This window comes from Epinephelus lanceolatus, chromosome 15 (assembly GCF_041903045.1).
Source record: "Epinephelus lanceolatus isolate andai-2023 chromosome 15, ASM4190304v1, whole genome shotgun sequence".
Taxonomy (NCBI): domain Eukaryota; kingdom Metazoa; phylum Chordata; class Actinopteri; order Perciformes; family Serranidae; genus Epinephelus; species Epinephelus lanceolatus.
The window spans coordinates 28,235,063-28,377,771 of record NC_135748.1 but is presented as its reverse complement, the minus strand read 5'-3'; the positions used below and the strand labels follow the sequence as shown (position 1 = coordinate 28,377,771).

The 142,709-nt window shown below is 41.1% G+C and overlaps 9 protein-coding genes and 1 long non-coding RNA gene across 12 annotated transcripts in view; 2 read left to right on the top strand and 8 right to left on the bottom strand.

The window, feature by feature from the left end:
- Nucleotides 1–33, bottom strand: part of LOC117267481 (transforming growth factor-beta receptor-associated protein 1) — a 10,685-nt gene extending 10,652 nt beyond the window's left edge. Inside the window, exon 1 of the mRNA XM_033643420.2 lies at nucleotides 1–33. This exon is cut by the window's left edge and continues 803 nt beyond it. The gene's annotated coding sequence lies outside the window, so the exon portion shown is untranslated.
- An 864-nt stretch (nucleotides 34–897) lies between these two features.
- Nucleotides 898–7,678, bottom strand: fhl5 (four and a half LIM domains 5). Its single transcript, XM_033642143.2, has 6 exons — nucleotides 7,579–7,678; nucleotides 7,214–7,394; nucleotides 6,809–6,983; nucleotides 3,749–3,918; nucleotides 3,395–3,581; nucleotides 898–3,237 (listed from the first exon to the last, which is right to left on the bottom strand). The coding sequence occupies exons 2-6, from the start codon at nucleotides 7,373–7,375 to the stop codon at nucleotides 3,086–3,088; spliced, it is 846 nt and encodes a 281-aa protein (XP_033498034.1). The 5' UTR covers nucleotides 7,376–7,394; nucleotides 7,579–7,678; the 3' UTR covers nucleotides 898–3,085.
- Nucleotides 7,679–17,646: 9,968 nt separating this feature from the next.
- On the bottom strand, nucleotides 17,647–24,560 carry fut9a (fucosyltransferase 9a). 2 transcript variants are annotated; one of them, XM_033643637.2, is made up of 4 exons: nucleotides 24,206–24,553; nucleotides 23,767–24,048; nucleotides 21,768–22,019; nucleotides 17,647–21,439 (listed from the first exon to the last, which is right to left on the bottom strand). In XM_033643637.2, exon 4 carries the CDS (start codon nucleotides 21,429–21,431, stop codon nucleotides 20,349–20,351), a length of 1,083 nt encoding a protein of 360 aa, XP_033499528.1. In that variant the 5' UTR covers nucleotides 21,432–21,439; nucleotides 21,768–22,019; nucleotides 23,767–24,048; nucleotides 24,206–24,553; the 3' UTR covers nucleotides 17,647–20,348. The 2 variants fall into 2 exon arrangements, with proteins under 2 accessions (XP_033499528.1, XP_033499527.1); XM_033643636.2 differs by having other exon boundaries at nucleotides 23,767–24,560.
- Nucleotides 24,561–26,585: 2,025 nt separating this feature from the next.
- manea (mannosidase, endo-alpha) lies at nucleotides 26,586–33,825 on the bottom strand. Its single transcript, XM_033642025.2, has 5 exons — nucleotides 33,579–33,825; nucleotides 31,093–31,695; nucleotides 28,815–28,924; nucleotides 27,818–27,894; nucleotides 26,586–27,630 (listed from the first exon to the last, which is right to left on the bottom strand). The coding sequence occupies exons 2-5, from the start codon at nucleotides 31,595–31,597 to the stop codon at nucleotides 26,997–26,999; spliced, it is 1,326 nt and encodes a 441-aa protein (XP_033497916.2). The 5' UTR covers nucleotides 31,598–31,695; nucleotides 33,579–33,825; the 3' UTR covers nucleotides 26,586–26,996.
- A 7,553-nt stretch (nucleotides 33,826–41,378) lies between these two features.
- Nucleotides 41,379–60,781, bottom strand: LOC117267401 (serine/threonine-protein phosphatase PP1-beta catalytic subunit-like). Its single transcript, XM_033643297.2, has 8 exons — nucleotides 60,643–60,781; nucleotides 53,561–53,692; nucleotides 45,863–46,093; nucleotides 45,548–45,652; nucleotides 45,362–45,433; nucleotides 44,045–44,196; nucleotides 43,296–43,430; nucleotides 41,379–43,203 (listed from the first exon to the last, which is right to left on the bottom strand). The coding sequence occupies exons 1-8, from the start codon at nucleotides 60,692–60,694 to the stop codon at nucleotides 43,099–43,101; spliced, it is 984 nt and encodes a 327-aa protein (XP_033499188.1). The 5' UTR covers nucleotides 60,695–60,781; the 3' UTR covers nucleotides 41,379–43,098.
- Nucleotides 60,782–63,642: 2,861 nt separating this feature from the next.
- Nucleotides 63,643–80,958, bottom strand: plb1 (phospholipase B1). The gene is made up of 43 exons (XM_033643593.2): nucleotides 80,761–80,958; nucleotides 80,301–80,347; nucleotides 80,138–80,201; nucleotides 79,944–80,007; nucleotides 79,783–79,817; nucleotides 78,890–78,956; nucleotides 78,742–78,790; nucleotides 77,484–77,549; nucleotides 77,327–77,392; nucleotides 77,182–77,237; nucleotides 76,930–76,999; nucleotides 75,828–75,935; nucleotides 75,657–75,710; nucleotides 75,165–75,233; nucleotides 74,927–75,013; nucleotides 74,772–74,832; nucleotides 74,631–74,689; nucleotides 73,620–73,693; nucleotides 73,451–73,494; nucleotides 72,869–72,977; nucleotides 72,689–72,740; nucleotides 72,492–72,572; nucleotides 70,966–71,031; nucleotides 70,754–70,854; nucleotides 70,596–70,677; nucleotides 70,341–70,445; nucleotides 70,156–70,251; nucleotides 69,992–70,063; nucleotides 69,821–69,898; nucleotides 69,651–69,711; nucleotides 68,569–68,627; nucleotides 68,010–68,077; nucleotides 67,885–67,928; nucleotides 67,663–67,762; nucleotides 67,522–67,573; nucleotides 67,346–67,426; nucleotides 66,428–66,493; nucleotides 66,110–66,204; nucleotides 65,776–65,857; nucleotides 64,717–64,821; nucleotides 64,491–64,586; nucleotides 64,278–64,352; nucleotides 63,643–64,122 (listed from the first exon to the last, which is right to left on the bottom strand). The coding sequence occupies exons 1-43, from the start codon at nucleotides 80,819–80,821 to the stop codon at nucleotides 63,781–63,783; spliced, it is 3,369 nt and encodes a 1,122-aa protein (XP_033499484.1). The 5' UTR covers nucleotides 80,822–80,958; the 3' UTR covers nucleotides 63,643–63,780.
- Nucleotides 80,959–86,759: 5,801 nt separating this feature from the next.
- Nucleotides 86,760–92,661, top strand: LOC117267512 (protein yippee-like 5). Its single transcript, XM_033643474.2, has 3 exons — nucleotides 86,760–86,922; nucleotides 90,109–90,280; nucleotides 90,401–92,661. Exons 2-3 carry the CDS (start codon nucleotides 90,140–90,142, stop codon nucleotides 90,623–90,625), a joined length of 366 nt encoding a protein of 121 aa, XP_033499365.1. The 5' UTR covers nucleotides 86,760–86,922; nucleotides 90,109–90,139; the 3' UTR covers nucleotides 90,626–92,661.
- Nucleotides 92,662–98,527: 5,866 nt separating this feature from the next.
- On the bottom strand, nucleotides 98,528–113,965 carry lclat1 (lysocardiolipin acyltransferase 1). 2 transcript variants are annotated; one of them, XM_078175102.1, is made up of 6 exons: nucleotides 113,624–113,965; nucleotides 106,620–106,787; nucleotides 105,977–106,321; nucleotides 104,119–104,265; nucleotides 101,915–102,031; nucleotides 98,528–100,899 (listed from the first exon to the last, which is right to left on the bottom strand). In XM_078175102.1, exons 3-6 carry the CDS (start codon nucleotides 106,092–106,094, stop codon nucleotides 100,373–100,375), a joined length of 909 nt encoding a protein of 302 aa, XP_078031228.1. In that variant the 5' UTR covers nucleotides 106,095–106,321; nucleotides 106,620–106,787; nucleotides 113,624–113,965; the 3' UTR covers nucleotides 98,528–100,372. The 2 variants fall into 2 exon arrangements, with proteins under 2 accessions (XP_078031228.1, XP_033497936.1); XM_033642045.2 differs by having other exon boundaries at nucleotides 105,977–106,175.
- On the top strand, nucleotides 113,239–133,816 carry LOC117266724 (uncharacterized). The gene is made up of 3 exons (XR_004502517.2): nucleotides 113,239–113,389; nucleotides 113,965–114,060; nucleotides 130,723–133,816. It is a non-coding gene; the product is annotated as an uncharacterized LOC117266724 (long non-coding RNA).
- lbh (LBH regulator of WNT signaling pathway) lies at nucleotides 124,160–138,327 on the bottom strand. Its single transcript, XM_033642047.2, has 3 exons — nucleotides 138,080–138,327; nucleotides 130,881–130,983; nucleotides 124,160–126,245 (listed from the first exon to the last, which is right to left on the bottom strand). Exons 1-3 carry the CDS (start codon nucleotides 138,106–138,108, stop codon nucleotides 126,018–126,020), a joined length of 360 nt encoding a protein of 119 aa, XP_033497938.1. The 5' UTR covers nucleotides 138,109–138,327; the 3' UTR covers nucleotides 124,160–126,017.
- Nucleotides 138,328–142,709: the final 4,382 nt, after the last annotated feature.

Here is a 142,709-nt window from a genome sequence, read left to right as displayed (position 1 = left end):
TCATTCCTCTAGAAGTTTATGAAGTGTAAAGTAGCTTCACCTCCCCATGTGACTGTGTCCTGACAGGAAGTCTGTGTCAGCAGTTTTGCCCCGCTCATCCTGCCATGTGAGGACACTTGCACAACTCATCCAACGGCCTCACCAAGAAAACCAACTTTTACCAGTGTCAAAACAATAGGTATGGTGAAGAGGACAGATATTTTGGGGTGCCCACAGTTACAGTGCCTTGTATTCTTGGCTTTTGCGTGGACCAAAGTGGAGCTTTGGTGAGTGGATAATGGACAAGTAGAGGAGCAAGTGATCTGCTGATCAAACCATATATAGTCGCTCTTGGTTTGTTTACAATGTGAATGAACCGGGTGCAATGAGGTCAAGAGGCGCACAAGAGGTTTGTTTTATAGCAATGATTGTCTAAATAGTGACTGAGACGGGAAAAAATGGTCATAAAAAAGATGTGGATTTCAAACCTACTATCACGGCTAAATTTGTCAAGGCTGAACTTTGTGTCTGTCGTAAACGGACGTGTGCAGACTCCTCCTCAGGATGGCATTGTTGGAGCAGAATAAGACATTAAGATGAGCAACAGCAGGCCTCTTCTTTACTGGAACAGCCTTTGGTGTGTGAAGTATTTCACATGAGAGAAGCATAAATCATGCATCATTAATTGTTCCCGCAGTGTGAATACATTTATATAGGCAATTATAATAATGTATACTAAGCATACAACAGAAATACAGTATGTGTAATGAAAGTCAGGCCAGTGGTAGAGGGAAATATGTTTGGAGGCTGCAACTATGGATTGTTTTCTTCAAAAAATAAAATAATTTTCTTGATTAATCAATTAATATTTTTGTCCATAGTGTCAGAAAATAGGAAAAAAGACCCCAAAGTCCAAAGTGACATTTTCAACATACATTTTTTTATCTGATAAACAGTCCAAAATCCAAACAAATTCAGTTTACTGTCATTTAAGACAAAAAAAGGATTAAATCCTAACTCACAAGAAGCTGAAACAAACAAATGTTTGACATTTTTGCTTGAAAAAAGATTAAAACAGTGAAAGGCCTGTGTCCACATTGCATTTTTTTCTGAGTGCCACTTTCCACAGCACTCTCTCAGTATTTTAATTTAATTTAATTTAATTACTAAAATTTATTTTATTTTATTTATTTAACAGGGACAGCTGTGCACAGCTAGCTGCACCAGAGTTAGCTATAAGCTAATTGTGATCTGTAGTCCCTGGGCAGGAAACAGAGAATAAATTCTCTGCTAAAGCTCTTTTTCGGAGTGCTACAGCTTTTTTGTACGGCCACTCCAAGTGCTTCTAGTTGAAAATCTCTGAAGGCCCGAGCCACATGCTATATCTTTTACTGCCTGGTAAATGCAAGGTCGGGTGCTGGAGGGTATACTCTTGTGTCTTCTCTGTGCCAACTTTTAAGGGCATGGCAGGAAGTTGCGCCTGACCTTGATAAGTAGCCATAACTAGCACCTTATCATAGCCTATTTATTAGAAATCCACAGAGCGCAGCTGATCTTCTTCCAGGTGTTGTTTTTTCAGTGTTTATCAGGCCTAAAATATTGTCAGTGGGAAAGATGTAAAGCTCTGGGTAGCCCTGCATTAAAATGATCATCTTCTCCTGTATATTCATAATTAACAGAAGAAAGGAGAGATATGTGTCAGCTGTAATTGGCTGTTCCTTGTCACATGACATGCAGTGCATGTTGCTGTGTTCCAAAAGTTGAACTTTGTTTATGCCTTATATGCCTTGAAAAATAGGTGCACAAGAACGCTTGCATGCAGTGACAGCATTGCTCTCGCTTTGGAATGCACCTTCTGCGCATCACAAATGCTCCGATATCGTCACTGCTGCTCCTTTAGCTACTGTCAATCCCAAGCTGTATGATCTACCCCATCTCACTCTGAAGTTGTCAAAGTCCGATGCTTGGTCAGTGACTTGCAGCGTCAGACACTGATGAAAAAGCCATCCTTTAACGTCAGCATGATACGTGGCCGGTCAATGTTAGTTTAACAGCGCTCAGTGGCTTCAGGGGGAAACGCAGTGGGGCAAGAACAAAAGCTAAGGCGGCAAAAGTCCGAGTAGGGTAGGCTGGAGGGGTGGCCGATAGGTCCACCAAACACCAACCTTCACCCGTGAGAGCGGTGCCAAACCCTGTTCTTTTTTCCTAAACCTAACCACGTGCATTAGTTGTAGGAGGAAAAAAAAGAGTAAATTTGTGTTGTTGTACTGATGTAGTGCGTTTATTTTGAAAGAGACTGTATGTAAACAGTAAATTTCCTGTGAAATCGGAAGTGTATTTTGAAAGAACACAATGCATGTAACAGGCTGAAGTTGACACAGTGTCCCAGAACATTAACATCCAACACACCCAGGGTACCTTTCACATCATATCTGGACATGGAAAGTCCATGACCAAACGTCAATACGTAACGAGGTCGGAGTGAGAATGTGTTGATGTGATGTGAGTGTTGCTGGTGAGTATTATGCTTTAATCACTGTGAGTGTTGTAAGCTTGTAGTTGACTGTGTTGTCAGCCCTCTGTTAATGCAGCGTTATGTTTGCTACCTAGCTATAATTAAGGGTAAGATATTGTTGTCATAGAAACAAAACTGATACGCAGTGCTGGGATCAAGTGCTCCCTAACACCCTAACACCCTGCCACAGCTTTTCTGCCAAAGAAAAACACTATGTGGACACAGGCCCTAATCACTTTTCTAAAACATAATACATTTTCTGTCACTCGATTAATCCAGAATGACCAGTCGCAGTCAGCTCTAGTAAAAGCATGTGGGAAAAAAACATGCATTTTTCATTTCAATAAAGAATATGTTCATCAACAGTGCATCAATGGCGCCCTGATTATAAAGATACATGTTTATCTTTATGGAAACATCACAGTTTTTGTGTGTGTGGGCAGCGTGAGAGAACTGATAGTCATATGTAACACCAAAATAAGCATCTGACATTCAGAGTTTGTTTATGTACCAGGCATGCGAAGAAGAAATATTCATAGAGATATCTGTATCAGGACAGGAGCTCTGATTGTTATTGGGATAATGGAAAGGTCACTTTTCCCTGCCGCAGTCGGTGCACAAGATGTTGTCGCGCTGGGTGAGGAAGCCGCGTCCCACCAGTGACACAGAGCACTGCATGCAGGTGAAACACTCGCTGTGCCACTGACGCTCCTCAAAAGAGATGTACTTGGCCCCTGCCAGACCTGCACACATCAAAAGAGCCATGTATTTATATAATGTACTTTACATAGGTTAATGCAACATCTTCACCTCGACAGTCTGACAGGTCCTACACATATGCAAATGATGGCCTTAAATATGAACCACATGTCAGAGTGAATGAAAACATGAGTAACTCACTGGTGATGGCTTTGGTGCAGCCCACACACTTCTTTGCATACAGGTTGCTGAAGCATTCGAGGCAGTAGGGGTAGTTTTCCCTGGAGGTGAAGCGCTGACCCGACAGCTGCTTCCTGCAGCTGATGCATAGGAAACACTCACGGTGCCAGGGCTTGTCTTGGTAGGTCACTCCACCTGTTGTGATGGCCTGGAGGTAACACAAATCCACAGCGAAGGAAAGAGACACACACAGACACTCCTCTTACTATGCATCCTTTTATTATGCAGTCACTGTGTGAGTAATATTAAAACCCCAGCGTCAGGGGGATTTAATGCAGCAGTCAATACATATAAAACACTCAGCTGTAACTCTACCTTCTTACAAGCGCAGCACTGGTAGGCAAACTGCTTCTCGAAGCAGGGCACACAGAAGTAGCCGCTGTCTTTTGGGATGAAGGACTTAGTTCCTATTGGCTGCTGGCAGCGGTGGCACAGGAAGCAGGTCTCATGCCAGCTGTTCCCCTTGTATTCCATTTTGCGGGATCCTGGCACAGGGGACAAGAGCAGCTTAGTCAGCATATGGTACCTCTGTGACGGAAACACACTGAGGCCCAAAATAGGCCTGCTTCATCTGCGGGGAGAGGAGCGTGCAATCTTAATTATCTTGGAAATAATTTGGGGAGAGGAAGACACTGCATCGCTGTCTAAATTTAAATGTTTATATTTTAATATGAATTCATTTTATGTGAGTTTTCTGCACATATGCATGTCACATTTTTCTGTAGTGAGATTGCTTTGTCAGCTACTGTTCTCAAGGTCAAGAATAAAAGTACAATCTCAACTTTAAGCATGGTTTTCTTTGCTGTAAAACTCATTACTGTTATCATCGTCCATCATTATCACCATCATCACCTTTAGGACTGGATAATAAAGCCAATCTACTGCATTACTGATACAGATCTCTTATCCATTTTCACTTGTAGTGCATCTCTTTTAAATAAATTGTCCAAATTAAGAGTAGCAACAATAAACAATAGGCCAGGAGCCAGGTCCAGCCCTCATGATGTCTCACGGGACTTAAAACCCCTTTTTTGGGACATGTTTCTGGTGAAATGATGTAAATGCAAATATTAGGGCACTACGATGGAATGAATTAGCGATACAAAACCATTTAACCAGAGGTTTAACCAACCAATCAGCTCACAGTCCAAAAGTCCTCAATCATTAACTGGTCACACTGTAATTAAAGGAATAGTCTGACATTTTGGGAAATATACCTATTTGCATTCTTGTCCCATAAAACCACAACGTGTTGCCTTTACACTTTGGTTTCTGTACGATTAAAAAATCAAGAAAATACGCTTAACAAATATTTAATCGCAACACTTTCGTTTTTGGTCCCATCTTTCACATGTTTAGGTTAGAGATCCAAGACTGTATGTACACAAAAAACTAATTTCTCTCACTTTTTGGTTGCAAATTTATTAAAACTTTGTTAGTGAGCACCTCTCCTTTTCCAAGATAATCCCTCCAATTGACAGGTGTGGCACATCAAGATGCTGATTAAACACTGTGTAGGTTTCCAATCAGTGAAGCCATAGCTTGACACTTTAATCATCCCCTTCATCTTAATTCACATGCAAAAAAATTCACCAGACCACTTGATGAAGTTTAACAGTTTGCTTCAAAACTCAAAGATGGTACAAAGACAATCATCCATTTTCAAATTCAAAATTATCCAGAAAAAAATAGGTAAATAAAAAGGTAAAAGATATAAGAGAGGCGGTCAAAAACTGTAGGCTATGACTCCTCTCTCCATTGAACTCCACTGATACAATAATCATAGTACCCTTATCTGAAAGGTTACAAATGTGAAGCTTCATTTAGGCTCCTACAGAGCTTAAAGTTTTAAGGGAGTTTTATGGGGTCATGCCAGTGGCATGTTGACTGCAGGCCCGTTGAATGTGCTGCCAATTTTATGGAAATGATATTGAAGAGGGCTTATGGTCGTGAAATGAACATTCAGTTCATGGGCAGCAGCTCTGGTGGATACTCCTGCAGTCATCATGCCAATGGCACGCTCCCTTAAAGCTTGTGACATCTGTGGCATTGTGTTGTGGGATCAAACTGCACATTTTAGAGAGTCCTTTTATAGTGACCATCCCAAGGCACACCTGTGTAGTCATGATGCAGCTTAATCAGCATCTTGATGTGTCAAGGTGTGGTACATCAAGATGCTGGAGGAGAAGCGCTGGAGGAGAAGTGCTTTCTTACACAAATTTTAACAAATTTGCAACCAAAGTTTGGAAAAAATAAGTATTTTCTATGCATAAAAAGCAAATAAGTGTAGGGTTCGATGTTAGCACCAATTTTCAGCAGCTTCACAACAACCACATTTCCTAGTTACACTTCCTTGTTATGGGTCACATGTCTCTTAATTAACCAATGAGAAGCTAGAAGGACTAAGACTGAGGTGGATGTGTGTGAAAGTTACTAAGGCAGGTCCAGCAAATTATATAAAACTGTTTTTGACAATGCTGCTGCGAATATTGTAACATGTAAATATGTAAATAATTGTGAACATAAATATATAAATAATGAACTGTTAAAACACTGCAAATGCATTTTTAGTAAATTATTAAAACACATGACTATTTGTAAACCCTATATAAGTATATTTCCCAAAATGTTTTCTATAACTAGGATGAGCACTAGAAATGAATCAATACATGTAAGATCATGACATTTATGGACTTCTGGTCAACAGGTCTTTCTCACAGCAGACATTCTGACTTGTCATAGCAGGAAAAACACAGGTGTTAGAAAGGACACTAACGATGGCTCGACTCAAATGCTCCAGTAAGAGTGAGAGTGAGCCAGGACCCCAAAATCAGAGTAGCTCAATGGAATTCAGCCATCATTAATTATATTACTTACACCTGTGCTTCTCCTAATGTGACAAGTCAAAATGTCCTCCATGAAAAAAGGCCTATCAAAAGGTCCAGAACAGCCACTTAACGGACCTTTTGAGGGAAAAAAAACACAATCAGTATATCAGGATAAAGATTTAAGATGATGTCGTTTAGCTCAGTGGTTCCCAACTGGTGGGTCGTGGTCCAAAAGTGGGTCGCAGGTCCATTCTGAATGGACCGCAAGTGAGAATATGTCATACATAATTTGTTTCTGGCACAAAACTTTTATTTTGAGGTGCCATTTCCTGCTGTAGAGTAAGTAAGCAATAGACAGCTACTTTACAGAGACGGCAAACTAGCTCAACAACATGGCCAAATGCAAGTATGACGCTAAATTTATTAAACTGTGTGAACCTTGAGGATCTTAATGACTAAGGAGAAATCTGGACCCCATGGCTGGACCAGTTGGGAACCAGTGGTCTAGCCCTTTTCATCACCACCCTCATCCCAACATACGACATACCTGGCATGATGGTTTTCTTGCAGGTGGCGCACTTGGAGGAATAATCGTGGGCGTAGCATTCAGTGCACAGCAACAAATCATCCTTTGCAGCAAAGGCCTTTTCCACCAGAGAGCGGCTGCATTTTGCACAGTTGAAACACTGATCGTGCCAGTGACGATCTTTGTAGGACAAGTCCTGTGCATGTTTGACACATAATTAATGCACTTGTGGATATTCTGTAAGGCGTGATATTTATTAGGAGTGTGCATGAGCGGGTGTTTTTTAACGTCAAAATGTGATGAAAATACATCAAAATGTTTCTCACCTTTAAGTTATAATACAAATAAACATAACATTTATTCTTATTTTTAGACATTACTGACGTCAAAGCCAATACGCTGAGGGTGAGACTGGTGCCTCCTTACCTTGCTGTTACAGCCAATTGCTAAAGAGCAGCCCTCACAGCAGTTAGCAAACAGGTTCTCATAGCACTTAGTGCAGTACTGCGTGTCCTCTTTCATTATGTACTTCTTCCCCAGCAGGGATTCTTTGCAGTAATGGCAGTCGAAACGCTCGCTGGTGGACATTGTTGTTCAGTTTTCTTAGCTGCAGGTCAAAGAGAGCAGGAGGAGGAAAAATTGGACAATAGAGAAGAATAGGAAAGATGGAAAATGGCCTGTAATAGTCCGTGCAATCTCTTCCCCTCTCATCAAGCAAAGAGGCCAAGCAATGTTTTCGCCCTGCTTTGAAAAGAATATGAAAAAAGCAGTGTTGTATTAAAGAAGTCTACCTCGGTGGATATGGGGCGAGGGTGAGGCTGCAGAGTGTGCGGTTCAGGCACAGGGATGGGGCAGGGATGAAAAGGGGTGAGGCAGGATTAGGGGGATCCACTGGGGGGGATCTTCTATAAATACTGGGCCTCTTATTAGCGATAATCTCCTGGGGCAATGCTCTCCTGCATCATTCTGCACCTTTTAAGGGAGCTGATGGTGCACAGATCGCACAGCCTTTGAACTGATTTAATCATTGTTGCTTTGTTGCAGGGATGCGTAAAAGCAAAGAAAAAAGCAGTTTTCAGATTGTCAAACAGATTATTGTTGCAAAGCACGACAGCCTACAATGGAGCTAATGTCAGGGCCCAAATGTTTGATCAGTTTCACATAAATACACATCAGTAAAAGATGAGATTTGAGCCTAAAGATGCAAAATATTTTTCTTTTCAGCATGGATATTTGTGCCACAGCAGAGATACTTGGCCATTTGGATGCTGTGACGTGTCTGGGCACGCTTGTGGCCTTCATCAGTGCCTGCTACACACACAAGCAGTTGCAGATGGCTTATGAGAGGTGGGCGCCAGCAGCTTTGTGGTTGCCAGGTACTGAACTATATTTTGCCAGGACCTCTCAGTAGCTATTGAGAGAGCCTTGGCAGCACTTCAGAAGGGGGAAGCTGCGGGCCTATGGATGTCCAATCCATCCACGGCAAAATGGAGGAGGTGGAGCAGAAATGACAGTTTGATGGTGACCATTTGCTGATAACGATACTCTTGTCACATCATTAACAACACATAGTTAGTATGGTTGCACAGGAACAAAATATAACAGGCGATACACTGTAAAAATCATTGCATTAACAACGGACACAGTCAATACAGCACTGATGGAAAACTGGGTCAACTTTCAATAGTACAAATCGATTGTTTTAACCCAGCGCTGCTCTCTATACTACTGCTTGGTTATATTCCAACACTGAAATATGGTTTGAAAAAGAAATATCAAAGAAAGTTTTACCTTAAAAAACCCTCACAAACATATTGTTAGTGGTACAAAACAATTTACATTTAGCATCCCAAACTGCAGATAGATATACTGGACATAGTATGAACACCGTAAACACTATGAATACCATATTTGATCTGGGTAAATAATGATGTGAAAGATAACACAAGGTCAAAACCATGGACTGTTTAAACCTAATGGACATAGCCACCATCATGTTGCCCGATTTAAAGCCATTGTTTTGGCATTTTGGACGTCGCCATCTTGGATTTTTAGAGCCGGAAGCGACCGGCGGTGACAATATTTGAATATGTTAGCTCTAGAGACCAAAAGTGTTTTTTGTACCAGGCTGAAACATGTTTATTTCTGCTGTAAAGTTGGGCATTTTAACATGGGAGTCTATAGGGATTGCCTTGCTTTTGGAGCCAGCCTCAAGTGGCCATTCAAGGAACTGCAGTTTCTGCACTCACTTCATTTTTCAGCCCTGGAGGTTCCTGCTTGGTATAAGCACAACGCAGTTGCCAGAAGAAAATGTTTGCATAAGTAATAAGTATGTTACATTTGCATGTTTCGTATGTATCACATCAGCACCTCTTAATCACTTAATGTAGCTGACTTTTGTCATCCGCGGACATTTGTACATGGGGCCCATGTGGGTAGTAAATGACCTGAAAAATGAGCCCTGTATGGGATTGTCCAAGGGTTCCATAATGGCCCCATGCCAGTTGCCCACATGGGTGGTTTTACCCAAGTGGGCCTAAGATAAGATGCCCATCTTGGGCCCATGCCCACTTGGTACCCTGGTAGCCGTAGCATAGCCCACGTGGGTAAACCACCCATGTGGGCAATTGGCATGGGGCCATTGTGGAACCCATGGACAATCCCATATAGGGCCCATTTTTCAGCTCATCTACCAACCACATGGGGCCCACATACAAATGTTGATTGGAGTGGATAGCGGATCACCTAAGCAAGATGCCTATCAAGCTGCAGACCTCTGTTCGAATCCAACAGCACCGGTTGTTTCTTTGGTGACCCTTTGCAGCATTTTCACCAATGTTTGTAGCATCAAACTTGGGTGTGTATAGCGACACATCACTGCATTTTCCAGCGGTGTTTGAACCACTGAACCTGGTTGTTTTTCTCAAACTGATCCCAGCATTTCCTAGTGCCGTTTGAGCCATGCAACCATGTTTTTTACCAACCGGTCCCTGATTCTCCTGCAGCTTTTGCGCCACCAAACATGGGTGTTTTTTAGCAAAATCCTGATCTTCACATATACATAACTAAGAAATGTTTGTGCCTAAACCTAAACACCCCTTCACCACAGAGTGGCTGAGAAAGGTAAGGTTTCAATGTATCCGTTTCAAAATGATGAACAAATGTAACATATTTGTGGTTTGCAAAAATGTACAGTATGAACATTTTTTTCTGGTGATAGACTTATCAAAACAACCACTTATCTCAGGTGGTAAAGTTATCACGTTGGGACCATATTGACCCAGACTGGATCAATATTGACCCAGTGAGTCGAGTGTTGTGCCCAGATCACTACAGTACAGTGTGTAACTGAAATGCCTCTGATTTGTCTGCATGCATGTTTGACTCAGTCACTCATACCAGGTGTCAAAAATTATTCCTGAAACATTATAAAACCTCCTTTTCCACCTTTAAAAAAAAAAACAGTTCTTCAGTGTCTTTGACTGACAGTCGGCTAATTACATTTGAATCTTGGAACATGTGCTCATATCAGTTTTCCAAAAGGATCAGGGGGTGGACATCTTCATAAAAATAGCCCTGAGAAGACCACCGGTCCAGCCCACAGGCTTAATCCCTCGTATACACACACAGGAAGGTCAGTGACAGGGATGAGGCTGGGAGGAATGCAACTCTGTCAAAATGAACTCTGTCTTGTCTCTACCACTCCTTGTAAAGAAATTCGGCTACAATTACCCTCTTGTGAATAAGTAAGATGTAATCCATTTTGGGATCAGCAGATGATGCTGGAACATGGGCCTGTGTGTATGTAGGTGGTATCTACAAACCACTGAGGAATAATGTAAGACGGTGTTATTTTTGACCTACAAGCTGCGTGTTATGTAAGGCTTTCAGCACAAAATAACCATATCATGTCAGGAATTCAGGTGTAGGAGATATTTCTGATGTGAAGTCATGCCATCCTTCAGGTTTTACTTATTTGTAAGTAGGTGGATCCGCCGGATTACACAAAGTCTTCTGCTGCTCTGGATCAAATTACCACTGTATTGTGCCCTCGCTCCCTGCTGGGGTCCAGATCAGCGGCTGCACATCACAAAGCCATGCAGTCCTTAAATAAACCCAGAACCAACTGTAGGGCAAATATAGTCAAAAAGCTTCTAATCTTTGTTGCAGTGGTGGCTGCAGTATGTCTGTCATCATGTGACACCAAGCCAGAGGTGGAGGTGACCTATATTCACCAGCAAACAAAAACTCTCATCTCTGCGAGTGTATTAATAGAATATGAAAGTCATGAGAAATAAATTGCATGTGACCAGATCGAGCGTTAGATATTAAAGCGGAGATTATTGTATATTGTGTTTCGTCTGTGTTAATCTGCGTTCGTGCATGGCTCTTTGTAATTTTATTATAACCGCTCTGATTTGAATCTGATGGATAACAGGTGCCGGTCTTTGTCTCTCGGATTATTAACTTCTACACCAGACAGTGCCGACTCCGCAGAGCAAAAAGCTTGCTGATCTTGCATATTCCTTTTTGCCTGCTTAATCCTCTGAAGTCAACTTGTGAGCAGCTGCCAACAGATTTCGTATGCAGCCTGTCGAGCCTCAATAAATAGGCCTTTATTTGACCTGGACTCCGGTGTCCTCTTATCTTAATGTATTCACTCTTTACAATAAGGTGTCAGTGGCAGTTTTCTCTCCCCTCTTAATCAAATGATCTCGGGGAAGAAGAGAAGCATTTATTTTGGTGGCTCCTTTGAGGTGGCGACTTGTTGTAGACTGAGACAGATCAACACGACACAGTCACATTTCTCTGGAGCACAAAAGCCTCGCCGCACCAGGGTTGACAGCTGGTTGGCATGGTGATGACAGCATAAGTGGGCTCCATTAGGGTCGAGATGAGGGGCGGCTCTAATAGCTAATGAGAGGACTCACACAAACCTGGCCCTTTGAGCAGGCCTCTGCACTCTTCTGCTCGCTTTCACCGCAGTGTTTTCAACTGAACAGGATAGCCACATTGGGGGGCCAGGAGATGCAATCTACTAATTCTACAATCTTGCAAAACCTTACACCCCTTCAGGGAGGCCCCGTGAGCGCCCGGGTAATGCCTGCACTATCTCTGCCCCTTGCTGCCTCCCCAGTTCTCACCAAAATGAGTCATGGTATGAGTGGGTGACAGGACCTGTCACATTGCCAGACATATGATCTCCACTGCTAAAGAGGAGAGAAAGTCCTCCACTCCTAGGAATGCACAACCCATTAAAATGTTCTCCTCTTCGATCCGTCGCCTCTTCCCAGCCCACAGATTTTGTGGTGTTTGGATTAAGTGTGTAGATAAAGCGGCTGATCACCTTTGGGCGCCAGCAGCAGCAAGCCAGAGCACACAACATACCTCAATGTGTCACCTATATAAGAAATTTACACCTAGAATTTTGATAAATTATTCACAGCCTGCAAAACAGAGATAGCAAACATCAAAAAAATGAATTTCCAACATACCTGCCTCAGTTAAAAAAGAAAATCTAAATCTTTAGTCAACAGACAGCGTCAGAGCCCAAGAAGACTTCTTAATTCTCCAGCTTTCAAGGACACTTTCCCAGTAAAAACTCCATCCTCAGAGCCTCGTGCTGAAACACTTCCTATTATTGCAGCACAAATAAACAAGCCTGCTGTAAATGTTCCAGATGATGAGATGGATCCAAAAAAGCCCAGCTCTCATTAGTATGGCAGGAATCTAACCTGGGCCTCATTATCTGATCTGCTACAGTTCAAACATAGAATTTAAATGACAGAGAAGGTGAATGGTGAAGTGTTTGTTGGCATTATTATTATTCAATCATTTATTTTTGGATCTGAAACCTACAGTAACTAATATTTTGGTCACTTGGGTGCAGCAGAAACTATTTGTGAACATAACAGACATACAATATTATTTTTCTTGATGGTAAGTGCATTAGCAAACACTTGTCTATTTACACACCGAGAAGATATGGAGCAAAAATAGATTTATGATCAACATTTATGATCTGCTACATTATGAACCATCCAGACCTCTCAGGTCGTCTGGGATGGGTCAGCTTTCTCTGCATAGTCAAAACTAAACAGCAGCGTTCAGTTTTTATGCACCAGAAACTCCCAGAAAGCTGCAGGTCCGCTGCAACTCTCAATACTTTAAAGGGGCTCTGTGCAAACTTCAGAGCATATAAGTTGTCTGGACACAGTTCTCAACATCGAGGTGGCTAGCAGCTTACAGTGCCCACTACATTAACAACACTATTAAGGTGCCCCAGGGATGAGTCCGAAAATGAGTTAGCATTTTAGCACTCCCAGTTCCTTTGTTTTGAAGTCAATTTGTTTTTTGAACGCTTGAAATAAAGTCTGTGGTTAAGAGACTGTCATGTTTTGCTCTACGACATAAAATGCGTCATTCCACAAAAATTAAAGGGCCAGAACCAGTTGTTGCTGGCAGCTGTTTCGCTCGGCAGCCATGTCCCAGCAGGGATAGGCCCGTTTTTAAAACACTTAATTGGGCCCAGATTTGGCAACCATCAACGGGCCAGGACCCGCTTTAGTGCTGGTCACCGACTCATCCACCTGCCGTTTGTCAGCTGGAATAGACCTGTATCTGTAATACCCACATCTGGGCCAGATTTGGTCACAATTAAATGGGCCAAAACTGGCTCACATTTGGTACCATGGAGCCAGAACACAGCCTCAACTGGGCCAAGTCCTATAGCTACCTGGGTAAATACTCCACTCATTAGTTTTGAAGCTCTCATGTCTTAAAAAAGGTGGCTAAATGAGACCACAGAACATCATGCCATGTCATCATGCCGAACATGGCTTTACAGCAGCAGTGTTGTGGGAGTGTCGTTAAGTCCTGCGACCATGCTTTGTAGTTCATTTATAGCCTAAGGTCATCTTTTTACCTCTGGTGATCTCATTTAAGCTTCAAAAATCATAAAAGTGGTGTTCATTTGTGAAGATTATCTTGATGAACAAAACATGGAATTATTAGATGTTTGTTTGCCACAGAGCTTATTTTCTGCAACAATCCAAAATCCAATGTAAACATCCCACTGGCTTTTTAACAAAGGAACCAGGGCGACGCTAACTTTCATGTTAGCCTACAGAAAAATGGCATCTCTGAAGTACTCTATAATGGCAACATGCCAACAGAGCTAACAGTGTTAACCAGGGGGGTACCAGAGGATGGATGCTACGCTTCGACAATGACAACATTGTCCTGATATTAGGGGTTCACTGCCATACGAGTGCAGTGCAAAGCCGCAACGATAAGCTAATTAGCTAGCAGAATACACAGATGCACTAACACAGCTGTGAGGCTACAACAACAAAACACAGAGAAGCTCAGACAGACACAGAGGAAGTGTGAGTTTCTCTGCTCAGGATGCCATTACTCCACTATATATATATATATATAAATAGTGGTAGGCTATATTATTGCTCTAAGTGTTGCTTTCAGAACGTCTAATTCAAAACAGAAGACTTCTGTTTGCTGCTGTCTGATTTTTATCCTTGAATTTTATACTGGCCTCAATCTGTTTTTATTTTCTATTTCATTGGCTCTTGAATGAGCAATTTTATTGTATTTAAATGTCCTTTTATAATGTGTTTCTTTTGAACTTTTAATGTTTTATGTAGCACTTTGAGTTGCCCTGTTGCTGAAATGTGCTATTTCAATAAACGTGCTTTGCTTTTCTTCTTTTTGGAGCTGTGTTTTGGCCACCTCATAAATGTTAAGTCCAATATTCACTGTCTTTTTGTTCTATTTTTTGATCTCCACTCAGTCTCGGGGGAATTCTTGGGCTCTTTGGGCTGTTTTAGCAAGTTGCTAACCTTGTCTGACTGCAGTATGATGCTGAGCAGTGACAACAGCTGTACGGAGCATGTTATGAAGGTGGTTAGACTGAGCCAAAAACAGTTAAGTTGCAGGCCTAAAAAAACAATGAGCTGAAAGACGCTATATATAGAGGCTTTGTCTGAGAGGAACAGCAGAGCCAGGTAATAACTTCGTGTGTGTTCTTCACTGCAAGACACACCTTTGACATTCTCCTCCGTGACACTGTCTTGAGTTCTGAAAAGTGGTGGGACAATCCCCCCCCCCGCCACCTGAACTTTCACATTAATCCCCAACTGACATCGATGGATTATGTGCACCACTGATCCCGCCAACACACACACAGTTTGACCCGCAGTGTTCAGCAGAGGCAGTTGACAAAGATGTGTCATCTCTGTCGTGCGGTGGAGGAGACGACTGTAAATACCAGAGAGCTAGCGAGGATATGGGGTAACCAACAACAGCCAAAGGATCGAGCCGTAACCAACACAACACACTCTCCTCGCTCTCATCAATCACTTATCAAGGCTTTTGCATTTCTATTTATACCCCCGCCTGCATTACATGGCACTGGAGAACAGTGTGGGCAACATTAATGGAAATTATATTTGGTATAGATGCGAGAATACTATATTAGGTGGTTTAGAATGTGTTAAGACCAGCTACCTTTGTCTGACCTGAAGAAGTCAAACAAGAGCCATTAAAATGATGGAAATACTCAAATTTAAAGGAACAGCTTGACATTTTGCGAAATGCCCTGACTCACTGCCTTAAATTATATGAGAAAATGGATACCATTCTCAAGTTTTTAAGGTAAATATGAGGCTACAGCCAGCAGCTGGTTAGCTTAGCATAGCATAAATACGGGCTAACAGGGCAAAAAGCTTGCATGGCTCTGTCCAAAACTAATGAAATCCACCCACCAGCAGCTTTAAAGCTCACCAATTAACACAGGGTATCTAATTTGGAGAGTGGTATCAATTTTCTCATCTAGTTCTTGGCTGGAAAGCAAATAACTGTAGGGTAGAATGGGGTTGGTCGTCACACTATTTACTGTAATTTGGACGCCTCAAAAACGGTATCGTTAATAGATTCCCTTTGAGTGTTTAACGGAAGCCTAAATTGTGTGCTTATTATGGTCTAAAGATATGAGCTGGTAACAGGCTGTTCTCATAATGAAAAGTAATAATGCACCCAAATTTGTACATATCCCATGTCATCATGAGCCAGTAATTCCTGCATTACCCACATTTTTTCGAGGGCTGCGATCATGTGATCAATGTGCTGTCAGAAGAAGAAGAGAAAGTAGTCCTGAGTGGTCATAAAGAGCAAGATTGAGGTGGTGGATGGGTCACCAAACCATGGACTTTCCCCCAGGACTTTTCCCTAGGAGACATGTGTCCTGAACCATGTGAACTTCGAGTGAACTTTAAGTCATTTTAAGGTGCGCCTTTACTATGTTTCTTTTCCTAACTCTAATCTCTGTAACATAAATAACGTAACTGTACATTAACAGGCGGCAATTTGCTCAAATGGGTGAATATAATATATATAATATAAAATATAATGTAATCATGTCATAACATTACTTGTGGTGTACCCCAGGGGTCAGTATTGGGACCAAAATTTTTCTATTGACTAAAGATTTTGATTTTCAAAAACATTAAAATTTGTGTTATTTGCAGATGATACCACTATTTTATGCTCCAGAGATAACAGCTGCTTTTGATGGAGATCACAACAGAAATGAATAAACTGAAAAGATGGTTTGAGAAAAACAAAATGTCGTTAAATTTGACAGAGCGTGTCAAAGAGTGTGATATCTAATAAATGTGACAACCAACCCCATTCTCCCCTATTTCCCAAAATGTCAGACTAATCCTTTTAAGGGAACCAGTACAACAGAATCAGGGAGATGGGAACTATGAGGCCTTATCTCATGCTTTGAGGAAAATTGACATACATGAGTCATAACCAAGAGAACAAATAGGTGTGAATGCGTAATTTTACAACACGCATGTTTAAATTACTTTGACACGCCCACAAAAATCTACCCACAGCATGTTTTTTAAAGCAAGCTGACACAATTATGGTGCATGGAAGGGGGTATGAGTCATAACTCCAAAAAAAAAAAAAAAGTCCACATGTCCATCAGTCTGACAATATTTGTAATAACCTGCTATTACAAAATTAAATTACATGACAGCATGACTGGGAGTCTGTTCATACACTGCATGAAAACAGTTTTGAGCTAATTACTGGGTTCATTGGTGCATTCAAAGCAACTCGACTTGAACACTTGAACACAGCTCCAGAACGAAAGCGTGTTTGCGGGTCACATTCATCATAGCGTACAAAAAACATGATTGGCTGGAAAGAGGTCACATGAAAAGATAAGCATAAACAAAGACGTAAGATCCATGAATTAATTTAGAAATGAATGAATCTTGTAAGATTAGTCCGTTTAGGGATGGTTTATATTTTTATATCGTTGTTCTATATGAACACCTCATCTTCACCTGTATGGTTTTTTGGTGAGTGGTTCGCTGTATTTTTTGTTGACTGTGCTTTTCTTTGTTCGCTGTGATCATCTTAATTCTAAGTTTGTGCACTTTAAGTTGCTTCCTTTGCAGTAATAAATTTATTTGACATATTTCAATCTTGTGTTGGCATGTCAGACAGGTTAACCAGGCCCAGCCTCAGCCTCTCAGCGACTTTTTGTTTGTGTCCTGCAGTCACTACAACAGACGTAGGATCCATATTTTGCTCTCCTGACCATGTTGGGAAACGAATTAAATGAGACAGTGCAGGCTAAAACCAATTGAAAGCATCACTAAATGCTCAAATTATTGCACATTGTGCTACTTTTTAGCATTGCTAAACGTTCATTGTCCAGAGGGCAAAAGTATCGTATGAACTGTCATGAATCTGGCAACGCTGGTTTCAGTGTAGGATCTCCAAAGTTTACCATCAAATAATAATTCTTGTGTGCTCCACTCATGTTTGCTCATTTGTCCATATCTTTATTTTCTTTGACACTATCAGACATCTACAGTTAAAACACAACATTTGGCAAAATACAATGATTTGGCAAAAAACTTGTACTGATTGACTCACTGATCATTTCAGTGAAACTGGCAGAAAATGAGCATTTCTGGAGAAATCGTAATGTTCAACCACACACAAAGATTTCATCCCACTTGGTATACAGTGTTTTTAAGTAACCCTGGCGAAATCAGTGCCAGGTCAGACAGTATCCAGAGACATCTTGATTCACTCTCTGGTGCTGTGACACGCTCACAGACTCAGACAGGGGGTGGGGGTGTTGGGCAGAGAAGCCACGGCTCCCCGTGTTTGTTTTTGTGCAAAAAAGAGAGAAAGGGAAAGAGACAGGGTGAAAGAGACGGACAACACGAAGAAAATAAAACAACTTTTGTTCCTTAAAGTCACCAACCACATTTGACAAGAAACCATTGTATTCATACATGGACTGTACATTATGAAACCATGAGTGGCAGTTTCATAGTTAATCAGTGGGACAGCCGAGGTCTTGGATGACAGTTTCTGTACTCACAATAGCTCCATCTAAAGACAGCCACCAGCACAGTGAGTCACACAACTCCACATGAATAAAAGTGCTATATCTCTGCTGCATTTTGGCACGACTTTTTCAATCAGGTCATGCCAACAAGATTACCAGCTAATAATAATAAAAAATAAAAGTGTAAAATCGCCTCCCTTGATGAAAACGTCCACCTCACAACACTAAAACCATTGTCTCTGAAGCTGGTTATCCTTTTCAAGTGTCGCTCTCTCTTCGCTTTTTGAAGCACCAACGTTACCTACAAAGGTGCAGCGCTTTTAACTCACTGCCCGACAACACTTGCATGTTATAAAGAGATTTGAACATTAAAAATATATACAAGTTTCTTTTCCCCATGAATGCAAACACTGCTGGAGCTCCCTCCGTCTGGTACAGGAATGATCTGTGTTAGTTGGTTGGGTCCAGGTGATGATTCAGTTCACTACGAGGTTTATATACAGGTTTCACTATATGGTGTTTGGAACCATATTCCATAAGAAAAATAATTGACTTCATCCTAATTTACATCAATGGTCCCCTTGACAGTGAAGAAATATCAAAATGATAATAACCTGAAACATGTTTTTGAGTACTCTGACCAAGAAGACGCCGGCTCATCTTGCATAAAATGTTGACTTGGTTTTGCACAGTTCGTTCTGTTAAAAACTTAACCGTCATGTCAATAGCTGCTGAGTGCTGCTGAGATGCATTGTTCAGTGGATTTGCTGTTCTGACAACATTTAAACGTGATATCTACAGATGCTGATGCTTTTCGTTGTGTGATCTTGAGTGGTGTAGGTTGTAAACAGGAGTGTAATAATAAAAGAAAATGTCTTTCACATGCAACCTCTTACTCCCAAAACAACACTGTGATGATTCAAAGACAGAAATATGAATAGTCTTGCAGTAATTGTGAACTTTTCTCATCTTTCGCAGGTCCCAAACATGTGGGCAGATCTCTTATTCACACCCACTTCACCTGCATGTTAATATCTGCTTGAAATGGTTGAAAATATCAGTGTAAATATTAAATGTCACATTGTGGGATGACAGTACAGTACGCACAGCAAAGTAACGTCAGTAAATTTGTGCATTTTGTGCTCTTTCCCTTCCCTGGATTCAATTAAAAACTACATATCAAATCAGAGTGCAACATAATGAGGTGTCTAGGAGTTTCATATTGCAGTACAGCGGCTCTGTACTGTACTATCATCGTCCACACGGGATCCCACTGCACTGTGACACATCACATGTGACAATGAACAATTCACAACATGATTAAAATAGTAACCTCCCTCTCACAGAGCAGAGTCACATCTGCTGTCGGAGACTACCGGGGTAATGATCACAATATGCCATCTACGACCGCATTAACACGATGTCCGTCCGTCCTGCTGTACATATGTAAAGATCGGTGACAGCTGCAGTGCAAATGCAAATTTACAACAAATAAAAAGTATGGAAAAAAATGACAGCTACATAATTCCAAAAATACACAATATGTACATGACACAATTGAACTACTTTCACTTTTTGAGTTCAGTAAACACTGCATAGGTGACTGCATCACTAGCACAGATGAGATTGTTGTTTTTTTTTAATCATATAATGCCTCACTTGAATAAATATTACATAAATATTTGCACTTTTTATGTCAGTCTCCATCTGCAGCCAACACTATTCTGATGTCCGCTTCATGAAAAGGTAAAATTTTGAGAGAGAAAAAATCAGCCTTGCATCATGAATGTTATCTGTTATACAGGAACATCCATACAATCAAGCATTCACACTAATAATAGCACAAAAACATAAAAAAAAAAATAGCAGCAAATGTCGTCATGTTAAGCAAAACATGGAAATAATAACAAATGTAGTGCATTTGCAATTCATTAAAAATAAATAGTAAATGAATAACACAAAAGGCAAAGTAAGGCTTGGCAGAATTGGCTTGCAGATTAAAATAAAACAAGATGGATGTCTCACTGGGCCACTGAACCAATAGAAAACATCATTCGGGAGCTCTGGACAGAACAGTAATGAACCTTCATGTTAACCAAAGGACAAAAATCTTAAAGCACAGCCTTTAACAACAAAACAAGCACTGCATAGCCCTTCAAAGCACTATCCGCCCCAGTACCACTTGTCAAGGTTATTGAATGCCTTGTACTCCTTGTGCCTACGCAGGTAATCACAAGCCAGGCATGTGTGCTCTGCCCAGAAATAGGCCTTCTTTACTTTAAAGTGCCGCCTCCACTCAAAGTACCTGAGGTACATTTCCTCGTTCTTGTCCAAGAGCAGCAGGTAATCGGCCAGCTCCTTGGGCGAGGTGAAGTCGTCCACGTGGATGAAGGCGTCTCCCTGGATAAAGTTCTCATAGTTCTGCCTGGGCGGGCCAAGAACCACTGGCACTGTCCCCACAGAGAGCGGGTTGTAGAGTTTCTCAGTAATGTAGTCTTTGTGGATGGAGTTCTCGAAAGCCAGGTAGAACTTGCAGCTGGCAATGGTGGGGAAGTAGTCTTGGTCAGAGATGTACTCCCCGAAGGCTTGTCCGTACGCGTGAACCTCAATGTGTTTGTACAGCTCATTGTAATATTTCACCCGCACGTGGTCCTGGTTCCAGTTGCTCACAATCCAGCAGATCAGCTTGTTCTTGCTGGGTGGGACGAAGTCCTCCTCGCCCTCCGCTGCTACAATGGACCCATAAGGCACTTCAATGTCAGCATCCTGACGGTAGTTGAGAGTCAGATTGAACAGGTTCTCGATCCCAGGCAGCTGGGAGGAGTGCGACGGCGACTCCAAGTTCATCCATATCCACTTCTGGAAGGATGGTCGCTGGAGCGGTGGCAGGTTGGACAGGTCAGTGCAGATGTCTCGGTGATGAATGACGACCCCATCTGACTTGTTGTAGAGGTTCCTGTCCGCTGTGATGAAACAGCCGTCGATGTTAAAGAGAGAGCTGCACACGCTCAGGTCGTAGGTTTGTCCGAAGGGCCAGAGCCAGATCAGCACGGTCGTCACGTTTTTATCGCTCTTGGTGGAGAAGAGGTTCTTGACCCGGTCTGTGGATACTGTCGACTCTACGGGACCCGATAACCAGCTGGTGGATGGTTTAAAATACATCAAAAACAGAGTCACAAAGCATCCCAGTATGAAAGTGCCGAGCAGAAGGGGTCGTAGGATTCTGTGAAAAGGTGCAGATGGCATACTCTGTCCTGGAAAGGGCACAGAGGAGAGAAAAAAGTCATGATCGACAGGACACAGCATCCAGACTGATCATCTAATCATGCACAGGTATTACCACCAGCACACATTACCATCAAGTGTCTATGGTGCCTATTATAACGGATCATTGACTCTGAGCATCATTTGTGCCTCAATTAAATACAGTTGGCTGGTGAGCATCTGCATGTGAACACAGTGTTCCTATTCTTGCTCTAATACATGAGTATGCACCCCGCTGTGCTTAAGGCAACCCACTAGTTTGGATCAATACTCATAAAGAAAAATGTGTCGCCTCCTCGGCCTCATTAAGGAACAAACCTGGTGGATTTGACTGAATGCTGAAATCCAAGCAAGAGTCGAGGTCGCGGGAGTCGGAGGGAGCAGTTCCTACATTGGGTCGATGTTGGGATCAATCTTCTTTGTGATTCAGGGCTCGTAGACAAACAAAAAAAATTGCAGGTCACGGCCAAGAGATGCTCCTTTCGCTCTCGACGCAGGTTAACAATGATCCTTAATGATCTAATGAGGTGTGCTTGATCTTGAACGTACAGGTCTTCTCAGTGACGCCTCCTTTATGTGAGCAGAGAAAGAGAGAATCAATTAGGGGCTAGAGAATCTGGAGACTGCAGAAGGAAGCATGCAATGAACTTGCAGAGCTTTATTTTCACAAACAAATCTTCTAAATTAGCTGGGAAGTAAAATGAAAACACAAAGATAATTGCAAAATTCATCAGGGATGTTATTTCAAATTTCCCAGTTAAGCATGGATGTAAGCTTCCAGTTATTAGTTTTTGGCATACACGATGTACTGTAAGAGAATGCTGCCATCTTAAGGCTGAGGAGAGTAGAAAGGCCCCCCGACTCTCTGGCTCTCTAGGGCTCAGTACACCTGCATGTTGCATAAAGAGGCCATACAGCAGAAATAGATCTCAAGAGGTGACTTTTTTTAAAAAAAATCCACACTATACTGAAGTGGATTTAATCAGTGAGACAAGCTCCAGCACTCATTTTCCTCGTGTCATCGTCCAGTGTGACATATGGGGAAAGATACTGGCCTTATGTACGACAGCACGCCCTCATCTCGCCCATCTGTGACCCAGGTACAAAGATCCGTACTCAAAGGCCACATGATCAGGCGCCAGATAAGTGTATTCCTTTTAAAGGCTTGTGGTATCAATACATTTTCATGCATGCAAATCCTCTTACACACTTGTAACATGTTTGCTGTGTGCAGCAGTGATAAGCTCTTTGCCTCAGAGGACGCAGCATACCTTCATACGTCGGCATCACAACACAGTATGGACTCAGAGAAGTGTGCAGAAGTGCAGAGATCAAAATCAGGCCTATTAAATATGCAGTGTGTGGTAAAGTTATAGTGTCTCCATGGTGATGGCGCTGAGGTCAGAGCATTTAATAAGAGGGCTCACACACTCATGATTCCCCCCCTCTCCTCTTTGCATCTCTGCGCCAACAAATGAGACCTGAGCGAGACGTGCAGCTCAAGCATCCACTCAGATTTTAAACAACATAACTGGGGTTTTGTCAAATGCATTGTGATGTATTTGGGACACGGGGAAGAGCACCGCATGGGTGAGTAGTCTGCAGCGAGGCTACGTTGGAAATGACTGGAGAGGAGGCAGGGGATGATTAAAAAAAAATGCAACCACAGATTTTGGTAGCATCACTCTAATGCATCAAATCCCTGATGTGGTTTTAGTAACAGGTAGGCTAAAGGGCAAACGGAGAGGCTGCAAAATGGCATTTCTCCACCTAATTTCACTCTGATTGATGTGTTTTGTGTAAAGCAGGCCACAGCACTGATTTTGAAAGGACTCTCCATCCCAGGTGAGAATTAATTCCCAGCCAGCGAGCACTGAAGGTCATTTTAAAAACGTGATGCTATATAGTCGAGCCACTGTGTTAAAATGGTTGTCTTTAGGCGTGACACTGCATCCAAGTTGATGAGAATATTGAGAGATTCACTGGGATATTTTCACGGCACCCTTTTGCGCAAAAAACGCGCAGAATATAAATAATAGCGTGGAGGATGCTGCTGGAAAATGTACAGTAGTGCCATGCAAAATCACTGGAGAAAAACCTTTATATCCACATAAAGTGCAATGCATTGACAATATACAAGAAAATATGCATGTAAGAATAAACACCTCGAGGAAAATGGGAAGGAACCAGTCAGTGTTTTTACAGTGAGAGATCGTTTCTAATTAGCCGGCGAGGATTTGCCGTCAAAAGCAGGTACCGCTGCTCAGCCATGGGGTGCAGGGAGAGGAAAAAACACACAGCCATGCATTTCACTCACCATCTCGACAGGCGTGAGTCAAAATAGCCCTTTCTTCTCATTTCCTCCAGAGGTCCGTGTACCCTTTTTTCAAAGACACCTTGCAACATACGGAAGATGCGGATGCGTTTGGAATAGAAAATCGCGCCCGTCCGCCGTATTTGCAGGAATAGATCCGGATGAGCCCGCATCCATCGTCTTGATCCACAAAAATGATACCTACTGTAGCAATGTGCGCTGAATTTTTCCCTCGCTGCTGCTGCTGCTGCTGCTGCTGCTGCACACCGACGCAAAGAATGATGGCTGCAAAATAAAAAATAAAAAATAAATTTAAAAAAAAATTGGCGGCTACCCGGTCAGCCTGCACACTAAATTCATGGCTCGGTGTGTGAGGACGCCATGTATGCTCAGTGATGTGATGCGATGTGGAATAATTCCCTGCTGGCTGCCCATGCGCTACCTTGCTCTGTTTACGGTCAATGCAGCTGCAGGCTGTGGCGGAGCTCCAGTGCGTGTGTGTGTGTGTGTGTGTGTTATGTGTGTGTGCGTGTGTGTGATGAGATTCAGCGTTAGTGCATATTAAACTTCAATCATCTGCTGAAGGCTCTCCTTTGAATAAGCAGGTGAATCATCGCTGCTGCGGATCAAAAGGTTTCCCCCCTCGTGGCCTGTATCGTCTCCTTTGCCTCCTAACAAAATAATGGGAGCTCTATGTGGTACATGGCTGCCTTTTAGTGATGTAGTGGTAAGCCAGAGCCTGAACTATGAACCGCCAGTCACTGATGATAATGCACCACAGCCACTAACTAGAAAACTAACATTTTCATGATGGTATTTACATCATTGCCACAGATCAATGCCTCAGCAGTGGGTTAATTATTCCACTATTAACAAAGAGGCATTTGAGCTTCCAAATGTGACCAGTGGCCCCATTAAACATTTAACATCACAAATTATGCCTATTAGCCCATTGCTTAATAATTTAAAGGGGCACTATGGTGATTTATTATCACACTTCCATAAAGTTGGGGAACAAGTCAGCGGTCAAAAATCGATGGAGCAGCAGCTGAAGGATCACCACTTTTTGCTCCTTGTAATGTTCCATCTCCAAAAACACTCGATCCTCCAATTCCTAGGTACCATGTCTGAAGGATTACTTTTGGTTCCAGTGTTCGGTGGAAACGGGGCTTTAGTGACTGGCTGCTGAACACAGAGGAGCATTTAGCAATTTAAAAGTGAGAGGCTTACTAACATGCTATTTAGTACAGTAAAACAGAATGCAAGACTTTTTGGTTTGTCCGAAACCTTAGTATGAACACCGTAGTACGTAAATTGCAAACTATTTCTGGTGAAAACAAAGAAATACTTTGCACATCTATTTTCAAAACAGTTGGACAGGAGAGGGACGAGCAGAATACAACTTGTAGGAAACTCCTGCGCACTTTCTAACTTGCAAAATAATGACCTTCATCAGGCAGAAGATTTAGTTAAGGAAACCAAAGGTCTAGTTACTAAAATGTTGCGGCATTAAAATCATCATTTTTGCAAGTTAGAAAGTGCGCAGGAGTTTTTCTACAAACTAATTCAAACACTGGGCATTATGGTGGCATGAAAATCCCACAATGCAATGCGGTGGTGACGACAACGTTCACAACAGTGGACAGGGACCGAGTCAGCTCTGTAACACTGACGAATACTAAATACTTCTCTAGAGGTGATTAACTTAGGTCACGAGTCTGTTGCCTGATGTGACATTTACATGTAGGAAACACTATATGATATATTTTGGTGTGGGCACGATTACATTGATAACATATTTATGATTATTGAGCTTTGTTTTTGGTTAAACATGGTTTGGGCTTTTTGTTAGCCATTCTAGTGGCGTGGCTCGACCCAGACTGAAATATCCCAGAGACTATTTGGATGGTGTGCCATGAAATTTGGTACAAACAAAGATTATACCTCGTGAACATCAGCTTGCTGATGTTAGCATTTAGTTCATTGAAGAATTATGTGACTCAACAGTTCGCCTGTGGTGTACGTTTTCTAACAGATGAAGTAACGTCTACAGATGTGATAAAAAAAGAGCTTAGGTTGGCACGGGTTACTATGGTGATGCATCTCCAACTGGTAAGGAGGCTCTCAGGAAGTGGTGTGGTAATTACCGCCAAGTGCTTCCCAAAATATACATATTCATGTACGCAAATTAGGTATAGGATAAGGATTTTAAACACACACAGAGATCCCCTCAGCACTAGACCAAAAACAGAACCAAGCAGAAAACAATGGAGGAGGAGTTCACCAGGTAGCCAGAAATAGGGACGCTCGACTCTGGATTTCTTGCCGATATCCGATATGCCAATATGTAACAACTCATTTGACCACTATCCGATATATCAACTTTTTTCCCCTATCTTATTTTAGTGACTTCTGTAGTGGAGTTAACATCACATAATGTATGCATACTCTTATTAAGATGGCCCACCAGTGGATGGAGACATGAAATACAAATTCCAAAATGCAACTTTTGCAGCATGAAAGAGGTGTCGAAGTGTCTTTAAGTGACACATGACAATAAGTTCCAGGCATGTACGATGGTGTCAGAACATCAGTGAGAAGGAAAACTATTCCACAGATAAAAATAACCTTCATTTCGTCTCAGTATCTGAACTGCTGTCCTGTCATCCCTCTCCTGTTTTCATCACTATGATTCATCTCAGATTTCAGGTCGACACGCCTTTCAAATATCAAGATCTACGTTGTGCTTTCTCTTGTACTGTTTTTGGACTGAGGCAGAGTTGGAAGCAGAGTGAGGTGACAGATTTATACCAGCAGACTGCTTTGTTTACTTTCCTTCCTTTTTCCAGGGCGCACTTTATTTATTTCTATTGAGCTTTAATATAGGCACAGATTACAGAGGGGCAAAACATGCCTATGCACAGTTTCAGCTGAACACGGTGGAGTCGGTGATAAAACATGCCGTTAAGACGTTATGAATCCCAAAATGCACAATGCTGTGTAAACAAGAAGTAATAAGTTCAGTCAGCTAAATTAACAATAACTTACTCAAGTGTAAAAAATCACATACATCACTGCAGCCAATATTATAATCATTTAGTCCGATTGCCTGTGGCTTTGAGAATAAGTTGGCTGTTCACATCATTTGCATTTCGTTGTGCAACTTCATTTCGTTTTCATGTAATTATTTTATACAACAATAAAAGAAACATTTGCCATGGCTCTGAGTCCAATCAATCCTGCCATTTTCGTCGCTCTCCTCCAAATATCGCAGCCCATTTGCGAGTAATCTCCAAGTAGATTGCAGGTTTATTGGGCAGGTAGTCCAGATACACAGTCTGGCCCGTTTTGGGGATCGCCATTTCAATCTGAGACCCTTCGTGCCATTCATTAAAAGACGTTATAGAGATGAAATCAGGCCTGGCTTGTAACGCAGCACTCAGAGAGGTCTCATAGTATTTGCCGTTGATGCGGTTTCGAGTGTTTTGGAAGTTCCAGGGTCGAATGCTCGTGTCGATGTACCCCGGGCCCACGCTCGGGATGAATATCAGGTTGTTATCTTCGCAGAAAGCTTTAATGGAGTCCCAGTTCCGCTGAGTGGACCCATAGGAGAACCCATTAGTGGCAAAGTAAGTGTAGACACCATCAAAACCAGCAGTCAGGATCTCCCTCTTGTGTTTCTCCTCCACCAGCAGAGCGATGAAGATGGCGTCATACGGGGTATCCCTGATGCTGTTACTCTCTGTGTGTTTAAGCAGTTTGGCCCACTGCTCCGAGTTCATCAAGTATGAGTCATACACATAGAAGAGTGGAAGAAGCTTGCCAGTGTTGGTCCGGTACTTAAAAAAAGCAGGGTGCTCCCCGTATCTGAGGAGAGGAGGCATACGACACAGGATAAACAGACGAAGAAAGGAAAATGTCACAGGAGTAAAAAGACTGATGCAAACATGGTAATTATCGATTGATGCTATGAATCATGTCAGAATGATTTCCAGAGGGAGTGTAAGATTATGGAGCTGGCATTTGACGGAGGATAATAATGGAATACACTCACTTGTCAATGATGTATTTGACATTGTTGAACATGCTGACTTCGTCTCTGTCTTTGTATGGCTCGATGTGAAACGCTACCTGTAAACACAGAAATGACAAAACATTCTTATAGACATGAACTTCTCTGATTTTGCCCCCGTAATGTGGGATTTATACTTCTGCGTTGAATCGATGCCATACCCTACGCTATAGCCTGACGTGCATTTTGCCAGAAATGTAACTACATCTCCTGGCGACGCAGACCTTCTGTAAGCTGAAACCATTTCCCTCAGTGGAAACAAAGCTTTTATTGACTTTAATCACACAGATTAGAAACAATAAATTGTGAAGACAATAAAGCCTCCACAAAAATAGCATTTTAAGTCTTGTGTGTGATTTATCCTGGCTTCATATGAACAGAGGAAAATCTCCCCTTGTTGTTAAGCTAATTTATACAATGTAAAATACCATAGGCTTGTGCTAATAACGTTAGCATGTTATAATTGTTTGGAAAAAATGTTCAGTGTAAGACAGTTGTTTTGTCGGTGAACCTTGTGAGCTGTAATGAAGATGTTTTTAATGAATTCTGTACATCAGACATTTCTGCTGCGTTCACATGGAATCAGGTAGATGGTAGACAGACAACACTGCCTGGACGGCACGGGAAAAACAATCAGTCTGACTGCATGGAAGGAAAATTTAACAAAACATGCACGACATTATGTAGCAATGGTAATGCCGCCTTGTTTACAAAGAATGGAATAAAATATATCACATAGAATTATTTTGCATTTATTAACTTACGTAATTTTTCTAGTACTGTCTAGTAATTGTTCAGATTGCCTGTGTTTTAGCCTGAATGACCCAAGAAACATCCAGTTGTAAATACTGTCACAGAGGACGGCAAAAAGTTAAAATATTGTAACTTTGAACGGCAATGATTCCATGTGAACGCAGCATTAGCCTGCTGCAAAATAAAAAACAAAGGCTACTAAACTCACTGCTGTCGTCATACAGACCTTAATGTGGTATTTATGAGCCACTTCCAGCAGCAAAGGCACAATGTCATCTACTGGCTCACCGTTATCATCACTCATGTTAGGAGGATACCAGGAAACAGCAAGGACACCTGGGAATAAAAGTTACAGTTCAAACATGACAGAAAAACATGTAGATAATGTTCATGAATATAATAAGTTATTCATGTAGTGCAAATGTACTGCAGTGATATTAAATGTGTGGTAGGAGTAATACAGAAGGGGCAGGGACAATCGTTTTCTTGGTCAAATCAGTCAAAATATGGATTATGTACGTTTAAAGACAAAAGGCCATTTAATTTAAATATAAGACTGCTGCAAAGTGTGATGACATAAAATGACACATGCATAACAAAAAACTGTGAAAAGCTGTAAAACCAGTTTGCTGATTATCATCACTGCAGTGCTGTAACACCGTCTCTGTCTCGAGACGGCCCTCAAGACCAATTTCTGAAGTTCTCAGTCTCGACTCGACTACATCTTTAATCTGTCTTGTCTGGGTCTCAGAAAAAGAAGACTTTGGATTTTATTCCAGGACCACAACTGCAGGGATATCACTAAACTGCCTGTGCAAACAGTGTTGAACAAAGAGAGTTAAGTTGAGCTGGCTCTTTAATGTTTGTTTGTGTTTGTTTGTTCATAGAAAACAAAGGAAATTTCATTTTATTGAGACATTTCTCATGGTACACTTAAACTCACACACATATATACAGTATGGCAATAAAAGAGGTGAATGAAGGGGACTCTTCATTTAATGTCTGGGTGTTTATAAAGGGATGTGGATCGTTCAGATCGATGTGAGGGGTGCCTATGGTTTGCATGTTTATCATAAATGTGTAACTCTGGTCTGGTCTTTATCGTGACTTGGTCTCAGTTTGGTGGTCTTAACTACGACACTGTATGGCTGCATTATTTATAATAACATAGGGCTAGTAACTCATTATTACCATTTAACGACATAGCATAACCATATGCAATGATAATAATGAAAATTAACAAAATTAGCTCATTAAGTTTTGGGGGTTTTTTTGCTTTTTTTTTGCTAGATTCAATACATAACAGTAGAACACAGTTAACTACACTGAGGATCAGTTTCATTATTCTACATGTGGTTTTTTTTGCATAAATCTGCTGCAAAAGCAGCATTTGGACTTTTTAACCTACTGCATTTATAATTTATAATAATTATCTATTGGATGCAATAATTCAACTGTGCCACATTTTTCACCTCATGAATGTATATTTTAATTTAACATACAACGCACATAACTGCACATATTTCTTATGCATACTCTAATTCTATTGTTGCTTCAGCACAGTGACTATATACTGTATATATTATTTTAATATTGTAATTTTTATATCTTAAGTACTAGTGTCAAACACGGTAGCATAATGCATATTTTATTTTCATGCACGTTTTATTTCTACTTTATTTTATTTATTGCTCTATATTACACACTTTTTTCCCTCTTACTCTTATTCTTATTTCTTATATTTCTCTATTCTTCACATTAGTGCAACTGTAATGAATCATAACTTGCTCACAAGGATCAATTAAGTATTTCTGATCTGAATATATCGTAGGGATGCACCTAACAATTAGTCGACTAATCATTTTATCGAAAAATGTGTTAAAATGTTGAAAAATGTCGGTCTGTCTCTCCCAAACCCCAAAATTATGTCATCTAATGTCTTGTTTCATACTCACGTCAAAGGGTTTTAGTTCACCGTCATGGGAGAGTGTGTAAAGCTGCCAGTATTTGAATGTAAGAAGCTGCAATAAGAGTATTTTGGGATACTTTTATAGTACTTTCCTATGAAAAATGACTCAAACCGATTAGTCGACTACTAAAATAGTCACCAATTTTTTTAATAGTCGATTAGTCATTGATTAGTCGACTGATCGTTGCAGCCCTAATTGTATTACAGGAAAATTACCTTATTATTTACCTACTGTTGCCTCATTATTGTCATTGTGATTTCAATAAGCACACTAATCCTACTTTTCCCCCACAATTTAGATTCTGATGTCTCCATTAAGGGTATCTGCCAATACTTCTTCCCCAGATCACTCTTACGTAAGGCAACATGAGGCAAGTGAGTGCCTTGGCAGTAGCTGAGTGAATGTAACTCAAAGTAAAAACACTTGAAGTGAATTAATGTGGTAAATATGCATCCGTAAATCTTGTGGATTCATTTTATGATGTTGAATTGATTGTACACCCCTGGATTACATTAAAGTTGATTTCCATCTTACCAATGGCGGCTGTGCGCAGCTGCTGCATGTGAGACTCTATAACGGAGGGGTCCCTGGAACTGTAAGCCCCTAACGAGGGGTAGAAGTTGGACCCAATGTCATCAGGCGGGATGTGTCTCCCTTGTGGATACCCCTGAGCCACCTTAAAGTCCCAGTGTGGCAGCTGCGGGTGGTCCCAGTGGATGAATTTACCATCAAACTTGGGGCTCCCGTACCAAATGTAGTAGAAGGCATGGACGTAGTAGTTTGGAGGAGGGAACTTCCTTAGTGAAGCTTCCAGCTTGTCTGACTGAGCAGAGTCATTCATTTTGGTCTTGTCAGGTTTATTGTTGCCGTCTTTCTGGACCCGATTGTCATTATTTCTGTCCGCGACCAGCTCCACGCCGACAGGGCTGTTGAACGGAGAGTCCTCTGGTGTCAGCGCCTTCAAGACCACTGTTACTATGAGTACGAGCAGCACTAAAGCTATTAATGTGATGCAAGATTTGCGCCTGAACCTTGCCATTCTTCACTCAGTGCTGGAGGCTTTCCACAGTTCATTGTTGAGACAGCAGTGAGGGAACGTTGTTGGACAGGGTGCCATTGAAGCTCTGTTTGTTCAGCCTGGAGGTTTGAGTAAAAAGGGATATAGGTGTGTTACAAAAGAGCATTATGGCTGCAACTAACACTTATTTACGTGATTAATCAACTAATTCTTAGGTCTATAAAAAGTCAGAATGTCCCATAACCCAAAGATGTTACGTTTAGGGCTGACACTACCAGTTATTTAGGTAATTAATTTCTTGATTAATAGATGTATCTATTAAAGTGAAAAATACCCATCAGAATATCTTAGAGCTCGAGGTAATGTCTTCAAAAGTCTTGTTTTGTCTGACCAGCAGTCCAAAACCCAAATGTAAACTATGATGTTGACACAAAAATGGCATCAAGTATTTACATTTCACAAGCAAATGTTTGGCATTTTTGCGTGAAAAAAATTACTAAAAAGGCCAGTTCAATGCAAAATCAAAAACACATATTCTTCCTCTTAGCTGAAGCGCTATGTATGAAGATCTAGATTGTTTTAGTGTGAGTTGCCGTGACCAGTAGGAACTATTTTCTTTTTACCGAACCACACCTGCCAACCAAATTACCACACAGAAGGAATAGTGCATCTTCTCATGGACAAGAGGATCGTGCTTGTGAAAGCACAAGATGGCGTGTTCCTCAACTGAGCTGTAATGTTAGCTAGCTCAGTTGTGCTCAGTGAGCTAGCAGTAGATGCACGCTGCCTTCTACGCGGTGATAGGGTTGGCGGGTGTAGTTCGGTAAAAAGAAAATGGTTCCTACATGAAACTGCTCACAACAAGGTCTTTGGATTATCTTGAGTAGCTGGGTCATGATTTCTGGAAAGAGACATTGCTGATACATTTTTCAAAAGTCATTTTTTTTTGGCACCACAAGCCGAGAGCCATCTAGTTCCATTATATTGGAGAGAAGGCAGACATCTCTACAGCTGATATCCAAGGCAACTCCCATAAAACAATCTAGACCAGTGGTTCTCAAATAGTGTGCCGTAATGCCAATACAGGCGTACGGTGAGATTTTGTGATATCCATACATTGGCATATTATTGCAATATTCAACTGGGCTTATACAAAAATTTATGAATGAATGTTTAATCAACTGTAACAGGATGTTGTGCGCACCCATTTCCTAATTAAGAGCTAAAAAAATAATTCAATTTAAACAACTTTTACAGGGAACCTATTTGTCGCCCATTTGGCGCATGGGAATTATAAGTGTGTGACCCATCAAAAGCCCTGATTGGCAACCAGTGTGAGGGATTATAACATTTAATAGGAGAAAGCTGTGAGTGGGACAATGGATCACTTTATCGTACAGAGCAAATCACAACAAAGCCCCAGCGAAGATGGTCAGTACACAGTATCACAAAAGCTACCTGTCTTATTCTCTCTTATTTTTATAGTCTTATGTCATGATAAGTTTGATAACACACGTTATAGAAGCTGTTGCGCACAGATATTAATACAGGTGTGAGATTTTGGGTTACCCTTTGGTGTGCCTTGAGCACACATGTTTGGAAACCACTGATCTAGACTGATAAATTAATCATTAGCAAAAAAAAGTTGCTGATTAATCTTCTGTAATCGATTAACTGACCAGTTGTTGAGGCTCCAGCTCAGTTTACTATGACATCAGGCAAAGAAAAGCAACAAACTGTTAAATGTTTGGTAGTTTTGTTGGAAAAATGTTTGTAAATTATCAATAAAATGAAATAAAATCCCTATAAACCAGAGGATAACAGAGAGCTAGCTACAGTGCTCCCAATGCGGAAGTGCTGTCAGATAAACAGAAACAGTCAGTTACAGAAGCTAACCGTGCTAACCCGTATCACATTACAGCTGTTAAAGCTACTAGCATAACACTCAGTGATGCTAAAAGACATATTAACAAGCTAATAAGGTTAGCCACTCCAACTCTACCTGCACTGATGAACTTTAGACTTGTCAACAGCAGCCGAGAACAACAGGGGTGACACAGTGTTAGTTTTATCCTCCGACAGTCAAACACTTCTCTTGTTCCCGTATTATAACCGGACCCATTGAAACACAGCCTCTGGTGTTAGACAGCACCGGTGTAACGGCTCAGACGTGTCTTCATGAATTATTTCGATGAATGAGATGCAGAGGACGGGACACAGCCTGCACTTCTGGTTCGGTAGCTCGTCCCGGAAACAGCACTGATCTGTAAATGATGCGACTGCGACTGCGCAGTGAGTCTGACCCATCCATATTATGTAGGAAGCTGCTGTCACGAGCTAACTCTTCTCCTCTCCAGTCAACAACAGTTAAAGGAGCAGTTCACCTGAAGCAGACTGACACATGTCGCCCCCATTCGGTTGGGAGGGCGAATTACACAAATAAATCCTCACTAAAAGCCTTTATTCATTCATTCATTCATTCATTCATTCATTCATTCATTCATTCATTCATTCATTCATTCATTCATTCATCTATCTATCTATCTATCTATCTATCTATCTATCTATCTATCTATCTATCTATCTATCTATCTATCTATTTATCTATTATGTGTTTATTTGTTTACTCTCTTTTAAACACAAAACACATATTGGTAAGTGTTTAAATCATCCACAATAAAACAAGTGGACAGAAAAAGACATACCAGGGGACAGTGCACGTATACAAAGCCAGAAGGAAATATTTATTCATACAAATACATTACAGGAGATGCCCATATTTATTGTCTGTGGAGAAAATGGTTTCATGTTTTGCTTGGTTTTATTTTCAGACATAATAAAGAGGGTTTAGAGTTGTTGGCCAAAATAATGATTAGATTAATAATATGGTATTCTTTGATTTTACTGCCATTACATTTATTGAAACCAAAACAAAAAAAAAAAACATTTTCTGAGCATGAAGTGAAAATAGAGCCCATATTATCGATAACAAATCTACTTAAGTCCCCCCAAAGCCTCTTAGTATGGGCCCAGTGCCAAAACAGGCGAAGAAGTGTTTCTGGGAGATCTGAGCAATTCACACTGATAGCATTGTCAACTTGACATGTTAACATCTGTGTAAAGGACACTTTCTTTATTTGGTGGCACGGTGGTGCAGTGGTTAGCACTGTCACCTTACAGAAAGAGGGTTTCTGGTTCAAACCCCAGGGTGGGTGAGCCCTTCTGTGTGGAGCTTGCATGTTCTCCCTGTGTCAGTGTGGGTTTTCTCCAGGTGCTCCAGCTTCCTCCCACAGTCCAAAGACATGCAGGTTAATTGATGACTAAATTGTCCGTAGGTGTGAATGTGAGTGTGAATGGTTGCCTGCCTCTATGTGTCAGCCCTGTGATAGTCTGGTGACCTGTCCAGGGTGCACCCTGCCTCTCGCCCAATGTCAGCTGGGATAGGCTCCCCCCTGCGACCCCTAACAGGATAAGTAGGTATGGAAAAATGAATGAATGAAACTAGATATTCCAGATATTTTTCTAATTAAGGTCTTTTGTCAAGCTGTTCCAGTAAGTAACCACACAGGGGACAGAGACAACATCTATCTGAAATAAATTACATATCCCTCTGTTACTATTTTTGGTTGATATGAAACATATCTGACCCACAGGAGAATCAGCTTGATTCAGTGCTGAAAACACTGGTCCTTGTTTTGTTGCATCTTTTAATAGCATTGTGACCCCAGAAGGATTAATTGCATCTAAAACTACAGCATACTCCTCTGGAGTCACTGGTTTACCAAACTTAGTGAGGTACCCTGAGCAGCTAGGTACATGTCCATCATTATATTCCATTCATAAACCATTTCTTGTACAATAGGGATTTGTTTTCATATAGTATGATTCTGTTATTCCAAATAAAATATCTGTGAGGTGAGACGTTATGTCTATTAAGTGATGGACCAAGTGGGCAGCATTAGTTGATCAAAGTTGGATAATTTTATGGGGATCTTTCAATCTTATAATCACACACTAATATACATTTAAGGCCACTGAACTTGAGGATATGCACCGAGGTATGATGTTCCAAACTGATGTGGGATTATTTAGAAACTGTTTAATCCAATTGACTTTAAACTTATTATTAAGGGTGGTGAAGTCATGGACATAAGTCCTCCTGATTCATGTATTTATAACAACCTATTTCTCAATGCAATGGGTTCCCTTTTTCCAGATGGAATTAAAAAGCATGTTATCAATTGATTTAACAATTCGTGTAGTCTTATTGCTAACAGAGTGAGAGACACAGGTTAAACAGGAAATACCATCTGCCTATGTCAACAAAACTCTTCCTTTCATAATGAATCTCTCTGTAACCACTGACTCTGTTTTTTCTGGGTTTTACTTATAATTGGATCAATATTCAGGGTACATCTTTTGACAAGCTTGATTCCAAGATATGTAACAGTATCTTTTATTTGTATATTACAGATATGGGGATCTTCACAGTCTTTAAGGGCAAGTAACTCACATTTATTGAGGTTCAACCACAGCCCAGACGCTTTAGAAAACGCCTGTAAGCTATGGCAACCTGAGTGGCATCTTTAAAAACAACAGTTTTCCTCCCCGCTACTGATATTCCTTTTATGATGCCACTTTTGATATAAATATTTAGACGCTGTGTACAAACTGCTTCGCCGACGGCATTCAGCTTCACATCTCCACCAAAGCCATCACTCAGTAACTGCATCACTTGTCATTAATCCGTTCAGGGAGGACCCAAATGCAGAGTAACAGGCAGGTTGGAGTTTTTAATAAAGAGCAAGCTTTAATGCAGTTGATAAAAACAATCAGCTCCAGAACAAGCGGGTAACTGAAAGTCCAAACACCAAGAACACAGAGGTGAGCACAGGAATGAACGCAGGACGAACTGACAAGGAACAAAGTGAAACCCACAAGTAGCTTATATATACACAGAAAACTAATGACAAGAACGAGACACAGCTGAAGGAGGAGGACATGGGGATTGGCTAACATCAAGGGTGTGGAGGGGAACACTAGGGTGGAGCAAACAAGACTAATACAGAACAGGTGTGAAGGGAAGACTGTTGGAACAGGGAAGGACTAACGAGACAGGTGTGACAGAAAACAGGCGGGAAAACACACAGAGACAGGAAGTAAAAGCAGACACGACACATGAGGAGAGAATCTACAAAATAAAACAGGAAGCAGATTAAACATGAACGATGAACATGAAACAAGGAACAGAAACCTCCAAAACAAAGTCCATAGGATAACAGAATATAAACACAAACTAAGGATCATGACGTGACTGGAATAAAGTCCTGGGTTCAAACCAACTTCCTCCCCCCATGTCCGTAACCTTGGTGTCATCTTCAATCAAACCCTCTCCTTTGAGAGTGTGATGTGTTCAAACACATCAACAAAACATCCTTCTTCCATCTCAGAGACATCGCCCACCTCTGTCCATCTCTCCTTTTCAGCTGCAGAGACTCCCAATCATGCATTCATCACTTCCTGACTTGACCACTGCGAAAGTCTCCTCTACGGTCCATCATCCAAAACTCTCAAGAAACTTCAGTATATCCAGAATTCAGCTGCTCGTCTTCGACCACATCGACCCTGTCCTTCATAACTTCCACTGGCTCCCGATGCCCCACTGTATCCACTTCAAACACCTCCTCATCACATATAAAGCCCTCCACAACCCACCTCCCCTTCTGTCTGAGCTCCTCGAGAAATCCCTCAAAACACACCTCTTCAAAACTGCCTCCCAACTTCTAAAAAACTATAGAAATTTTATTTCATTTTGGTCTCCAATTGTCATTTAGTCAGTGATTTTTTTCAGGGTTTAGGAACCAGACTAATACGTCCTTCTGTCAGTGCAGGAGGAAGAGACCCTTTTTCAATACTTTCAGTAACAGAAATGGTGTCAGTTCTTTAGCAAATGTCTTATAAAATCCTGCAGTAAGATCATCCACTCAAGGGGATCCATTATTATTAAGATGTTAAATTGCATTTGAGATTTCCTCCAGAGATAAAGGACTATCACATAATTGTTCATGACCTAATTCAAACTGGGTGATGTCATTCATCATTTCCAGGAAGGAGGTTGGCTCTTCACAATACTGTGAATTGTCACTGTAAAGTTGGAACAATGTTAAGATGTCACGTTTAAGTTATCAGCTATCACTTCATTGTCATTTATAGTTTTCTTGTAGTAGTTTTCTTATGAAATAAGTTTTGTTCTCCCTCTTCGAGCCATCTTTTCCTAGATCTTCCAAAATGCACCTTATGCCTTCATTTTATAAATTTAATCCAATTTATTTTGATATTTAATTAATTCAGTTTTTGTCTGTGTCTGATAAACTCCCAGGGGGTTGTTAATAAAAAGAGAATATTTTAGAGACCATGCTTTTGCCAAATGAATGCCATATCTTCTCGCGTATTGTGCTTCTTCAAATTTGAACAACTCCCAGTTATTGCAGTGCAGATTCTCAGTTTGGGCCTTGTACCAAAAGTATCTAATCACATTTTGGATTTCTATTTTTACCACTTTGTGCTTCAGCAGGGAGCTCTTAATCTCCTAGTACAAGCCTTTGTAGAGTGTGTTGTTTGCTGAATGTAAAGGGAGATGGATAGAAACTGCACTATGGTTAGTTAAGGGTGTGGTAATGATACTAACAGGGATATAACAATTATTCATATGTTTTTATGCTAACCAGTAATCTAAATGAGACAGTCTGATGGACAGCGGCGGAAGGAAGTCAGGAAGGGCTCTAGCTACTTGACATTTGACATCAGCATATTAAACAGGATTAATCATTGCATATCTGACAAAAATAATATATAAGAACGCAAGAAATTAATAATTGAATTGAATAGTTTTTATAGTATATTTAAAGATTTTATAACCCTGTGTCCTATGAGGACTTCACATTTTTGGTTTCCTGCACCTTATACTTCATTCTACTTAACTCAGACCTGTTGTCCTCATTTGTGGACACTTATTGTGCCATCTAGTGGTAGTAAGAGCACAATACACTAATCCATGTAAAAACAAGATGGCAGCCATCTCTGCCAAGTCAGTCTGCAGCCGATGCCGACACAAAAGTGGACAAGGTCTAAAACCTGATCAAGTTTTATGGTTGAAACTTGTTTATTTATGATTAATAATGTTTGTAGTGTGATATGGCAAGTTTGACTAATTTTAGCTAGCTTGGAGAATGGATCGAGGGAAATTCATGCCGAGTTTTCTAAATGAACAAATCACAAGACTTGTTGCTTTATTTGGAATATAGTTTTTGCACAACAACATTCAGGTGAACAATTTTATACTTTATAACACTTTTGACCATTAAGATAAACCCATCGTCCCCATATGAGGACATCTTTTTTTCTCTCAGAAGCCACTTCCTGTTTAAAGACGTTTATTTTTATACTATATACAGTATATATTATATATATATATACTATATATTCCCAAATAGCTGGGAGACATTAAAAATGCAGGCCAAACAGAAGTTGACGTCTCAGGGGGATATAGTAAATGCCACTGTTTATAAATTAATAATATTCTTCTATTCTTTTTTATCATTTAGTGCAGTCATTCTGCCTGCATTGTCTATATTTACACCCCTGCTGATAGGGGTTCTATTTCTCCAAGTATTCACCCCAGGAAATTTCTTTCTCTATATGTCAGTCAGATTAAACTTTTCAGTCAACATCTTAAGGCACTCAACTACATAGTGTGTAAGCAGTGTAAGCACGTCGTGGCCAGCAGTCAACAAAACTGTCTTTAATCATGTTAAAAACCTCTCTGCCAAAAAGTTTTTGTTAGCCAGTGTTGTATTCGATTTTCCAGCATTTGAAGTAAATTGTTATTTTGTATTTTAGATTGATATCCATAAATACTGACTGTTCTAACTGTGATTTGATTTATGCTGATGATTGGACAAAGATAGTGACCAGATGGATCTCAGTCAGAGTGCAGGATGTTTCCAGAGAATTTGTTTGTTAGGATGTCTATGCCCACAGAGCGTTCAGAGCCACGTGCTAACCATAGGTCATTGACCCACAGTGCCCTCCAAACATTGGCATCTTTGACAACTGAAAAAGACTCTTTGAAAAAAACACAAATGGGTTTTGTGTTGCTTAGCAAACAAAAAAAGGCTTTGCATGTAACATGCTGGATTTGTACTAACCTCTTGTGTCATTGCAGTCCAGCTCACCAATGACTGTTTAATTCTCTGGATTTTTTTGCCAACTCCCTGTCTGTTTTTGTTTTGTTTGTTTTTTTAAAGCTTTTTTTGACTCCTTGTTAGTGTATTACTTTTTTGGACTGAGGTAAAGGCCATGCTTATTTTTTTTAACTCTACTCTGCCTCCTGTGTGTCTTCTGCATTTGAGTTTTCACAGGAGTTATGACACTGCACTTAGCTATGTTTCTTTAAACCCCTGGCGGAGAGGGTAACTGACAAAGATATGCTCACAAGAGACAGAAGAAAAGTGAACAAAGGATTGATCTGTGACTAGCTTGTGAGTAAATCGATGATAAAGAGTGTCATCATCTTAAATTAATGTAAAATATATTAAGTTAACTTGCAATTAGTCTGCTTTGTATAGGTCAGTGTGTCAAAGGCCTTTAATCTGCAAACACTATCTCCTAAAGGATTAAATGATGCGATACCATGGCATGTCATGCTGTGATGGATTTTGGGATCTTAAAAGACCAATTTATGATACATGGCGTAAGAGTGTACAATGTTGAGTATTTTGAATGATTTATGAAAGCCGAGAGGCCGATGTGTTCATTTATACGATCAACATTTTTGTCAATAATCTTGTAAATAGCTTTTATTTTCTAAGGAGCCTGAGTTTTGTAGGTTTTTCCTATGTTTGTCTTGTTCTCTTGTTCTTTAGTTTGTGGGATATGTGACACATGGTGCACAGGCTGTTGTCAATGATGCTGATTAATTCCCTCACACCTGTGCACACCTGTGAAATGGGTAAGGCAGTTTCTTTTTAAGCTCATTGTTGTGAAATGATGGTGTTGAACACTCTTGAAGAAGGTCCAGGAGGAGTAAAACGTTAGTGTTATTATTAATTTGTGAAGCTGAGCAAGAGCAGAAAAAATAGATAACTTGGATAGCTGCCTAAATACAGTTGAAATAAAATAAACTCCTTATCCCTTATGAGGACATGATTGAAAAAATGTGATCATATTTGTTTTAATATTTGGTTTATAATATACTACTGTTGTTTGAGGTGCTCAAAACCCAACGTCATCTCGATTTAAGGGTTTGTTTGCTGTTCTAAAACACAGGGTTGCACACCAAATTGTATGCTATGCAAGGAAAACATTTTGTTAGTTGAAGAGTTTTACCATTATATTTAAATGTGGCTCAGCGCCCAAATGTATCTCTGACATGCTTGTGACATATGAACCTTCTAGGACCCTGAGGACATCTGGGGCCCGCCTACTGACTGTCCCAAGAGTCAGAATGAAACATAGTGAAGCAGAATTTTATCATGCAGCACAAACATGGAATAACCTCCCAGATGATGTTAGACAAGCCCCGACTCTGACCACTTTTAAGCCAGAGCTAAAAACATTCCTTTTTTTACAGTGCCTACTCCACCCTGTAATGACTGCAAACTTATTTTTAAATTATCTTTAAACTCATTTTAAATAATCTTTTCGTTAATTCAGCTTAAAGTAAATAACTGTGTAACTTTGCAGTGCTTGAAGTTCTTCAACAGAGTGAAGACATGGGTTCAGAAACAGAGAGGGCAACAAGTTTTGGTTTCCATCAATTTTATTGAATTTATAGACTTTCAAACAAACTTGTACAAATTGCAAAACAGCTTTTGGTAACACCTCATTGTTTTCGTATTATTATCAGTATTAGGAAATAAATTAAGTGAACAAAAAGTAAACAATGTGAATAGAGAACATAGAAATACAACAGAAAGAATAATACCACAAAGAGCAAAAAGAAAGAAAGAAAAGAGGCAACTGTTTTCCACAAAGGGTCGACTGCATCGTCACCTGCCAGTACCTCCTCCTCATCCTCCTCCTCCTCGTGGTGAATGACAACATTTTGCACTGGCAACAGAATCAAAAGCCCATTGCGAGCTTGTTTGAAATTCACATCTGATTTGCACTGCACTACTGTGTTCATACACCAGGTGGCGTCACTATCACACAGCATAACGTCTTGGTTCTGCCGCCCACTCCTGACTCCTCCACAGTTTTCATACTCTGTACCAGAACAGATTGGGTGATGTGACAGGAGGATCGCTGGCATTTTTTAAAAGCTTTCAAAAGCAAACTTTCTTCATTGTGTTGTTGTTGTTGTGTGCTCTATAAACAGCACTAAACAAATGAAATACTGTGGAGCATTTTATGAAGCTTGCATTGTATTTATTTGGTCATTTCAACACTGTACGGCTTATTTAAAATACATTGCAACCTGTGCTGTTAGATATTTTCTATCCTTCACTGCTTCTTCATACAAAGATTAGGAGCGGCCATTTTTATAAGCACTTCTTCTACACCATATCTCCAGTATGTCTGCAGGTGAAATACTGACCGTTAGTGTGTGTGGACATGAAGAAAATGTCCTCACTTCATATCAGGAGGATTATAACGGGGTATTAACTTGATGAGAACAAATAATAAATAGACCCAGGAACATGGTCAATGCCAGCTCTGTGTGAGGAGCGGCATGTTTTTGTGTGGGTGTGGAGTCGAGGCACAGGGAGGCATAACAGAGTGGAGGAATGGATGCCCAGAGGGCGTTGTGTTCGGGGAGAGCGTGTCCACTGCCAGCAGCATCCAATTTAGCCTCTATACTTCATTCAAACCGGTCTCTTCACATTCTTCGCCACTCGTGGGGACATGCACTTTTTCTCTGGTTAAATATATAAAACGTGCGCCTGCACCAACAACCGCAAGTGCACCGCATACGCTGTAATGTGTTCAAACTGTTAAACTGTTATTTGCGTCTACGGATTTAGCATTGCACAGAAAACCTCAGTCTCATTTAACAACACGCTGGAAGGACTCGCTCCGCTTTTCCGAGAGGTCAAGGCAAACAATCAATCTCGACTGTGTTTTTAGTTAAACTGAAAAGAAATTCCTCTAAGTCAGCCGCTCTACACAGAGAAGGCTTTTCCTTACACGACACAGAACCTCAGAAAACCTCAAATGGCATTGGAAGTAAAACCACAAAAAAAAAAGATTATCTGTTAATAATATCAAAAAATACCAACAAACAGGCAAAAAAACAACAACAAAAAAAAAACAGATTGATCACAGCAAATTTATGTACACATACACATTAAGAAAAGAGCTGTCAGTGGAGTTGGGGAGAGGGTGGGTGAGTAGGGGAGAAAGATTTGGGCAATTAGATAAGCCCTGTATCTTCGCTATACAGGGGAGTTACAGGGGTTGCCGTGATGGCAGACCGGGGACGGACAGGGGGAGAAGGAGGGGGGAGAGCCAAGGCTGTACGTTCACCTCTTCTTGGGGGCTTGGGTGGTGCGGGGAGGGGTGACAGGCCGACCAGAATTTACACCGCCGTACTGGTACTTGGCCTTCTTCTCTGAGGGCTTTAGGATCTTTGAATAACAACACAGAGAGACAGAGAGGTGTGAGCGTCTCTGAGGTAACACAGTCAAACATATATGCTCGTGTCTAGTTTTTAACCTACCTGGAAGGAACACATGAGGGATTCGTCGACACTCATCATGCCGCCTGCATTGTCAAACTCCCCGCAGTAGTTTGGAGCGGAGAACAGTGTGACCAGTTGGCGTTTGGCAAAGAACTCATATCCATCCTCCACAACCTGTTGGAAGACACATGACATTATTCCACCGCCCACGCCGATCAATACGGAGAAACAGATCTTCGGCTAGTTACAGAATCCAGCTTTGCTATCATGGTTGAGCGTCCATAACCACCTACATCTGAATCAATATACGACGCCCAACGTGGAGCTGAAATAGCTAATGTATAACGGAGAAGTTATACATTCTGATCATGATAATCAATTCTTTTTAGTCATCTATCAGTGAATATATGTGACGCCAGTGTCTCAGAAGCAAAAAATAGCTTCTAATTCTCTGTCAGACTGTTTAAAATCAGGGGGAAAAAAACGCATTGATAATAAGTGAGAGCTAAATGAAGTTGTAATGAATGATTCGGGGGGGGGAAAAGATACACTGAGTCTATTAATATGTGGTTTAGCTCTTGTGTCTGTGTCTTTGCATCAGCCTCAGTAATTACTCGAGCAGAAGACACACAAACTAATGGAGGTCAGCTTTCATTAAAGTGCATGTCCAACCAATTTTAAAGTCTCTAAGAAAAAAAAAAAAAACAAGATCAATCTGCTTGCAATGCACTTCCCGCTTTCACAATCCCCATCCAGGACTCTCTGCCTTCATTCCCCTTGGTAATTACCTGGTGGGCTCTGCAGATGAGGTCCAGGTCGTGGCGGTTTAGGAACTTGCTGACCACATCTGCCCCGAAGGTGAAGGAGACCCCGCGGTCGTTCTCTCCCCAGCCTTGTACGTCCTTATCTGGGTCTGACCACAAAAGGTCACACAGCAAGCCTGGGGGACGCACGTGGAGAGGAGAGATGGAGATAAAGAACAGGGAAATCGGTAAAGAGTTGAAGGAAGAGAGTAGATAGTAACAGTGTCATTGTCATTCACATTAAGGAAAATCTATGAGTGTGAGCATCCACTTAAAGGGACAGTTCACCTCAAAATCAATACACATATTTTCCTCTTACCTGTAGTGCTGTTAATCTGTCTAGATTGTTTAAGTGTGAGTTGACGAGTGTTGGAGATAGCGCCACTGGGAGGTCTGCCTTTTCTACATTATAAAAGAACTGGATGGCACTCAGCTTGGTGCCATGCCATTGTGCTAACGGCCCCAAATTCTGAAGCGCCTTTAGTCCCCTTGAACCAAAAGCCTGTTCCAAAGATAGATCATTATCCCAAAAATGAACGCCCATTGCTCCGAAGTCCTGTTTCTCCAAAAATACACACTCCCTGCAGTTAGTTTCAATTTCCTAGCAGCGTTCGAACCACTGATTGTGGGTGATTTTACCGCAAGTGTTTCTCAGCAGCATTTGAGTCACCGCACCCGTTTGTATTTCACTGACCCGTCCCTGCTTATCAGCAACTTTTGTGCCACCACATGTGGGTGATTTAAGCCAAAACACAATCTTTTTTTAAACATAACCAAAGTTTTTGTGCCTAAACCTAACCACACAGTCACCACAGCGTCGCTGACAAATGTAACATATCCGTTACATTTAACATTTTTTCTGGCAATTGGGAAACTGGACATTTTTTTGACTAATGGGGCTTCGGTTTTTGGAAAAATGGACAGACCTCCCCTGCATGTGCTGCTAGCGCACCAAAACAATACATCTGAACAACTTAATAGCAATGTCTCTTCCCAGAAATCCGCTTACTCAAGAGATATTCTACAGACCTTGTTGTGAGCAGTTTCAGTAACAGTTTTCAGTTTCATGTAGGAACTATTTTCTTTCTACCGAATTACACCCACTGACTATTTCTGCACAGAAGGAGGCATGCATCTACTGCTAGCTCACCTAGCGCCACTTAGCTAAGGAGGCTAGGTGAGGTGATATCTCCAACAACTAGACAATCTAGACTGGTAAACAGCACTACAAGTAAAAGGATATGTAGGTTTGATTTTGGGGTGAACTGTCCCTTTAAGTACATACAGACACATTAACAGTACCTGTATCAGGCACGTCTGTTGGCCTCATGATCCTGCGAATCTGCTCCATTGACTGCAAATCAGGCGATAGCCCTAAATAGAAAATAAAGAGGTTAGTACTACGAATATATATCAAACCAGGGCATCAAAAAGCTCTGGTTTACATTTGGGACAAGGGGAGAAAATGCGTGCCAGCTGTTTTCTTACCTCCATGGCAGCAGAAGATCTTCTCATCAATGATAGCAGCAATGGGGAGGCAGTTAAAGCAGTCAGTGAAGGTCTTCCACAACTTAATGTTGAACCTGCGCTTGCCTGGTGGAACACAAATACACACATGATTAAAACCAAACGATGTAAGTGCTTCAGGACTGTTTAGGTGTGTGATGATCAGTACCCAAGGATTCCAGCAGACCACTGCCTTGTAACGAGATGATCAATGTCATTCACTTCACCTGTGAGGTTTTAGTGTTGTGGCTGATAAGTGTTTATGTGTGCAGGCAGGGTGAGTTCATTTGTACTCACACTCATCGTAGAAGCCGTAGATGCGGTTGATGGAAGCACACTCGTGGTTGCCCCTGAGCAGGAAAAAGTTCTCTGGGTATTTGATCTTGTAGGCCAACAAGAGGCAGATGGTTTCCAGGGACTGTTTCCCTCTGTCCACGTAGTCGCCCAGGAAAAGGTAGTTTGCCTCTGGAGGGAAACCACCGTACTCAAACAGCCTCAGCAGATCTGTGTATTGCCCATGGATGTCACCTAAAAGGGGGGTGAAAGGCAAAGGGTGGAGACAAGACAGGGAGAAGCGTTAGTTTGGCTATTTGCTGTAAGACAAGCTGTTTAAAGCTACAGCTGGTAACTTTTATGAGAATTATTTTTGGTCATATTTGCTGAAACTGTTAATATATTCTGAAAGACGTACAGTTTCCTTCTCCTCTGATCAAATATAAATCAAGATTCTGGTACTGCATTGCCTATTTCTCACCTGAAATATTCTAAGGAACATTTTAGTGTCCTATTTAGCTGTAAAATGAGTTTGTGGCCTGGCTGCCATATTGGATGCAGTCAATGATACAGTTGAGGCTTTAAATAGGCAATTTTCTCCACAAACTATATATATATTTCAAGCCTTACCTGTAACAACGACTGCATCCAATATGGTGGCCGGGCCACAAACTTCCTCATTTTACAGCTAGACAGGACACTAAAATGTTTCTGAAAATGCTTCAGGTGACAAAATATGCAATGCAGTAACAGAATCTTGATTAATATTTGATCAGCGCTGCCTAGTTTGACAGTTTGACCTCAGTTTACAGCAGTGATTAACATGACTGACAGCTGCGTTGGAGACTCCTCGGCTCTGATTCGATGTTTTCAATGGCATGCAGTAAGGACATCTGAAGCGCTTCAGGGCAACAGAGTAGGCAGAAAAATATGATTCTTTTTCACAGATTATCCATCTCATTTCATGCTGTGTGAATATAGTTAGTTTCAGCAAATATGGAAACTTTTTTTGGATAAAAGTTACCAACTACAGCATTAACGTGCATTCATTACAGAAAGAGGAAAACACTGAGAAGCACTAAACACAGCTGGGCGAAAGGGAAGAGATTATCAAAAACAGTGGTGATGCAGTTTGTGGAGAAAAGGATAAGACGAAGAATCTCATCAAAGCAAATGCAGGACTTAAGACAGAAGCAAAAACTTTTTCTGTCCCCAAACCACATATCCACCCCTACATATATATATACACACCAACTCCTATGTTTCTGAATCCATTTTGATTTCCAGAACACCACCAGACATGTAGGTTGGTGGGGATATATGACTGTGCCTCTGCTTTACTGGGACTACAGCAGCAAGTACACACACAAAATGAGGCACTACAAGTGCCACCAGATCAATGCCATGGCCCATGGGAAGAGCTACCGAGGGAGAGAATGCAGACAATCCAGGTTAATCACAAAATACAAGGACGCACATACACATACCGGCACAAACTAACTTTAATTTTAACAACTCTCCCAGGATTCAGGGTCAACCTTGTCTCTTTTTGACATCAGTCAGGCAGAGATGTGCTGGAGCAGCTCTTATCAAAGCGCAGGATCTCTGCAGGGGAGCCTCACTTCATCACCTAGCCAAGACCTGCTTCCTTTTTTATCCTCTCACACCAACTTAAGAGCTGCTCTAATTTGGGCTAAGTGCTCCAGACCCAGATGACTGCAGAAAGCCTCACCAGAAAGACTAGGACAATAATAACAGGCTGTATTGTGACCAAAACGGCAAGCGAATTCATGTGCCACACTCTTTTTATGGCAATGCTTCATTACAAGATAGCACCAAATACAAATTAAATGAAATAATAGGCTTGTTAAGCTGTACAGCTGTCTGGCCCTGAGATTAAAATGACCAACAAAAGTCCAGTTTTATATCATCAGAGTGGCTGGCATGATCTTTTTCATTTTAGTGATCTGGGCACCAAAACCCAAACCACGACTGGCATCAATATATGGCTACAGGCCTCTACTTATTTTTGCCTGTGTCTAAGGATGGCATGCAAAAACACACTTTTTTTCCCCCATGCAAATGAATGATTAAAGGAGCAGTTCTGGATGTTTGAAGTCAGGCTCTGACTTATGCTCAGCGCTCATGTTGCCTGCTGGTCTGTGTTTTACCATCACCATCAATCACTTTCTTTGCCCTGGACACGCAGCCCCAGCTCGCTATCTCGAGTTTTGACGCAAGTTCTGGTAATGTTAACAACTTCACAATCCTTCACATTAATAATACAATATCAAAACTTCAATGAAACAAGTCCTAAAGTATTAATGCAGTGCTCCTGCAACATACTGTAGTCCAGGTCGCAAGCTGTCAGTATGAAAGCAGGAGAGCTTTTAAGTTTCTTTGCACTTCAGATGCTGCTTTCAAATCCTATTTTAAGTTTTAACTTCTTATGGGAGAGGGAAGAGGTAAAGAGGAGAGTCGGGATCCATGTGCCAGACGTATTTTATAAGATTTCAGTTTCATAGGGCCTCATTTTGTGTTCCAGTTAACATTATTTAAATGTTGGTCTGCCACAACAGTGAAATTAGTCATATCCTTATTTTATTGTTTATGGGCGCACATAACTGTGTAATAAACTTTTGTGCACCTGCTACATAGGGGAGAACATTTCTGCACTTCAGTTCTCTCATCTCGATGTCACTGGGTTTTCGGTTAGATGCCTGAAATAAGGGCTGTGGTTAACACAAGCTTTAGAGATTTTTCACGTGTTGATCCATGATATAAACACGCCAGTAAATACCTCACTTGTGAATTTTTTGAGCATCTGGGCGTCTTAAAAAAGGCGGTTGCTAACAAGTAGAGACTAGAGAATGTCATCAAGCCAAACACGACTTTACAGCCTTACTGTGGTGGCAATGTTGAAGTCATGCGACCATGGTGTAGTTCGTTTATAGCCTAAAGTTAGCTTTTTTATTTCTGGCGTTTGCATTCACACTACAAAAATCACAGAAGTGGTGTTCATTTGTGAAGATTATCATGCTGAACAAAACTTGTAAGTATCAAACATTTTCTGCAACAATCCAAAATCCAATGAAAAAGTCCCACTGGCTCTTTGACATGAGAACCAAGGCGACGCTAACTTTCACATCGGCCTACAAAAAAAGTCATCCATGCAGCACTCGTAAATATTCAAATTTTACCAGCCGCTCAATAGATCATCATTGTTTTTCTGGCTGGTGAATGAAGTAAACGTGCATATTTTACCAGCACTTGACAAGCGGATGGTGCTAATTTGTACCCAGAGTCTGCATTGTGCTAATCTTCCTGGAGCTAGGAACGGATCTGAAGGCTGCTGAAAGCTACATAAAGACATGAAAACACTGATTTTGTTGAACACAGATTGTTTTTAGTCTTGGCAGGCTGAAAGCAACACATCCTGGACAACAGAGTAAATACAGAGGACTGAGTAAATACAGAGGACAACACACAGAAAACAATAATTCTTGCTTGTGCCTACACCAAAACAGAAACGGACATGAGGCATGAACAATTAGCTTTGCTCATTTATCTTGCAATTTGCTCAGAAAAGAAAAATGGAATGCAGAAACGGAGCCAGATTTGGATTAAATGGTAAACACAGAGACATGGCAACACAGACTGTAATCAGTTGGAGGTGAGTGAACTTTGTAAGCGCAGGGCTGACTTCAGCTGAGCTTTGACTCTGTAGTGAAACCTGGAGAAACTACCACTAGTTGACTGGCTGTCTGTTTGAAAATGTCAGCCTCCAGAGAAGGCACCTCAGGTCGGTTTTACTATCCTAACTATCCTCAGCTCCACACTACGAGTTGCTGCTCGACTGAATGTGAATGTGTGAGCTTCACTGGGACTGGCTTTTTACAGGGCAGCCCCCCCCCCCCGCCTGCCCTCTCACGAGGAACTGTAGGATGACAGTGAATTATTTACCCAGCACTGCCTCTGCAGTGTCAAAACAGTCCGAGAATAGCAGCACAGAGATTTAGGGTTTAAAAAGCAGAGCAAAAGGCTGAAAGTTGGAAAAAGAGGGAGTGCTGGACCTGAGGTCAGTGTTATAAATGAGCACCATTTTTCCCAGATGACAACACAATATAAAAGCAATGGTAATAACAGACTTCTGTAATAATAAAAGGACAGAGTAGTGCATCTTATGGCTCCTGAGTATGCCACCCGTGTGCTGTACAACAGTGTTATATGTCATGCTGACATGTAGATGAATCAGATCAGTAATGATTAAACAAACAATAACAATGTCTTTGCATGCACGGGACACTGGTGCTTAGGTAACAAAGCTGTAATCAAGTGCTCGGTTGCGTGACCTCGTGTAGTCAGATAATCAACAGGTTCAGAAACACCCACATAAAGACACGTCAGTGGTGTGAGGAACAGTGAATAATACCGTTCAGGGCGCATTTTCAAGATGAAAACAACAAATAACACAAAAACACTCAGCAAACAGGCTGACTGTAACTGTAATGTAGCCTGTCTAGACTGCTCTACTGTAGATGGCGTGACACGTGCATTAAAATATTCAGTTATATCCAGTGAGCAGCAGTTCTCTGGGTGAAAATGCCTTGTTGATGCCAGAGGTCAGAGGAGAATGGCCAGACTGGTTCAAGATGATAGAAAGGCAACAGTAACTCAAATCACCACTGGTTACAACCAAGGTCTGCAGAAGACCATCTCCGAACCAACAACACATCCAACCTTGAAGCAGATGGGCTACAGCAGCAGAAGACCACACCAGGTGCCACTCCTGTCAGCTATCAACAGGAAACCAGCACCTTGATGAATCTATGCCACAATAATTAAGGCAGTTCTGAAGGCAAAAGGGGGTGCAACCCAGTACTAGCAAGGTGTACCTAATAAAGTGGCCAGTGAGTGTATAACACCCAATGACAAGCATGTCGAATGGAAGAAAAAAATATGACATTAACAGCAAATGTGCACCACACACAACAACATAACTGGTCTGATGTCAAAGCTGGCTTAAGAAAAGCTTGATTAGCCGTTTTCACATATGACCTCCTTACAATGTCTGGAGAATCAGGCCCTTATATTTTCCTTTCATACGCTGGAGACGTCATTTGGAGCCGGAGTCTGCACAGCAGCGATCTCTACAGTACAGAGTTACCTCTGATACACCCATCCGGCTGATCGCGAGCAGCACCAGTGATTGAAGCACAGTGATAAACCTATTTCACAGCAGACATTTTGACATGTCATAGAAGGAAAAGCACAGGTAGCTGCACAGAGGTCCTGGTGTTGTCCATGCTGGCTCACTGAATAGCTTACTGTGAAACTTAATGGAACAGAGCCATCATTAATGTTGTCAATTTCACCTGTGTTTTGTACCAGCTGCTTAATGACCTATACTGCAGCCGACTTTACTTTTGGAGCATACCGTCCACGGGTGCGTTCCGAATCGCATACTTTTTCTTTTTACTTTTAGTAAGTACTGCAGCTGCCCTTAAAAAGTATGTACTGTTGCATGCAGTATGCACACAATTGGGTCATACTACTTCCTCATAACATTCCATCCTGAAATTTGACCCTGTTGCTTTTATATCTGTTACCGAGGAGATAAAACAAACACCACTTATTGAGTTTGCCAGACACAGAGATCAACACTCAGAGCTGTGATTTCGTTACTTTGCACTGTTATAACTACATACACGTAGATTCTAACATATTATATTTGCGACAGTGAAATTACATCTGCAGTCCTCTTTAGTAGTTATGTCTTATTGTTGTTGTAATATTTCTGAATTTTTTTTTTCACTTAATCAATATCCCTAAATTACTATTTGACTGGTGATCAGTTGCTTTAATGCGCTGTCGTCCCTCATTGTGACTTCTGACTGCTGTCAATCAGCTGTCAATGAGTCATCAAGCTGTCATCTCTCTGCAGCTCAGTTGATGTGACATGTTGTCCGCTGTGCAGAGGATTGTGGGTCAGAATAGCCAGAACAGCATGCTGGCTTGCAGACTGCAAAATCGGACCGGATGTAGTAGAGCATCCTGGTATTTTTGGCAAACTGCATTTGACATATTATGCATTGGGACAGGAGATTTTCGTGTCAGACAGGTTCTCACCAACTGAAAATAACCCAATTAGTTTACGCGAGGGGTGCAGGAGGCATGTCTGCAATTCAGCGTTTTTCAGATGTTAACCTAAAATAAAACAGCTTTTATCTGATGAGAAATCACAGCAAGTTGTCTCTCCCAACAGCGTCAGCTTCACAGCGGCGTGCACAGGCACAGTCAAAACATTGCAGCTTGGCTGGCTTATCCAGCGCCAGGTGCATGTGTGAAATATAGAGGCTGTGGATGAGAGGGGAGCTGAGTGCTGAAAGTCAGAGATGTCATGTTTTAGTCTATGTGATGCTTGTTCAACAGTTGGTTGATAACTTGCTATTAAAAAAACTTGTTAAGGATCTGAATTGCTTTTTTTTTTTTTACCCTGCAGAATGTTAGTGAACATAGTCTGTCTTCAGCAAATTCAACACACCCTTACAAAGAAAGTTTGATTAGTATCTTTTGTGTCACTGCACAAGAACATTGACTGCTGACCATTGACGACAACACTGCATTAAAGAAAACCAATATTGTATTATTCCCTTTAAATAAATACCAAACAGTGTCAAAGCTGCCAGCTTGGGTCAAAGTATTCCAGTGGCATTAAGGTTAACAAGTGTGAGCTAGAGTACGCGCAGAACCTGATCCATCTGGCCTTAGTAAATATTTAAAGGCATTCACTGTTTGGTCTTTATATTCAGTGCCGGTGCCCTGAAAGCCTGCCGTCACAGACGTGGGTTAAAGGCAAGCAATCATCGGGGTTCAGTGACAGAACAAAGAAAGTAAAGGAGAGACAAAGAAACCCCACACAGTGACAAATAACACCACCTCACACTCATGCATATTTTAAAGTAATAAGCCCGGGTAAGGTCTACATGGAAGACCTTTAAAAAGTCAGGTACTCCGATGCAGGCATATGGACTTCATCAAATTAATGCTTCCCATTATCGTGTTTATCACTTGAAATACAAATGCTGCCATCTGAGGTTGACACAGTTATCAGGCCGACACAACAACAATCGGAAAGTACATGTTTGTAGGAGGAAACTGGTATGAGGACAGCCACAAATGAACTGTGTGTAGGCTTGAGGTTGTGTGTGTGCGCTGTTTTCTCGAGCACTGGCACATATATTTGATGGTTCTGACTTGTTTGCAGTTGCAGCGCCACACTGGGGGGGGGAGAGATAAAGCATGTGGGAGTGTGCAGAGATGTGCAGGGGCCAGTGAGAGATAGTGATAGTGGTTGCATTTCAACTGCTGAGAGGGAGTGCGCTGTGCAAATGTGCACTGCTTTGCTCTGCTTCGGTCTGTCTATATTATGTGTGTGAAACAGTGATATACAATCTGCATGTGTGTGCAATCCCATGCATACACAGGGTAGTGCAGAGAGTAACAGTGACTTAATATACGACCCAGGCTGAGGCAGTGTTATCTCGTCTGGTTACATAAGTACACTTTTAAAGCTTTCGGTTCAGATGCACTTTAAAGCAAATGTCACAGTGGAATATACAGTACAGAAGGTTATGAGAGAGTGAAAGACAGGAGAGTAAAAATAAACATGAGGCTGTGAGAAAATGGCCTAAAACAAGGGCACATGAGTACAGCACTGACCACAGATCTTCAAGGGTGCCTCAAGCTCCAGCAGGATAGGCTGGCTGAGGAAGATCTCCCTGGATTTGATGCAGAGGCCCCGCACCTCTGCCTCGGTCATCTGGACTATCTTCCCCGGGCGACATCCCCGTACTGGAGAGGAGAGAACACACCCCATCAGTGCTATCAGAAACTGTTAGCATCATTGTCAGTGTGAACACAGCAGCACCGGCACACCCCAACAACGCAGACTTCATCAGAATGAGGCCATGATAGAATAATTTTTCACCTAAGGGGAGGAAAACACTTACAGGGGGACTCACAAAGCAATCTTAAAATCTGATGAGTGGTGGGCGTAATAGTTCTGTAGCTTATAGCTGCTTGGTCTCAGCCATACTTAAGAAACCCACTGCTTAGACTATGAGAGCAGCTTGCATCTTCAGCACTGGTGTGGGTTTATTGGCTGTGTAGTTGCACTGTTAGCTTAAGCCTACTTTCTGGCATTCTGCCACAGCTCTGCGAGCAGATTTATCTTACAATGATGAAAAGCAAAGTGAGAATTGCAAATGTTGGCCACAGTCAGCAGTCGAAATAATCAAGAGATATGAAAAGTGAGATTATACATAAAAAGTGCTTCCTTGCTGTAGTACCTTATGGCTTGCGTAAGACTAAAGTTATGTTCCATCTAGTTTCAAAAGTCTGCATTTTATGTATTTGTGTTTGATTTAATATCTGGACAGCTTGGTTGGTGCAAAGTTTCTGAAAGATGGCGTCCTTTTAAAAGCACACAGTCAGTCACATGGCAAAACAGCAATGCAAAATTGAGAAGTGCAGAGGTAGACAAACACAGAAATCCCAATAAATTTATATCAGGCTGAAGACTGGTCCTATAGTCAGCCCTAAAATGCACTGCTGCACTTTCAAAATCATCCACCTGCCCTTCAAAATGCATTCCCACTTGTTTTTTGAAAGCAGTATTTCAGAAAGCTGGTCCAGACATTTTAGCCATTATTAACTGGTCTGTCTACTGGCATCCCCCTTCAATTTTAAAGAGAGAGCTCACCTCAAAATCAACAATACATATTTTTTTCTCTTACCTGTAGTGCCTATTTATCAGTCTAGATGTTTTGGTTTGACTTGCCAAGTGTGGGAGATATTAGACATGCAGTCAACATTTGAAAAACTCAACAGAAACATCTCTTTCCAGAAATCATGACCCCATTACTTAAGAAAATCCACAGACCCTTGTTATGAGCAGGAGGAACTACGTAGGAACTATTTTCTTTCTACCGAGCTATACCTGCCAACTGAATCAAGGCACAGAAGGAAATGTGCATCTACTGCTAGCTCATAGCACCACTGAGCTAGCTATTGAAAACACCATAAATGTTTACATCTCGCACCGTCACAGGCACTACCTCTCGCCCATGAGCAGACACACACATTCCTCTGCACTGTGATATGGATGGCAGATGGAGTTCAAGCAGCATAAGCCCAGTGCTATCTTGTTCAATTCAATTCAAGAGAAGCAATTCATCTAAATATTATCAAAATTGTGACATGGCCAAGTGCAGTATCCAAACTGCAGGAGCTACAATGTCTTGATAAAGGTAAAATGTGTCACAACATTCCATAATAAATGAAGCTTTGTGGTGCTACAGAGATGTCCTGACCTACAAACCATATCCCAGACATAAGGGAACATGTTTGTTTGGTCAAGACCCCAGCAAAATTACATAAAATCACATTATCATCATTTTTATCTATTTTTTTCAGTGAAAAAGAAATGCAGAAACCATTTCCACTAAAATTGCGACTCATAACTGCTATCTCTAACACTCAGCAACTCATACCAAAACAATCAAGACTGATAAATAACACTACAGGTAAGATGAGAAATTATGTATTTTTGATTTTGGAGCAAACTGTCCTCTCAAACAATACACTGGTTACCCCCTATTAAAGGCCCAGTGTGCAGGATTTAGGAGTACATGTTGGCATCTGTGTACCTACCTAATTCACCTTATTTCAACCCTTTCTTTTTATTCTTCTTAACTTTTTAATATTTCATTGTGTTCTTGTTGTAATTTTATAGTCTTGCAAAACTTTATGTTCAGTTGTTTGTGTTATCCTTTAAATTGTGTCTGTGTCATTACAATGTTGCCATGTCAAGCACTTTGGGCTGCATGTTAGTATGAAAGGTGTTATATAAATAAAGCTGAGTTGAGAAATGGTATGTGATATTTATTACAATGTTTTCAATAGTTTATAACCACTTGAAAATTAAAAGCACTGTGTTTTTGTTAGCTTTGATTGATCCGTTTATATACATGAGAAGTGGATCCATGTTATTGCTACAGTAACCTGAAATGGACAGACCAAGCACTGGCTGTAGATAGGGCCATTCTCAGCCACCGTAGTTCTCCTACATGTTTGGCACAACGGGAAAAATTTCACTTCTGCATCTCACCTTTAGATGCCATTAAATCCTAAAACACTGGACCTTCATAGAAACCCTCTGTGAATCCCTCTTTTGTTATTAATTATAAACCTATCTCTAAGCTGACATTTACATCCAAGATTTAAAAAACCCAAAATGTCTCCACCCAACTGATTTCTTTCATGAAAAGCAATTAAATTTCCAAGAAAATGTCACAACTGTGACACACTTTATTCTGCTATCAGCAGGCAAAACAGCTAAAGACCGCAACTTATACAAAACGCTGCTGCCAGGCTTTTAACACACTCTAAGAGAAGCGACCACATCACACCAGTCCTCGCTGCCCTTCACTTGTTACCTGTGGGTTTCAGAATTGATTTTAGATTTTACTGATGATTTTTAAAGCCTTGAATGGTCAGACTCCTGCCTGTATGTGTGATCTGCTAACTCCCTGTAAGCCTCATCACTGCTTGAGATCCTCTGGCCTCAGGATCTCCTCCATCCTCCAGCAGGCAGACTCAATATCCTCTGTTAAAACTCACTTTCAGCTCAAGGCTTTTCTTAACTCATGGTATTTTATGTAATTATTTAAACTGATGATCTGTTTTTACTGTAAAGCACTGTGTAACCTGTTTCAAAAGGTGCTAAATAAATGTTTTATTATTATCATTATTATTTTAGTGGTGATGCAACAGTGACTAACTGTGCTATGGTTCTATATTAATACATGTATAGTAAATGGTAATTGAACAGCACACAGTCTCGGTTTGGCGTCACAGCAAGCAAATCAAAGCACTATGTGAAATGCACCATTGACAATGGAAACAAAAGTGATGAACAAATCCATGACTGAAGAATTATGTAATAACCAGCCAAACCATTTTGGTGCTGCCTTAAAGCTAGACGCCCACTGAAGATTCCAATAAAGGATAGCTGAGCCTAGTGAAACGAATGCGCATTAGTCAGAGCAGGGGAAGTTTCCTTTAAATATTTCCCTTTTTGTTTCGTTGCAGGATGACAAATTATAGAATGACCAAACAGGGAGCAGTTCAAAATGGATTAAGAGCTGTATTGGTGAGCAATTCCTTAACCTGAGTGTAGGCATTTTTGTACATAATTGCATGTGTGCATATGCATGCTACTTATTGTACTTAGACTCACTCAGGGTCTCATTAGTCATGTAATCCAAACAAATCTGAGAGAAGTGAGTGAACCAGAGGAATATGGATCCTCACAGATGGTGTGTCTGGGTGCCAAAAACTATTCTAGACTTCCACCAACCTCAATCAAGTGTCGCTTTACACCATCAATTTCACACCATCAATTTCCTTTATCATCCATCTACTGCATCTGCAGTGCTTCATAGCCATGTGCCACGCATGTTGTGAAGCATGAAATTGCAGAAGTAGGGCTTCTCACTTAATGGCCAGGCGTCATCAGAGCTGAGCGAGTTAAGCTCGGATGCTTAGCCTGCCCCAGCTTTTACACTGAACCTTTCACTGTTCGCACTTCTGCAGGCTGGCACTTTTAAAAGAGATTATGTTCTTAAGAACATTGAGGGGCAAAGGCTAAAATGAAGCAATGACAAGGATTTGCAGCCATCATAAACCAGATCGCTGTTTGTGTGTGTGTGATTGTGCGACTGTATAAGTCTGGCACAGTGGCACAGTGTTTCATAAGTTTTAATTCCAATGAATAAGCACTCTCTCTGACACTTGGCTTTTCCTCAAGACCGAATTTTCCCAGACACCAAAACATACAGTAAGCTATTATGTGATGGTAGGATGCAAAATAAGGGCTCAAGACCTTTCAAATAATCTGGTTTAGAGACTAAGCACCAGGGAATTTTTAGTCTTTTGTTATGGTAAACTCTGAGCTGAACATCGGAAAATATCAACAGAAAAAGGTGCACGTGTTTAAGACCAAAGCAGGTTTTGTTTCACCTACAACTACATTACATCTAGGCCTGCATTTTCTTGGCTAATAACTCTAAAACCTTTAACACAACTTTTTCTTCAGTCACAAGACCTGGACTGAAGACTTGGACTGATCCAGACTCATTTTGTAAAATAAAATAAAAAAAAAATAAAATAAAATGAAAAATGAGATAAAATTAAATTAAATTAAATTAAAAAACAATAAGCAAAGAGTTACACAGTGGCAAGTCACTGGTAGAAATTTCTTACCTACTGTAAATAAAAACATATGTCAATTCATGATGGATGTTTTTCATTAGGGGTGTTAATCACAAGTTTCATCACAATACAATATTATATAAATTCTGGGCAAAAGTATACGATATTGCTGATATCGGAAAGTCTGCAATTTCAATTTGATTTAATTCAGGGGGCTGCAATCAATGAGACGATATGAGTAAATATGCTGCTGCCATTGTCTGCCTGGAACCTGGCCACGAACACTGTTTGAATGTTTAGGATGGAGGTGTGCTTGGAGGGAAATGGTGACACAGACGTGCCACGGGAATTTTAGAATAATGTGGGGCTGCACAATTCAATGAAATATTCTCAAAACTGCAACATGGCCAAGAGCAATATCCAAATCGCAGGAGCTGCAATATTTTGATTAAGGTAAAAAGTGTCACGAAATGCAATTATAAATGAAGAATTGTGCTGCTATGGAGAGGCCCCAGCCTATAAATCATATTTCAGATGTAGGGAGAACGCTTGTTTGGTACAAACCCCAACAAAAATCATATTATCAACGTTTTAATTAGAAATAAAATGCAAAAACTGACATTCCCACTAAAAAAACGACTCGTATTGCAATCACAATATCTGTAAAAATAAATGCAATATGATTTTTTTTGCATATCATGCAGCCCTAAAGATATGTATTAACGTTTTTGATCATTAAATCGATATATGGATCATGTTGATGTATAACTTGATCCTAACTCGAGTAATTCCACTCCACTAACAAAGCTGAACTATTACGTAAGAAGCCTATGAAACGATAACATTCAAATCTATTAGTCATGTGTAGTCACTTGTTTTCAGAGTGTGAAAATATAAAAGAGACATATCACCATCTTGCACCAACAAGATCACAGCACAACTGACCACTCATTAACCATGCCAAGTCCCATTTGTATTCAAAATATGAGCAACACAATCAACAAGTCACAGCAGTCCAAGCTGCGAAACACAGAAAACACTGTGTGAAAAATTAACAAGCTTCCCAGCTCAGAGAAAATTGCTTCACGATTCAGAGTAGACAACAAGACCATTGCAGGCTGTGAAGCAATGGTATCATTTACTTTTAATTAATTTCACCATTTGGTAGCAATGTTAACATGAAATGAAATCGCGAGAAACACAAGGCAGCTGCAGTGTGACGGAGTCTCCCTGCACAGTCACTATAAATAACAAATCTTAGCATTTCAATGTTGGCATGCTGGTGTCTCATCCCTCCAACAGAGTCACATATACTGGTGGAAAGTATGCCAAGGACAGCTGAATTTGCCTTAGTGGTCTGGTCTGACTCAAAGGATAGATCACAGGGGAACAGAAAACTCCCAGCCTTTCTCTTGAGCAGGTGGCCAGCAACACAAAAGGATTTTTTCACATCCCTCTCCCTGCCAAAACCTGCTCCTCGCACACCAACAACATTCCCTTTATTTACCAAGTAGCAATAATGAGAGTGTGAACACAGCTAAACAAGATGACATTTTAAAACTGTGGAGGGGAAAACACAGTATTTATTCCATCTATCCTAATTTCACAGTCTCGAATGGGTTTTTTTGCACCATTTTCTAACAGATAGGCATGTGGGGACCCAATGTGCAAACCTACACTGAAACAAAGCAATCTGTGCACTCAAACACACCAATAAACCAAGACACAAAAGTTAAATGCAAGACAAATTAGTCTAGGATGTAGTAGTAAAGATGTCCAACACCAGATGAAAGGGTTATCTATACATTAGTGTTTTGTTTTTCAGTGTAGGCCTATTTCTAAAGCTTAAATCAACCTGTGAAAATAGTCCAATTTCCAATAATGTCACATAAATTGAAATTAAATACTGTACTGTAACGTTCACTGACAGCACCTCGGATATGGAGCAAAACTTAACCGTGTCAAGGACAGGGGCGCTGGTTAGATAGGTGTCCATGCCTTTTGAAGCACATATTAACTCACTTAACTTATTCATAATTCACGTCCACATTAATTACAACCGTTAGAGGGATAACAAATGGTTCAGGGTTGTATTTTAACGTTACAACGCACGAGACAAAACGTCCCAGCCCTTCCTTCCCGACAGCCGTACATAATTTAGGAAATAAATGAGCCAGAACACAGCAAAAAACACAAGGCACAAAGTTTAATTACACGCTGAAGTAAAGACCACGACACAATTAAATGACTCGCCAACAGTAACGTGGCGGTTACTGCGAAAACTGAGAAATGTAGGCGTTCACCGCTGACTGTGTTTATAAACACGGCCAGCTAACAGTAACGTTAGCTAGCAGCAGCTAGCCGGAGGTGCACCGTTACGAGTGGCTGCCGTTAGCAACACAAGCTAACACATTACCTGCCTGTTGTGAGGGAAGCCGCGGTAGCTACAGAAAACAACTCGCTACAGGCTTAATTATAACTAACAGATAACTCTGTGTAACGTTAGAAAGTGTGTAGAAATGGTTCACCTTCCAGGAGCCGAGAGATGAGGCTGTCCACGTTCAATTCACCCTCCGCCATCTTCAAACTGATGTGGTACAGTGCTGGCCGGTGCGACTCCCCCTACAGACACCAGGGGGCGCTGTTACCAAGACAACAGTCACCCAGGATGATAATGAGAGAAGAAGTGAGGCGTAAACACACTTTAACTCACTTTAATCACCTTTATATTAATTAAACTTTATTATTTGTGGCTTTAGGCTGACAAACACACTGTATTATGCTATACTAAATACAACCCAGTGTGCAGTTATTATTTTGAAACAGATAAAAAGGCACAATAAGTGTGGGTGTTTGCAGTAGTGGTAAAAAGCAGCAGTGCTCATACAACAATGTAAAAATGCTAATTTACAAGTAGAAGTCAGCATTGTGTCTTGCTTAAGAAGCAAGGCTGGCCCTCCCTCTCATTTATAAAGGACTACTTTAAAAACTACCACCTTACTTATTATCACTCCTGTGCATAACCCATTATAAGTATGGGTCACCTGTTCTCAGGAGTGGCTTACACGTCCCTGCAGTAAACTCTAATATTGGAAAACCAGCCTTTAGATATTTATATTTGTCTGAAATAATTTACAGAGTAGACTAAAACTTGACACACTGATATCAATAGGTCAATACAACAATTTGATTTGAGGTTATATTGATTTCAGGGGGGTGTTTTACATTGTATGCTTGTGTTTTTAATTCCTTACACACAGTACATATGACAAGGATATTTTAGAATACATTAATTTAGATTTGCTATGCAGTAGTCTACATAAAGTATGCTTTTACATAGCTATATATATTTTAATATATTATATATATATTTTACTTTATTTTTTACTCTGTGCTTGTAAATGAAATCTTGATGTTAATGTGAATAATGTGAATTCCTTACATTAATTAATTAAATAATAATAATAATAATAATATTTTATTTAATTAAAATACACTTGCTTAACAAAATGTTAGTGATTGCAATGGGGTTACAATCTACATTTTCTTTCAGTGAAAGCCTTATATGTGGAAAATAACGTTCATTCTGTTGTATTACATCTTTTGGCCGTGGCATACTTTTGTTTGAAGTGTTACACAAATTGAAGAGCAACATTTATACACTTCTGTTTTTCTAGGGCTTCACAGTAATCAGAAGTAATCAAAAAGTAATTGAATGTAATAAGTTACTTTACTTTGATTAAACAATTAAAGAAGTCACGTTACTCATTTGATTTTTAACAGGGTAACTAGTAACACTTTTCAAATTGACACTAGATAGATAGATAGAAAGATAGATAGACTTTATTTAATCAGTCATGCGTTTAAAATCTTGTACAAGTGAAGTTCCAACTATAACAGTTGTGTCTTTTAAGAGTTAGATTATTATTACTGATGCATAAACTTGTAAAGAAACATTTTAATGATGTAGATGGAGCTGATTCTAACAGTTTTATATCCTGTTGAGGAGTTTAATGTGGTCAATACATCAAATTTTATACAGAGATCATACATTTTGTTGGTAAAATCTACAATGAAAGTAATAGCTTTACGTCTCAAATAAATGTAGTGGAGTTAGAAGCACAATGTTACCCTCTGAAATATGGCACCCTTTCACCTCCTCATTTAATCTGTTACCATCTGGGTGACGATATTGCCCCCCTCTGTTCACTAAAAATAGATCCAAAGTTTCATTTGGTCCACAAACCATTACATTTTTAAACAGGTAAAGCACTAGTGTCTAATCCCCCACGCCTGTGGCCCCTCCTTCCTGGTCCCAAAAGATGTTCAGCTGGTCTGGTCTGTCCCCCTCCTCGTAGTATGTGTATGGGTATATGAGTGTTTATTAAATCTATATATGTCTACCGATGATTTTTGATGTCCACACAAGGACAAATAAACATATCAATCCATCTATGTAGTGGAGTAGAATTATAAAATGACATAAAATAAAAAACACTTTACACACTAATTCAGTAGTTGAGTAAATGTACTTCTACAACTGTATGTATGTGACATAATCAACAGCAGGGGTTGCTTTCATCACTCTAAGGAGGTCATAAGCTCACTGGTGGTAATGATGACATTAATACATGCAGGCTGATGTGTGCCGTGATCCAAGGAGTGTATTTTCTGCATGAGTGGTTAGTTTAATTTATGACATGTCATGACATTTATGACAGTATTTCCTGTGTATCTGAATAAAGTCCATCAAGGTGTAATGGTGAGGCTTTCCTGGACATGCAGGTAACATGTCGGGAGTCTCTTGAAAAATCAGACTATAGATTCCAGTTTATGTTCGTGATTGTAAATTATTTATTACAATTAAATAAAATCAAAGGCATTAAAATAATAAAAAATAAGACAGAATTAATTACATTGTCTTTACAATTATTTATAAATGCACAAAACAGCCATACAATAGACTCATATTTACATCTTCATCATTATTACATCATCAAGAGTGTACTCGACATCTTTAATCTGAAAATCCTGGTTAAAAGTCTGACATTCATTCATTCATTCATCACATGGGGGGGGGGGGGGCACTGGGTGAGAGGCGGGGTACACCCTGGACAGGTCGGACTAGAAGTGTGACAGTACTGCCAAATACATTTTCATTTTTACTTCAAGTCAATTTTATTTTCACAGACCAATTTCACAAATTTGCCTCAAGGGACTTTACAGTCTGTACAGCATACGACACCCTCCATTCTTAGACCCTGTTAGTTAAATTAAATATATAACAGCAGTAATAAGTTAATGTCCAGTCAGTAGTTTCAGTCTTTACGTTTGCACATGGAATCTGCTGTGATTTGTCGTGGTTGGTGACGGCATTGCTTCATTAAGTCAGCATTTAAATACACCTTTCACCTCAGTGATGTTTGGCTGAAGTGTTATCCTCTTGTCTTATTTATTGCTTTCTATAGATGAAGACTGGTGTGATATTTTCTGTGGTTCAAGGATAATAATTAACTTCTCTATTGAAGCAAGCAGAACTATCTTGTCAAGTCTTTTTTATATAAAAAACCTGCCTTATTATCCCCACAATCACTTTAGATATTGCAAAGTTGTTTTGCAGTTGAGGTCCTTGAATAGTCCGGTGCAAAAACACAGTAAGTAGCACTTTAAAACTTACTGGCCCTCATCTCCACTGTCGCCATCAGCTCCTGCTTTCTTCTCTTGGCTCTGCAGAAGAGGAGGAGCCAGGTGACAGCCAAGCCAGTCAGGAGACCTATTACAGTGAGCACAGCAGTGAGCCATGCTGGGACGTAGTTCGTACAGTCAGGGGTGAGAGGGAGGGCTGTGCTTTGAGTCGTGGGTGCTGTGGAGCGCTGAGTTGAAGCTGTGCTGTGGGTTGTAGGTGCTGTGGAGCGCTGTGTTGAAGCTGTGCTGTGGGTTGTGGGTGCTGTGGTGGTGATAGTCATACTGGGGAGGCTGTTCACCTTTGTGAAGATGTAAGGATGCTCCTGGAACACACAAGAGGGAAGGTTGTCTATTCAATCACACCCACTTTTATGATTTTGAATGGATCCACTTTTATGACCCTTTCATGCCATTGTGCGCAAATTGCACAGATAAATCAAAAATGGGTCAGCGGTAGCATGGCAGCAGCACTTCTTACCTCAGTGGGGCACTTGATGTTATTTCTGACATTTGTGAAATTGTTGTACGTCTGTTTTTTACCCACTGGCTCCAACTAGAGACAAGCAGAGGACATCTTTGCTCAGCACATGACTAAATGACAGTGAGATGTGGTCATTTAGAAAGACATATCTGCAACCCTTCCCCTGTCAAGCAGTTAGACATTAACTCCTCGCCTTGCCGGTGGACTCACCATGTTGTTCCACAGAGCTGCAGCCATGTCAGCATGTCCCCGTTCACTGAAGTGGAAACAGTCCTCAGAGAAGTAGGTGGCGTCAGGTTTGCCGTCCTGAAGAAGATATAGGTCGACATCAGTGTTAGTAGGGGTTATGTCCTTTGAGGGGAAGGTCTTGTTACTGTATGTGAACGTTTGTTTATGTAGAGTGCAGTGGAGGCTCAGGAGTACACAAAATACTTACAACATTCAAAGGGACTATGGTGTTCTGAAAAAAAGGCTGCACCACCACAGCAAAGTCCTCTCTTCCATCATAGCGGCCTCCATACGCCAGTTTTTCTGTCTCAATCTGAAAGAGAGGCCACAAAAGTTCAATTACCTGGTTAAAACAAGAATTATCGCCTTGTGATTGTATGCCTCCGCGAACCAGTCAAATCACAGTTAGCTTACATTCATATCGGTCAAGACTCATATGTAGCCATGACAGGTAACAGTGCCTCAAATATGAAGGACGCTACAAAGAAGCTACGCACTGGTTCACACACATCTTCCACCTGGCAGCACAGAAGATCACCAATTCAGTATCTCACCCAGTGTCTCCTCTTCTGGTCCTGAGTTATGGCGTTAAACAATGGCTAGAAAAGTGTTTTGGTAGAAAGTATGATGTCACAGTGAAGTTGACCTTTGACCTTTGACCTTTGGGATATAAAATGTCATCACTCCATCATTTTATCCTGTTAGACATTTGTGTGAGATACTAGCTGATGAATTCTTGAGTTGTGGCCAAAAACAGATTTTGTGAGGTCCCAGTGACCTTGAGCTTCGACCTCCAAATTCTAACCAGTTCATTCTTGAGTCCAAGTGGGCATTTGTGCCACATTGAAGAAATTCCCTCAAGGTGTTCTTGAGATATCACCAACATGAAAATGTGACAGAAGAGGTCACAGTGACCTTGACTTTTGACATTTGAAATGTAAGTCCAAGTGGACGTTTGTGCCAAATTTGAAAAAATTCCCTCAAAGTGTTCTTAAGATATTGTGTTCACAAGAATGGGACGGACGGAAGGACGACCAGAAACCATAGTTTGGCTATCACTGGCGCGGAGGCATGAAAACCCCACGTACCCCCTGCAGAACTCAAAAGTACCCCTCGCATACCCCCATTTAAGAAACACCACAACACTGAACGATCAATTAAACCTTCACGATATGTGCACTGGAGGTTTCATGTTTCCACATCACACTAATGTAAGTTGCTGCCTTGCTGGTCAAACATTTTGGTCCCACTGTTCCAGTCTGCTAACCTGGTGTTCCCGATTGATCCGTTTCACTTCAGCCAGCTCTGGGGAATCCTCTCCTGGCAACAACATACACGGGCAGACAAACCTGAGGATCGAGGGTGAAAATCAACAGCTTATGTAGGGAAGTAAAATATTAAATCATAACTGAATTGAAACAAATTGCTACTGTATTTGTCATTAATTACAGGTGAGATATCCTTTAATAAATCATTTTATATTTCACATCATTTTATATTTCATTGCTGGATTGATTCGGCATTAAATCAATATTATTAAGAGAACTGCTGTTCATGCATGGGAGCAATCTGCTTTGGAGTGAGTGGATCAATGGGCGTACTTTTGTAACACATTGCACCCGAGACTATCCCTTTTGATCCTGCGAAGGCCTTCGATTTCTAGGATCTCCAAGATGTTGACAAATGTCCTGGGAACCTGTAGCCAGAGAGTGAGAAAACATGACCTTTGCGCACTTTGAAAGTGTAAAATCAAGATTTTTTTCTTTTATTAATGATAATTTAAGGGAAGCGAAGGGAATAAAATATGAATGTGTTTAATCCAGGAGAAAAAACTGCACATTTTTTGTTATTTTCCAACTCATTACAGTGTTTTTGCATCATCAGCTGTTATTTATTGGTAGATAACATCGTTATTTTACCTCTTTATAAAGCATATCCAAGCTTGTCATCATATGATGGCTGTAGTTCTGAGGTGACAGAGTGACCTGTAGTTAAAAACAAAAGAATAATAATATTACAAATAATGCACGAGGCGTTTTATCAATCTATGTTGCCTTTTTTTTCTATCTGCAGCCCTTCTCTGTTCTGGCTGCGGACAAGCAGAATAATCAAGGCACATTTCAGGGAAACTGGCCAAAATTACAGCTAAAAAGTCCACATCAACCAAAAGATCCGACACCATGCAACATGTATGAGCGTACGAGCAACAACTAACCCTAAGCTGTCACAACCACAGTCTCAGAGCTCATCTTAAATTGATGCCGTGCTTTGATATTCTGCTTCAAAGCACAAACATTAAAAAGAGAGACTACAGTGTCGGTGGAGCGCGAGAGGGGAGTAATGGAGAGAGAGAGAGAGAGAAAGGGAAATGGAGGCAAAATGAGAAAAAGAAGAGAGAGAGAAGAAGGCAGAGACAGGATGAAGAGAGTCTGGGCTGACCTCTGTGTTGTTTATGCCTCTTGGAGAACAAGGCCTGTCACTGTGCCTCGTGTGCTTGTTTAATGCAGACAGAGGCCGAGATAGAGGACGGGAGGAGGAGGAGGGGGGGTGTTTTGTGTGACAGAATGTGCTCATTGAAAAGAAACCATGTCTGCTCTCATCTTACTCTGACACCATAAAACAATTAGGGGAGGGCTGCTCACAAAGCTTGATTATTCTGCTCCAGTGTGCAGTCCCGTTTGGACAGTGATATCATGAGACGGCTCGACACGGGGTGTCGCACAACACTGCATGATGTTTGACCACTGTGCTACGGCAGGAGGGGAGTGCTTTGAAAATGTCCGTCATACGCTGAATCACCCTGATTTATCCCGTGACGACTTCTTAAAGCAACTCACCCGGTCATTGCAGTACTGACACAGGTCGTTGCCTCCAATGAAGAGGGTCACCAGCTTCCAGTCATTCTCGAAATCCACCTTCTATTTTTGTTAAAAGGAGGCAAAGATGACATATTTTCTTGCACATCATAATTTGTGCTCACAAAATGACACCAGTGCATGCATATTAAACTCACAGAGTCATTCCTTATGGTATCAATCAGGCGTCGGATCTGCCCAGGTATTCCCCTGCAAGAGATTTGTCATTAGTGCACCAAACCCTAAAACAACAACTGAAAGTGAGCCTCCTGACACATCAAAGAAATGTTAGAACTTACGCTATTTTAGCTCCTGACACAGCCATGTTGAATCCAGTCTGCCACTTCCCTTGTCCCTTTGACCACCCTTTGATTTGAGGATTGAACTTCTTAAGGATGTCTGATGTAAAAAAAAAAAGAAAAAAGTAAAGAAATTACTGCACAACGTTTTGTTACAGCCCAAATCTGCCATCTAGTGGTGCTAACATGCATCATGCAGGACAGATAAGGCTTGGGACTTACTGGGCAGTGTTGTGACAGTCTCAAGATTTTTGTCTCCTCCGATGCTTTTTTTAATGAAAAACAAACAATGAATAAAATGATCACAATACATTTGTCATGCATATAGCTTGTGTGCAGTCTCTCACCTCCATGCCACCCCTCTGTACTCAGTTCTTAGCTGCAGGAGATTCTTTGCCTTAGCACCAAAGCCAGCCTATATGCAGAAAAATATGGTTATACTACTCAATCATTCCTCTGTTTCTTTCCCTGACCTGTTACATTAATAATGCTCTCTAAACTACAAAAGATACAGACAGAGAGAGGAACACAAAACACCCACAAAGAGGCACAAAATTAGTACAAAGCAACAACAAACGACCAAGAAAGACACAAAATAACCTCAAAGAGACACAAAACAACTACAAGGAGACACAAATGACCACAAAGTCACTTGCTCCTATCCAAGTGTCTTGCTCCTATGTAGGAAGGTGATGGGGGCCTTTGCCCAGGGGCCCGTTATCTTATAATCGACCCATGGTAATACTTGGATATTCTTACATTTACAGTTATTTACCTTTTTTGTCATCTTATCTTTAGTCTGTTAGCAGGTATGCAAGCAAACTCAATTTATTTGGCACGTTTCAAAACAGAAAAGCCACGAGTTAAGATCAAAATCCTTGGTAACATTCTTGTGTACAAACTTACTGTTAAAGAGTCTCCCACAGCAGCCACCACTTTGATGTCCGCTGGTCGTAACCTGTGAGCTAACAAAAGATCAACATGAGAAATATTTTACGTCAAACCTCTATTTCTCTTGAGGTAATACTAGAGATGCACAATATTACATCTCATTTCTGATGATATATGCAAATTTTTTTCCAACAACAAAAACATTTTGGTCCAGGCTGCACCAACCAGCCAGCGCGCACACATGAACGCGGTGCCCAGAGAGGCAGTTAGAGCTACAGGCTACAATGAGGCTAAAAGGCGAGCTAGCTCCGTTATGTTTGATAACATTGTTGGACGAAAACAGAAGTGAAGCGCTAGCGGATCGTGAGGAGATGTTTGCTGTATGTGACAAAAACTTTTCAAGCTTAGGAAGACTTAGAGAGCCTTTAAATACCATTTAACCTTAGAGCCATGTTAGACTGGCAGCAGTGGCAGCAGTGTGCGGCAGCATTGGTGTAGTAGAGATCAGTGAGTAGGATGCCATATTTAAATGGACCACCTTGTGTGGGGATGGGTTGTGATTGGTGTGTGACTGATAAGAAACAATCAGATGGCTGTCAGTTGATTACAGATTGGTCTTATTTTGTGTCCTGCGTGACGTAATGCAAAGCCTCATTTACATGTAAATTATTTTTTGTTTATTTTTATGTAACACTTGAACAGCAAAATCTATGACCCAACAGACTGTGACCCAGTGCCAGCCCCCCTTAAAAAAAAAAATTGAGTTTTTTTTAGTTGTTGAGTGGTTAGTGTTCAGGTTTAGGGGCTGGGTCACAGAATTCAGTGTAACAACACATCAAACAAAACTGCAAATTTCATCCTACTGTAACAGGTTTGGAAGATGCTCAGTAGCCACACCCAGGGCAAATTTTGACCTGCTGACTGATTAAAGTCACATAATTAAAGCGCCATCTTCTTGTGCTGTCACATTGTCAGAAATGTTCATTTCAACCCAATGCCGATATTTCATTTTAAAGCCTTTATCTGCTGATAACGATGATGTGCCAATATTGTCGTGCATCCCTTGGTAATATATAAGTAAGACCTTAAATGCTTACCTGAAGTGGGCACAGAGTTGGATGGAGCTGTGTTACTGCAGGAAAAGTCACTGCCCCAGTTCTAAAAAATGACAGACATGTTTTAGGGATTATACTCTATTACTTGGTGCAATGCACGATGATAAAAATGACTTGCCATTCTAAAAAGAAAGAAAGAAAATATGACCTACTGTTACAGGAGCAGGAGTTGGGGGAGGGCCTGGAAAGGTGTAATTGCTGTTGACAGCAGTCCTGAAAAATGGGTTGTCCTGATAAAGAAACAATCAAAAACACATTTAAACACAAAAATGATAAAACAACATGTAATATTTAGTTTCTGATAAACTGTTGGACTCAGTCACCTCAGTAGGACACTTCAGATCAATGCCGTTGGAGAAGTTTTGCGTGAAAGTCTTGTTGCCCACGGGCTCCAACTGAGAGATTGTGACAGTCATTATAAGAGAAATAAAAACCACATGTGCCAAAATACAAATGTAAGGATGTTCTCTAATAAAGTCAATCCTACCATGTTGTTCCAAAGAGCCTGAGCCATGAGAGTGTGAGCTCTCTGACTGAGGTGAAAACAGTCGGGTGAGAAGTACGAGCGATCAGGCCGGCCGTCCTTTAAGGAAAGAAAGGAGGGGAGGAAGTTTAAAAAAATACATAATAAATGAAATCCATGAGGGATATTTAACGTTTCAAGTGTGTTACCTCCAATGTGGGAAGGATAACCTCCCTAAAGAAGGGCTGCAGCACCACAGTGAAGTTGTGGTGAGTGTCATACCGCCCAGAGTCAATCAGTGCTCTCATGCCACGCTGGATGGAAAGACAGCCAGAAGATAGAAGACGGTTATTTAGAGTTGGCAGAGTCATAATGATGATGATTTAACCCATACAAGGTAGGTTAAAAGAAGAATATGTACAAAAAACTCTGGTGTTTCCTTTCAGCATCCCTTCGTCTTTTACCTGATAGGCTCTGTTGAAGTCATTGACCTTCTGGATTTCAGCAGACCCGTCTTTAGGCTTCAGTATGCAGGGGCAAACTAAACTGAAACACAAATATCAAAACTGTTAAACAATGATTCAGTCAGTTTTTGTCGCACACAGCCAGAACAATCACTGACCTTACAAACCAGGTGGGACAGCCCAGACTTTTATCTTTATGCAGATCACGTAACGGTACAATGTTTAACAGCTCGACCAGATTGACGATGGCACGAGGCACCTGGATGATAAAAAACATAAAGTTTCTAGACTGTCTGCAGTTTAGATTATGACTTTGAACTTGCTAACATATAATGAGGTTGTATGTTTGTGCAGGAGGATGAAAATATACTTCACTATGGAGTATGTCCAGAGCTTGGCGGATACGCTCGACCACGTTCCTGGGTGAGAAAACAGCCTGTGGAAGTACGCAAGACCCAAAGCATGAAATGGAACCTGTGCATACGTAAGCACCTATTTAAAGGAGTATTCATCCCCCCGAAATGACCAGCTGTATATCAATTTATCAATGTAATAAGTATGGTCATTGCTTCCCAAACAGACAGCACTTGAGTGGCAGTAGCTCACTCCATAGGGACTTGGGTTGGAACTGGAGGGTTGCAGGCTCACAAACCTGTCCAGACCAAATATGTAGTGTGGACTGGTTGCTAGAGAGGTGCCAGTGCACCCTGAGCACTGCAGAGGTGCCCTTGAGCAAGGCATCAAACCCCTAACTGCTCAAAGTGCCTGCCCATTGGAAGCTCCCTCGCTCTGCCATCGCTCCATTTTAATGAGTGTATAGGTCCTGTTTGTGCATGTGTGTGTATTTTAGGCCTGTGTGTGTATGACAACAGAGTGAAAAAAATGTAACTTCCTCTTCAGTATTATTATTAAAATCTTCTTCTTCTACTTCTACTCAAGTGAACGTGAAATTTTTGCTCTCTTAAAAACCAGACTCCATTGACAAAAGCAGTAATTTTACCTCACTGAACACAAGAGCTGCTGGTCTACTGATGCCTCGATAAGTTAGTTTGTTTGTCTTATTGTGTGACTTTGGTGCTTTAAATGGTTAGTTTGGATTCACCAAAGTCACACAGTAACACAAACTAACTAACTGATCGAGGCAGCGGCACACTAGCAGTTCCTCTGTTAAGCTAGGTAAAATTGCCGTTTTTGTCAATGGAGTCTGGCTTTGAATAAGAATAATGAGTATAAGTATCACTTTTAGTGGAAAGGGAAGTCTGTTTGGGAAGTACCAGAGCGTACTGCATGAGTTGAGTGAGAGTTTGTGAATAGATGTTTTGCTAGAGTTTAGCTGCTGTTGAACCAGGACCGTTATGACTTGAATTTATCAAGAATTTCATCTATTTTTGGATTTCTCCTTCACCAGAGGCATGCGAGATAAACACATTTTTCTTAAAAATTCAACCGAAAACAGGGCGAGTAATTGAAATACAAATGGTCTTTTAGGGGTGAAGTATTCCTTAAAGAGTTTCTGGTTTTCTTGCTCTTTTATGATGGTTTTGGACTGTTGCTCAACAAAACAAGCAATCTGAATATGTAATTTTCAGCTCTGGGAAACCACAATGGCCATTTTTTTGTATTTTTTCACATTCCATTGACAGAGCAAATGATCAAAACTGACAGTCGCAGCTATAAAACAAAACTGCTCACATTGCTATTGATAATTGTGGCTTTCAATATAACAAGGAAATTATAAAACAGATCTTAAAAAATATTGTTTGAAATGTCAAAAGATCCTGAACATATATTTTTCTGTAGATAATGTAAGACAGTTAAACAATTACATAAAACTAAGTAGTGCCAAAATAAGAAATGATGCGAAAATCTTGATTAAAAAATACAAGTAGTGCTCACGCTGTCTGTGCAGAAGTCACATATGTCATTGCCACCAATAAACATGGTGATGACTTTCCAGTCGCTGTGGAAATCGATGCGCTGTAAAGCAGATAAGAAGTAAATGCTCTGTTAATTTCTGTAATTGTGAACATAAAACTGAGACGACGGTTACATGAGAGCATATCTGCATGTGTTCCTACTGTAGTTTGCCTTACCGGATCAGTTTTCATTTTGTCCACTAGGACGCGCACCTGTCGCACCATATCACTGAAAACAGAAAGGGTTGATGGTAAAATTTTCATTCTGGTGTGCCATAAATTCTGCTCAGGTTTTATAAATAAAGGTCAAAGGGTAAGTAACAGGAAACAGTTTGTGACACTAAAATGATGACTGACCCAGTCTTGGCTCCGGCCACAGCCTGATTGAGGAAGGCTTTAGCAGAGTTCTGGTTACCTACTCCCGTTGAGAAGCCGGTCACATTGGAGTTAAACTCCTTCAGGATGTCTGCAGACCACAAACACAGAGAAGATCAGAAAAACTACAATGGTAAAAGGTTTACGTGACTGTGCACATTCTGTCATTAAACCAGTGAAAATACTGGAGCAGAGGAGAGCTGAGCATGAAAATTTATCCTCATAAAATCTTAAAGGAGCTCTACATGATATTCAGAGCAGCAGCAGCAAACCACTATTTGCTTCAGACCAGGACATGAACTAAAGTGAACCTCGACAAACTAGTTAAATTCTGTGATTAATTGTATTTTCTTACTATTATTTAAGCAAGTAGTTGGTAAATTTGTGAACTTTTTAAAAAACTGTTCACATGTATTAAAGATGCGGCATCTTGATACTGATGATTAAAGGCACCCTAAAACTGCTGAACAGTGAGTCCTATAATGATGGTGATAAGACACCATAATTCTAGACGTTATCAGGAACAATGCTAGCTGGCCAATGATCGACATCTGATATACATACTTGGCAGAGTGGTCACCGTGGTAATGTTTCCATCACCACCAATGCTAAAAAAAAGGAAGTAAAAGCTTTTTAGTTTCAAATGAAGCTCACAAAATGACCAAACAAACTATTGAAAGTATTTTCCCACACTATCAAAATTCAAACAAAGGTGTACTTGAGCTTATCTTACCTCCATGACAGTCCTCTGTACTCATTTGCCACTAACAGAAGGTTGTCTGTCTTTGCGCCCACACCGTTGGCTGCCTGCAGAAAAACACCAGTATGTGTGATCACATCCACACACAAACAGTACAAAACACAATAGCGCCATGTTGTCCTGTTCTTTATCCTCCTGAGAACCTGCGTCCCAGTGGACAAGGTACAAAACCTGATCGCACCTTGTTTATCTATGATTAATAATGTTTGTAATTTGATACAGCAACAAATTTGACCAATTTTAACGACAGTAACAAGCTTTTATAGCTGTCTCGTTTGAGGCTGTCGGGACTTTATTATCGTCTTGTTTGAGGATGTTGGGAGAAATTAGGTGTGACAGACTTCCTTCAGACAAAATTACATTCCTAGCTTGGAGTATGGATTGAGGGAAATCAAGCAGAGCCTCTAAATGAACAAATCACAAGACTTCTAGATTTGTTGCATGGCACGGCGCTGCAGTGGTTAGCATTGTCGCCTCACAGCAAGAGGGTTCCTGGTTCGAACCTGGGGTGGACAGTTGGTACCCCAGGGTGGGGGAGCCCTTCTGTGCAGAGCTTGCGTGCTCTCCCCTGTAAGTGTGGGTTCCCTCTGAGTACTCTAGCTTCCTCCCACAGTCCAAAGACATGCAGGTTAATTGGTGACTCTAAATTGTCCGTAGGTGTGAATGTGAGTGTGAATGGTTGTCTGTCTCTATGTGTCAGCCCTGTGATAGTCTGGTGACCTGTGCAGGGTGCACCCCGCCTCTCGCCCCAAATGTTAGCTGGGATAGGCTGCAGCATATGAGGACGTCATTTTAGCGTTTGGTTTTGTATCCTTATCAGATCCTACTGATCCAAAATAGCTAGGAGAAATTAAAAATGCATACCAAACAGAAGCTGAGGTATATCTTAATCTATATTCATGCCCATTAGGAGAAGTACTTTAGATACACATTTACACTGTAGAAAGAAAACAAAAAACAGAGTAGGAGAAAGGAAACACTCACTGTCAGAGAGTCACCTACTGCTGCCACCACCTTGATATCTCCAGGTCTGAGCTCATGAACTATACAAAGAATAAAGTGGTTGAATTGAACAGTGCTTCCCAAAATGCATCAGCAGAATAACAGCTAAGAAATGTTTTTTACCTGAAGTGGGTGTAGTGGGAGATGGACTGCGGTCTGTGCAAAGTATCTCAGTACCCATAACCTGAAAAACACAGAGTACTCTCTCATAAATTTAACTGTATGTGCTGCCATTCATCATCGCCGTCTGAGATGTGAAGTCGAGATGAAAGACTTACAGGATCTGTTAGTGTGGAGGCTTTGCTGTAAACTTTGCTCTCTCTGTCACTGGGGGAATTTTTCTGCGTTCGCAGGAAAGGTCGTTCCTGCGATGAGAGTTTTAACCACAGTATCGGATTTAAAATCTTGATATTGATTTTATCTTAAGCACTGAATGCTGCTGCAGCACATTGCATCATTTAGTGAAGCCTTTCTCTGTAGCAGTGTTATGGGATGGGTTGGGGTGGTGTGCCTCACCTGGGTAGGGCAAGGAATAGTAATGACGCTGGTGTCCATGACCTCTGCCTCACCCGTCGATGGCTGGAGCTGGAGGGGGATGTGATCGGTTATGATTTTAGGTTTAAGTGAGGCCATTCTGTGCAGTCAATGACCTTACAGCGTCAAACAGTACTGATTGCACAATTCTTCTATCTGCTCATAGATGTAGCATGAACAACGCTGGAGAAAGTCATCCTGTAGGCAAATCTAATCAGGTTAATCTTTACATCTCTTATCTAATCCATCGTCAGAGTTATAAACGCTCACTGTAATCATTGTTCCATCTTACTTTGGCTTTGAGAGGTTATGCTGAGTCTTAGCTGTCGGCTCATTTTACAGCTGAGACACATACAGGGTCAGTTTCAGTGTCAGAGCGACATATAGATCAGTGGTGAAGGTTGTCAGCCAGCCTGTTGTGTATATACAGTACACTGTCATTGTTACTCAGGGCTCTGATTAATACGAACTCACCAGGTTTGTCCACAGCTGAACAGCTAGCTGGTTCAGGTCAGAGCCGGTGTTCTCCTGCAAAGAAACACACAATACATGCTAGTTACACATTAGCCATTTCAAGGGTCTTTCATGCATCGTTACTGGAAGGAAGGCGGTATAATTTACAGTTGGTGTCTTTTCTTCACTTACAGAATCTGAGATGCCTTCAAGGATGACTGGTGCAGACTGCAGCACAGCAGTGAAGTCCGCCCGTTCGCTGTGCCACTTTGGGTTGTCTAAGACTTCACTTAGCGAGTCCTGAAAACAAGACAAATGGATTTTTGTTGAAAGTAATAAGTTACTTATTAGACTATTCTTGCATTACTTTCAGCAACATGACCTCAGAAGAACTAACAGGCGTTTAAAATGGATGGAGTCATGTTGTTTCACAGTATGTAATCGAAGCACAGAAGCTCCAGTTTATTACAGTTCATTCAAAATCCAGTGCTCTGACCCAGTCATGCGTTCACATACAGTGGTTACCACTCTGTATTAAAGTCCCCTGCTTATATTAATAATAGTGTGATGATATAGAACCATTAAATAGCCTAGACTGTTTAAAAATGAATATCCTTGGACACAGGGAGGGTCAGGCAGAGGTTCAGTCTGATAATTATGAGCTATGGATAAATATTTGTCGCCTATGATGTGAAAAGGTGTGCCGGTCAGCTACAGCAGTACTGGAGAGACAGTTTGTACAAGAGCGGGACTGTGTGCTGAAGTTGCTCTACTGTTGTTGGGGATGTGAATGGAAACACATCCAACATATACTATATAACATGTGTCGACAAGGAAAAAACAAAGCGGAGACCAGCTCTTTATCCCCGCTGCTTTCAGGCAGGATGCAAAAGCAGAATTGGATAAAGTATAGGTGTATGAATGGAAACACACTAGACATAATAATGCACACGATCACTGGCACTCTTCTACAAGTTGGTGTATAATGAATGACATGACAAGACACAACAACCTTCGGGAGATGTTTTTTTCGAGTGGCGCACTGGCAGAAGCAAAACGGTGTGGATAAGTATGAATGAATAAAAATTAAAACAACAAACAGTTCATTTCGGAAGGTAACATGTTACATGACACTGTAGATATAATATTACCCGGATGGTAACACGTTATATTACTTTGTTACTGCTAAAAAGTAATCTATTACTGTAATGCGTTCCCCCCAACACTCTAATTAAGTAGCTAAATATGATTGCGATGAGCCACAAGCACACTGATACCTTTTATCTTATATTACCTGCAGTGTTTTCAGAAGAGTTCCTTTCTGCAGCCTCCAGTTTATACTTCCATCTCTCAAACACTCACACCTGCAAAAAAAACAACAACACATCACTCCCACATGCATATTAAAATTAACAGGACCACAACACAACAAACATACATACACATAAAAAGAAAAGGGTTTCTATCATAATGAAACAAGTGAGTAAATATAGTTTATTCAAGGTTTTATGCTAGATTTTTAAAAACAACAAATCAAAACACTCACTCATCCCGCTGCTGATTTGTGCTCCAGACTATGACGTGAACTAAGGTCCGATGCAACTGTAAACATAAACCCAGCATATTAACTTTTTCCCATTCTGTCTGTTAATGGCAAAACTGTATTCAACAATTCAACAAAGGTACAATACTCTTTTCTGCAACAGCTGCAGAGCTGCTTCCACTTCCTGCACAGTAGCTTTAACATCTGCAGCAACCTGATAAAAAAAAAGAAACACTCTTAACATCCTTCATTAGCTTAAACTCATGTTACATAAAACATGGTTTTGTTGTAGTGAGGAATCTTACACGTGGTGAACAGGCACACAGTGAATCTGCAGGAACAAACAGCAGCACAAACTTCCAGTTTGTCTCCTGCAAAGATATATGAAACATAAAGGTAAATTATTTCCATTTACATATTCTGTTTAGGGTCCTGCTGGCTGACTGAGCAGGATACACTCTGGACAAGTCACCTGTTTAGTCAAACTCTCATTAACACCAATTTGAAAACGTGAGTTTGAAAGTTTCCATTTTCTGTTTTTTTTGGCATTTGGTTAAAGGGACAGCTCACTCTGAAATCAAAAATACACATTTCCTCTTACCTGTAGTGATATTGTAAGGCAACTTTCTCTCTCCTGTCTCACTTATAAACATACTAGTGAAAGAATTACTGAACATCGACAACAATTGTGGCATCTCACATCTTACAATATCACTCCGCCGAACTTAATCATAACTCTCATTACCTGCGCGTAAAGTGCGCAATATTAAATAGTTCCAAATTTAATGTAAAGAGTAAAATAAAACATGTAAGCAATATATGAATGTAGTTAACATTGAATTATGTAGATGCCAAATAATGAACAAAGGAAAACAAGACCTCACGAAAATAAATCTCAGCTGCCGAGTGTTGGAGATATCGGCTGTAGAGATGTCTGCCTTCTCTTGAATATAATGGAACTAGATGGCACTTGGCTCGTGGTGCTTAAAATCAATGTCTCTTCCCTGTTACTGAATATAATCCACAGACCTTGTTGTGAGCAGTTTCATGTAGGAACTATTTTCTCTCTACCAAACTACACCCGCCAACTGTATCACTGCACAGAAGGAGGCGTGCATCTACTGCTAACTCACCTAGCACCACTGAGCTAGCTAACGTTACAGCTCAGCCAAGGAGGACGGCATTAATGTTTTTATGTCATGCTATCAGGAGCGCCAGCCTCTTGTCCATGAGCAGATGCACACTTCCTTCTGCACTGTGATATGAGTGTAGTCTGGTAGAACAAAAATAATGTGACATTTGGGGAAGCTACAGTCAGGAGTCAGTTTGCTTAGCGTAGCATACTGATCAGCCATGGCTCCGTCCACAGGCAAAACATCCACCTACCAGCACCTCTAACGCTCACTTATCAATATTTCCTTTGTTTAGCCAGTGCAAAAATATACGTGTAAAAGTTGTTTTATGGAGGAGTTTTCCATAAACAGAGGAAACACAAGTTGCACACTTTGACAGTCTGAGTCTTGTTAACTGTCGTCAACATTTTATGAGAGGGTTAATGTGTACCTGATGTGACAGGTACAGAGACAACTCCTCAGCTTCTTCCAACAAGCTTCTGCAACACACACAAACTCACATGTTACACACCTCCACTTTTATCCTGCACAGCATGTATGTTTGTGACTGCACGTGTGTGTCGTGTGTGTGTGTTTACCTGCGCTGCAATGAGTGCTGATCCACATGTTGAGTGATCACCTCAGGGTTAAACATGGACAGCAACTCTATAAACACACACAGACACGAATACAGAGATTTAATCTACAGTTTCCCTATAATACAGCCAGACAGTGGATTATGTACGTTATGTTGTAACTGCTGTTGTGACAAAGGGAGCTGGTGAAAGCTTCCACTCATGTCACCAGTTTTACGTACTTTTATGTGGGAAAAGGGTCGATAACCCGTGTTTATGGCCCACTGTTTTAGATAAACTCAACAAAACAGTAAGATTGTTGTTTCTTCAAAGTGTGGTCTGTATCTGACATTTACTGCGACATGGTCTGACTACGACCTTGAACTGAACTATGTCTGAGAGCATAAAGGGAAAATTCAGCACACTGATAGCACTGATACTTGTCTGGAAGAAGTTATGTATGTTGTATTCACTATTATTTTCCATAGATGTTCATGCTGATATGCTCAAAGCCGACTCCAAAATCAAGGTATTTTAGATTTTAGACGATTACGCAACCCCTCTTTCCACTTAAATTTAGAAACACTGAATTCACTGAATTCGCTTAAGAAGATAAAATAATAACTTTTTTAATTAGCAAACTTATTATCTATACGTTTTCATCAAGGAAAAAAAAATCTGCTCCCGTCTCTCTGAATTAACAAATTAATAGTCTTGTAAACTCTCATTTTTCTGAATTAACAAGATTATTATCACATCCATTCTAAAAACAAGCATTTTTTCTTATGAAAGCTTTCCTCATAACTTTGGGATAAAAATCTCTTTAATTCAGAAAAAATAGAGCTGGTTTTTGTATTTTTCTCAAGTGAATTCATTACGCCTCCACAGAAAGGCATGTGTGAGAGCTATAGACTTACCAGCTACTCTACTGACCACTCTGGAGGCTTCATCCCTAATGATGAAGACAAACACAGTTGATAAAAGTTTAGCTTCTGCTTTTGTGCAGCTCAGGAGGCCACATTTGTGTATTACTGACTCATTATTGGAGTATATTTGCATTGTATTTGTGGCTGTTTACCTGTGTGAGAGTGGAATCCCCAACATGTAAACAGCTGAGATATCAACAGGTCTTAGAGTGTGAACTGATGGAGAGGAAGCAGGGGGACATACAGAAGTCAGCAATGCCATGGTATAAGATAACATGTTTTACAGAACAGTTTGCATTCAAGTCAGATTAATATGATTACTTTTGCTGATAACAGAGTGCAGTACCTGATGAAGATGGGGATAAGGGGGCAGGCGGTGGTGAGCAGAGGAATGGCATGTAACTTTCTGTCTGTAGCACAGAAAAACAAGTCCACAGACTGCCATTGGTACAGTATCAGAGAATCAGAACAGTATACAGAGTACATAATACATATATTGCATACTGTACCTCCTCTGTTGATGGTTCATTGTTCTGTATATTAGTGCTGGCAGCATCTAAATGTGACATAAGAAGCAAAAAATAACTTGGTACATTTCTAAGATACCAAAACAATTTACTTTTTCAAAATTAAATTCTACCTTGCATCCTAAACTCATTTGTGCACAATGGACACTGTGTAAGATATTACAAACTGCCACCTTCTCTTCAATCTTTAATCTACGAAATGCATAATTAACAGAGATCATATCGATTTAAACACATACGTGTGACAACCTCAGTCAAACATGGATCAAACAGTGTCAACATGACCACAGCTATCCTTCAAAAGAAAAGCAGACTGACTAATCAGTTACCATCATCCTGACCTCATTATATAACCGTGCCATCCTTTCACTCACAGGTCTGTGACTGCAACAAATAATTCAGCGTAGAAACTTTGATTTTAAAACCACGTCCTTAACTTTACCTGTAAACTGAGCGCAGGCTCCCACAAGGGCTGCCAGGATCAGGAGCACAGATCCAGTCATGATGTGCTGAGATACGGAGTGCCTTCCACACTGAGGGTTTGTGTAATGCCCTCCTCTCTTTCCCCCTCAGCCTCAGAGAGAGAATGACTGAGAGTAAAAGTAGGCTGCGCTGTACCTGTAAAGGGTGTGGAGAAGAAAGAGAGCTCCCCAAGAGGGCAAAGTTTTAGACAGGAGGAAACCACTGCTTGTGCGAAAGAAAAAGTGACAATTCCTGCTTTTATTCCCGGCCGTATCTTCCTCTTATCAGTTCATCTGGATAACAATCAACCAAATTACAAGTCATGCTGCCTCCTCACTATCTCTGCATTTGTTTCCCAGTGTGTGTCTGTGTGTGTCACCTGCAATTTTTCTCGTAAATCTAAAGAATATCCACATGTGTTGCAACAGGAGGGATGTGCAGTTATGTTTATGGCTCTCAATATGACTCTCAAACATAAATCAATAACTATACGAAATGGTCAATGGGTGGAAAAGACTAAACAAATCCTTTATGAACCACACGACTACCATATTAGTGTCTGTATTTTAACAGCTGGACAGTAACACAGTTTATTCTAATATCCAAATAACTGGTATAACACTGACTGAATTTTTAAAGCTATTTCAAAGAGTTTAGACAATTGTATTTTGGCTGCATAAACATCTCCGTAAGATGTAAGACACATTTATTTGGAGCTGCGCCATCATTTTAAGGAACAGGAAAGAGTTTGTGGACACAGTGATAGTAACCAGAGTGATTTTCCAGGTAGGTGAATACATTTCTGGTTCATAATAAAACTCATTTGGGTGTAAAAGCTCAAACTGTACAGTGAATGTCCTGCTCGTAATCACAATTTATAATCTTAGATTTATAGTTTATAAACAGGAAGTACATCATTAATAGTATTGACAGAACTGTGCAAATCACGTTTAGTCATATTTAAACATGCAATTTTATTTAATATGTTGCTCTTTAACTTCTAGTCATGCTAGTGCTGCACATTTGGACACTCTGCAAACTGTGATGACAAATGTCATTTACCGGTGTTTCATACATTTCACTCAGGGTTATATAATTATATGTTAACAACCTGCAATTCCGTGAAGCTGGACAGGCTCAGTTTTGGAGATGTGATGAGATATGATTCGATTGCTAAATACTTTATGAGTTTGTCCTTAGATCTGCTCTGCAGATAACCTGACCCTTGGAGTAAAACGTGTTATCTTGATGTTATCAGTTATCAGATTCCCATCAAGCAGCAGAACACTTTTAAAATGTGGGGAAATGTTGCAGCAAAATAAATACTTGCAGCATAATTTCCCGGTGGCTCTAAACTTCACTTAGAGACTTCACAGTAGGTATGTTGGTTTTTCCTTTTATTTTTCGTTGGTGTGCATATTATATTTTATTACATCATCTTTTTCAATCAAACTTTGCATGCCTTTCCTGACAGGATCCAGCCCACACTTAGTGGAGATGCTTTTGTCAACTGTAGGATGTTTTTCACAGCAGGCTCAGTTCTACTAGTGTTGCAGTAAGTTATGTTATACTTTTACTATTGGTACTTTAAAGGGACAGTTCACCCCAAAATCAAAAAATACATATTTTTACTCTCAACTGTAGCACTATTTATCAATCTAAATTGTTTTGGTGTGAGGTGCCAAGTGTTGGACATATCAGCCATAGAGATGTCTGCCTTCTCTTGAATGTAATGGAACTAGATGGCACTCAGCTTGTGGTGCTCAAAGCGCCGAAAGAATATATTTAAAAATTTAAGAGCGATGTCTCTTTCCAGAAATTACAACCCACTTACTTTAGATAATTAACAGACCTTGCTGTGAGCAGTTTCATGTAGGAACTATTTCCTCTCTACACCCCGCAACTGAATCGCTGCACAGAGGGAAGCGTGCATCTACTGCTAGCTCACCTAGCACCACTGAGCTAGCTTAAGTTACAGCAAACTGGTCCCCTAAGCAGGTGCAGTCTACTCTCCTGCTTATCCCCCCACCTTGTTTGGAAGTGTTGTGTGTGGATGGATGAAAGCAGATTCAAAACAATACAACACTACATACAGTACAGATTTAATGTTTACTCCTAATTTTGCTGCTTGTCTTTTATCTGTTAACTTAATATCTGATATCAACCCAGGACAAGATCATATCAGTCTAATAACGTTCTCTTTCCCCCTCCAAAAACAGTTAAATAATAACAATAATAGTTTTATAAACTAAAGAAACACAAGTTTTATTTCGGTGTTCACTTTTGAATCATAGTTTCACATATATAAGTCTATTCAAATTTCTGTGTATTCAGTTGGAAAGCAACATCGGCAGCACTGCAGTGAAACTGGACTGACGGTTCAGCACCAAAAGAGAAAAGAGATTCTGTTTCGCCAGACAATAATAATAATAATAATAATAATAATAATAACTTTATTTATATAGCACCTTTCAAAACAAGAGTTTACAAAGTGCTTTGACAAACAAAGCAAACGCAGGAATATCTTTAGCAAGAGAGTCAAAACAGTGTGGGCAAGCAAAAGCAGGACAAAATTAAGCTCAAATTGAAGTAAACTAAGCAAAACACAGACAGAATGAAAAGACAGAATGTTAAAAGAGATAAGAACAATAAAGGCAATAAAACTATTATTTGTAAATACTAGAAACAAACGAATAGAAGGATAAAAAGACAACATTGCATAATGACAATAGCATAACAAAGAATAAACAATTAAAAGGAATAGAATAAAATAAATAAAGAGTAAACAAAAAGAATAAATAAAAAGATAAAAAAGATGACATCACATGAAGGCAAGTCTATAAAAATGGGTTTTAAGAAGAGATTTAAAAGATGTTACCGATTCTGCAAGCTTTATCTCCTCAGGCAGGTCATTCCAAAGTCTAGGGGCCCTGGTGGAAAAAGTGCGGTCGCCTCTAGTTTTAAGTCTCGACTTTGGAACGGCCAGGAGGGCCCCGCCTGAGGATCTTAGGCTGCGTACTGGCTCATATGGGGTCAACATTTCTGATATGTAACTTGGGGCCAGACCCAGACGGGCTTTAAAAGTGATCAGTAAAATCTTAAAATCAATTCTAAAACGCACAGGGAGCCGATGGAGGGAAGCCAGGATTGGGGTGATGTGATGTCGTCTGTTAAAACCAGTAAGAAGCCTAGCTGCTGCGTTCTGAACCAGTTGGAGGCGGGAGAGTGATTTATGGTTTATGCCAGAGAGGAGTGAGTTACAGTAATCGAGTCTGGAGAAGATGAATGCGTGGATTATTTTTTCTAAGTCAGAATGTGGGAGCATGGGTTTGATTTTGGAGATTGTTCTTAACTGATGGAAGCAGGACTGGACAACTTTATTGATATGAGGCTGGAAGTTGAGGTCTGAATCGAATATTACTCCTAAGTTTCTGGCTGCGGATTTGACGTTAACGGACAGGGGACCAAGGCTATTTTCAATTGGACTGGTGGAGGTTGGCGGAGTGAACAGTATGATTTCGGATTTGGAGGTATTGAGTTGAAGAAAGTTTTGGGCCATCCAACAGTTGATATCCTTGAGACAATCTAACACAGCAGCTAGGCTTCTCGGGTCATCCGGTCTCAGCGGGAGGTATATCTGTGTGTCGTCCACATAGCAATGGAAAGACACGTTGTGGCGGCGGATAATCTGACCGAGCGGAAGCATATAAATAGAAAATAAAATTGGACCTAAAATTGAGCCTTGCGGTACACCACAGGTAATCTGAGATTTCGAGGATGTGTAATTACCTATGGTGACCGCAAAAGTTCTATCTAAAAGGTAGGTATAAAACCAGCTAAGTGCAGTGTCCTTGATGCCAACCCAGGTTTCCATACGGTCAATTAAAATGGCATGATCAACCGTGTCGAAGGCTGCACTTAGGTCTAAAAGGATTAAAATTGCGAGATCTCACGAGAGTGTGCTGCTGAGACAGAGACATGTCCCGAACAAACTTAATTTCCTCCTGATTTGTCTTTCGGAAAAATGCCATTCTAGTGTCAGAATGTTTGGAAGATATGTGGCTAGTAGAAACTGGGTCCAATATTTACTTTGGTGACTATGGGGCAAAATAACTGGTCATAATCTGTACTCATGTTCACTTTTCCCATTGAAAACACAGACTGTATATAAAGATGGATGATACATATTCACTTACCCCGCTACAGCTGCTGCCATCTTGCGTGGGTGACGTCATTTGGAGCCAGAGTCTGCACAGTAGCGATCTCTGCAGTGGCGGGGCTCCTGCACAAACACCCATCCAACCAATTGCAAGCAGTGCCACTGAATGCGAGCACACTGACTGGCTCACACAGCTGTCAATCATGGCGTCAAATCCCTGTTTTAAAACATTAAATAACGGATTAAAACCAAACTTACCAGAAAAACGAACACTTGAACAAACGTCAGGGTGTTAAGAACTACCGTAAATGACAGAAACCATCTTTGGGAAAAAATTAATTCAATGTGTACTTTGAGTTTTTTGTTCAGCTCATGTCCCATTTACTGACATGGAGGGTGTGGGGTTTGTGACCTGTACTGCAGCCAGCCACCAGGGGGAGATGGAGATGTTTTGGCTTCACTTGTAAAGAGCTGTCTTGTCGTCCATCTTTATACAGTCTATGGTTAGAATAGATAGACTCAGGACTGTCGTTAGTCTCCTACAGAAGCGGGGCAGTGGCGAAACCAAATTGACAGAGATACAACAAATGGATGGAAGTGGGTGGTCTTGGTTCATCAATGGTCTCTGGTTACAGCTCAGCTAATGAAGACCCAATTAATGCTTTTCATTTCATTTATTTGATTCTTAGCCATATCACATGGCATGGAGTACAAACATTTCATACAATAACAAAAAAATGGCATGGTGTGGCGAAGGCAAAACTGATGTTACTTAAATAAAGGAAGGACATTCTTCAAAAAAGCCCCTAGTTTACAAATTACTTTTGGCTCATCAGATTGTAATAACAAAATGAATTTAAACATAGATTGATGGTTTAAATAACACTTTGGCAAATGCCTTTCTCTGTAAGTCATTAAGCTTACATTCGGTCAAAAAATATGATACTCATCTCCCACGGGATTATCACCACAGAGGTTGGAGATCCTTACAATTACAAATAGATTGTCTGTACTTTTGGTTTTCATGCAACAGATACTTCTCCAGTTTAAACTCTTGTTTAATTTGGACAGATATATCACATGATGTCATACTTCTGAGCTCACTTTGCCACTTTTGTATAAACTGATCTTTAGCCTCTGTTCAACAGTTAGTTTGAAGCGATTACATCTGCTGTCACGAGCATGAGCCTCTCATCCTTGAGTAGATGCACTCTTCCTTCTGCTCGGTGATACGTTAAGTGGGTGTAGTTCTGTAGAAGGACAATAGTTCCTACATGAAACTACTAACAACAAGGTCTGTGAATTATCCAGAGTGAGTGGGTTGTAGTTTCTGAAAAGGGACATTGCTGTTGAGTTTTTCAAACATATTTCTTTGGCGCTTTGAGCACCACAAGCCGAGTGCCATCTAGTTCCATTATATTAGAGAGAAAGCAGACATCTCTACGGGTGACATCTCCAACACTCAGCACCTAACACCAAAACAATCTAGACTAATAAACAGAGCTACGGGTGACAGTAAAAATATGTATTTTTGATTCTGGGGTGAACTATCCCTTTAATAGTTTAACGCTAATACTTGTACTTTTACTTAGGCTCAGTAAAATGTCGAATACATGACTTTTCCCTGAAAGAGAATATTTTTCTACGGTGGTACTGCTACTTTAGTTTAAGTAAACTAAAATAGTACCACTTTGTGGCCTGCAAAATCCAAAACTACAACTCTCACCTTGACGGCTTCCCTCCGCTCTGCTGACACCTCGTGGAGCACCCGCGTGCCGCGCCAGCACAGGCTGCTACGTCACGAGCGGATGTTGATACTAGCTTGGAGCACAGCGCAGACAGGAACAGCTGAAAAAGAACAACAAAGCCGAGACGACGACGACGACGGTAAAAACAACAGATGTGCGTCTAAAACACAGTTAAAACAACGGTGACATCATCGCTGGTGGGGACATTTTGTGCCGCTGAAACAAATTAAAAAAGGTAGGACATCGTCATTTGTAGCGGAGCGGAGATAAACGTTTTGTTGTTGTCCGTCTTGTTCCTACTTTGTCGTCGTTATCGCGGTTAGCTGGACGGCTAATCTAACGTTAGCTTCTTTTCACTTGATAAATCTGCACGAGACCACTCAGCCAACATGTCCAAAACCTCTGTGGAGACCAGCACATGTGATCCCTTTTGTCAGTTTGACAAAAGTGCTTGTCTTTTGAAGAGAGGTTATGTTGTTATTATTCATGATGGGTTTTATTTTTAGCCCCATTCAAAGCTCAGCTGCCATCTACAGTCAACAGTCTTCATGACAAGCCAGGCAGGAACAAAAAGTACTTGTTGAAATCAGTATACAGCTCAACAGGGAGTTACTACGGCAAGAGGAGGTTTCAAAAACACCTAAAATGGGGGTCAGAAAATACTCATTGGAGCTCTTAAAAGTCTCTCTTTTGAGACTGTCAACTATAAAATTGCATGAAAAGTGCAGCGTTTTAAAGGTAGTCACTGCCTGGCATTTTGCTGCAGTGTTCACAGACCCTTGGCAAAGGTAAAAAAACAAAACAAAAACAACAACCAAAAAAAAACAGTCATGAGGACATTTATTCAACTCAGGAGAGAGATATTTTGGGGTGAATTATATGGATTAAATCTGCTATCAAAGTGTCACTTATTTTTATATTACGATGATAGATATTTTGCACAATATAGTACATTTTCTGCAAAATAATTGAAAAAAACAATCATTTAAATCATCGTCAGTCATTGTTTATTCAGGGAATTTTAACAGACCATTAAGTTCTTTTACTGCAATGCATTGAATTCACATTCAGTGAGCTAGGAAGATCTGTAATGTATGATAGCAATCACCAAAAATGATGAAAAAAACCCCCCATAAAAATAAATAACAAGCAGCAATGTCTGTCATGAAATGAAAAAAAAATTAAAAAGTGAGACCATGTTGTTTGTTATTATTACAAATAATCATAAAAATTTAACTGGATGTGTTAAAGGTCTACTCTGCAGGATGTAGCTTGTAGTCATGCATATTTTTGTGTTTTTCTTTTTTATTATTATTATTTTTTGTCTCTTTGAATCTCTTATGGGTCAGAATATTTTAACTAACTTTTTGCGGGTGAAGACCAGGGGTTACTTCAATTCAGTTTTAATTCAATTTTCTTTATAAAGCCCAATATCACAAATTAGGGCTGCAAAGATTAGTCGATAAATCAATAAATAATCGACTATTAAAATAATCAGTGACTACTTTAGTAGTTGACTAATCGGTTTGAGTCATTTTTCATAGAAAAGTACGATATAAGTACCCCAAAATACTCTTGTTGCAGCTTCTTACGTTCAAATATTGGCAGCTTTACACACTCTCCCATGATGGTGAACTAAAACCCTTTGGCGTGAGTACGAAACAAGACACTAGATGACATAATTTTGGGGTTTGGGAGAGACAGACCGACATTTTTCAACATTTTCACACATTTTTCGATGAAATGATTAGGCGACTAATCTGAGAAATAATCGACAGATTAGTCGACAATGACAGTAATCATTAGTTGCAGCTCTATCACAAATCACAATTTGCCTCAGAGGGCTTTACAGCATACGACATCCCTCTGTCCTTGGACCGTCACAGTGGATAAGGAAAAACTCCCCAAAAACAAACCCTTTTACAGGATCCCCCTTACATTTTAAGCCCCTGAGCTTGTACCTGGTTAAGTAATGCTTTCATCATTTTATCCAAAACGTTTTAAACAATGTTAGAACCCAGATAAATCTGTAAATTTAATCAAGAACATGGCCCGTGTCATTTGGTCACCGTCACCTGTCAATAGTGTTGTACCCCCTTACTGTGTGCTGCAGGATTGTCATCTGTGATAAACATCTTTTAATCCAGTTTTAAGCCACATTATTCCTATACACTTTTTAGATCTTGGTCATTTTAACTGTGTGTTTCAACCAGATAAATTATTTTACTTAGCGGATGTCTGGATCTTAAGTTTCAGAGGAATAACCTGAGCAAAAATTAGTGGTCACTGTGGCCCTTAGTACATGCCTCAGGGTTTATGGTCTATGTTTTCATGAGTGTATAATCACCTGAAACTAAGAATCGTTGTGTTTTCATTACCTTAGAATGAGCCGTCTATATCTACATATGAAGCCGGTCCTCTTCCACGTAGTCTGCCGTGTTGTTTTAACAGGAGTACAGAGCGGACAAACCACACACTGGCTCTAGATAGGGCCATTTGTGTTTTCTTGTCAGCCAGCGCAGCTCTCCTTTGCGCGTAGCACACGTAAGAAGTGTCAGGTCTGTGACTGCATCACTAGATGCCACTAAATCCTACACATTGTACCGTCAAGTCAAATGCAAGCTGGACTTGCTTTGCATTCTTTCAGATGGTTCATGTCTCATTCAAAATGCCTCTCTTGTGACTGATTCAGGCATTTAACTTCTGTAAGTTCATTTAAGGCCAGTGCGCATGATACATTGAGTTGGTAGAATCTTGGTCACACCCGACCAGCTGAATGAAATTACCTTTCTCACACCCCAACAACACACACACTTCCAAAGCAGTCAAGTCATGGGGTGGCACATAACAAGATGCAGTTCGTTTCTGGGTTAACATGGCCTCAGGGGCACTCTCTATTTATTTACTCTCCCAAAACACAAATAAAAGCCTCACAACATTGTTCGAAAATAAACCAGAGAAAGGAAAAAGACAGAGAGGAGAAAAGGGAGCGTGAGAGAGAGTAGAGGAATAAAAGCAAAACTAAATAGAAACCAAAATAACTGCACTTGGTCTTGAGTTCAGTGTGGTTACTTAAAGCATGCTCAGTTGCCTTTGACTTAGCACAAGCACGTCTATATACACCATAGCCTGGATAACTGAGAGTCTTCATGGACTTAAAATCCAGTGTGACCATAAAACAGTCACAAACTGCTCATTGATTTATTACATTGCCCATAATAGCCTCACACGCTCAGCTATGTTAAAGGAGATGCTACCACGTTACAAATGGTATGGAATAACTTCTTAGAGTTGACTCATGTTATACATTGTCACATCGGTCAGGGTGTTATACTGAATGGTGTCACTGCCTAAACCAGTCATATTTTCATTTAACTCTTCAACATTAAATAGTTAGCTCTTTTTCCCTCTCTTATTTCAGCCTTGGTTCAGTCACCCCCAGAGATTTAACGATGGGACGCATCTTCCTGGACCACATTGGCGGCACTCGCCTCTTCTCCTGCGCCAACTGTGACACCATCCTGACCAACAGATCTGAGCTCATCTCAACACGCTTCACAGGGGCCACAGGCAGAGCTTTCCTCTTCAACAAGGTACGGAGACATTCGTGATAACTGCCTGTGAAGTTTACTTCTGAATCAAACAGGGTATACAAAGATCCAGTCGCTAGTTCCCTGCTTCAACATGTGTATGCATGTATCTCAACTCCACAGGTGGTGAACCTCCAGTACAGCGAGGTGCAGGACAGAGTGATGCTCACCGGCAGACACATGGTGAGAGACGTCAGCTGCAAGAACTGCAACAGCAAGCTGGGTTGGATCTATGAGTTTGCCACAGAGGACAGTCAGCGGTACAAGGAGGGACGTGTCATCCTGGAGAGGGCGCTGGTTAGGGAGAGTGAGGGCTTTGAGGAGCACGTCCCCTCAGACAACTCATGAGCCCGTAACCTTGGATTAACTTGAGTGAGGAAGGCACACTCCCGTGTCCTCTTATCCCTCTCCTTTATCCCCTTGCCTCTGCGCTGCGCAGCACCACCTGCAGACTTAGTGGTCAGTGAAGTTCTGGCTTCACCTCCCCACACACCCCTTCCCTCTCTCTGGCCTATAGACCTCTGCTGATTAGACGATTGGTTTGCTGGCTCTACAATTGCTGAATAGGCTTCTCCAAAAATACTTCCCGATTTATGTGTCACAAGGCACCACCCCAAAACAGCTGGAGACACAGACAGGGAGTTGTAACTTCACTTTGTTTAAGTGTTCATGCACGGTCACACAGAATTGTCACCACCTCACAAGGCATGCTCCACACTTTGTCATGTAGTAATTAAAACACATGCATGATCAGTTACACAGAAATATCAACTAGTTGTTTTGTTTATTTAGATATCAGGAGGCAGTCGAGCTGAGTATGTTCATCATGCAGACACGGGCAAAGCAGCCAGCAATGGAGGTGTCACTGTACATACTGCTTCTGTGGGGCTTGTGCTTCTGTGTTGTGACCTCTGTCTCAATGTATTTGTCACTGGTGTGCACTGAATGCAATTAAGATCATGATAGTTGTTTTTTCTATATCAGTTACCTTTTATTAGCTGGTAGTGTAATGAATGTAATAGTGTTTGAAATCTATGTTCACGTCCAAATGATACCGAAAGGACTGCACAGATTGATGTCATATTTAAGTACTCATTGTAGTGTTTGATCATGATAGGAGCTTTATTTCGATCTTGCTGACTTGACGTGCGTTTATTTTTTGATTGATGTTCTTGAAATGTACACAAAATGGCTTTAAGTGTGCCATTCTTGCAGTTCACGGTGTGGATGTGACCTCCTGACAATTGTACAATGCGATTTAATTCAGTTCCACCGCTCTCCCATCCGTTACCATGGATTCTGTGCGTGTGTGGCACGCTGCTTGGAGAGCAACGTGTCACTTCGGTGACTTATGAGGAACATGTACCTTCCAGCCATGTGTCTTCAGTGTGACGGAGAGGGGGAATGTGTCTGAGATGTGATGGAGACATTCTCTGGCTGCCTGCCAGTTTAAGGACAGGATTGTCAGAGGATGGGTCATGCAAGAGTTTGAAAGTAGCCGGCAGTGGGAGGCAATGTGAGACGAGTTTATAGACGACCTCTTGAAAAATAATATGTTACAATCTTAAAAACAACACTGAAAATATGTTTAAATCAAGAGTTTGATTTAATCCATTTATATGACGGTTAACTCCGCCTGCCGTCTCCTGGAGTCGATTACTTTCAGGATAGTGACCCATCCTCTTCTTATAATCCTGAGCTTTGGGCACATTTGGTCATAAGATGACTTGTTTCTTACAACACAAAGCCAAGCAAGCTTTAATGGAGTTCTAATCTTTAAAGTTGAGCCTTTGTCCTCTGACTATGCCAGAGCCTGCATTTTATATCATCAGTGTCCTGTGAAGATTTCAATCAAAATGTCAGATGCAAAAAAAAAAAAAAATCTAAATCTCCATGACATTTGAGGTTATTTTTGGAGTGGGTTATAGCACAGCATCATGCCCTGGTGTAACATTGTGCCATTTCAGAGTGTGCATGCCTGCAGGCGTTACCAGATTGGTCCAGCCTTCACTAGCGACGCTGTTAATGTTTTTGCCCGCCTTTAAAAGGTCATGCAAGGCAGTGTCATTTCTACAAAAAAATAAAACATTAAAAAAAGAACAGGACACTGACACCATCCATATCCCCGAGTCAATGCAGTGTAACCGTCAATGGCCGTGACAGAATATTGTTATCGTTTTGTTGTTCACTTTTACCATTTTATTGACAGGCCATTGTTTTATTTGCTTTACTCTATATGATTATTATTATTTTATGGGCTGATGCATTTATCTTATTGTATATTTTTCTCTATTGGAAGTTTGAAAAAAACAGTTTTCTTCTTGTATGGCTATAGTTTTTCTCTGATGTGATTTCTAAATAAACATAGTCTTGCTGGGTTCAAATTCAGTGTCTTGTTTGTGCTTGTTTTGTAGCTTAGAGCAGTGGTTCCCAACTGGTCCAGATTTCTCCTTAGCCATTAGTTCAAGGTCCACACAGTTTAATATATTCAGCGTTAAACTTATGTTTGGCCATGTGTCAAGCTAGTTTGCTGTCTCTGTTATGTAGCTGTTTGTTAGTCAGTCACTCTACAGCAGGAAACGGCACTTCAAAATAAAAGCTCTGTGCCAGAAATTAATTAATTAAAAACTAGTCCATACCCATTGAGTACAACATACCATACCATGACTTAGTCATATCAAAAATTAGAGAAAAACAAAACAAAAACATTCGGCCACAGGGGGAGCCACAGCGATCGGTCGCATTTTAGCCATTTTTAAGCATTTTTCTGTTGTTATAGCGCCACCCAGTTGCCAAATAGAGTTAAATTTCTCCAGTCACCTTGAGGCGTCCTGTTCTACATATCTACCAAGTTCAGTAAAAATCAATATGGCGGTTAGGCCTAGATAAGAAATTAGCTCTCTAGCGCCCCCATTTTGTCTGATCAGGTCAATAATGGAGGGGTTCCCTCAGATTATGTGTGGTCATATGCCTACAAAGTTGCGTGGTGATCGGTGAAACCCTTGAGATGTTATACACCTTTATGTGATGAGCCACGCCCTCCGCAATATTCATTGCCTTATAGAAGCTCAGTTTTAGTAAGTTTTCCAACTTTTGCCAAGAGGGAACTTTAGATATTGGTCCCTAGATTATGTTCACCGAGTTTCATGCAGAACGGTCAAACTTCCTTGGAAGAGATCGATTTTAAGTGTTTTTCAAAAAATTTGAAATGGTGGAAAATCTATATAACCGGAAGTTATGGGTTCCTGAGGCAAATTTGTTCCTCATGAGGAGAGGCATCTCTGTGCAAAGTTTCATGTCTCTACGACATACGGGGCATGAGATATGCCTATTCAAAGTTTGCAATTTCAATCGGTTGCTATAGCAACCCCCTTTGGCCAATTGATGTAATATTGCTTCATTTCCATCCTCCCATGACCCTCTACCACTGTGCCAAATTTCATATGGATTGACCGAGTCAGTGAGGAGAAAAACATGGAACAGACACACACATACACACCCACACCCACACACAGAGGTTTGTCATCATATAGTAAGATAAAATGCGATTTTACAAAATTGATGCATTAGCGGTTCATTCACAATGGACCCGCAACCCACTTTTGGATCACAAAGTTTTGTCTGCAAGTGCACTAAAGTCAGAGAATATCAATGTGACTATAATGACTCAAATAATATTTTTCTTCTCTTTTTTCACTGTTTCTCTGCATGTTTTGTATTTTAGATTTCAAATGCGGCACCTGGTGCTCAGGACAAATTTGGAAAGTGTTTTATTTCCATGTTCATGTCCATAAAAGGATCTCTAAGCCTCTAGGTGGCAGCAGGGTACTGAGAGACGGGATGATCTCTGATGACGTTTTCCCTTGGATGCATGATGCTGAGTCCCTCGCCTGCCTCTGACGTCCGCCTACTTGGCAGGATCAGTGGAGCTTCACTGCAGTCTGGAAATGCATGTCAGTGATATTACTCTCTGAGGCAGAAAAGCCTGCTGAATTATGTGCAGCTAAATAAATCTCCAAATGTGGGCACACACTGACTGAGATGTTTAGAAAAAGCAAACATGTATGACAAACATGTATGATTCCATTTTACCTATTCAGAGCTCATCATGAATCACCCAGGATGAGGAGGTTTGACTGCATCAGGTTTATAAATAGGCAGTGACGATTCTCTCCTAATCCACCCACTAATATTGCAGTGCTGCCGTAGAGTTATTTATAGCGCCAATCCTGTTGGAAGGCGTCTTTGTTAGTGTGTCTGTGTCACAGCGGTGGAATCAACAACAGGTCTGCTTTTCTCTGCAGTCACTCCTGGAGGTGCCCTGCACTGAGCACGCAGCACTAAAGTTAGCTCAGACAAATATTAATTAAGGTTGTTGCACACAGCACACTGTTCTGGACACAGCTGTTTCTGCATCCACTGCAGTTGCTCCTTCTTTATTTTGTTTCTAGATCATTATTAGACAGACAACACTGGTATTTTTATGACCATATCTAGAGCCAGGACATGACTAGAGGCAAAGAAAGAGGCTCCACCTCCACAGAGCTCAGTGTCCTGCTTTATAATTCATAGTAGTCTTTGACTTTGTCCCAGCCTAACCTCAGGATTATCTGCTCTCTTCATTGAAAAAGCCATCAGGCCAGATAAGATAATTACACCGCCTTGTTGATCCTATTAGTCCGCGTGCAATTGGATAGACATGGCACAAATCTAGATGTGACATAGTCTTATTGGTGTGTGTTCACACAGAGAGCTATTTTTCCCCCACCACCCTTCAGACACGTCCACAGGGCTCTTGGGCAGGACTAAAGACTTTAACAATAAAGATAAAATATGCAACTTTTCCACATTAGAATACATTATAATACTTATTTTATCCAGGGGTGGATTATCAGAGGATAGGCCCATGGGCACAGTAATGCAAAAGCCCCCTCCCCCACCTCTCCAACAGAGGAACAAGACACACACATGCGTGATTAGACATTTTGTTTTGTTAAAAGTCACAACAATAGAATTCCATAAAGTATGGCAACCACTCCTGGACTATCATAATAATGTCTATACTTAGAGTAATGTGATCTAATGCCTATGTGAGCTTATAATATCAAAATGTAATATTGTCCTTTTTCATCAGTCTGTCTTAGGTCTATATATTTATGTGTATTATGTTCAATTAGTGGTGTCCATTTGTCTGTCTGTGCTGGCCAGCCTCGGGGAGGGACAGGGTGGGTTTGGGTGTTTGGGGTTTATGTTCCATGGTTGTCTTGACAATAAAAATAATTGAATAAATAAAAGTCACTACAACAAATGTTTGGCCTTTATTTGTGTTGTTGTTGCATCTCTTTTTTGTTGTGCATCTTTTGTGCTTTTTTTTTTGTTCATTTTTGTCTCTTTGCAGTTCGTCTGTGTCTCGTTGTGGTCATTTTGAATCTCTTGCGGGTCGGCACATGTTATGAAACCATTTGCAGGCAATCACAAAAAGTACACACGAGTAAAAACAGTTTAATGTGGACAGGAAATGGGGTTAGTGAAGGGAAAAGGCGATCTTAAACAGGTGTGTTTTGAGTCGGGACTTGAATTGTGATAGTGTACTGATGTTCCTTATTTCGGGTGGAAGAGAGTTCCAGAGCCGGGGAGCAGAGCGGGTGAAAGCTCTGCTCCCCATGGTGGTGAGACGGGCGGAGGGGACAGTCAACAGAATGGAGGAAGATGATCGGAGGGTGCGAGAGGGAGTGGCGATGTGGAGAAGACTGGAAAGATATGGGGGGGGCAAGATTATGGATGGCCTTGAATGCAAGCAGAAGGATTTTGAAGTCAATGCGGGACTTGACCGGGAGCCAGTGGAGCTGCTGTAGGACGGGAGTGATGTGGTGGATGGCGGGGGTTCTGGTGATGACACGGGCAGCTGAATTCTGGACCAGTTGAAGTGTGTGCAGGGATTTGTGGGTGAGACCGGAGAGGAGGGAGCTGCAGTAATCCAGGCGGGAAGTGATGAGACTATGGACAAGGATAGCAGTGGCATGGGGAGTAAGGGAGGGGCGGAGGCGGTTGATGTTGCATAGGTGGAAGTAAGCAGACCGGGTGATGTTGTTGATGTGAGATCAGAAGGAAAGTGTGCTGTCGAGGATGACACCCAGACTCTTAACCTGTGGGGAGGGGGAGACGGAGCAGTTGTCAATGGTGAGGGGGAAACTGTCAGTTTTGGAAAGTGTTGACTGTGTGCCAATGAGAAGAATCTCAGTTTTATCAGAGTTGAGTTTCAGAAGATTTGAGGTCAACCAGGATTTTATTTCAGTTAAGCAGTCAGTAAGGGAGGAGGGTGGGAGGTTGGCAGTGGGTTTGCTAGCGAGGTAGAGCTGGGTGTCAGCCGCGTTACAGTGAAAGGTGATGTTATGTTTGCGGAAGATGCTGCCAAGGGGGAGAAGATAAATGATGAAGAGGAGGGGCCCCAGGACAGAGCCCTGGGGCACACCTGAAGTAACAGGGGAAGGTTGGGGTGTGAAGTGTTTGAGCTGGATGAACTGAGTGCGGTGAGAGAGATAAGATTTAAACCAGTCTAGAGGAGTATGAGTGATGCCGATGGAGGATAGTCTATTGAGGAGGGTGGTGTGACAGATGGTGTCGAAGGCTGCACTGAGGTCAAGGAGGATGAGGATGGAGAGTAAACCAGAATCAGCTTCCATGAGGAGGTCGTTGGTTATTTTAGTGAGTGCAGTTTCTGTGCTGTGGAGAGGGCGGAAACCAGAAACCAGGTTTTAAACTATATGAGAAACAACATGAGTAAACATCAGTGGCGACTCTGCTCCAGCATCTGCCGTACCAAACAGTATTAAAGAAACACTGATTTTTAACATAAAACTTGAAACTCAAAACTTTTTACCTGTTTAAATCACCTGGTCCGATTGTTTTGGAGAGGAAGAGACCTCTGTGGATAGTTTGGCTCCCTGAAAAAACCTCCTGAACAACAAACAGTAAAGAAATCTACCTGGGAGAAACTGACTATTTTTTTATTTATTGCAGTTCCTTTGTGGTCATTTTACATCTCCTTTGGGTGAGTACATATTAAGTGACTTTTTTGCAGGTGAAGGTTTGGGGGGGCCCTATACATTCTGGGCACCTGTTTCAACCAGATTAACGATTTTAGTTAGTGGATGTCTGAATGTTAAGTTTCAGAGACACAACCTGAGCAAACATAAGTGGTGACTCAAAAATTTTTACCTGTTTAAATCACCGGGACGGATTGATTCAGAGAGGAAGAGACCTCTGCGGATATTTCGGCTCACCATAAAAACCTCCTGATCAAACTCTGAAGAAATCCAAACTGGGTCAAATTGACTGCAATGACGACATTGCTCCATCTTGTTATTGACGGCAGAAAATTACCTGATATATGTTTAGGGGATGATATCCACCCATTCAACTATTTTGTTGCTAAGAGATTCAGTCCTTCTACACCCAGTCTAATATAGGGTGGTGTGTGCATCATCTATCTTTTCCCTCCACCCTCTGTCAAACAGCAAATCTGAAGTTATGCTATATTCAGATGCAGAGGATGATTTAAAAGAGGGAGGGCGGGGGACCAAAAAAGCACCAGGAGCATAATTGCACCCTTAATTGGTCCATGATTCATCGTCCCCAGACAGCTATTTCAGTTTATCCTCGCCTTTTGTCTTTGATTCCATGGGATGTCAGCATCACACCCCCTCTCTCTCCCCTCAGGAGAGCTGAGATATAGAATATAGAAATAAACTTCTATCTTTCCACCGCTCTCCCTGCACACACACACACACACAAAAGGAGTGACATCATTCTGTCAGCGGGAGAAAATAGCATGCTTTCCATTGACATCACTCCACATCCCGTTGCTAGGAGACAGGGGAGTCAACATTAGTTACTATGGCGACCGCACTTCACCTTCAAAGCTCCTGACCTTTTTGGTTGTCTGTGGCAGACTCGAATGTGTGTGTGTGCAAACCGTGGCCCCAGTGTTGTGTAACACGAGCATTCAAGGTCTTGTTGACTCACCCGCTGCAGTGTGGCGATTGTTAAAGTACATTCTAGATTAAAGGGCTGTCGAGACAATGCACGGGCAAAATGTCAGTGCAATGGAAATGTTCTACACGAGTGGAGTGATGAATGAAAAACAAAATCCACTGTCATGATTCCTGCGTAATGTAATAACGTCACCTGGAATGTACGTTCAACACTTCCTATGTTGAAGCTTAAAAGAACAACTGCTGGAGACGTGAATGAGTTGATATAGTATATTTATTTAGATATATATTTCCTCCTGTAAGAGACTGGCTCTTGTTTACCTGAGGACAGTGACTTTGAAAGAGGTCCAGCATCAGCAGGTGATTGTAAAATGAGCAACAATAACAACAAAAAAAAAAAACAGCACAGGTGAATACATGGATAGTTTGGCTGGTTCAGGATTGAGGAGCAAATATAGTACCATATCTGGTAAACTACTACATGCTGATGATAAAACTGTTAACCCAGCTAGATCACAGTGACTGGAGAACAGCCCCTTTTACAGTTAAACTACAGGAGCTGCAGATTCACATAAACAAAAAAAGATGCTGCAGACATTTTCCCAAAAAACAGGGTTGAAGTGGTCATGTAGATCTCACATCGCACAGTGTTACAGCGCTGTCCCAAGACAAGTGTTTCCTGACGCACAGAATTAACATGGTTTGTAATGAGTGGCAAGGAGAGTCAGTGGCTAAAAGTGTGGCTGAAGCGCTACTCCAATCTTGTTTCAATTTCTGTCCTTTTTTGGCACAATTGGAGCAGCTTTCTCAGCTGTCATTTGCTAATTGAGTTTAGCAGGCGCATCAATGCCAGTCCTCTAGAGAGGGACACAGGCAGAGGTGGGCATTACAGGGCTTTTTTGGATTAGGTTGAGTTCATGGCCAGTTTTCCACTCCAAGTCTGGTCCTCTATGCCACCCTGCACATCGAGGGGTAATGTTGTCCCAACAGGACATTCTTCCACCCCAGCACCACCCACGTTCTGCCTCTACCAGGCATCCCTTCATTCCCAGAAAGGGCACAAAGCTCATCTGCGTCTACAGATATAAGAGTCAGACCTTTTGATCTTGACGAGTTGGTGATTACGAGTGTTACCTCAGCGTAGCTGTGGGTAACCTTGGCCGGCGGTGTTTGAAGCTACCCTTTCCTAACAAAGACATTCTGGCGGGTTACTTTTTTAAAAATCACGTCTGCTTTTCTCACCTTTGGCTTTTATGTGCAAAAGTTATTTGAGCAAACATGGAATAACATAGTTTATGTTTCGAGACCTATACAATGACAACATCATCACACAAGGTATCTCTAAGGACTAACTGGGAAAGGTTCGTTTCCCATTGGTATAAAAAGGTAAATATACCCGATAAAAGGTAAACAATGGTACACATATATACCTGTATATTCCTTAGTAATTCTCTGGGAATTATATTGTCCTTTTATTTCCTCTCTAGAAACGACAAATGGAGACTGATTCATTCAAATAGTCCCATCAGTCTGACTACAGTGCTGATTTGAATATTGGTTAGAGTCAAGTCATCATATGTACAGGTGGTCTGTACTATGGCTCTGCTCCATCGTTTATGACACTGTTACCAAGGGTAACACAGCATACAATAAAACCAGTTTCAATGACATGGCAACAGTGTAACAAATACTAACAGCATTGTTTCATGACACATGTCCACGCTGAGGTTCTGAACAAACGGCTACAATAAACACCACCAACATAAACTGGTAAAATGCACCGACAGCAAGCTCATACAAGGAGACATAAAAAGGGCAAGTGACGCACTACGTGTGGTGAATTCCTTGAATCCAACACGGATACATGTAAATAACATTCCTGTTTTGATTCTTCAACAGAAAGGTAAGCTCTCTCCACTGAAGCCATGCATACCGTCAGGAAGTGAACTCATGACTCCCTTTCTAAGGCATGGAGCATCGGGTCCCTCAGAAGGATCCTCTTGCCCTCTGGACTGAACAGGCCAAGACAGCTGAGTCCTCAGTGTCCTTGCTGAGCGTTGATAGAAGCATATCATTGTCCAGTCAACCCTGTCTTCCATCCTCACTGCATCTTCCCATCCAGCACTTTACTTTTCTCATCCCCGCCGGCAGCCATGGACTTCCAGTATCGATGGCAGGACAGCTCCAGCAGCTCCAGCCCTCCAATAAGCTTCTGCTGGGCCATGAACACTCCAATCATGACCAGGCAGTAGAGCCTGAACGGAGCCCACAGCCACAGGCCGGTGAAACACAGAGCTATGAAGCTGCTCCAGTACAGCAGCGAGGCGGCTTTGATCAGAGTCACTCGCAGCTCCGTCTTACAAGGCGGCACGCGTGCGACACCTTCCCTATCAAAGCCGCGGGGCTGGGCTGAGTAGAAGTCACGCAGACGGCTCTCCTTCTCGGCCCAGCGCTCTCGACACCAAGACTCCAGCTCAGCAGAGGGGGATGGCAGTGAAGCCACTGGGTAGCGGCGGACGTGGAAGTGGATCTCGCGGGGAAAGAGACCCAGGATGAGGTGGCGCTCTGTTTGCGGGATGTTCTTGGGGTATGCAACTGTAATGTCATGGACGGCATCCAGGTTGTCTCCTAGAAAAAGAGTTTAAATGATGAAAGCAATAATACCTGCTGATATAACAATCTAATAATCAAAACAGGACATTTAACTAGACTGAAAAAGTACAAAAAAGCCGTGTTAAATACTCAAACACTCAAATTAGCTTACAGTAAAGACATGGTGCTGTGGGGAGAATTAATTTTATCCCTTCTCCACATTCACACTGTTTTATGCACCCTTCAAAATCCCAGCTCTTAACTCCATTACACATGTACTTCTAATTATTCAGGGGCTTAGAGCTTCATTCCCTCTCTGCCTTCAAACCTACCATGAGCTCCATACCATCGTGGCTGATCTGCTGTACCCTTACAACACACGGATAGCGCTGAATGAAATATCAAGTGGACAGGATGACACCTGCCAGCGCCTGCTCCTGCAGAGCTCAGTTCTACCATTGTAAAAATAGAGCTGAGAGGGGCACGGTGGACTTGGACAAAGGCAACATGCACAGCATGTCAGTCAGTGGTGCCCGGAGAGGGAAAGGAGAATTAGCTAAGTCTGATGACATCACACTGATTCATAACACCTGCTTGGAGAGTTAGTGCCATGCTCAGCACCCGGGGCAGGTGGGGGATGAGACGGCAGAGCCAGAGGTGGTATTTAAGAACTCTGGAGGAGTGCCAGAATTAGCTCATAGGGAAACATGAGAATCTCTGGGGTGCTGTAATGGCTGGCATTAGGATGAAACATAGGTCTGAGACTCTGAAGAATCACAGGTATGATCCCTCTCCCACAAACAACGTCAGTGGATTAACTATGATCACCGTGATGTCATCACCCCTTGGTTTTGCTGATAAAATATTTCCATCGTGATGACTTGGCAGTGTGTCCCACTTATTATCTGTGTGACCACATAATGCCCAGCACCAAAAACGCTGCTGTTTGACTGCCAGCTAACGATAACACTGTTATTATGTGCAGATCATTGTCATGCTTATTGTAGACATTTCATGATTTCACAAACGGCTGACGTGGATCACAGCTGACCTTTTCGTAGTCTGTCCACAATGAAGGTGAATCCAGTGCTGCGGGGATGCAGCACGTACTCGAATTTCGGCAGGTTGTTCTGGACAGCAAAAGCATCGCTCTTTGCTCTTGTGTTTTCTGGAAGAGATACAGATAAACTATAAACCTCTGGCAATTTCAATTAACAAATTACAAAGCATTAACTTGTAAATCATGTTTCATATGTTGGATGTGGAAACTGTGTTGACTGCGGAGTGATAAACTGTGGGTATATAAACATATTTTTGCAGGTAATGAGAGAGTCATATATATGTTTATTTTTCACCTGCATTAGACTGATCATGTTATTCTAATTTTATATTACAGTACAATTATTACATGCATTATTTTTACATCCAATGTAAGGTAATTTAAAGTAATTTTAATAACTTAACAAGCCAGCAGTATCTGTTGTCCATTTGGATTCATTCTGACTTTTAATTATCTCGTGTTATATGCCCAATATATGTAAGAAAGAAACCAGTATCAGAGTATTTTACATCAAAATCCCTGTCTTTTCTCTTTTTGTAAAACCAGGAAATATGTTTCAAATGTTCGATGACTCATCCTGCACTGTGTCCAGCGTTTACAAAAGTTCATCCAATCTGGCCACAGCAGCCTTTCAAAACCGCACTTAACTGCTTGTAGGTCATAATACGTACTAACTAATACAGTAATATGAAGAGAGAGAGGAAGAGATGTGTTTGGATATAAGTAGGCAAAACCTTTGTTCTTCATTTCCACAACAATGTGGCGGAGGTCTAATTTATTCATCTCTCCCTCACCCTCCTACTGATCCAACAGAGAGGTGTGTGTGTGTGGAGCTGACCATCCACTCAGCAGTGTACTCTGTGGTAGCTCCATATTGCATTAAACACTAAGCCCACCTGCTTTCAAGCAATCCGATCAGATGCAAAGGATGTGATTTAAATCCTTCTCCTAACTGCAAAGCTCTCAAATATTCTGTTTCACTGGGGAATACGTCACAGTACAGAAGTTAAATATGCTCTGACTTCCGTTTCATGAGGACTTAAACAGCTGCTTAATTAGTAGCTTTCAATGTAATTTCCACTCTGAAAAAAATCACTAAATGTACATAATTGTGAAAAACTACTTACTGCATATAAAGTATCTTTATTAAAAAATAAGATATTGGTTGACAAGAGATACTGAGATAAAGTATGCTATTATAAAAATAGCAGTTAAACAATCCTAATGTTGGTTACGGGATATGACCGCATTCACCAGTGACCCATTTGTAAAAACCACAGGGGGAAATAAACACAGGAAAGATGATTGTTTATTAACCAAACATTCCCCAGGAACTTGTTGCAGGGACATGTAAACTATATCATGACTCATCAGTCATATTATGTAACAAGGAGCTCCTTCAGACCCACTTGTAGGACAAAAGGGCCATGAACAGTCCTCTGTCAATCAGTCTGTGCTCATCCAGAGGGGGAAATCTGTGATTTTTCATTCTAATAAAATCTTTCATTCAATTCGCTCAAGCTCTACAAGCTTCAAAAGGGGTTATGGAAATGTCTATAAGGGCTTAAGAGCACTCTGGACCTGATGGAGATCTTAATGTATGGCAGGAGTAAAGCACAGGACAACTTCCGCATAAGACGTCAGAACATGCGGCATACGTCCCCTTGCTTGCATCAAATTAAGCCACGAGGTTTAAGAGGCTTAAATGCAGACATGTGTGCGCATTCAGCCACACACATGAACAGGCGCAAACACAACACCGAAAGTGAAACGATCCTTAAAGCCCTAAATCTGCCGGCCAATTATGATGTAACTTCACTGGACCCCCTCATGACATCATGATATGTACTGAGAAGTTAAGCTTCCCCCAGTAAAGCTACTCGGGACTTTGATTGGCTTAGCCGTGGTCTGAAAGGGCTTTAGACACTGGTGTCGCTGTTGCTCGGATTTAAAGATCAGAGCATTCCTGCAGAAATGACTGTGTGGGGTGTGTGTCAGGGGATTTCGCCATGCCTTATCACTTGGAAACTGTGTTTGCATAAGAGTGTCAGTGCAAAGGTGTTAGACAGGTGTAGGGGTATGCTGGGAGCTGGGAGCTGGTTGGTGGGTGGGTACTGTATTCTGGGAACGACAACTGAATTGCAGGCAAATTGAACGCGATGAATGGAAGGAATGTTGCATTGTTACTTTCTTACCGGTGAGGTCTGTGCCCTCTGGGAACAGGAGCAGCTGCAGGGGCTCTCTGATGTCACAGAAGTAGTCGAGCATGTTCTCCAAGTGCTTCTTGTCCGCTTCCCAACGACGCTGGATGAAGACGAAGCAGGCCACCTGCATTGCCCAGCCTGGAAAATACATACTACGTCTTTACATGTGTAATCGATTACGTCTCGTGCAACTGACTTTTCAAAGCAGAGAGAGCCTATGTTTCCCAAGTAAATCAAATGATATTGGGCTTTTTCCATCAGAGTACCTATGCTCTGAAACATATTATGTCAAGATATCATTACAGTCAAACCAGCATTTTCTAACAGGAAAAAAATGCACTTTCTTTGGTAATGTTAAAGTCCCAGTGAAACTGGAAGTGAGAGTGTTTTTAGCTCCTGTCCCAGTGAAACAGAATATTTCAGCTGTGTACAGTTACAAGAAGTAAAAGTGGGCGTGGCTTCCAGTTTAGCATGATGCAGAGCTACAGCGGAGTTTGTCGCTGAGAGGACTGTTGGCTCCACGCACACCTCCCTCGTTGTTAGATCAGGAGGACGACAAGGGAGAGATGACTGAATTCGACCTCCACCGCATTGTTTTGAAAAACAAAAGGTTTTGCCTACTGATTTCCAGACACACGTCTCTTCCTATCTCTCGCCATCTTGCCCTGTTAACTACAACCCACAAACAGTGAAGTGCAGTTGCAATATGACTGCTGTGGCTAGCTAGTCTCGTTTGATTGGGTGAAGTGTTGTAACTGCTCCTGAGCGCAGGATGAGTCATCAGCATTTTTAAACCCTTTTTCTGGTTTCTGGCATCTGGTTTTACAGAAAACAAAAGGATGGGGATTTTTATGTAAAAATACTCCAACACTGATTGATCTTTTGACGTATGTTTTGCATGTCACGAGAAATAAAGTAACACTGGGACACAGGATTAAAGCTGGGAAATGTATTCAATTTCATGATGACTCAGTTACCAGTTCATAAACCACACTTAGCTAAAACCTACACACTGTATGGTTAATTCAGATGCTGCGGCTTGTGGTGCTGTTGAACTGTACTGCGTTATACTGACAGGCGTTTCTAATGTTTTGTCAACCCCATTTATATCATAATGGCAGGCTAAATAAGGGCGAGTACACATGCCACGTTTTTGTGCTCTACAATCCATTGACGACAATGTAGATGTCCCAAGTGCCGTCCAAGCATTCCCAAGCGCCTATGTTTCTTTTTTAGGGAGCGACCGCTGCTTCCTGAGATAAACTACATTAAATTTCTGGGATGCAGCACCGCATGTCAAGTGACGAGGAACAACCATCACAGCAGGTAGTGTAAATATCAGTCCGTGGTAAATATGGCAGAGACGGTGATCATTTTAGTAAGGGGCAGACAATATTTTAGGCCTGATACACACTTAAAAAACAACACTTAGAGGAAGATGGGCTCCGAACTCGGGATTTTTAATAAGTAGGCTATGATACAGTGCAGGTTATGGTCCCTTAGCAATGTCAAGCCCAACCTACCTCCCATTTCTTTAAAGTTGGCACAGAGTAGGCACAAAAGTAGCACCCAGCACCTGACTTTGTTTTCCAAGTGGTAACAGAAACAGCATGTGCCCTTACGGATCATTTTCATGGCATTCTACTGCTCTGAATTTGCATTGTGCTGTTCCTCTTTTATATTTAGATGCAGCTGTCTCTCCTCCTCTAAAAGTGAACTGCATTGCAATGATGTAATGATGTTTCTGCAGAAGTGCTGTGCGAAGCACAGATTATATTATGGTATGCAAAGGTGTGCAAGTGTGTGTCTGTGTGTACACCAAAGAGGTGAGCACCCGCTGCATACCCACCAAAGCCAGGCACAGCCTTCAGGGCAGCCTTGAGGCAGATCTTCTCCAGACGCAGGTAGCTGTACCTGAGCAGACAGCACCAAAGGAACATCCAGTCCAGACGGGTACGGTGGTTCATGATGATCACACTTCGCTCCCCCGGAATGAAGCCATCACCTGTTATCACCACCTTCACCCCAAATACCAGCTCCAGTAACGACTGCAGAGGGGAGAGACACAGGGACGGAGAGAGGATGAAGAGGAAAGAAAGGAAAGGGGAGTGAGAGACAGCAAGATAGAGAGGTGGATGATCAAAGGGAGATTAGGATGATCATTGAAAAAGGATGTAGAGGAAGAGAGGAGGGGCTGGGAAGAGGAAAGGTGGTGAGATAAATTTTAAAGAGAGAGAAGCGTGAGAGGAAAATAAATAAATAATGCTGTCAATTCATGCGGTCACAGTAAACAAGATTTGCATAATTGTTCTCAAGAGCAATTTAAATAAATGAAGTTCACTCCTGATAAAAAATAAAATCTGATTACACAGAGGAGGCATAAATAAGGCTGAGATGACGCAGGCTATCGTGACTGTGTCAAACACAGGTAACGTAAGACCATCTGGCACGTACAGAAGTAGGCTAAGTTAAGGCTAAGCTGGTGTACACACCACAGGCAGGGTGAGCCAGATAGCGACGATGCGATCGGTGATCCAGCGGTACCAAGCAGGGGACAGCATCATGAGCGGCAAAACTGGACCCAGCATATAGATACTTCCAAAGAAGCTACCCAAAAACAGGGTCACCACGAAGTACAGGCCCCGCACCGACACAGCCATCTGCGGAGAGGTGAAGGAGACAAGATTAACCTGAATATAAATCAAAGCGTGAGCTGATGTTGCTGTACTAAGAATAAAAATGATGACATTTATGGAATTTATTCCACTCTGGAAAATATCTCAAGAGAAGCGACTCTGTAACATGAAACAAATGAGATTATCGACAGTCTCATCAATAGCACAGAGTGCTGTTCTGTTGTTCTTCGGACATATTTTCCCACAAACAGTGGAAAATCCAGGGCAGACATTCCTAGTGTGGAATGTAAATAGGGGAACCTTTCTGACTGTTGCTAACAAATTGTAGGTGCATGGTCACTAAATCAAATGTGGCTGTGGCTTCAAAAACAATTCAGTCTATACAGGGGCATAAAGTTTGAGCAACATAAAGAATTGGTGGTAAAATATCCCGCCTATGTTCACTGAAGCTTTCAAATCTTGGTAACAACTAAAATTTAACAGTGGCTGCATTACCATTTGCACAATTAAGTTCATATAACATGCTATAACCAGCTAGTGTAGGCAATACCATGAGACAATATGTATTACATGTTGCCATACCATTGTATTGTCCTGAACTGTGCTATTTTGCCACACTCTATTAGCTGTTCCTTCAAGATCTGTGGGTGTATTAGGCTAATGCAACCAATATTGAAGATTAAAAAGCAGGACAAAACACGGTATCTTCTCCATAACAGGGCTCAACATTAACTTTTAAAAATGGCTGGCAGGCCACCAACCAGGCATCAGCTTTCGGCTGCTGAAACTGAAAATATGGTTGCCATTTTTAGTCACCTTATATTCTGTGTAAGACACTACGCAGTTATACATCAGCTTAATTATAAAAATTAGACATAAAATAAAGTTTCAAGCTTTATTACAGTAACAAAACAAAATTCTTCTTATAGTTTGTGTTTCATATGAGCTTGAATTTTAAGCGCAACTTAATTTGCTTCGCTATTGTCTCTAAAACTGATGCCTGTGCACACGCAACGCATGTGCAACACTGTCTGATTCCAGTTCTGACTGTAAACTAGCTGTGGTCATTTAAATTTTAAAAAAGTGCTTGTGGTAACACTTCACAAAGGACTCCTGTCTCCACAATAAAATAAAAATGATCTACTTCTGTGGCAGGAGAGAGCACACCAGCACCTGAAGCTATGACTGTAATCATTGTGCCATGGAGCCCGATATGAGGAGTGGAACTAATGGAAAAAATTACATGATAACACACTATTGAGGCTGCAATTGAACTGATAAGCTTAAATTTGATCATGCTTTGATAAAGCCATTAAAGATTTGATTACATTCTTAGTTTGATAATTACCCTTTTGATTTATGGAGCCTGTACACTAATTATCAATCGCAGTTGTAAGCATTACTGTGCAGTTTTGAAAACAGCTGATGTAGTGACTGGTTTGAAATAGAAACACATATGTACGCCCCAGATAAATGGAAACCATTTACTGTACAAGCAGCACTGTTAAGCATGTTTGTAACAGTAGCTGCACCTTAGCCGAAATACCACATGGTCATTCGGTCCCTGAGGGAAGTGATCTGCGCCTGTAATCCTTGTGAAACTTAAAACCAAGTAATAGGACCTTCAATTGGCCATGACATATCAGATAAGTCTGCACATGCCTCGTCATTTCAGTGACATCAATGGTGACCACTTCAGCTTCCAGTGGTTATGTTACACTTGTGGAACATGTCCTTATACAGTACATACACACAGGTGTTTTCACTTATTTTGACTGATTAGACCTTGTCTCAGGACGGTGTGCTTTACTAGAATCTCTATCTCTCTTCTGTTCATTTTGCTACACCTGTTTTGTTATATCTTATTCATAAATGGACTTTGGTGTTATGTAATTTGTCCTAGTATGGCACCACCAAATCTGAGAAGAGGTCTAAGTTACCAGAGTGATTTTGATTACATATGTTGGTGCATAGGGCCTTTAAAAAAACATCCAAGTAGCTACTAAGCAAAGACATTTTTTGACTTTTCACTTAAATTCAATAGACTTATTTATCACTAAGGAAATTCTTGTGCCACAGAATGCCTCATGTACAGTGACACAAACTACAGTAACAACAATTAACATTCACAAACCAGTAACAACCAGATGAGTTCCCCGGGTCAGGGTCATACACTGGGCGCAGTTTAAAACAGTAGAGTATTAAATATCAGTCAAAAAATTCAAAATATACAAGATATAAAGAGTTTAAGGGGCAGTGTGGTGGTGTAGTGGTTAGCAAGAGGGTTCCTCTTTCGAACAGAGTTGTGCAGAGTTTGCATGTTCTCCCCATGTCAGCGTGGGTTTTCTCCAAGTACTCCAGCTTCCTCCCACAGTCCAAAGACATGCAGGTTAATTGGTGACTTTAAACTGTCCGTAGGTGTGAATGTGAGCGTGAATGGTTATCTGTCTCTATGTGTCAGCCCTGTGATAGTCTGGTGACCTGTCCAGGGTGTACCCTGCCTCTCGCCCAGTGTCAGCTGGGATAGGCTTGAGCACCCGCGCGAACCCTGACAGGATAAGCGGTTATGGAAATGAAATGGATGAACGAATGAGTTAAGTGCTTCAGTGCCTAATAGAGTAACAATATAAGTAAGATCAGTACAAGAAGTCACAACAGGAGAAGCGCACGTGAAAGTAATCAATTAATGACTGATAAATTCCATTTAGCTGCTTTGATTACAGAGAGCTGGGACTGTGCACACTGGCTCACTGTCACTCTCACTGAACACTTGAATACAACATTGTTCAAGCCATCGTTAGTGCAACTAATAACACCTGTGCTTTTTCTACTATGACAACTCAAAATGGCTGCTTTAAAAAAGGTTTAAATTGGCCTTAAGAAAATCAATTAAATGTCAAATGTTTTGATGTGCTGCACGTGCTACTTGCTGGTACACTTGTGATGAAGGGCTATGTTAATAAACTTGATTCGATAGTGAAAGTGTCTATTCATGTAAGTTGCATCTTGTGGTCTGAGTGACTATATAAATAAGAAGCAGCACACTGCTGACACACTGCATGCATGCTCAGAAAACCTTAACCTAAACACACAATAAGATTAACTAATCTTAAATTTAGCACTAGAGAAAGGCAATTACCAGCAAGTCCTCTGAGGTTGAGGTCAAAAGGGGAAATACACTGAGTCTTGATTTGATTAGACCCTGGCCTTGCTGACGCAGAGAGTCTAAGCTGATGCTAAAGGGGAGCCATTTCATCCAGCAGGTGTTTTCTTTGCTTATATGAACTGCGGCTCACACTTTCCACCTCAATTACTGTTATGATTGCACAAGCCTTTAGTTCAGACTACCTTCCCCCAACACTCCCATCATCTTGCCCTCGTTAACACCCTCTGCGGCACCATGACGCAGCAAGTCTCACGGCAGCAACCAAAGTGGCTGAAGGTGCATTTAAAAGATGTAAGTGTGTTCGCATGCATGATTATGCTGGCAATAAGGGTTTAAGGGTTGCTGGTTTTAACGACGGAAAATGTGAGGCACAAGAGAGGGGAGACAACAACGCTTGCTCAGCACAATTAGGCGGTGTCCCTGCACACAGAAAAAAACACACCCCTGGGTGGCTCCTGGAACAAGCAGATGAGCTCTATTCATACATACGGCAAAAAGGCCTGACACACCTGGAGTGGCGATGTGATAAGTGAACGGAATTATGGACATTAAAGTGTTAAATAAACATGTTTTTCTTCCGCCTGGCGTGAACACCTGGGACATGGCACTATTTATGTAAGGCATCCACGGAAACACTTTTGTTTTCATACTCCAAAGCGAGCACCACTTGTGGTTTGATTTAGTGCCGTCCATTTGGGTCAGTTTAACATTTATTTAACCATGATACCGTAGCTATGATCCCGAAAGCACTTCCCCAAACACACCGCCACAGGCAATACAAAGCATACTCTTCATAGTCCAAGTCTGAATTCTCTGGCAGTCATTTTGCATTCCTTACTTTAAGCCAAGACCAGACATCCCAGCAGAGAGGAGCAGAGTTAAGAGGTCAAGCATGTCTAGGCTAAACAATAAGCTTAAGTGGTGTGTGTGTGTGTGTGTGTGTGTGTGTGTTAAGAGACAGACAGAGAGGAAAAGACAGAGAGGGGAAGAATGAAATAGATAATGCCGTAAAATTAATTGCAAATAGTGCAGCTCTATTTAACAACCACAGTAGAAGGTACTTAAGAGATACAAGACCCCAAAACATTGAAAACTCAGATGTAGGGTTTGGTTTTCTTTCACCAGTTACAAAATTTAACAGAAATCCAACATTACCTTTTAACAAACGTATCAAACGCATCAAGAAAACACCTGGTCAATATCAAACATGGCATAACAACCCCATAATGCCTCAATCAGCAGTCATCACTCATGCCAAGAGCAACCAGGTTCTTTCACTGTGTGAGTGGAAAAGGAAGCACTATTGGGAGGAGGAGTGAAACACACTAACACTTAGGGGACACATCGTTTTTCAGCCGGACAACTGGAGGTCATAATGAGCTGGAAAAGCTCGACAATCTCTGTGGATACTTGGGTCGAATTGGACATAGTGGAAAAAAGAGCTGCAGTGATTAAGCAATTAGTTGTCAACCAGGGTTGAAAATTAGCAACAGCCACCAGCCACCAATGAAATCCTGGTAAAACATGAGTGGCTGCTAGATTTGCTTCATTTACCAGCCAAAAAAATCAATGATTGTTTATTGAATGGCTGGTAGATTTTGGAATCCACCTGCCACGGTGATAGATGAACAAAAAAGTTAATTTCCAACCCTGCTGTCAACTATTCAATTTATCGCGAACTAATTTGGTAATCCATCAATATCTTTAAATAATTTTTTTTTAAAAAAGGAAAATTTCTCTGATTCTTAAGTGTCAAAATTTTCGGTTTCTTTACTACCAAATACAGTAAACTGAAGATCTTTTGGTTGTGGACAAAACAAGGCATTTGAGGACATTGTTTTGGGCTTTGGGATCAACATTTTGCCATTTTATGTCATTTTATAGACCAAACAGCTAATCAATAGATCAAGAAAATAACTGATGGATTAAACGGCAATGAAAATGATTGTTAGGCTGGTTGCAGCCCTAGTGGAAAATCTTTTTTTTTTTTTTTGAGTAAGTTCTCCCTGTCAATGTCCAACCACTTTCAAGCAGCCCTACGGTCAGGTCAGTGTGAGTGCATTCTGAATCGCATACTTTTGCTTTTGACTTTTAGTAAGTACTGCAGCTGTCCTTAAAAAGTATGTGCTGTTGCATGCAGTATGAACACCATCAGGACATACTACTTTCTCATAACATTACGCCCTTAACTTTGACCCTCTTGCTTTTATATGCATTATCTTGGACATAAAAACAAATGCTACTGACCAAATTTGCCAGAGACATTTGCTGTTGTTACTTTGCAATGCATGTAGTTTAACTTTAAAGTTATAACTGCACAGACTGTAGATTTGCGCCAGTGAAATTACATCTGCATTTCTCTTTCATTGAAATTTTTATAGTTATGTCCTTTTGTTGTTTGTAAGATTTATGAGTAACTTAGTTAAGTTACTTGAATGCATGTCATCTGTCATTGCGACACCTGTTTGCAGCTCAGTTGATGTGACTTATCGTCCGCTGTTCAGAGGATTGTGGGTCAGAATAGCCAGAGAAGCATGCAGGGTTGCATACTGCGAAATTGGACAGAATGTAGTAGAACATCCTGGTATTTTTGGCATATTGCATTTGACATATACTAAATTTATTTCTGGCATACTATATAGTATTGTAGCATGGGTACTGGAATGCACAGTATGTGCTGTGCATGCATATAAACTGCACACAGGTGGAGAAGCAAATGCAATAAAGCTTCTGCCACCAACAAATCTGGCAATTATCTCAGTGTAAATAAGACTTTCCATTACATAAGGAAGAAATTTTAATTACCTGAGACCTATTTTTGAGTGTCTGAGTATGTGTGCTTGACCTGGCTGGGGTTTAGGGCTCAGTGGATGAGTAATGAGCTCGGGAGCAAGGTGCATGTCAGTGGCTGCTTCATGATCCTTTCCAATCTATCATAATAATTGATGTAATAACACAGGGTATTTTCTGATATTAAATCCACACGCATTTGAATGCATGGACTAAACCACGCCTCGTTTATGCAGTCTAATCAAGACCAGTAACTTGCTAATTATCTTGCATGCACACATTTTCCATGATCCCAGGGTGGGGCAAAGAAAACAGCCAGTGCAACAGGACTTTAACCAGAGAGACAACACGGGTTAGACAACGTTTAACTTGAAGCTGAATGGTTACACAAACGACATGTACTATGCTTTGTCTGCCAATAATCGTCCCTTTGGTTAGCGTGTAGCTTCGTGAATAATTACCCAGCCTTAAATGCAAATAAGGGCGACCTTATAGACAAACAAAGGTGAGATGATGTGGAGACATAATGGACTGGGTGATGGGGTAGCTACTGTTATGACAGTTTCCGTTAGGACACTTTGTGCTCTTTGGTGGGCACACATTATTTAATAACCTACGTTAACTTAACGCCACCATTAAAATAAGGACACTCAATTAGTGGCTCTCCACCGTAAGTTACACTGTCCCTGACGTTACACTATAACGTTAAAGTATAACCGGTAAAATGAGAAGAACACCTGCTGTCATGCAGGTTAGGCTAATGCTAACTTAGCATGCAAATCCTCACATTTAACAGAAGCTAGCTCGTGTTAGCCGACGTTACCTGCTTATTTTAACAGCGCCGGCTAATGCACTAACGAGTGTCGAATAAATACTGCACACTGTCTGATAACAACATACCCACCTTTAGTTTTTATCCTGCAGAGTCAAAGTTTAGCCAGGCGAGCTAGTTCTGTTAGCTCCGGTAAGTCCAAGCACTTGGTTGCGACATAGCAACTTAGCAAGCCAGCTAGCAGCTTGCTAACGTTAGCTAATCGTTTCAACGGCTGCGCTAATTGCTAGTCCTCAACGCTGACGCCCGTTGTAACTGTTTCGCAGCCAGTTTGCTTTCCGCGAGATAATATCACACAACAACTTCGCTTTCTCCAACTGCCTGTACTTACTATGACTGCAGCCAAAGTGTAGCTGCCTTATCGCTTTGCTAACACGACCTCTCAACTTGTTACCTCTCACCTGTTCTTGCAGGCGGACGCCGACAGGGGGTGCTGTTTGTGCAAACTCCATCCAGCGAGGAGGTGACGGTGAACCGCAGACACATCTTGTGGAGCAACATTTGCCATGGTGAATGCATGCAGATTTGACATGTTGATAGCGAGTATAGTGGAGGAATGTGTTATATTTTAGGCACCAGTGAAACCATAACCGTGCACTCATGATACGGAGGTGGAGGTGCCAAGGGAAAGAGGAAGACAACAACAAACAAAAGACTCCATGCATGCACTGCAAAGCAAGTTTCACTGGTGGAGGAAGTATTTATCTTTAACAATGTAGTAGGCCGACTAAGAACACAATGTGAAAATACTCAATTATGATTAAAAGTCATGCACTTAAAAGCATTTCAGTGTTGTAGCTGGTGGAGCTGCTGCTAAATACTTTGTATTGTTTGTTAGTTCAGTCTGTAATGTTGAATCATATTCTCATATTCCACTCTTAAAAGAATCCACTGGTTCAACTTGGAAAAATTAAGGTAACAATTTGCATGCATGTTTATAAGTAGCTCCAACTCTGGAATTACTAAGCCCATCTTCTTTTATATTCTGACTAACTCAATCAGTTTAGTACAACCAACATGATTTGCTTTGACCTCAAAAAGCTTAATTAAGTTGAACCAACTTAATATTTTCCAAAAGTTGCTGTGTCATTTGGTGGTATTCTAACTTATTAATTTCACTCAAACTTCTTAAAATAAATCGTCAAATGATTAAAACATGTGACAAACTTACGTTTTTTATGCTGAAAACGTGTTATCCACTATCCCCATTAATCATTTTTTAAGGTGAAGTATCTTCTATAGCTGTCACATAAATAAATGGAGTATAAAGTAGAATATTCCCCTTCAAATTATAATGGAGTAGAGGAATAAAGCAGCATAAAATGGCAATACTTGAGTAAAAAAAACATGTCGGTCTACCCCAAAATTGTACCTAGAGATAAATCCACCTGCAGTCTTTTGTTATTTTCTTAATCTTTGCCTGCAAGGTGACCTTGAGTGTCTTGAAAGGCACCTATATATAAAATGTATCATTAATATTATTATTATTAATTTAAAAAAACATCAATTAATACACTTAATCTATCACAGCGTCATAATTTAGTTTAACGTGACGTTATACAATGGTCAAAAATGTAAATGTAACACCTCTAATTCTTCACAAGTTTAATTTAAAGATCTTAGACTTTTAATGTGCTCAGTAAATTTTTTTGTTAAAATCTGTGTAAGTGAGTGCCTCTCCTTTTCCAAGGTAATCAATCCCCCTGACAGGTGTGACATTAAGAGGTGTGCCTAAGGATGGTCACGATAAAAGGCCACTCTAAGAAATGTATTTTTTTAATATATATAATTTTGAAATAGGGTTAGGATGGTATATGACAGTTCTACATGTCAAATGAGACACAAAAATAATACAAACAGGATCATAGAGATCCGTACTAGAGGGGGTACAGCACCAGTCTCAATCTGCCAAAAAACAATCAATATAATAAAAATAAATTTGAATAAATGAACATATTAAAATTAACAGTGATAATAATATATATAGAAAAAGGAATAAATACAAAAAAATAAAAACATAATTGGCAGGGCAAGACAAAGCAAAAAAAAAATCACACTTCCAGGCCTCCAGACAATGCAAAATAATTCCAAAAATCCCCCAGATTGGTCATTGAGCACGTTTTGTCATCCTAGTCAGCACAGATTCATAAGAGGCAGTTTTTGTCAAATAGTTTAACTATTTTTTTTTTTTTTTTTTATCTCTGGGGGTTTTTTTGATTTCCAAACCCTGAGTACTGTTCTAGCAGCTGTAATGACTCCAGCCATAACACAGATACAACAAAAAAAAGCAGTCAGTATCTGGTGTGATAAAAGGTTGAAATTTTGTTTGGGTGAGAACTTTAAAAAGTCCTTTATCCAATGAACAAATCAAAATATCATTCTTGTAATCATTAATACAAGTTAACAATGAACATGACAAACCTACAGCACTACACTGAGAAGGAGTTCATCATTCACGCCCTCTGATTGAAGTGTTTCAAGAGCAAATATCCAGTGGGCTTCACACTGTTTCAACAGACTTAAGCTAATAGCCTACTTCATTTTTTTTTTAAAAGTTTAACCTCTGCAGGGGCAGAAATGTATTTAAATCAGGTTTGACGTCACTGAAATGAACTTCCACTGGAAAGTTATGTCTATTTCTGTGACTGTTTCTGTGCTCACTAATCCTCTTTTACAGAGCACGAGAGGCTCTGCTCATGTTAGTGTTCTTCCCCAAAATCCCCGTGTTAATAATATGTCAGAACTCATTCAGATCTCACGCATGGTATCAATGATATACTTCTCGACCACGTCCCCCCCAACATAGCCTTTTAAAGTAGTGTAAATCCTCGCATGTGTCATTTGTTTCTTTTACCCACAGTTATGAGGTGTTCTACTGTTACAAATTACCTCAGCATTCAGTGATGTGTGTGTGCGTAGATTGGTCAATGTGTCTGAGCGTATCCGAGCATGTACTCTCCTGTGAGTGTGTGTGTGTGTGGTGAGTGAGGTAGAGACGGACTGACAGACAGGGTAAAAGAGAGAGTGCACTTAGTCAAACTCAAGACTTTTCCATGACCTGCTCCCTATGGCATGCACTCTATCTGAGAGACTGAGTGAACTGTATAGCTTTGTCAGTATAAACTTCTCAAGGGTCAACGCATCACTTCAGAGGGGGAACGGAAAAACTTTGCTTTGAAACAAGCTCTCATTTTTTCAGTTTAGTGCCAGCTCACCTTCAAACGAGAAGCATGTCCGCATGATTAATGACGCTTGTCCGAGATAATTTAGCAAAAGCAATTTGATCAGGTGCTCCTAATCATATTCCCCTTTGAGAATTCCAAATATCTAAGCCCTCTGGTAAGAATCACAGCCGTTTCCATCCATGAAAAACATAAAACATGTTCACTTTAGCTGCGTTTGCTGATAAAAACGACACGGGAGGTAAGCCAAGTTAAAGGCAACAGATAAATGTAGAGAGCAGTAACATTAATTCATGTTCGACATGCCATTCCGCTTACATAAATCCACGTGGGAGAGACAAAGTGGCTTTTTTCGGGCATTGTACACTGTGTTTTGGTTTATTTTCAATGGAGTCTATTGGTAGCACTTTAACGAGGCTTTATTGGGAAAGAAAACTCTTGTAGTTAAACATTCTTGCCTCTAATGACCTCTTGTGCTTTTGTGGTAGTTCAAAGCAGGGACATGGATGATTTAACTTGAGTCTTCTTCTCTTTCACTTCACTTCCTCCTCACGCTGACAGCATGGATCGGCCCCACACCTGTAACAGCGCTGTAACGCCAGTTTTGCATCTTAATTTCTGTGTGTTTATCTCCGTCTACATCCCGTCCCCTCTCTCTTTCCTCCCTTTTTTCCACCCTGGTCTCTAGGCAATAAGGATTAGAGTGGCGGGGCCATAAGCTGTCTATTTATATCAACAACAGCCTATGGAGGAGCAGCAGCCTGTGGCTTAGCACATTAACACACAAAACTACAGTACAAAGCGGATGCCAGCAGACGTGTATTGATCAAAGCTTTAAAAGCTGGAGGATGAGATGGAGATGTGCCTTACATCACCCTGTTAAATAGAGAATGAGTCCCTGGGTGCTTAGACTCATCCGTCCAAATATGTGCTGCGGTTGTGAGTCCAGCAGTTGCATTATGTCTTCAAAGGCAGGTCTGTTGAGGTGCAGGTACAGACAGCAGTTTGGCAGGGTGTTAAGTACGCTTGACTCTGATTAATTGTGATGTTGTGGTGCTTAGTTGTGAATAGCAATCACTACTTTGTGGCCCTCTGTTCCTCGATTGGTGTATCACATGGCGCTGTGGGGATTTCAAATGTCAAATATATTCAGGGAAAGGACAGATTACAAAAAAATGAGTGTACTCTCTGACTTTCAAATGTCTCATGCATTTCTTTCCTTTTTTACATTTAACTCTATCAGTGCTGGTTGTAGTGTCATTTGGAAAGTAGACTAGTTAAAGGTCCAGTGTGTAGGATTTAGGGAGAATTTGGCAGAAATGGAATAGTCGTATCCTACGCTGTAGCCTTACATGCACCTCCCCAGAAATGTAGAACTACACGCTGCGGCGCTGCAGACTTCCTGTCTAAGCTGAAACCATTTCCCTCAGTGGAAACGAAGCTTTTATTTACTTTAATTTCTCAGATAAGAAACAATAAATTGTGAAAACAATTAAGCCTCCACATAAATAGCATTTTAAGTCTAGTGTGTGATTTATCCTGGCTTCATATGAACAGAGGAAATCTCAGCAATTCACTATCTTTTCTAGTATTAACTTGTGCTAATAATGTTAGCATGTTATATTTGTTTGGAAAACGTGTTTAGTATAAGACAGTTGTTTCGTCAGTGAACCTTGTGAGTTGTAATGGAGCCAAATTCTGTAACGTTACCTTTGTTAAATGTTGCTGTTGTCCCTGTCTTCATGAGTAGAGGAAAAGTAAGCTAGCTGCTAGGCTAATGTATACTATATAAAATGCCATAGGCTTGTGCTAAAAACATTAGCATGTTGTATTTGTGGGGAAAATGTCTCCAGATAAAGACAAGTGCTTTGTCTGTGAATGCTGCGAGTTATAGTGAAGCTGATTTGTGTACTTGTGATTTAAATTTTTGCTATTAAGCCATGTTTAATGTGTGTTTTATAAATGCTCACAAGGGCATAGGCCACATGTGTAGGCCCTGCATACAGCTGACACACAAGTAAAAATCCCGCTTTAGAATGAGCCGTTTATATCTACCTACGCAGTGGGTCCTTGTCTACAGAGATCACCATGTTGCACTGCCATGTTTTTACAGTAGCCCAGAACAGACAAACCAAACACTGGCATTAGATAGGGCCATTCATTTCACGTTTTCGCATCTGCCACTGTAGTTAGCAGCCCCTCCGCGATGAGCAGTGGTGGAAAAACCTTAAGAATTTAATGTGGAACTTATTTATTCTGTGTTTTTATCGTTTTAAATCACTGGGTCTGTTTGTTTTGGAGAGGAAGAGACCATTGCAGATAATTCAGCTCCCAATAAATACATCTCAAACATCTGGATCTTAAGTTATCAGAGACAAAAGGTGAGCACACATTCGCAGGTGGGCTACCAGCCCGTCTGCGATGTGCCGAAAAGCATAGGTGAAACACGTATTTGTCATGGTACAGGTTTTAATCACCGGGTTTGTTTGTTATGGAGAGGAAGAGACCTCTGCGGATAATTTAGCTCCTGGTAAAAACCTCCTGAACAATGAACACAGAAGAAATCCTAACTGGGAGAAGTTTCAGCTGGTTGCAATCTGCTATCCCCACCGCCAGACGCCACAAGGTCTCCCTAAATCTTACACACTGCTCCTATAAATTTTATGAGGGCAGAGTGACACTAAGCAAGTTCCTGAGTGTCATTTTTGCTAAGGTTGCAATTTGCCTTATCTCATCAGGTCTTATCTAAGCTGGCCACCAAGACAGACAACCAGTCTCTAACCTGTGATTTATACATGTCACAGTGCAGGTGTCCTTTATGCTCATTGCGCTTTATACTCAACATCCTTCATTTTCCTTCCTGACCTCTTCACCTTTCAATCCTCCCTCCTTGTTGTATGCCTCTCAGCGTATCTTATTCTAGCTCTTCCCTTGTTGACAGTGCCAGATATGTGTCTATGCTTGGTGGGCCGTCTCCAGACAGGTTATAAATAACTAGCAGAGTTTTCGCTTCATGTCCTGAGAGCTCTACTTTCTTCTCACACTTGAGGAACCATGGGAAAAGAATCTTTCCCTTACGCACATGGCACTCATAATAACAGACACGGTTATACATAAAACCTCTGAGCACATGTGCCCGTGTGCAAGCTTTGCACAAACACACAGACACGGTTATGTATGCACACGCAGAATGAACCTCGCTGGCTTATACAATAAGGTTGCAGCACTAAAATAGCAAGGTCATAAGCACAGGGGCACTGTTTATAATAAAATGTTAACTTACATTACATAACCTGCGCTGTGGGAATGCAGAGTACATTTCGACTGTCATGTAAGTATGGGAAACTTGCTGAAACAACAGAATGGGATAAAAGTCTGGGAGAGTGAAAAATAGAAAGAACAAGAAAACACTGGAGAAAAAAGTAGGCAGAGGAGCAGGAGTGGAAAAAGAGTTCATCGGATAAGTATTATTTTCCTTGAGGAGGGAGGGGTTATGTTATGGATACATAGTGTGAGTTTCTGAGTAGATGGGCGACAGTGAAACAGCGTTAATGTGAACTACAGTTGGGAGTCGGGGAGAATTCAGGGGTTGGCAGGTCAGACTCTGCTGACACACTGGGATCAGCGATGGGATTGTTTCCATTGGAAAGAATTCCAAGAATGAGCTAGAAGAGCTATCAGTGACTTCACTCAGAGAACTCTGACAACAGTTTTAATACATAGCCAGCCTCTCATATTCACACATTTAAAGATACTGTGCCTCACACCGACAATGGTGTGTGAGACACAGTCCGTTCCCCCTATGTCACCGAGTACTCAGTGACTCTCACTCGTCATAGCGCAAAATGAAAGCTGTCACCTCTGACCACCAGCAGAGTGGGTGATAAACCAAGTAAAAGTGTAAGAAATTATGAAAGTGAAAGTCTAAACTAAAAAAAATAAAATGATTTCAAACTGTGACATTTTTAGCATACAACAGACATGACTAAATAAGCAACAATAAAGTTTAAAGTGAGGGGGAAAAAGTCCTTAAAGGGACAGTTCACCCCCAAATCAAAAATACCTGTTTTTCCTCTGACCTGTAGTGCTGCTTATCAGTCTAGATTATTTTGGTGTGAGTTGCCAAGTGTTGAAGATAACAGGCTGAAGAGATGTCTGCCTTCTCTCATATGTAATGGAACTAGATGACTTTCGGGTTGTAGTGCTCAACATCAGTGTGTCTTTCAAGGAATTATGTCCTGGTTACTCAAGATACTTTACATACTTTATTGTGAGCAGTTTCATGTAGGAACTATTTTCTTGCTGCTAAACTACACCCGCCAACCAAATCACCTTGCAGAAGGAAGCGTGCGTCTACCGCTAGCTCACCCAGCGCTACTGACTAGCTAATGTTACAGCCCTGCTCAAGGAGGACACTGTTAACGTTTACATCTTGATGAGTAGATGCACACTTCCCTCTGCACAGTGATACAGTTGGTGGCTGTAGTTCGACACGTTCTTTAGGCCTACGTCGGTACAACACGACACAAACACACGTGGTTGGGTTTTGGAAAAAAGAACAGGGTTTGGCTTTAGAATCTTAGGGGATGCGAACACCGGTCTCTCGGGTAAAGGTCGGTGTGTGTTGGACTCGTCCACCCCACTCGGACATTCACCGCCTTAACTTTCATCCTTATCCCTATGTTTGTCCACCGATGGCACCAGGCACCATTAAACTATAACGGCCGCGTATCATGCCGACATTACAGGACACCTTTTTTAGTTGGTTTCTGACGCCGCAATTCACTGCCCAAGTGCCTGATTTCAGCGACTTCGGAGTGAGACTGGGCTCTGTAGTTTGGTAGACAGAAAATAGTTCCTACATGAAACTGCTTACAATAAGGTCTGTGGATTATCTTGACTAACCAGGTCATGGTTTCTGAAAAAAGACTTTATTATTACATTTTTTTTGGCCCCCATGAGCACCACAGTTTCCATTATATTGAGAGAAGGCAGACGTCTCTACAGCCGATATCTCCAACACTCAGCATCTCACACCAAAACAACCTACACTGATAAATAGCACTACATGTTAAACGAGCAGCCCATTTTAAGAGTTATTTATTAAGAACGTAATAGAATATTTAGATATTTTTGGAAAACATCCTTACACTGAGTTAGATAAGAAGATTGATATTGTTCGCTTGTCTGTGCGGTAAATATAAAACTGAAGCAAGAAGCCAGTTAGCTTAGCTTAATTAAGCATATCTAAGCTTTGCTGAGCAGTTTTTCAACATAAGCCATAACCCCACAACTGTTACTCTAAAGCAAATGTTGCTTCATCCTGATGGAAGCTTGCAAATGTGTGACATTACAATAAATGTATAATAATATGTAGATACCAGATCCAAGATGGCCCTTATTCAGTTGCCCCAAAAAGTTTCAGGTTTGGGTTTCAGGTGTACTTCCGTGGTATGCAACCCACTGAATAAGTGCAGTGGTGTCTCTCCCACTGACCCTGCGAGTTTTTAAATCCCTTTTCTCAGCTCCAGGAAAGTTTTATGAATATAAAACCTCAGTGGATAAAAAGAAATCATAATTGACAGAGCCCCACTTGACCTAGTTTGCAGTCAGAGGTGTCCTTTCAGTTTTACAAAAATCTCTTTCGCTTTTGGACCACAGGGGACTTTTTTGCTGCAATACCACAAGTGGCCACTAGGAAAATTGCTAAGCAGCGTTCTTGGGGGCCTGGAAATTACCCTTTTCAAAAACGCAAAGGAAAATGAAAAAGTCAAATAACCAGGACTTTTCTAACTTTGACAGAAAATGTTGTGTTGTTGTAGGGCTCTGTCATTCATAGTAAGAAGCTGATTGAGAAAATAGGTTTTCAGGGCCTTAAACGTAAGATCTTTCACGGAGATGTAACTGAGACGATGAAAATACATAATTTTAGTGCTTCAATCAGGTTTGAAGGGGCAAAGCAAATATAAATTACCGGTTGCATTAAAAGAGGCTTTAATTGCAAAGGTTCCTTGCTGAGTTAATCAGCTGAGAAGTGGCTGAAGGAGAGGAGCTGAAGATAAGAGCTGCTCAAAATGTCAAAATGCTACAGAAAGATGCTTCAGGGGCTTCCTTTCATATCTCCTCAAGCCCCAGCAACACAGCACCCTTCTTTATTAAAACTCAAGTATATTGCTTTCTCACTATTCCTCCCAGTTATATTTGAAAGACGGCGCAAAGTTCAGAGGTGCCTGGCTGACGTCACGATTGCGTAGCTGGATGCAAGTTCAGGCAGTCTCTCCAGCAGACTGTGGTCGTCCTTTTTTTTTTAAAACTACTTATAATTTCTTCTTTCCATGATCTCATGACATTTTCCACTCAGATCAAGGAGCTGTTGTTAAGAAAGGGACAAAGGACATTCACTTCCTAACCTATTCAGAAGGCTCCCACCAGCCCCCTCAGGCCAGAGACACACTCTACTGCTGACCACCATTATCAGCTGGGGGGTATTAATAACTCTTTATGCTCCATTTTTCCCAGGAAGAAGGAAGCAGGATAGAATGTCAGCTCATTGTTTGCCTTCCAGGAAGTGACCATAAGGCCCTGAGAGTAGCACCTTGGCACAATCTGTCAGGTTCTTGGCCTCTAAAGGCCCTACCGCAGCAACTCTGATGGACTATTCCCGGCACTAGGCAATCAAAGTTGACCTATTGGGTCACTAATACAGCAGCAAATCACCTGAGAAGTTTCCACTGTAACAGTGATCAGAAAGCTTTGTTTATTCCTGTAAATCCCCCAGTTCCCCATTAGAGCTTTTCCACTCAACCACATTTTATTAGTCTTGTATCATTGTGGTGAGTGTTTATGGGGAGAGCGTGAGGAGCCGCTTCCACAGACTTTTATACTCTGCACTGTCCTCAATGATTCAAATTGTAAAAAGCACCCAAAGATTGGAAGGTCAAACCAAAGTTCTCCAAAGTGCTGCATGGCCTTGTTTAATATTTTTAAAAGAGCTATTATTAAGAACTTAGAAATGAAAGCTGTCAAGTGCTCAGGGAATGTGATTTTGTTGTAACAAGGAGTCAGATTGTGTGCGTTTGTGTGCAAGTTGAAGACAGGAAGTAGCATGTGGCCTGCTCTCGCTTCTACATATAGCCATTTGATACATGCATCTGTGTTCGTAGAGAGAGATTGTGTATGTGAGAGATGCCGAGCAGGAAGTAATACCGCTTTTCTGTAACCACTGCAGGTGAAGTTTGAGTGGGGAACAGAGCGGGGGGGGGTTTCACATGAAGGAAAATGAAAGTAAACACAGAAGTGTCTTGGAAACAATACTTTAAAAGCAGTGAAGGATTACCCCTGTAAAAGACTCATTTACTTCCATCTTGCGCCATAAAAATGGCAGTAACTCTTCACAGTCAATTATTCTCACAGCAGAGCCACACAGTTGGATAGCAAATTCAAATGTTTATTTACAGCCTCTGTAATTGTCACAGAGAAAAGTGGTCTAAATACAAAAAGAAACAAAAAAACAAAAAACAAAACAAGAGAAAGATGGCGGCTAATCTCCCTGAGCTTTACAAAAACAATGTGGGACCTGTAGGTGACAGACAGGAGAAAGAGAGAGATGTTCTGTACACAGCCCTAATGCCACTCAAATGAGAAATTACAAAAAAAAGAACAGACACATCTCAATCATGCTTGTACGACAGGATTTCATAGTGTACACAAGAGTGAAATATTTTCCACAAACCGACTGACTGACGAGACTTGGACCACAAACAGAGTGCTGATTTAAAGAGTGAACAAAGGAACACCGACTTCTGAAATTGCAGCACAGACAAAACAGACGTTGCTACCAGAGAACAAAGATTTCCCATTAACAGCTTTTGGCAAACATCAGGACTAAAAGACTTTAATACTGTCAGATATTACTGTATGTATTGGTGAACTCTGTCCTACAGCGTGACTTATCAGTGACCTGAACTTCATCGTGTCAAACGAATGGCTGTTTTCAAAAAAGAAAAAAGGAAGATGAGGAGACTTTCAGTTCAGGTGTGTACAGCTCAGAGCGATTCTCAGTCTTTGGCTTTCTACAAAGTAAACCAAACCCAGAGTACAAACAAGATCAGCGCACTACAAGGCCGCAGGGGTTGGCTCATTGGGAACAACTATTTACACATCCTTCATCTTCTGTACATTGCTTCAACTGCTTTTTCCAAAAATTATAATTTCGCAGTCCTTACTCAGCTTTGCCCTTTTTGAACAGTAAACCTGCTTGCATCAGATTTTGTTCTCCATGTTGAACTATTTCGCTTTGTTGTCCAAGTACTGTTTGTCATAAGGCTCACAGAAGGCCAATGTAATGAGAGGATCATAGCGCGACTGAGCCCTCACTGCACAACAAGCCTTTGTACAATGAATTTATCGCATAAGCGCAGCATGCTGGTTTATTTTCGGTTTCTGCTCACGTCTCTAAAATTATTCCAGGTTGCTTTTTTACTGTGAATGTCCGACATAAGGTCACAATGTTTTTTTGTTTTTGTGGGATCCCGGTAACGTTTGACACAAAACACCCACTTCTCAAAAAACAGACAAAAATCACACAAACAGACAGATCTATGGACAGCAGTGGCAATCACAATAATTAACATATCAATCCAGAAAGTGAACACAGGTATGGACAGTGTTACTGTAGACGATAATCCCCACGGGTACCACAATAGTTCTGTATGAGAGTCTAAAGTCTCTGGGGTCATGACGCCAGCCATTTGGGAGTAAAGTACAGAGCAGTTGTCGCCCCTGCAGTGTAAGAGCTGTCCATGGAGCACTGAGCTGCCGCTGTCCAATAGGACGTCCGTTCCGGGCCGAGACACACACGGTGGTAGGCATGATAGGAAATAAGTGTGCGGTGTGCAGCTCTGAATGAAGACAACCAGAGCTCCATGACATCTGAGATGATGGAGGTGCAGATGAAGATCATGGAGCTGGGGATTTAAATTTGGAGATTGATTGCACACACTGCAGGAATATCAGTATGAATATGAGGTGTGCGTGTCCATTCTTCTCAAGTCTGATTTTGTGGATCTGCAGTCCAGGAGGATAAATTATTGTGTGAGAAAATGTGTATTGCTTCTCTTGTGGGATTGATGCTTTGGTGTCGAGGGCAACGAGATGGCATCGCGAGACACTGAATGTGTGTCTGCCAGTTTGTTGGAGTGCTGAGGTGCAGTGTAACCAGTGTGGGAGAGAGTCTGTCAGAAAGAAGGAGGGAACAGGGGAGCATGGGTGTGTCGACACAGCCTCTAGTGCTGGGAATTCTGTGTCGGTTGTCCATTTTGGATGCTGCCGTTATTCTGTTCCTCCTCTTCCTCTTCCTCTTCTTCCTCCTCCTCTTCACTGACCAGAAACTCCTCTGGAGGCCAGCGAAGCTCCCCGCTCTCGACTTCTCCCTCCGTCGGCTCGACCACGATGGATGGCAGACGATCCTTGAGCTTACAGCAGCGGTCAAAGTCTGAGGGGTCGGGGAATATCTGAAGACCAAAGACAAAAACAGAAATCTGGTTATTAACCTTCCATTAACCTCAAGAGTTAATACAATTTGTTATCTGAACTGCAGACAGTGGCGGCCCCAAGGGGGAGCCACAGTGGGCCACGGCCACCCTGATACAATTGCTGGCCACCTCTGCAAGAATAATTGGAGGCCGACATTACTCACAGAGGCTGTGTCACACTCATATTTGAAGCTAGCAGGAACATAGTGGTATCTTGTGAAAGCCAACAACCTAAGGCATCCATTGGCACCAGCCATGTTGGCATATCTTGTTGGTAAGGGGGCTAAATAATGCTCCAAAGTTGAGCTACATTTTGGCGAGAGAACAACATAGCCATTATCAAAGGGGTCCCTTGGGTTAGATGGGTACCTACGAGATTGCTAATAATTGGAGGCCTACACTACACTTTAAGAGGCTGTGTCACACTTATTTTTTAAGCTAGTGAGAACATAGTGGTATCATGTGAAACTAAACAACCTAAGGCATCCATTGGTACCAGCCATGTTGACATAGCTTGTTGGAAAGGGGGCTAAATAACACTCCAAATTTAGGCTAGATTTTGGCGAGGTAACTTGGCCATATCAAAAGGGGTCCCTTGGGTTGAATGGGTACCTACGAGTTTGTTAATATTTGTAGACCTATATTACTAAGGTTGTACCACACTCATTTTTTAAGCTAGCAAGAACATAGTGGTATCTTGTGAAACTAAACAACCTAAGGCATCCAATGGTACCAGCCATGTTGGCACAACTTGCTGATAAGAGGGCGAAATAATGCTCCAAAGTTAGGCTACACTTTGGCGAGGGAACAACTAGGCAATTTTGAAAGGGGTCCCTTGAACTCTCACATCAAGATATCTGAATGAAAATGGGTTCGATGGGTACCCACAAGTTTTGCTAAACTCTAAAGGGCTTGTTCCCAGCAAATGTTTGGTTCCTTCGAATTGATCTACTCTTTCAAATTAAAGCTCTATATTTGTCTTTTGAAGCAAAAGGACGACCAGCCTATTTGAAGAACAATACATCACTTATCAGATATATAACACATTAAAACAGGATTGTTGGGGAACTCAAAGGGTTAATTGCACGAGTATTAGTCTATGCACATTAGATATTTAGTAACATTAGACACCAGAGTATCTGTATGCGTTACCTTAACTCTCTATATGACATTTTTTAACTAGCCTACTTCAACAGCATAAGCAAAATCCTGAAATTCAATGACTTTTGGTGTGCCACCCCAAGATTTTCAGTCGCCCCCATCTGGCCACCCCAATGACAAATATCTGGGGGTGCCACTGACTGTACAGCAGGCGCTCTCTCAGGTCAGCTGTCCCCTGTTGTATGGCCAAAAATGATTTGTGAGCATATTTCTGATCAGTGCTAAGTGTGCGGTAGCCTCTGGGACACCAGAACTTAGTCCTGAGCCTCGTAGAAGTGTTGCAGGCACCGCTACAAGGCTAAACAACTGTGAAGGAAGTGATGTGAAGACTAAACATCTGTGATGGGAAGTGGTTGCTTAAAATCCCAGTGGCATACCTGCTCTTGCCCAGCCCACATTCCTCTAACAGCCAAGCGAGCGTTCCACATAGGTGCACTGCTCACCCGAAAAACAAACTGCACAAGAAACTGTTACATCAGTGACTGTGTACGGCTAAATGAGGCATGTCTAGTGAGACTTACGGTAAATGCTGCATCATGTTTAATCTAAATGCTTTGGAAGGCATTGTGCCAAGCAGCTCGTAGCTGCTTACAAACTCATCCAGCACCACATCAGCCACTACTCGGAAGATTATACAAGAGCATAATCAGAGCATTTCAAATCAATGGTAAAAACACAAAGGTGAAAGGTTTACTGGGACATGATTTGTGTGTAAATAAAACATCCATCCCTATAACAGTCAGTATTTAGTGTTGAATACTTTATGTTCCTGCCGAGATGGAGTTGGAAGAAAAGGTTTAGGAAAGAACACGAAATCGGCCACGTTATCTGCAAATCCTGACTGATATGTCTGCTTATAAACACAGCGTGCCACACTCAAATATTTGGATCTAAACTGAAGGGCATGAGAGACGTCCTGACAAGAGAGATTACATGCATTCCCTGTCCTGGCAAGATTGGACATCAACATCAGACTTTCTCTGTTCTCAGGAACCAGAGAAATTGCCCAGGGGAAAAAGCCTGCCACTCCTGGTCCAAGAACAGCATTTTTTTGCTGTTGTTTGGATAAAGTGGATGAATATTTTTAGACCTGCATATTTCACTCCAAGACATTAGAGGGGAGGGAGCAATGTCGCTGTCTGGGCAGAGAGCCGAGTGGAAAGAAAGCATTAGATGAGGCAGGAGAGAGACTGAGATGAGAAGAGAGGGGGAAGAGATAGAGGGGATCCAGCTGTGTCAAAGTCTCCATGAATTCCATAGGAGACAGATGAGGAGGGAGGAAAAAGACAAAAAGCTATAAATACGTCTTGTGAATGTGAGAATTTGTCAGGTTATGAGCGTGTGTATTTCTGCAGCTTTTACATTCTCCAAAAACAGCTGCGTGCAGAGCCTCGCCAAGAGGTGCGATTATATGCGGGTGTGTGCATGTCTGCTCACGTCTAATGCCTGCGTGTATCTCCATTTCCTGGCCTGCATCACCAATCCTCACTGTGCGTCAGCACCAAAGGGAGTTAGGCAGCACACGACCTTGCCTTTGGACCCCTAGCTAACACATGTCATAACTTGTTTCTTTTCCAGTGGCAGGAAGAGACGACACATCATCGGCCAGGCACAATGCTGGCTATTTTGGGATCTTCTGGGGTGTGCGGTGGGCGCACACTGAATCATGACATTGCCTTTTGAGATGATAATTCGGGAAATCAGTGACTATTTGCTCATCCTTCTCCACAAGTAGGTCACATTCATTCCAGTACCTTTTATAGGTGCAGCTGGAATTTTATGGTCACACAATTCGTGTCAAAGCCCGCGGCACTCATAATGGAGGAAGTGACTAGTGGCGACATCACCGCTTCATACATAGCTTCTCTAAGGAGTGGCTGGGACCTTGGGCAAATGGCCGAGGTGAGGAAATACAGAATGGGGATGGAAAGGGTGGAGAAGTGGCAGCCTCCTTTTTCTGCACTTTCCCCCCCTCTCATCCGCTCCTCTCATCCTCTCAGACAGACTCACAGCTGGGGTGTGAAATGTGGGGAGAGGAAGCCAGCCTTTTCCTCTGGGTCAGTCTACATCCCCTCAGAGTCAACAATGTCTACATGTAGCATGGCATGAGGCGAGTGCATTAAGTTCATAAAAATGTATGAATATGTACTTGTCATAAAAATAAGTTCTGTCAATCTTGTACCAAATTCTCTTTAAACAGGAAGTGGCCTTTTAGCCCTGTGAGTTTTAAAAGTGTCAGCAGGTGGAACTTACAACACCAGTGGTTAACTCACCATTTAAGATGCTGTTTCACTAACCATTAGGTCAACTTCCTGTCCAAAAATCATAAATAGTCTCCACTCAGTTTCCCCATCTTTTACAGTAACACGGTATAAATATTAACACAGAGCTCTTTAATTCTTTTTTTACCCTTGGTACCAATGTGACACTAAAATAAGCGAGCAGCTGTGTGTTTAAGTAGTTTCCAACACGGCCCTGTTGAGCTGACAGTAAAACAAAGCTGCTGGCAACACCTTGTCAAGACCACCTGATGGCTGCTTCTCTCATCTCTCTGAATCTGTGCCGTTTATCTTTGTGACAGGCTACAGTAAATTAAACACTATTTCCCCACACGTACATTTCCTTTGTATGTTTTAAGTTGTGACCGACAGTAACCTCTGACCGACATCAGAGAATGAAAAAAAGGGATGTGGGCTTTTAGTTATCTCGTGTTTAAAATTACAAGTTACTGTCCTGACCTAATTACTCAAACTTATCAGAGTGATCTGTAAATCACCTTTATTTTTAAAATTATCTGGCTTAAGAGACAACTCTCCTTTTATATTAAATATAGATTTTAAAACCTACTAAAAATTAGATTATTTAGACATTTCAGTTTTAATCCCTTTGTTTACCAGACCCCGAATGTTTTGTTATGTTTACTTATTCCCATTTTATTTATTTATTATGCAAATGAATATATTTTCACATTGTTTTTATATTATAAAGTATATTTTCTAAAACTTTTATGATTAAAAATCTGGAACATACTCCATGTAATGACTGTACTCAATAGAGATGAACCAATTTAAAAAAAATCTTTATGCTATTATGTTTCAATGACTATTTATGTTAGCTTGTTAATGGCTAACAGGTCAACAGTCAAACTGTTCCAAAATGTATTTTTATACAAAGACATTTTTAGCTTAGCCAGGGGTTTGTAAATTAAACAATAGAAAAACCTATTTAACCCCTATTTAATTTCAAATTATTTGCTTTTATCCACTATATTGACATTTCTACTGTCTCATAACAGATGCAGCTGCTGCTCCCTCCTGTTCACGCTGATCTCAGTCCAGTTCATGCAAATGAATGGATGAGGACAGGTTTAAAAGGACCATTCCACATAAAAATGTACGGACAGGGACAGAAGTGGGGCAGAAGTGGTGTCATACATGTGCGTGTGTGTCCTACCTGAAAGGAGAGTCTGTCCTTGCTGGGGCTGAGCCTCATGTCCTCCATGGGGGTGCTGTTGATGATCACCTCAGTCATATCTCGGCTGGGCACAAACACTGGGCTGCAGAGGGCGAAAGAAGAACAGAAAGTCGTGTGATTAGATACCATGCAAAGGTGATAGTCGTCTATTATTGTCCTTTTTCCATTGAATAAGCTCTGGTTATTGAACTGGTTCTGTTCAGGATTCTTAAAACCTTGGTGCTATTAAATAGTAGACGCATAACCTGCCGGCTTTGTTCTGTCATTACTGATATTTCTCATTTCTATTCTCAGTCCCATTTCTCATGACTTCTCTATTGTTGCCTTCATGCTCTCTTTCCAGTCTGTGGAATATCACACCACCACTGATGTCGTCACGGTTCACACTTAGGTCAAGAAAACCTGCTATTTTTTGGTTCCAGCTGAGAACCAACTTTTCTGAAGTGGTTCTGAAACCAATTTATTTTCAAAATTAAGTGTGAGAGCTGGATTGGAACCGGTGACATGTTGGAGTAAAATGTGTGAACTAGCCTAACAGCCCAAGACACAGTGTGTATACCTCTAGAAAGGTTCATAGTTCATTGTTAAACAATTGTACAATAAAAATAAAAGTGGTCCCTGTTTGTTAAGTACAAGGGACAGTCAGGTTGTGTACATTTGGGACGAAGAGACACTAAAACGATCAATAATGGCATGTGAAAAAAGCAGAACAACTGTTCATACACACAGCCAGAGTCTGAAAGTCATAGCTGTTTACCTGCACGTCATACAGTTTTGTTTATAATCTGTGCATCTTGACCACAACACACTGAGCATCCAGTGCGCTCTCCGTTCTGCTGTGCTAGTGCACTGCAAAGCTGCACAGCTCATGATGTGGCTTGCATAAGGTGGCCGTTTCTAAATACAGGATGATGTGCTGTTGCACTAGCAACCAGAGAACACAGTCATTGTGAGAGTGTGCTGGGGGCGTGCTGTGGTATTTGACTGGGGTGGAACTCGATGCACTCAGTTCCATCAAAGCGTGGCCAAACTTTCCATTTTAGATTAAAGTAACAAGAGCTTGTTTATCCATGTTCGGTGCATTCTCTATCCACTATTGTCGTAGTGAAGTTTTAAAAAAAAATGACTCCGAGCAGGTCCCAGGACCGACAGACGGCGTCTTGAGACAAGATGCTCAGCGGCCTTCTCACGCTCTCTATTTAAAGCCCAGTGCCTTGTGGTCAGTGGCCACAGGCCTGTGGTTTGTGTGGTCACTGGCTATATGGAACAAAGAAAACAGAACACACAGAGAGGCTCACTCACATCCTCACATATCTGGTTCAATGGACCTGGGTCTTTTTGGGGAAGAGATGTGTGGGCTTCGCTTGACCTACTTTGAATCTCAAATAAAAATGTTTATTTTTGGAAACAGTGGAACGGTAAAAAATTATACCGTGGTAGTGATTTAAGCATGGTTTTAAAATAAGAGCGATTATGCAAACATCTGTTCCACTAAATTAATTTGGTCCATTCACCACCGTCTTATTCATCTATCAGAACACCCTGGCTTCAAAGTCTGTTAGATAACAGCAGAAAATATTGAATCATTTCAGTGTTACACAAACAGAGGTCCTCTTAAAAATAAACACAATCTGCAATTAAGATATGAAACAGTCTCTGGAGTTTCTGACTAAAGCACAGTTATTTATTTTGGTCTGCATTTATGACTCAAACAAAACTGAGAACGCTCATCAACGCTCCTCATGAAGATATCTATAAATATCAATGTTTACTGGCACATGAATCATAAATGAAAGATGTATTATTGTTTTTGGCAAACTCATAATTCACAAGAAATTCAGCTTTTACATCAGCAAACAGTGCTGCACAAATAAAACCTTCACAAATTAGGTTTCAGTTTTGTTCAGCTTTGAGTTCTTAATGTGCACATTTATTGTTGCATTTATGTTTTGTACTTTCTCTTGAGTATTTGTTGTGGAGTTCTGTGAATTCGAAGGCCCATCCAGGGACTGAGCATTGCAGATAAGCTTGAGCTATAAATGCTGTGGTGTTACTGCATCAGTTAATCATACTTGTTCCTTTACAGATTAACATTTAGAGTTGTTCCGATACAGACGCTAGTACCAGAAATGCCATACAATACTGCCTAAAATGTTGGCTCCAGTATCAGCGAGTATGCAAGTCTACGCACTCATCACATGATTGATTAAACTTGAAAGTAGATTCACACCCAAATGAAACAGCAGTTTTCTTCAACATTAACTTGTCTTCACCACTCTAAAAAAGTAGCGCTGTTTGGCCACTGGCAACTGTTTTTTTTTTATAGCGGCGAAGAAATTTTTTTCCCTTTAAATCGTGCAATACTGGCGATATTTTACACTAGCATTCATTCTCTGTATGTAATGCCATACAACAATGGTAGAAACCATTTCACATCCATTCAAAGTTAGGAGTATCTGGCTGTTAATAATGCAGTGGTATTGGATTGGTACTTAGTCGTGTGGTGGGAAAAAAGAAAAAAACGATACAGCATAGTATCGCGATATTTTTGTGTGGCAATATATCGTCACACGGTGCCAAGTATCAATTAAATTAAACTTTAGATAGCCTACTAGAATGTTATTATCAATTGCTTTTTCTGTCCACTAGATACATTTTGCTGCAAAAAAAATGGCTGAGGTGAGATGAATGACTGACTTTATCTCAAACCCAAAAAACAAAACAAACAAACAAAAAAAAAACAAGACAAAGATAACAACATCCGAAATGGAATAGGTAGAAGTAAAACGTATGTTGACTGAAAACTCTTATTAGATAAAACAGACAATTAAGTTTTCCTAGTATCGCAATAGCATATTGCAACAAATTTAAAAAAAATAAATAAATTAAAAAAAAAAAAAAAAAAAAAAAAAAAATTCGCAATAATATTTTATCATGACTCAAGTATCGTGATATATCGTATCATGGATCCTCTGGTAATTCCCACTCCTAGTACTCAGTATCATCAGTACCCAGGTCCAGGTTTTGGAATCCATATCGGGAAGGAAAGAGTGGTATTGAAACATCTCTGTAAACATTAAAATAAAAAATAAAGTGAGACTTAGTCATTTGTTGACAGAACTCACTCTTCATCCCAGAAACACAAACTTGAATTCATAAGCAAACAGCTCTGGTATAACCAGTTTCGTATTGACATAGATAGTTTGCTGACTTTAAAGACTCTAACTTGTGCTGCACATTTCAGCATTTAACATCATGCTCAAATAGCTACAAGAGACATTATTTAGCAAAGGTACTGTCTAACTTTGAAACTCAACAACAAGAATAAAATAATTCCCCCTGCTTATTGATTTCTGATAAAGCCTGTAGGATATCAAGGCTTCCATATTGTGCATCTACAACTTTTGAAGCACTGTCCTGTTCTACAACACACACTGCAGTCTTCATGTAGACTAAATAAGAAGCAGGTTAAACCCAAAGTCATCCTGAGGAGGAGAGAAATGTGTGCCATGAGTCACCCAGAGCCAGGAGATCATTAACCCCTAAAGCAATGGCATATATCAATCACTTTTTCCAGCCCTGCCTTCACACACACACCCCTCGTCTCTTTCATGAGGAAACACTGACATCACAGCAGGGTGTCAGGGCGGCTCTAAAAATTAGAAAATTTAAAAGCTTCTGGCCGAACCGCCATAAAGTAACCTTTACTGCACCAGTCAGACGACACGGCACACTTGGCTCAAACAATACCCGGATATCCAAAAATAAAAAAAAAGGAGGGCTCGAAGGATACACAAGGTTTAACATGGAAAAACTAATGTCAGCTGGGGCTGCTCTCATCTTCGAGTGGGATGCAGAGAGGGTGAGGCAGGCATGCAAAAAAGCAGTGGAGGTGGGGACGGAGGGGCTGAGCGGTGACAGTGAAGACCTGAGCAGAGCAGGAGAGGGAGGGAAGGGAAAGAAAGATAAACACTCGAGCCTTGCCAGTCATATTTCTGTTCGGGGATCGTATAAACATCCTGCTCGGCTAAGAATAACAGAACATCGGCCTAATAAAACATAAAGGGGCACAATGAGGAGGAAGTGGGGGTGCACGAGCAACAAGTCAACCTGGGAGGAAACAAACACATGCAGCCACATCTATTAGTGCCTCAAGTGTCAGGCGGAACAGCTCAACAGTGCGCCGCTCTCACACAGTGGAATACTTGATTCCTAGAGAGGAGGCGTTAACTGCTCTGTAAGTAACCAGCCTGTAGCATGTATGACATAAGATCAGCATACGCCCAGGAGCACACATTTGGGAGTCACACGGCCTTTATTGATTACCGTGTGAGGCTGTAAGACAGTGAACCTCTTTACCTCCTGACCCAGTCGAGATAATGCAAACCTGATCCTGCCAGCGTCCTAATGCCACATCCAGCCACAGCACAGATGGACGGCAATATGTTCAAGACATTGTCAGTCTTGTTCGGTGTTTCCAGAACACATATCGGAAGGATTATCAGGGCTGAAACCATTTGTTGATTCGGTGATAGGGACAGAAAATGTATCAGGAAAAATGCGTAAAAATCAAATATGCCAAATAGAGCTGGACAATATATCCATCATTTATGGATATCGTGACACGAGACAGGTATCGTCTTAGATTTTGGATCCTGTAGTATCCAAATTATTGTCTTTTTCCTAGTTTAAAAGGCTGCATTACATTAAAGTGATGCAGTTTTTTAAACTTACTGGACTGTTCTGCCGTTGCTTTTACCCACTTAGTCATTATATCCACATTACGTGGGGTTTTGTGAGTGGACCCCAGGAAGACTAGCGACCACTTTGTGGAAGCTAATGGGAATCTGAATGAAGAATAAAGAATTGCTGATGATTATTATGCCAAAATGTCACCAGTTCCAGCTTCTAAAATGTGAATAGTTGGTGTTTTTTAAGGCTGTGATAGCAAATTTAATATAATTGCCTTTTGAAGTGTTGATCAAATAAAATAAGCGATCTGAAAAGGTCGTCTTAGGCCATGAATAAGTCAAAGTATAAGCCACATTGAGCATTGACGAATTGTTGGTGAATTGCTTGTGTCCAAGGGTGGAGGTTTCCTTTCAACGTTGGAGGGGGTAGTATACAAATTGGGAGGCTTTGAGATCCTCGGCCAGAAAATTTTGAGCAACAAACACTTTTTTCTTGGAATTCTGGTGTTTTTAATGCATCAATTTGTGCGTTTTCTGCGCCAATATGTCTCCAATGTCTCTGCTACTTTTCATGTCTATGTCTAATGCACCCCCCTATAAAATCTACTCATGCTTCCTTCAGCCTTACTGGAGTCAACTTAATTAATAGTTAATTAGCGATACCCTTTACAAGGCAAAAATCATGCCACCACTTGCTACCGGCCTATTAGAGCAGAGCACAGTGTGACATGTTGATTTTTTAACCACTGGAGTTGCAGACAAACGCACTGAGCCACTGTCAAGTGGAGCAGTCGACGTGTTCAGCAGCCTCTTCCAGTTCTGCCTTGTGAAACATCTGCCTCACCTCATTATATAGTGACCATATTCCCAGTAGCTTTAACTCCACGCTACAGCCAGTCATACAACGTAGGCAGCAGTCACATTTTAACAGAGCAAGGCCATCTGCCACACCAGCTTCACACCATCTGACCGTCAACTCATTCTGTTAAGATGTCCGACAGTCATTACCTAAGCATGACAGAGTTCATCCACCTGTCTCAAAGACTATAAAAAGGGCCAAGGCCATGCTTGTTCCTGTTTGAGATGTTTTTACAGCGCTGACATGAGCCCCAACTGGTCTCCCCAACAATATGTAACATGCATCTTGTGTTACCAACATTGTTTCCCCTCTGCCACCCCGCAGTTCTTACTACTACCATAAATCTCCGCCGGTGTGGCGACAGGAGCAAAGCTGCTGACGTTCCACTGCCAGCGCTGACTGAGCTCTCCACCTGCCAAGTCACACAGCTCTGCAGGTATGTGGGTGGTGCAGGGAGTGAGTGAGTAAGACCCCCAGGAGTGCGCTGGAATGAATGAGTTGTATCCAGGCTGCTGTGAGTCGAGTCTGCCACTGAGAACACATCATGGATCGATTACCTAAGATCTGGGTGTGGGAGTGAGAAGCTTTTTGGCCTTATACGTGCACAAAGTTTTCTACATATGCTGTTATTGTTGTGAGGAAAGTGTCTTTCTGTTCACACACAGAAAGCCACAGTGCAGACATTGGAAGGTTTTCAATAGTCTTTACCTTTGAAATAAAAGCCTGTTTTCATATTCTCATCGAAGCAACATCACAGAACAGACGCTCAGGTCTACAGTCAGCAAGCACAAGCGAGGGGAGCAAAGTGTGGTTACAGTAAAGAGGTCGAGGCTGAACTTCCTGGTAGAGACAGGAGCCTGCTGAGGTTTGAACAGTGCTCGCAAAACAATGTTTCAAAAGCCACTCGCATATCCTCTCTGCAGACAGGAAAACATTCGACAGATAAGAGAACAGAAAAACTCAAGATGCACTCCCTGTTCTTGTGTCGAGAAGTAAATCAACGAGTTCGGGCACTGATTGTCAGGAGGAAATGTGGAGGGGGAAAAAAAGTGTCACTGATAGCAGATAGAAGTAATAGATAGGTGCACAGAGTATCCATCCTTCTCCAATTGCACTGTACCTGCAGCATTTAAGAGCATGAAAGCAGCAGCATTCAAATGGTGAGAGGATACAACAAAGTGAGCCTGTGTTTTGAGAAAGGGAAATTAAAGCATTTTATTCCTAAATAGAAGACACTGTGTGACCACTGTGACCTTTAAGAACTGGCACATGCAGCAACATTATCAAGCTGGGATCATTTCCTTAAAAAACAAGCCTCTTTTTTTTTCTGATCTGTGTGCCTTGACATTTCCAATTTCAGGGGCAACACCCCACAGACAATCTTAAAAGGGAAACAAGAGTGGGTGTAGCAACAAAAGGTGGAAGATTCTGGGGGAAATCACCAAGCAAAAACAAAACCACAACTGCAGCACATATGCTCCATTGTTCTTACCTGGCAGGTGCAAAGCCAAAAAAAAAACAACAAAAAAAATGTATTTTGGGGTGTTGATTTTTGAGTTTCTATCAAAGACAAAGCAGCTGCTCACACATGCGAACAGGTGAGAGTGGAAAAAGATGCGAGTACTCACCAGTATATCTGCGGGGAGAATACAGACATGAATTCACACCTACTGGCAATTCTGCTGATTATGGGAATCTAATGACAGCCGCTGACTTCTCTTGACTTTTTCTTCTTCTTTTTTGTTGGCTCTTTTCCTCTCCAAACGCAGCACAGCACGCGCACGCAAACCGAAAGTAACTGCGCGACAAAGTCAAGACAACCAAAAAAAAAACGCAGCTGTTATAATTTGGTGCGTCTGATCATCACCTCAGCTGTGTTGGAGTTTTTATGCGAGAGGCGTGTGCTTTCACAGCCGGAGACACACCTCCTCCCTGCACGGAGCCTGAAATCCTCAATGGCAGCGCGTTATCGGCGGCAGCCAATCAGAGCGCGGGTGGCTCGAGGCTCAGCCCTGATGACGACAGCAGCGGCTGAGCCCTGTCATTGGGAATGGACAAGAAGATACTGCATGATGCTATTGATTTGTAGTCTCCAAGGCAACAAAATGACAGTCTTGCCTTCTCTTCTTGAATGACAAAAAAAATAGCCCTGATTCGCCCGTTAGGTAATCCGTGACATTTATCCAAATGAGGAGGAGAGAGCTGCTCTGACTAGGTTCATTCACAAATATATTCCAAGGGCAAGTCAATGTCTGCATGTTTCAGCAGCAGTGAATGGTCCTCCTGCTGCAGGGCTCTAATATGTCTTATAAAACACAGCATGCAGAGAACACATGTAAGCACTGTGTCATGGATTTTAAACTTATGTAAAGTATAATAAGCCTGATTTTCCACAACCTGACCCTGTTTATGTTGCGGTCAGGACCTCCAGGACATAGCTGACCTTCACACCTTATAAAATGCCCAGTTGTCTTTCACCCTGCACGCAGTGTACTGTATGTACATTTGGCTCAGAGGAAGCAGGTGCACATGGAGGCTCTGCAGTTTTAAGGGGAGATGGTAAAATGCCAGCAGGCCTCTACTGCCACCCTGTGACCAACCATGAGTACATCCTTAGCTGTCTGACTCATAATAACAAACATAAACAGTATGTACCATTTTGGAAGAAGGCATTTTATTAGGCATACATCTTCATATGCTCGCTCATTATCTTTGTGGTGACATAAGCACCACATCATAATGCAGCTCACAGCTTCAACGGATCTGCCAGTTTGCAAATGCCCTTTATTAAAATCTCTTGGGTGCTGGCAGATGGCACACATGCCTGGCAGGGAGGCACACAGTGAGGAAATAAGCAACTTTGTGAATCTTATTATAAAATGCTGCACAAAGAGTTTTCCTTAACCCTTTAAAAAGCAACCAAAGCATGATATCCTCTTCGTAAACTCAAAACTTTACAGTGGTTTCAATCGTATCTGTCCGAGAACAGTGTGTTATCATTAATAATGAGAAGTCTTCTCTTTTACAGACTAGAATAGGAGCACCTCAGGGTTCTATTCTTGGTCTCCTTCTTTTTAGCTTATACATTAACGACTAACCACAATCATGTCTTGGAGCAGGTTTTCAGATGTATGTGGATGATACAGTCATATATGCATCTGCAAAAACTGCTCTGGCAGCTTCCAAACAGTTGTCATGTCACTTAAAGTCCATAGCAGCACGGTTTGAAAGATCACATCTCGCACTTATTGTTAAGAAAACCGTGTCAGTTTGCTTCTCTGCCAGGGCTCGCTCATTAACAGAAGCTAATGTGTTAAATCTAGATATTAATGGGCAGCATATATGTCAGCCTCATATTAGAGTCACAACTAAAATTCAAGAAGCATGTTAAGATGGTGAGCAGGGTTGCAAAAGCAAACTAAGCCTTTTGTGATGATGTACAATCGAGCAATTGAAATTTTAGATAGGAAACCAATATTGTCATGTTCTTCAGAAATTAAATATGTTAAGTTTTGATAATTTCATTAATTCTGCCATTTTCAAACTCATCCATAAATGCCCACATAATCAGGCTCCCCAGGTGCTCAGTGACCTTTTGGTTCCCCTTACAGCTTCTGGCTCTGTAACACGTGGAGCAGCCAGTGTTAACTGTAAGGTTCCCCTGTATAAATCCTCATTTGGACAAACATATTTTCCTGTCCGTGGAATTAATGTGTGGAATTCTTTACCTACAGAACTCAAATTGGATCCTGATTTAGATCACTTTAAACTCAAACTGCAACAGTTTTTGAAGAGGAATCAGTTATGCAGTCATGAATAATTTGGTGTTTCCTGTTCTATGGTGCTAATTATGTGTTGCAGTTTGTGCCTTGTATTTTTCTGTCTGTGTTTGTATTGTTGTATGTGCTTTGCACTGTCACTTGTGTTTTTGTTTCTGAGTCTTTTGTATGTTAAGGCCCAGCCAGGGACAGGCATTGCAAATAAGCTTAGGCAATAAATGCTGCTATGTGTGGCACCGTATGCTACATACTTGTCCCTATACAACTAAACATCAAGAGATCCCACTGGCTAAATTTTAGATATAAAGCTGCGCACAAGAAATCTAGATATATTTATATTTATACTTATATTTGCTTTAATGGTATAGCTATTAATGTTTTGGGTCTGAACTGACTGCTTTCACTCAGTAAACATGACATTTATAGCTTCAATGAAGATCTGGAACAAGCTGAATGTGTCAAGGCAGAGTGGAAATAAAGGGAAGAAACCATTGGTCAACTATTTATGCTAATAAAGGTTAAAGACAGGAGTCAGCCGTTTAAATCTTAACTGGAAGCAAATATGACACTGTGAAAATAGTATTGGACATCAAAATCAATGACAGTGATTACCCATCAGAAAATGATGAGATATCATCAGCAAGAGAGGAACCAAGGGAGTTGTAAATTAAATTAAATCATTTTATCCCTAAATAGAAGACACTGTGTGACCACTGTGACCTTTAAGAATTGGCACATGCAGCAACATTTATCAAGCTGGGATCATTTCCTTAAAAAACAACTGAGACCTAAATTTTTCTTTCTTTCTTTTTCTAACCCATGTGCCTTGACATTTCCAATTTCAGGGGCAACACCTTACAGAAAATCTCAAAAGGAAACAAGAGTGGGTGTAGCAACAAAAGGTGGCAGACTCTGAAGGAAATCACCAAGCAAAAACAAACCACAACTACAGTATATATGCTTCATTGTTCTTACCTGGCAGGTGCAAAGCCAGAAAAATTGTTTTTGATTCTTTACGTTCTCAGCAACAAGCAACAAACAGCAACAAGAATGTCATCAGGACTAAAGTTGTGTGGTGTGAACTCGCCATTAGATGCTCATCAAACAGCTGGGAGTAAAATGGATAGCTTGGTCAAACAATGGCAAAATAGCTATAATACAAAAACTATCTACAGATAAAGTTCTAATGAGGGCATTTGGGGAGTATTGCGGGGGGCTGTGATGGAACAAGTACTCAGATTTTTTACTTAAGTTAAAGTAGTAATGCCACAGTGTAAAAAATACTCTGCTAGAAGTAAAAGTCCTGCATAAAAAATCTTACTGAGGTAAAAGTACAGAAGTATTAGTCCCAAAATACACTTAAAGTACCAAATGTAAAAGCACTAATTATGCAGAATGCCCCATTTCAGAATAATATACATCACATTATTGGATTATAATTATTGATGCATTGATGTGTTCATCACTTTAATGTTGCAGCTGGTAAAGGTGGAGCTCATTTTAATGACTTTTCGCTGCCTGGTAGTTTAATCTTTATTTACATATATCAACATTTATAAGTTAGAAAACTAAATCAGGAAACTAACTATAGCTGTCAGACAAAAGTAGTGGAGTAAAAATGATTTCCCTTTGAGATGTAGTGGAGTGGAATTAAATTGGCTGGCAGTAGCTCACTCCACAGGGACTTGGCTTGGAAACTGGAAGGTTGTCGGTTCAAGTTCCCCTTCAGACGAAGTATGGAGTGTGGACTGGAAGCTGGAGATATGCCATGTCACCTCCTTGGCACTGTCAAGTTGCACCTGAGCAAGGCATTGAAGCTCCAACTGCTCGAGGCGCCTGTCCAAGGCAGCCTCGTCACTCTGACACCGCTCCATTTAATGCATGTCAAGGTCCTGTTTGTGCATGTGTGTGTATTTTGGGCCTGTGTGTATATGACAATATGACAACAGAGTGAAAAAGAAATGTAATTTCCCCTTGGGGGTTAATAACGTATATCTAAAACATATAAAGTAGCATAAAATGTCAATACTTGAGTAAAGTACCTCGACATTGTACCTATGTACAGTACTTGAGTGAATATTTTTATTACATTGCACCAGTGGTGTGTGGATATTGCTGAACCAATCAACATGAAAAGCATAGGTTTAAATGGTTTACTGATGCTGATTTATATTTAATATAATTATGAAATGTAATTTCCTTTTGCTTGACTACAGATGCTTCCTTGTTGCTGGTTGCTGGAACCATTAACTGGATAAAAATTACATATAATAAATATTATGTCAGTGCAGCACATATTATCATGTATATGTGGTGATTTTCAGCTAGTGCGCTGATGTTTATGTTTATGTTTATTATATGTGTAACTGCAGCTTGTAACCAACAGCCGGTGACATCAACACGCTGTCATGAGCAGCTGCTGTTTTGGTAAAATCTGTCTACTCAGCATGAATTTCTGCTCCAACATTTATTTATTTAA

What these genes read in the sequence shown, in the direction of transcription:
- fhl5 (XM_033642143.2), bottom strand. Translation starts at nt 7,375, where the DNA reads ATGTCCACCAGCGAGCGTTTCGACTGCCATTACTGCAAAGAATCCCTG. An exon ending in CAATTGGCTGTAACAGCAAG is followed by an intron (nt 6,984 to 7,213) that starts GTAAGGAGGCAC and finishes AAACATGCACAG; the next exon opens with GACTTGTCCTACAAAGATCG. An exon ending in CTGCACCAAAGCCATCACCA is followed by an intron (nt 3,238 to 3,394) that starts GTGAGTTACTCA and finishes TGATGTGTGCAG; the next exon opens with GTCTGGCAGGGGCCAAGTAC.
- fut9a (XM_033643636.2), bottom strand. Translation starts at nt 21,431, where the DNA reads ATGCCATCTGCACCTTTTCACAGAATCCTACGACCCCTTCTGCTCGGC.
- manea (XM_033642025.2), bottom strand. Translation starts at nt 31,597, where the DNA reads ATGGCAAGGTTCAGGCGCAAATCTTGCATCACATTAATAGCTTTAGTG. An exon ending in GCTGCGCACAGCCGCCATTG is followed by an intron (nt 28,925 to 31,092) that starts GTAAGATGGAAA and finishes TTTTATTCCCAG; the next exon opens with GTGTCCTTGCTGTTTCCTGG. An exon ending in CTCATAAATACCACATTAAG is followed by an intron (nt 27,895 to 28,814) that starts GTCTGTATGACG and finishes CTGTGTTTACAG; the next exon opens with GTAGCGTTTCACATCGAGCC.
- LOC117267401 (XM_033643297.2), bottom strand. Translation starts at nt 60,694, where the DNA reads ATGGCGGAGGGTGAATTGAACGTGGACAGCCTCATCTCTCGGCTCCTG. An exon ending in CATCTCTCGGCTCCTGGAAG is followed by an intron (nt 53,693 to 60,642) that starts GTGAACCATTTC and finishes TCTCCTCTCCAG; the next exon opens with TACGGGGATGTCGCCCGGGG. An exon ending in AACAGACGTGCCTGATACAG is followed by an intron (nt 44,197 to 45,361) that starts GTACTGTTAATG and finishes TGCGTCCCCCAG; the next exon opens with GCTTGCTGTGTGACCTTTTG.
- plb1 (XM_033643593.2), bottom strand. Translation starts at nt 80,821, where the DNA reads ATGACTGGATCTGTGCTCCTGATCCTGGCAGCCCTTGTGGGAGCCTGC. An exon ending in TGTGTGCCTGTTCACCACGT is followed by an intron (nt 77,393 to 77,483) that starts GTAAGATTCCTC and finishes TTTTTTTATCAG; the next exon opens with GTTGCTGCAGATGTTAAAGC. An exon ending in GTGACTTCTGCACAGACAGC is followed by an intron (nt 71,032 to 72,491) that starts GTGAGCACTACT and finishes GTACTTCCACAG; the next exon opens with GCTGTTTTCTCACCCAGGAA.
- LOC117267512 (XM_033643474.2), top strand. Translation starts at nt 90,140, where the DNA reads ATGGGACGCATCTTCCTGGACCACATTGGCGGCACTCGCCTCTTCTCC. An exon ending in GAGCTTTCCTCTTCAACAAG is followed by an intron (nt 90,281 to 90,400) that starts GTACGGAGACAT and finishes TCAACTCCACAG; the next exon opens with GTGGTGAACCTCCAGTACAG.
- lclat1 (XM_033642045.2), bottom strand. Translation starts at nt 106,787, where the DNA reads ATGGCTGTGTCGGTGCGGGGCCTGTACTTCGTGGTGACCCTGTTTTTG. An exon ending in TCTGGCTCACCCTGCCTGTG is followed by an intron (nt 106,176 to 106,619) that starts GTGTGTACACCA and finishes TCCCCTCTGCAG; the next exon opens with TCGTTACTGGAGCTGGTATT. An exon ending in TGTGGACAGACTACGAAAAG is followed by an intron (nt 100,900 to 101,914) that starts GTCAGCTGTGAT and finishes CTCTTTTTCTAG; the next exon opens with GAGACAACCTGGATGCCGTC.
- lbh (XM_033642047.2), bottom strand. Translation starts at nt 138,108, where the DNA reads ATGTCTGTATTCTCCCCGCAGATATACTG. An exon ending in TTCTCCCCGCAGATATACTG is followed by an intron (nt 130,984 to 138,079) that starts GTGAGTACTCGC and finishes CGCCCTCTGCAG; the next exon opens with CCCAGTGTTTGTGCCCAGCC. An exon ending in AGGACAGACTCTCCTTTCAG is followed by an intron (nt 126,246 to 130,880) that starts GTAGGACACACA and finishes TTTGGTCTTCAG; the next exon opens with ATATTCCCCGACCCCTCAGA.